Raw genomic sequence first — 144,179 nt, forward strand, 5'->3', positions numbered from 1 at the left:
ACATCATGAGACCAAGACAACACCTAAGAATTGATTAACAGTACCTCGCTATTGCGAGACTTCAAACAGAATGTTCTCAGACAGAATTGGCCACTGAGCTTGATGTTGGAGACATCAAGGAGAGCAATTGTCACCAGACGAGCCTTTGGTGGTAGTGTTACAGTGTGAGCAGGTGTGTCTAGGCAATATAGAACTGCCCTACACTTTGTGAATAGTACAGTGACAAACCTATACTACTTGAATAACATCATTAATCCAATAATTGTGCCTCTGCATGAACAACACAGGCCTAATTTCATCTTCATGGACGACAATGGGCCAGCTCATCGAGGTCACATCATTAGGGAACGGCTGCTGGAGACTGTGGTACCTCAAATGGAGTGGCCTGCACTTTTTCCAGACCTGAATCCCATTGAAAGCCTATGGCAGGGGTGGCCTACCTTACAGACACAAAGAGCCAAAAAAAAAAGGGTATGACTACCAGGAGCCACAAGCTATACATTTACACATGAGTCACTGTATTTTTCGCCCTACAAGATGCACCTAGGTTTTAACAAAGAAAAATAAGTTAAAAAATATATTTTTCATCTGATCTGAGCTCAATATATTTTTCATAAGACCTCATATCAGACTCCTAAATCAGATCCCCAATCCTCATCTGACCGACAATAAGATCCCCAAACCTCATCAGGCCTCCAAATCAGACCCCCAATGCTCGGATCCGACAACACAAATCAGACTCCCAGTGTCAGACCCTCAGTGCTCAGATCTCCCCCCTTCTCAGGTTTGACCCCCCCATGCTCAGACCTGACCAACCCATGTTCAAACAAGCCCCCCATGCTCAGATCTGCCCCCCCATGCTCAGATCTTACCCTCATGCTCAGATCAGACCCCCATTGCCCAGATCAGGCCCCCCCCCCCCCCCATGCTCAGATCAGACCCCCATTGCCCAGATCAGGCCCCCCCCCCCCCCCATGCTCAGATCAGACCCCTATGCTCAGCTCTATCATTTTAAAAAATCTCTTCCCTCTCCTGATCAGGCACTGGGCTCCTTCTCAGGCACCTGCTACTCTGCAGGTCTGACACGCTCTCCACTGTGAAGGTCATAGTGCGTGTCTCCACGTACTACATTCTCACACTGTGTGAATCAGGACGTAGTGGAGAGTGAGCTGGAGCTGCAAAGTAGTAACAGTGCCCGATCAGGAAAAGAGATCTGAGCATAGGGTGGAGAGTGAGCCAGCCTTACTGCTTCCTGGCTCCACAGCTAGAGCCTCACTTGAAGAAGCAAAGAGCCACAGGTTGGCCACCCCTGGCCTATGGGATCAGCAGAGTTCCTGTGTAGAAACTCATAACTCTGTACCCCAGGACCTCAATGACCTGAGGGCCACCCTTCAAGAAAAGTGGGATGCCATGCCTCAGCAGACAATAAGTTGATTTATGAGACGTTGTTGTCAAGCTGTAATTGATGCTCAAGGCCACATGACAAGTTATTGAGACACTGACATTTTTGTGGAGGTATACCCACCACTGTTTTGTTTCAATAAATTGTTTCAGATGAAGAAATCACCATTGCATGCTTCTACTTGAATACCCTACTTTCATTATATCTAATATCACTGTAGTGTGAACTTTAAGTTTTCCATAGATTTCACCCAAAAGCCAAATATACCGTATATTCTGGCGTATAAGACGACTGGGCGTATAAGACGACCCCCAACTTTTCCAGTTGAAATATAGGGTTTGGTATAAGACTACCCCTCCAATAACATTTACTTTGGCATCAAGATCTGCAGGTAATTGTTGTGCAATTTTCGTCTTTTGCCTCAGTACCATACTATGCCTTTCCAAGAATCTAGTACACCAGGATGCAGTGGCCTTAAATCTGTTGCTGTGATCTGGGTTAGATTTGGCCCACTGAAGTGCAAACAAACGTATTTTATTTTGTGTCTCTCCTTAATGCACACTTACCCCTTGGCATACTCTTTAATGCTTTAATTTGCTTTCCAGTCGCAAACCATCTTTTCTGTTACTCCATATTGTCTTGCAGCAGCGCAGTTATTATGTTCCATGGCAAAGTTTACAACTTTAAATTTGAAACTGGCTTCATATTTCTTTCTTCTTGCTGGTAGAGCCATGATGGGGTCTTGACTGTTAGCCATTTGTATACTGTACTGTATGAACTGGTGCTATACTGTATGAACCGATGCAGATACTGGTGCTGTACTGTATGTACAGGTACAGATACTGGTGTTGTACTGTATTCACCACATGTATCTGCTCCCCAGATAGACTCTGTTTTTTCACCACAGATAAGATGCACACCAAACTTCATTAGAGATCTGCCAACATTAGAATTGGCTGAAGTGCAGATGCTCCTGCTCCCCCTCTGCCTTCCCTCAGAATCGCCAATCCAACCCAGTATACAACAACCAGCCAATCACAGCAAGCGATGTACCGGTATTTTCTGTGCACACTGCATACAAAGCCTGCTTGGATTGGGTGGGTCAGCTCTCCCTGCCTGCCCAGCCCTCCCTGTCTTCAAGACGATCTGAGCGGTAGTACGTAATGTGATACTGCTGGCATGAGAAAACCACTGAGAGCAGAAAGAGGGGGCTGCTACAGGAGCGGCTGGCCGGGATGCAGCACACGGTGGCTCAGCTAGAGGGCGCCTGTCCCTGAAGCTGGAGAAGGACAGCTTCTCCAGTCTTGCTAGGAAGTAAGTTTCAGCACGCTGTATACCGGCATATGAGACGACACCCGGCGTATAAGACGACCCCCGACTTTTGAGAAGATTTTCATGTGTTAAAAAGTAGTCTTATACGCAGGAATATACAGTACCTAACTTTTTGTGAGTAGTGTATGTGCAAAACACAAATACCACAAAAATAACACACATATAAGTGAGCCCCAGAGGAAGCTGCAGTAGCCCTTCTCACCGGCCTTTTTCTTTCACTCAGCCCTTGGCGCCTTAGTATTCTTTAGATTATTATTTTGGGTAATTTCCCTTGTTCACACCATATTGGATGTCACATTACTGTAATATACTTTTTGATAACACATTTGTTATTGACTTATATTTTTGTCCTTTAAAGGCTATGGACACCTTTGTGCACTAAAAATCAATAACCCCATATCTTACCGCAATGCAGCACATAATAACATTGCACTTGTTTGTTTACTGCTATCAGCTTTGCTTCACGTGATCTCAGAAATGCTCTTCCATGATTTTCACTCACAGTTTCTCATGTCTCCTCAGCTCTGTGGGCATTCCTATGGATTTCACATGCACCCCCACATTCTGTTACATAGCACAACTCTGCTCCACAGCCCCGCCCCCACATCCTGTTACACAGCACAGCTCTGCTCCATAGCCCCGCCCCCACATCCTGTTACACAGCACAGCTCTGCTCCACAGTTCCGCCCCCACATCCTGTTACACAGCACAACTCTGCTCCACAGCCCTGCCCCCACATCCTGTTACACAGCACAGCTCTGCTCCACAGCCCCGCCCCCACATCCTGTTACACAGCACAGCTCTGCTCCACAGCCCTGCCCCCACATCCTATTACACAGCACAGCTATGCTCCACAGCCCCGCCCCCCACATCCTGTTACACAGCACAGCTCTGCTCCACAGCCCCGCCCCCACATCCTGTTACACAGCATAGCTCTGCTCCACAGCCCCGCCCCCACAGCCCCGCCCCCACATCCTGTTACACAGCATAGCTCTGCTCCACAGCCCCGCCCCCACATCCTGTTACACAGCACAGCTCTGCTCAACAGCCCCGCCCCCACATCCTGTTACACAGCACAGCTCTGCTCCACAGCCCCGCCCCCCACATCCTGTTACACAACACAGCTCTGTTCCAGTCATGCCCCCACATCCTGTTACACAGCACAGCTCTGCTCCACAGCACCGCCCCACATACTGTTACATAGCACAGCACTGCTCCACAGCCCCCCCCCCACCATACTGTTACACAGCACAGCTCTGCTCAACAGCCCTGCCCCCACATCCTATTACACAGCACAGCTCTGCTCCACACCCCCGCCCCCACATCCTGTTACACAACACAGCTCTGTTCCAGTCGTGCCCCCACATCCTGTTACACAGCACAGCTCTGCTCCACAGCACCGCCCCACATACTGTTACACAGCACAGCACTGCTCCACAGCCCCACCCCCACCATACTGTTACACAGCACAGCTCTGCTCCACAGCCCCGCCCCCACATCCTGTTACACAGCATAGCTCTGCTCCACAGCCCGCCCCGCCCCCACATCCTGTTACACAGCACAGCTCTGCTCCACAGCCCCGCCCCCCACATCCTGTTACACAGCACAGCTCTGCTCAACAGCCCTGCCCCCACATCCTATTACACAGCACAGCTCTGCTCCACACCCCCGCCCCCACATCCTGTTACACAACACAGCTCTGTTCCAGTCGTGCCCCCACATCCTGTTACACAGCACAGCTCTGCTCCACAGCACCGCCCCACATACTGTTACACAGCACAGCACTGCTCCACAGCCCCACCCCCACCATACTGTTACACAGCACAGCACTGCTCCACAGCCCCGCCCCCACATCCTGTTACACAGCACAGCTCTGCTCCACAGCCCCGCCCCCACATCCTGTTACACAGCACAGCTCTGCTCCACAGCCCCGCCCCCACATCCTGTTACACACCACAGCTCTGCTCCACAGCCCCGCCCCCACATCCTGTTGTATAGCACAGCTAGCAGCTACTTACATACAGACTGCTTGTATGCTACAGCTTGTATTCAATAAATGTATTTCTTACTTTCCCTTCTGTAGAAAGTCCGTTATTTGTAGACACAATAGATATTTCTGCTGGTAATGTTAGTGCAGCGATCTACAGTCAGAACCATGGCGTTATAAGTCGGATATAGATCTCATTACTGACAGCTCTCACTACCTGCACTCTCTTCTGAATACAGTATTATGTGCAGTCCGCACAGTGAGCGGCCACTTGTCCCACACAGATTAGTACAGTGTGATGAATAAAGTGTTTTTTTCTACTCATTTTTTTTGTAAGAGTGCTGCCATTATTCTTATGTTGTCTTGAATTTTTGCCGGATCCATTGGAATGCACCTCCATATTCATATTTGGCCTGTCATTGTTATATATATATACACATATATATACAGTCCTGATTAAAAGTTTAAGACCACATGAAAAATGTCAAAAAATCATATTTTACATTGTTGGATCTTAACAAGGTTCCAAGTAGAACTTCAACATGCAACAAGAAGAAATGAGAGTGAGACAAAACATTTTTTGACCATTCAATTAATTGAAAATAACGATAACCGTATTTTTCACCCTATAAGATAGGTTTTTGGGGAGGAAAAAAAAATATTTTAACCAAAAGGTGTGGTTTGGTGGGTTTGGAACTAATGGTGGTCTGTGGATGACACTATTACTGGGGATCTGTGAAGGACACTGTTATGGGGGATCTGTGGATGACGGACACTTATGGGGGATCTGTGGATGACGGACACTGTTATGGGGGGATCTGTGGATGACGGAAACTGTTATGGGGGGGGATCTGTGGATGACGGACACATGGGGGATCTGTGGATGACGGACACTGTTATGGGTCTGTGACAGACACTGTTATGGGGGGATCTGTGGATGACGGACACTGTTATGGGGGGATCTGTGGATGACGGACACTGTTATGGGGGATCTGTGGATGACGGACACTGTTATGAGGGGGGGATCTGTGGCTGGCACTGTTACAGGGGGGATCTGTGGGTGGCACTGTTACAGGGGGGATCTGTGGGTGGCACTGTTACAGGGGGGATCTGTGGGTGGCACTGTTACAGGGGGGATCTGTGGGTGGCACTGTTACAGGGGGGATCTGTGGGTGGCACTGTTATATATGTGCCATCCACAGACCCCCCCAGCCCATAACGGTGCCATCCACAGATCCCTCCCCCTCCAGTATACTAATATAAAATGTCTTATTCAATTAATAGTTATTAAACATGCCCCCCAACTCCTAATAGTACCGTACATCCTAACCGCTTTAGTAGAATGCCGGCAGGCAGGGCGGGCGGCGCGTCACTCACTGACGTCACTTGCCTGTACCACCTGCTTCATTCATAAAGTAGGCGGCGCAGGCACGTGACATCAGGGAGTTACGCTGCCGCACGCCTGGCCTGCCTGCCGGCATTCTACTCCTGCAGTATATAAATCTTTTTCTAGAGGTAGTTGTGCGTTGCGTGTGTGTGTGTGTGTGTGTGTGTGTGTGTGTGTGTATATATATATATATATGTACAGCAGGCTGGTTTTCCAGCCTGCATTTGTGGGAGGGGCATAGGGTACTTAACCTTCCCTCGCTGCTCCGTCAGACGCCGGCATCGCGTGGTGCGCATTCTCGTGTTCGGTGACGTCATCCGGGTGCGACTTCCGGTTTCCGGCCTTCCCTGCGCAGACGAGCAGCGGCGGCGTCCTTCATCTCCTCTGGTAAGCTACTTGGGCCCAGTTCCGTACTGCCGCCCGTCGGTACGCCCGGCCGGCCGGCCCCAGTCTCATGACCCCCTCCCCCTCCGTTTCACCTCGCTCACCGGAGGGCCCGCTTCTTCAAACATTTTGTTCCTCATCACTGCGCGGTACACCCATCCTGCAACCCCCTGCTGTTTTTCCGCCCGGCCCCTCCCACGTCCGGCACCCCCGTCAGGCTCGAGTGCGCCATCCTCGGTTCAAATGGCCACCGCAGCCGGGCGTCGGGGGGGGCCGCGGGCAGCAGCGGGGGTTTTGTCGCCGTCCCCGCAGCAGGGCCTGCCCTAGCAACCAGCAGAAACTGGTGTCATGTTGCATTTTCCCATCATGAATTGCTTGTTGCACATGACGCAATCTGACCTGGCGGCAGCATGCTGCGGGAACGCGCACCGGCAACACCAGCTCCTCCTCCTGGCCCGGGGCGGCCTACAGGGGGCGCTGTGCGGTCCAACACGGCACAAGGGACTGTGGAAACAGGCGCCTATTGCTTCCACCCTGCACGTTTTTCAATTTGCACACCTTTGCCAGAAACAACTTCCCTGACGGGCCAGGCAGTCTCCGGCAGGGTCAGTGACCACCGGAGCACGCCATCACTCCTCAGAGGGGCACCCCGGTTTCCGGTGTCGGAGCTGTGGTAGGGGGAGCTTGCCCAGGACGGTCCAGCAGGGCAAGTCAGGCCCCCCTTCCTGGCTCCTGGCACGCTGCACGGCACAGGCGTGTTTTTTTCACCCTCACCAGCCCCCCCCCCCACCCGTCCATTGCTCCTGGCAAAAAAAAAAAAAAAAAAATAAAAAAAAAAAAAAAGTTTTCGTTTTCTGTCACCCTGTTCCGTCAAGGTCCTCTTTACGTCCTGTCACCTGATCCGTTCAGGTTCTCTTCATGTCCTGTCACCTGGTTCGTTCAGGTTCTCTTCATGTCCTGTCACCTGATTCGTTCAGGTTCTCTTCATGTCCTGTCACCTGATTCGTTCAGGTTCTCTTCGTGTCCTGTCACCTGATTCGTTCAGGTTCTCTTCGTGTCCTGTCACCTGATTCGTTCAGGTTCTCTTCGTGTCCCGTCACCTGATTCGTTCAGGTTCTCTTCGTGTCCTGTCACCTGATTCGTTCAGGTTCTCTTCGTGTCCTGTCACCTGATCCGTTCAGGGTCTCTTCGTGTTCTGTCACCTGATCCGGTCGGGTTCTCTTCAGGTCCGGTCACCTGAGCCATTCAGGTTCACCTCGTTGTCCCGCCTCCAGATACGTTCTTGTTCTCTCTCGTGTCCTGTCTCCATGTTTCTCAGGTTCTGTTCGGGTCCTGTCACCTGATACGTTCAGGTTCGTTTCGTGTCCTGTCACCTGATGCGTTCAGGTTCGTTTCGTGTCCTGCCACCTGACACGTTCAGGTTCGTTTCGTGTCCTGCCACCTGACACGTTCAGGTTCGTTTCGTGTCCTGCCACCTGACACGTTCAGGTTCATTTCGTGTCCTGCCACCTGACACGTTCAGGTTCGTTTCATGTCCTGCCGCCTGTCACGTTCAGGTCCGTTCGTGCCTTCTCACCTGACACTTCAGGTTCATTTCATGTCCTGTCACCTTTTTGAGGTTCAGTTTTTCTCGTGTCCTGTCACCTGTTTTTCCAGCTTCCTCTTCATGTTCTGTTACCCTTCATGTCCGGGCGCCCGATACGGTCAGATTTCGTCATGTCCCCTTGCTTGTTAGGCTCAGTTTTGTCTCCTTCACGATCCGCACGGATGTTCAGGGCCGGTCGCCTGACTCTCCCACTGTCACTCAATGTTGTTCAGTCGTCCCGTCAGGTCCTTCACCTGTCCTTGTCCATCCTGGTCAACTCCCTCTCCACTGTCCTGTCACGCTTTTTCGGCTTCAACCTGCCATCACGGTCAGTTCAGGCTCTTCACCTCTCTCACTTGGGTCCCGTTGGCTCTCCGTCGCCGTCATGCGCGGGTCATGTCGCCTCGCTGGCGGCCACCATGGTAAAATTCCACGTTGACACCCAGCCGAGGCCTCGTCACCAGGGGCATCTCGGCTTTCGGTCTCGTTTTTCGGGACCCAGCAACCAGCTCCCGGGATACCCCGGGGTCTCCAGTCCGATTTTTCGGCACAATCCATCACTCTCGTTAACTCCTGGCCTGCTCAGGTTGTCATTTTTCTTCCCTCATGCAGGTCTCGTTCTTCCTGATCATCATCTGCGTAAGTTTCGTTTTCAGAAATGTTGTTCGGCGTACCTCTTCACGCAGGTACCTGTTAAATTCTGCCTCACTTACACGTCCCAGGTTGCGGTTGCGAGGTCTCACCCTCTTCGTGAATTTTCCCGGGCTTTTGATTGCTCCCAGGTCCCCCTTTTTTTCCACCCCAATTCCTCTTGACTCCAGGTAAGAAAAAAAAAAAAATAATAATAATAATTTTCCGTGGGGTTATTTGCATGGGTTTTGTCATTTCAATTGAGATCCTCCCAACAGGGTCCAGCTCTAACGAGGGCCATCCTTCCCGATACCATGTCCCACGTGTCTGACATTGAAGACTCGATGTCTATCCCGGAGTCGGCAATCTCCGAGGCAGCCAGCCGTGCTTCATACAGGCACTGGACCATCCCCAAGTTGATCACCGAACTCAAAAAGAAGGGGATCCGTTACTCCGCATCAGCTCGAAAGGCAGAGCTATACCGCCTGCTCTTTCCTGAAACGCCCAGGGCCCTTGAACCACCCAGAACTTCCGAAGACCTGGTCTCCATGTCGACCATCCAGCTATCATTGACCCAGCTCCACGCAACCATAAACAATCTGGCATCCTCGATTTCGGACATCGACGCACGACTCCAGGTCATCGAGAACAAGGATTCCGCATCTCCTCCCCCGGCGGAGCCCGAAGCCATTCCTTCCACTTCCCGGACCAACCCACCAGGTACAAGTCTTGGCACTCCCGACATCGCCCCTGCTTTCTTTGTACCAGAGAATATCAGGCGGGATATCCTAGCAGGAAAGGACATCAACTTGGCCGCTATCCTGATCTCGACCCACGACACAGTCGAAAATCGGACAATTGCCTCCGGAGACGTATCGGTGGTGCTAAGATCTAAAGACGTCCGACTTAACAGGAAACTCACCATTCCCGAGTTCATGCTGACCTTCAGTCTGTACCGTGACATCGTGTGCTCCGTTCATCCCCATCGCAGGGAAGAATTAGATACCTACCTATACCGGATCACCGAGCTAGGTTACAAGTACGGCGGGTCTGCTTTCTACGAGTATCACCGGTCGTTTTCCGCAAAAGCTGCAGCAGCGTTCCTCCAGTACCAGCATGTCACCAACTGGGCCGTCCTGGATATGGAACTCTTTTGCAGGCATTTTGCCGGCCAGAAAGCCCCGGCTTGTGCCAGCTGCCAGTCTGTCCTCCATGCTTCCGACTGGTGCCCCCACATCTCCAATCCAACTTCTGCCAGACCAACGACCAGCTCCAGTGCGCCAAGGTCCAACCCCCTTACGGACAAACTCGGGCGACCTATCACCTTTTTAGGGAAGAACCAAGTTTGCAACAATTTTAATCTGGGGTTCTGCAGTTATGACAAATGTAAAGCATTACACATCTGCTCTATTTGCTTTAGGGCCCATCCGCAGTCCTCCTGTTCCCAGCGCACGGCCAAGCGCTCATGACTAGGCGGGGTCAACATTGACCTATTACTCTCCCTCCTCCAACGGCACCACGATCCCAGTTTCGTCCTGTTCCTCAAGCAGGGTTTCTCCGAAGGTTTCCACACAGGGTTAGTCACCCTCCCACAGGTCACCCATGAATGCCCCAACCTTCTGTCTTCTCTCACGGACCCCGTGGCAGTGGACGAGTTGTTGGAGGCCGAATTGCAGAAGGGCTTCATGATCGGGCCGTTCGCTCAGTCTCCCTTCCTGGTGTATCGGGTCAGCCCCAAAGGGTCTGGTCACCAAAAAAACCTCAAATAAAAAGAGATTAATATACGACCTGTCTGCTCCTCATGCATCCAGCACCCCCAGCCTAAATTCCCTGGTCCCTTCAGACGAATTTTCAATGCAATACTCCTCCTTGGATGAGGCCATAGAGCTCATCTTACAGGTCGGGGCAGGAGCCTGGTTGTCAAAGGCTGACATTTCTGATGCCTTCAAGCTGCTGCCAATCCTGCCTCACCTGTGGAGGTTCTATGGCATCAAATGGAGGGGTAAGTATTATTTCGCCACCCGCTTGACGTTCGGGTCAAAGAGCAGCCCCTGGCTCTTTGACCAGTTCGCCCAAGCTCTCCACTGGATCCTGGTGAATCACGTCCACTGTCCAAGGGTGATCCATTACTTGGATGATTTCTTGCTCATCGAGCAGGCGGTGCACGCCCCGGACAGGCTGGACAGCCTACTCGATCTGTTCAGCCGCCTGAACGTCCCCGTGGCTTCGGCAAAGGTCGAGGGACCGTCCAGGGTGATCACCTTCCTAGGAATCACCCTGGACACCGTCAAGATGGAGGCCAGCCTTCCCCTGGACAAATTAGTCAGACTCAGGGACTCTGTGGCCAGGCTCGTGGGTACCCGCACGGTGTCAAAATTGGAGCTCCAATCTTTGTTGGGGTCCTTCAATTTTGCCGCCAGGATCATGCCCCAGGGCAGATCCTTCACCTCTGGCCTGCTCAGACTCCTCCCAACAGCCTCGGATCAGCATGCCCTCGTCCACCTCGGACGCGATGCGTTGGCGGACCTGGCCATATGGTCAGTCTTTTTGTCCAGCTGGAATGGCATCTCCCTCTTTGTTCCTCAGTGGAACGATGCCTCCCCCTTGGTGTTTTCTGACGCTGCTGCTTCCCTCGGTTTCGGAGCCATCTGCGGGGACCAATGGTTTGCGGGTCCTTGGCCCACGCAGGTCTCTTCTGACCAGGAGGCTGCCAAGTCCTCCCCCTTACTCGAGGTATACCCCATCGTAGCGGCTGCTCACGTCTGGGGGCAGTCATGGAGGGACAAGCCGGTGTGCTGCATGACAGACAACCAAGCAGTGGTCGACATCCTCGCCAGGGGCAGATCCAGCTCCCCCAAGGTCATGCGTCTAGTTCGCAAGCTCACCTGGCTGTCCTTACAACACAACTTCCGTATCATCTGCAGGCACATCGAAGGCAAGAAAAACACCGCAGCCGATGCCCTGTCCCGCCTAAACTTTAGTTTGTTTTTTCAGATCATGCCGGGAGCACGGAAAGTCGGGATCACCCCCCCGGGGTTCGAAGACTTGATAATGGACTAGATAAGTACGTCTCCGCAGCCCATGGTCTCATCCGCAGGTCACTCTCAGCCAACACTGCCCGGAACTATTTAACGGGGTGGAACACCTTCAGACGGTTCTCACTTCTTCACCCCAGGGGGGACAGGGACAAAGTCTCCTTCGTCCTGGCCTTCCTGGCTTACTGTCACAAGGAGCTACGACTATCCCACAATACCATCAGACTCTACCTGGCAGGGATCCAGCATCACCACATGGTCAGTCACCCCAGTCACTCCTCCTTTTTTTCCTCGCAGGCGGTTAAGGCGGTCCTGAGGGGCATCCAGAAGCTCTCTCCTCCATCCGCTCCCACCAGGCAACCGGTCACAGGGGACATTTTCCAAAAAATTTCGGCCGCCCTAGATGGTAGTCCCTTTGGCCCTTTCAAAAGCCTGGTCCTCAAAGCTGCCCTCTATCTCAGCTTCTACGGGTTCCTCAGGCCTGGGGAGTTCTGCTGCACCTCGGCACGGAACTTAGGGCCAGCAATCGGTCAGCTCCACCGCAGTCTCGACCATTTCATTTTCTTCCTTCCTTCCTCCAAGACCTCCCAAGTCGGTCCGCCAGTGCAGATCGAGTATTTTAATTCATTCAACCCTTGGTGTCCCGTGACCGTTTTCAACCAGCTGCTCTCCGCTCTACGTGACAGAACTCCTGACAGCCCCTTACTGCCTTTTCCCGTGCTCTCACTGACTTCTGCGCAGTTCATCAAACACATCCGCTCCTTAGCCTCGGGGCTAGGTTTTCACGCGGCCTCAATATCCGGGCACTCTTTCCGAATCGGAGCCGCATCCGCTGCTTCCAAACACGGCGTGCCCGCTCACGTCATACGGAAGATGGGACGGTGGCAGTCTTCGTGCTTTTCCCGTTACGTCCCCCATCCACGGGCCGAGATCGCCAGGGCCTTCTCCAGTCTGGTTCTGTAAATTCTCCTCCAATAAACTGCCTAAATTCCTGTTTTGCCCCCTTTTTCTGGCTCACCCGCGTTACATGGCTAAAGGCACACCACTAGCCAAGTTAGGTTCCATCTCCAGTTCTCCACCTTCGGCCAGCGCTCCCCCGGAGCCTTGACCACAAATAAATATATATATATATATATATATATATATATATATACACACACAGTTGATATAAAAAGTCTACACATCCCTGTTAAAATGTCAGGTTTCTGTGCTGTAAAAAAATGAGACAAAGATAAATCATTTCAGAACTTTTTCCACCTTTAATGTGACCTATAAACTGCACAACTCAATTGTAACACAAACTGAAATCTTTTAGGTGGAGGGAAGGAATAAAAACTAAAATAATGTGGTTGCATAAGTGTGCACACCCTCTTATAACTGGGGATGTAGCTGTGTTCAGAATTAAGCAATCACATTCATAATCAATAGGAGTCTGCCTACACCTGTCATCATTTAAAGTGCCTCTAATTAACCCCATATAAATTTCAGCTGCTCTAGTTGGTCTTTCCTGAAAGTTTCTTAGTCGCATCCCACAGCAAAAGCCAAGGTCCACAGAGAGCTTCCAAAGCATCAGAGAGATCTCATTGTTAAAAGGTATTAGTCAGGAGAAAAGAATTTCCAAGGCATTAGATATACCATGGAACACAGTGAAGTCATCAGCAAGTGGAGAAAATATGGCACAACAGTGACATTACCAAGAACTGGACGTCCCTCCAAAATTGATGAAAAGACGAGAAGAAAACTTGTCTGGGAGGCTACCAAGAGGCCTACAGCAACATTAAAGGAGTTGCAGGAATATCTGGCAAGTATTGGCTGCGTGGTACATGTGACAACAATCTCCCGTATTCTTCACATGTCTCGGCTGTGGGGTAGAGTGGCAAGACGAAAACCTTTTCTTACGAAGAAAAACATCCAAGCCAGGCTAAATTTTGCAAAAACACATCTGAAGTCTCCCAAAAGCATGTAGGAAAAGGTGTTATGGTCTGATGAAACCAAGATTGAACTTTTTGGCCATAATTCCAAAAGATATGTTTGGCGCAAAAAAACAACACTGCACATCACCAAAAGAACCCCATGCCCACAGTGAAGCATGGTGGTGGCAGCATCATGCTTTGGGGACGTTTTTCTTCAGCTGGAACTGGGGCCTCAGTTAAGCTAGAGGGAATTATGAACAGTTCCAAATACCAGTCAATATTGGCACAAAACCTTCAGGCTTTTGCTAGAAAGCTGAACATAAAGAGGAACTTCATCTTTCAGCATGACGACGACCCAAAGCATACATCCAAATCAACAAAGGAATGGCTTCACCAGAAGATGATTAAAGTTTTGGAATGGCCCAGCCAGAGCCCAGACCTGAATCCGATTGAAAATCTGTGTGGTGATTCGAAGAGGGCTGTGCACAGGAGATTCCCTCGCAATCTGACCGATTTGGAGTGTTTTTGCAAAGAAGAGTGGGCAAATCTGTGCCATGCTGATAGACTCATACCTAAAAAGAGTGAGTGCTGTAATAAAATCAAAAGGTGCTTCAACAAAGTATTAGTTTAAAGGTGTGCACACTTATGGAACCACATTATTTTATTTTTATATTTTTTCTTCCCTCTACCTAAAAGATTTTCGTTTGCTTTTCAATTGTGTTGTACAGATTAGGGCAATTTCACACCTGCGTTCTTTTCTTCCGGCATAGAGTTCCGTCGTCGGGGCTCTATGCCGGAAGAATCCTGATCAGTTTTATCCTAATGCATTCTGAATGGAGTGAAATCCGTTCAGGATGCATCAGGATGTCTTCAGTTCCGGCAAAAAAACGTTCCGGTCTGGAGAAAATACCGCAGCATGCTGCGCTTTTTGCTCCGGCCAAAAATCCTGAAGACTTGCCGCAAGGCCGGATCCGGAATGAATGCCCATTGAAAGGCATTGATCCGGATCCGGCCTTAAGCTAAACGTCGTTTTGGCGCATTGCCGGATCCGACGTTTAGCTTTTTCTGAATGGTTACCATGGCTGCCGGGACGCTAAAGTCCTGGCAGCCATGGTAAAGTGTAGTGGGGATCCCCCCTACTACTATGGCAACCAGGACTTTAATAGCGTCCTGGGTGCCATAGTAACACTGAACGCATTTTGAAGAAGGATCCGATGTGACCTATAAGGCCTCTTTCACACTTGCGTTTTTCCGGATCCGGTGTGTAATTCCGGCAAGTGGAGTAAATGCCGGATCCGGACAACGCAAGTGTGAAAGAGGCCTTATAGGTCACATTAAAAGGTGGAAAAAGTTCTGAAATGATTTATCTTTGTCTAATTTTTTTACATCACAGAAACCTGACATTTTAACAGGGATGTGTAGATTTTTTTTATCCACTGTGTGTGTGATTATATATACACACACTATATATATATATATATATATATATATATATATATATATACACATACATACATACATATATACACACACACACACACACACACACACACACATGCTTTTTGTGAGGCAAGGTAACCAAAAAATGGCTGTTCTGGCACAGTTTTTTTTCCCGTCTTTTATAATGTTCACCTGACAGCGTAGATCATGTGATATTTCTATAGAGCAGGTTGTTACAGAGCAATACCCAATACTTCTATTTTTTAAAATTTTATTATGGTTTTACACAATAAAAAAAAATTGGGGAAAAAAATCATGTTTTTGTGTCTCCATTTTCTGAAAGCTATATCTTTCTTTATTTTTTGGGCGATTATCTTATGCAGGGTCTCATTTTTTGCAGGATGAGATGACGGTTTGATTGGTACCATTTTGGGGCACATCAATTTTTGATCACTTGGTATTACACTTTTTGTAATGTAAGGTGATCAAAAAAATTGCTTTTTCGCCACATTTTTTTTTTTTTTTACAGCGTTCACCATATGGGTTGGATCAAGAGTGGGTCATTATTGACACGGCAAAACCTAATATGTAAATTTTATTTTACCCAAGAAAAGCATTTCTGAAATCGAAATCATGTTTCTCCATTTTCTGAAAGCTTTTTTTTTTTTTTTTTTTATGGGCGATTGTCTTAGGTAGGGTCTCATTTTTTAGATGACTTTGATTAGTACCATTTTGGGGCACATTACTCTTTTGATCATTTTTTTATAGCAATTTTTGGGAAGTGCAGCGGGCAAAATTGCAATTCCATCATAATTTTGTATTTTTGTATGAGGTTCACCATGCGGTAAAAGTATGTAATCCGTTTATAGATCCAGTGGTTCCCGAAACGGCGATACGAAGCACATGTAGTGTTTTTTATTTCTGAAATTTTTATGTGCGGATATTGGAAGAAGATAGATTTTTATTTAATTTACACTTTTTGACCCATATCCATTTGGTTCTTGAAGATCCAGCGGGTCTGATGCCTCTGCAATACACTGTACAGTGTCATTCACAGTAAGCCTGATCAGGCTTCTGCCTTTAGCAGGGGCCTGATAAGGCTTAGATATACCATGGCAAGCCAGATGCCTGTGAAGGCGTCTGGTTGCCATGGTAATCATTGGGATGGTGCCCCAGCAGCGCAACGGCCCAATGGGGGAGGGAGCTCCCTCCCTCAGTTTACCTTTCAAGCATCATGGCACTGTCACAGCAGAGCAGCGGCCCAATGGTTAGCCCCTCCATACAGTAGTACCGGGTTTGTGACGCTCTGCCATCCTGAACAGGGGGGAGGTGGGCTAATCTTGTGCCACTCTGCTCGGCCATCCTGAGGGGGAGGTCAACATTAACCCTGCAAGCATTGGGCCGCTGCGGTAACTTGCTTGTGCTGGGGGGTTAATGCCACATTAACCATTCAAGCATCAGGCTGCTGCCACAGCAGAGTAGCGGACCGATGGTTAGCCCCTTCCATAGAGCGGTTCCTAAGGACCATGGCATGGAAAGGGTTATGTCTGCAGTTTGAAGCAGAGTGTCAGCTGTAGGTTATAGCTGACACTCAGCACCGCTCTGCCATCCCGGGGGGGGGGGGGGGGGGGGGGGGGAGACCATGCGCGCTCCTGTGCTCTCTTTGTAAATTCACCGAGAGCAGCCTGCTGTACATAGGAAGCACAGCAGGCTGTAGAACCAAAACAAAAACAAAAAAATAGATAAATACAACCAACTGGAGAAATTATTTTCTCCACAAAATAAATTAGTCTAAAGATTATTTTTATTTTTTTTACAAAGGTGTCCATATTCTTTAAGCGCTTTTATTGTATGTTTGCACATTTTTCTCTTCATGCACTTTAAGGACTCTGCACTGCAAATAGAATTTTTCGTTATATGTTATAGGGGAGGGATCAGCAACCTTCAGCACTCCAGCTGCTGTGAATCTACAACTCCCAGCATGCACGCTTACTCGGCTGTAACTCCTATAGAAGTAGAATTCTGGGAGTTGTAATTTCAGAACAGTTGGAACGCGAGAGGTTGCTGATCCCCGTTATAGGGATTTTATTTCATAACCCGATTATGGGTTAGTACTGGTGTGGGGTGTCTATTTCAATTATATCTGGTATCCCTGTATAAATGGTGTACTTTTAAATGTTAACTTTTTGTCTTTTATTAATCCCAACCTTTTTTATTAATTGACTTAATCTTTTAATAGATTTCTGGGAGTGCTTTTTATGATGGTCTTTTTCTAGTATACATTTTCTCTATATTAGGCCTTATGCACACAACCATATTTTGTATCAGTGTCCGATCTGCATTTTTGCAGATTGCATATGGACAGATTTACTTCTATCGTTCTGAAAAGAGTATCCACATCCATATGTCCATTACGCAAATTATAGATGTCCTATTCTTGTCTGTATTGCGTAAAAGAATAGTAATTTCTACAAGGAGTGAAAAAAAATGTGGATTACATGTCTGTATTTTACAGATAACTGCAATACGGACACGTGTGCATGAGACCTTCTAGCAATGACTGCTGGAATGTGATGTGGTGTGATTAATAAAAAGACAGCAGAGTCGCAGTAGTAAAGAAAAATTACCCCTCTTTATTGATGCATTTCAATTGCTAAACATTTTGCTGTATGACGTAGAAAATACATAAAATACAAGCTACTTTGTAAAACCAAAGACAAACATTGAATCCAATGATAAACTAGGTTTTCACAATGGACCCTTCTCCCATATAGTTAGTAATAAATTTTAAATATCAATTTTTTTCTTGTTTTCTTACAACTGATTTTACATAACCCTCAGAACACCGGTAACACAAACAGATCAATAAATTCCAAGGAGCCAAACTTATCACCCCTTGGAAAACTATTTATATAAAAGAAAAGGGGGGGGGGGAGGGAAGCACAATCATAAAATATGAATTGTTAGGTTCCAACACAGCAACTAGCATATCAAACACAAGTCATACAAAAAAAGAAAAAAATACTAGTAAAAGCAACAACACTAACATAAGGGTATAATGTACTGCTACATGTAGTGATCAACATAAAGCTAAAACCGGGGGGCAACAAATATATGGTCATGGTCACACCTAGTAGTGAGTTATGCAAGGGGTATACAATACAACAGAATCTTCACATGAGGATTAAGGAATGTTTTATTTCTTATGTCACTGATTAAATTAAACCCCCCCCATATGATAATTCCAGACACGAGTAATCAATTGTTACTTATTCGGTTTCAGTGGCGGTCTAAGACATTACCAGAGTCAAGACTAAAAATACAATTGCAAATAATAATAATCATAAAAAAAAAAACTTATATAAAAAGGGGGAAGGGGAACATAGGCTTCGTTATAAGATACCTTGATTCTGCAAGACATAAGCAACAAAGACCTGATTTGTTTAGGCTTAGACATAGTAATAGATTTCTGCGATTCTAATGGATGTTGGAAACCTTATATACACACATACGGAATACAAACCGGTTACAAAGAAATGTGTCCAATTCATAGTTAGAGAACAGAACCTATCCTATGGCACTATAAGGTCAATATGGGATTCCAAACAGGGAGATAGAAATATGTACAGCATGATAGCCAAGCTCAGAAAAAAAAAGTCCATTCCACCTTAAATTACTTGGAAGAATCTCACAGAACTCCTGCTGTGTTTCTCCTCTTCCTTACACGTTATCTCTATGTACACATACAGCATGAGCCACCCGCGCTCACATGAATACAACTGTCACGTGGATTGGTAGTAGACAACCTTTTTTGGCAGTGTATTATAAAGTCGCTAAGATTTCGTTACCTTATCCCTGAATTTTAGAGCTGCAGTAAACTGCAGGTGCTGGTAACCTATGGGGCTTGGAGCAAAGAAGCTCCTTAGGGAGAAGATAATCTAGTAGGACGCAAACATCTTGGCCGTTCTTATTGTGCAAAGGGGGCAATGAGTGGTGTAATAGGCAATATCTATGCATGTTGTCTAGAGGCCTGTCTTCCGGGTGTGTGTTTTAACACTTTCAGCAGTAAGCAAACATTTCAAGGTGTTGCCTAGAATCAAGAGGAAAGATTGTATAAAATATAAGATATAAATGCTTATTTGCAGAGGCCAGTAACTGGTTGCAGTGGTCACATGGTAAGTCCTGTAGCACAGTAAATGGTTGGAGTTCTAATAGGCAAGTATTACTTTAGAATAATATTGTATTATGTGTCGCCCATTTTTATCTTGACCCTGGACTACTTATGACCTTATGAAGACAGTGATATTGCACCATGGGGCATCAGCAAGGCCAAGTGACTATAGGACATACTAGGTGGTGCCATAGATAGATAACTAACCTGTGTAAGCAGAGAGGTTGGATTTGCCTAGTGAACCGCTAAAACTATCTGGGGTTTGCATCCACATGCTCTACACAATGACATGAATTTTTATCTTAGTACAGGCCCATCGTACCAGTCAGCACAATACATTTACTAGGCTAAGCTTTCTTTGGTATAACGTCCTATAACTAGCCTGTATATATAGCTTCACAGGGAATTTTACTGATCGACAAGCACAAGGTCTGGTTATAGGGGAAAGTCTAAAATAAACCAGGCAATGTCATTGCACATGTGAGTGAAATGATTCACTATTAAAACCTACATCTACTGAGCGGAGTTGTGAAATGCTTATCTGCCAAACACTTAACAGTTCATGTGCCTGTCGGAGAAGCAACAACTGCTTGACGCAGTTTCCTACTAGAGGGGCAAAAATCAAAAATGGCAGCTCCAGAATATTTACCCAGCACTGCGGTTCCCTAGCCTTACTCGACTCTTGCGTCTAGGTTTAAAGAATTGCTTCTAGTCAAATGGGGCTTGCCAGCCCTATAATAAGGCAAGCATACTGTAAACTAATCACTACGTTGGCGTTTAAGGCACTACATTAAGTGGACATACATGAAACAAGAATTCACCATACATACCTGTGCAAAAAACTCAGATTGACTAATGCACCCACTACTATGTGAGCACATTCCAAACATTTTTAATATATATTTTTTGATATATATATCAGTGCTACAGTGATCATTTCTAACTGTTTCACATACATTCCCACAATTTATTTTGGTTTACAAACAAAAGAATTAGGAGGAAAATAATATATATTATATACATACATTATATAATATATAATTATATATAGAGAGATATATAAAAAGAAGCCCACCCACTACCCACCCCCATCCGCAAAAACTGACAGACACAAAGTACAGATAGATTCAAGTATCATCACTAACAGTTTGGAATACAAAGACACCAAATCGATAACTTCGGCTGCGCTGGCGACTATGGCGCCAGCACTGGAAAAGCTGCGGATTTTCTGCTTCCGTCGAATTACAGAAGATAAGCCTTTTTAAGTTATGCAAAATATGAAAACACCACAAATACAAAACCTCTAAAATAGTCGGAAAACTCTGTAAGAAACTTGGAAATCAAAACTTTTTTGTCTTCCAGCTTTTAAGCGGAAGCCAAAAAAACAAAAACAAAAATTAAAAATAAAACATTTGTATATTTCTGTGCCAAAAAGCATGCTAGAACGAGCAGGAGTGACTACGACGACAGAGGACAGCATGCATGTAGTCTCTTATATCTACTGTATAGCCCATCTGAAATGATGGTTTCCAATCAATTGGACTGCGTGTTACATTCCTAGCACTACATTACTACTATTATAAAATGTATTGTACAATATTGGTGATTGGTGGTCTTCAGATATTAAAACGAGAAGACCATTCATACTCGTGTTATACTGAAGCTTATAGACAGCAGTTGTATCCGGACTCCAAATTTCATCCAACATAAGGGAACCTGATCCATATCCATTGACCTATGGTTCTGTTTAGTCAATAGAAGTCATACCGGTAAGGATACGACCATGCGGGTGCAGTTGCGCTGTGGCCGTACAGGCCGCCGCTGGCTCGTTACACAAATGCAGACTGCAATGTTTAGTCAGTCTGCATTGTTAATGGCCACATGGCACCGGTAGTACTGCACAGCCATCAACAGCTGCGGGCTGTAAAGATGTGTGGTACTCAACCGCACCATGTGGTTGTACCCCAATACAATGCATTGCCCCAGTAATGGAGTTTCTGAAGTAGCATATTAAAAAGTACATGGTATGTATACTTTTGCAATCAGGTTTTATTGCTCCAATGCATCTAAACTAAAGAATTTAACAACTTTTCAAGAAGTTTTTACAATAAACAATATCCTACCAGTTTGTCTACAGCTCCCATGAAGAACTATCTGCCTCAACAGTTACTGACGGAAATCAAACCTTGTGTGGGCTGCTCTTTCAGTCACGTTTACTGCCACTGACCACAGCATTTTGCCAATTCATAGATGGTAAGAAAGGGGGAATAAAAGTGACCCTAAAGTTTAAGAAAACAAAAACAAGCTGCAGATCTGCTAGTTCTCAGGCTTCTCTTCTACCATCCATGGTGGCCTCACAGCTTCTTAAACTATCTGATGCACACTGTAGGTAGCCCAAGACACTTCCTACTTGTCCAGCCCCACTCTTGGATTGGCCAGCAATGTTCATGTGAGCAGTGCCGGCCAATACAAAGAGTCTTAAGCTACCAAACGCACCGTATGCATACGGTAGTCTGAGAAAAGATGCAGCCATCTTGGATGGCAGAAGAAAAGAATAGGAATTGATGGATCTGCAGCAAAAAAAAATGAATGAAAAAGGAGGGCACAAACAATTGTTCTGTTCCTTCCCCTTTTTTCTTGAACCATAAGATCCCTAAGGTGGCCATACACATCAGACTAAGGTCAGCTGCACAGACATTTCTTATATGTATTAGATGTTCATGGGGTGGGAAATAAAAATCAGGACGTTTACTTTCAACATGCCTGATGCTTTCTTCTCAAGGGAGATGTGTCTAGTAATTGGCTTGGGGTCCATTCACGCGTCTCCAAAATGGGTCCGCAATTTTCAATGGGGCCGCAAAAGATACAGACAGCACACAGTGAGCTGTCCGCAACCGCACTTCCGTTCCGCGGCCCAGCAAAAAAAAAAAAATAGAACATGTCCTATTCTTGTCCGCAGCCACGGACAAGAAAAGGCATTTCTATTATAGTGCCGGCCATGTGCGGTCCGCAGAATGCGGAACAGACATGGGCAGTGTCCGTGTTTTGCGGATCTCCAATTTGCGGACATGTGAATGGACCCTAACTCTTCTCCCCACCAAAAATACATGCACACTCAGCCAAACCAAGCATGCGTGCGTTTTGGAAAGTCGGGAGGAATAGCAGTTGGCCAAGTGGGCGTTCCGCCAACAGTTGTAGAATACTGCAGGATCAGACTACACATAGGATCTGTTTGTAGTCTGTAACCATGGAGACACAAAGCCACACAGAAACTGTATACACAAAATTGAGTGACTTTTCATGAAGACTTCTTGCAAAGTTGCCTTAAATGAAAAAATAAAATAAAATAAAATTAGACTGCAAAAGTTTACATATCATCTAGCAATATACAGCTATCCGCTTTCTTTCAACTCCAGTGTAGCGGGAAGATTTTTCTCCACAATTCTTTGAAATGTGCAATACATTTAGAGTGAGCCTCCCTTCACATTTCAACCATGCAATAAGGAGAAGGGTACAATTTCAGGTCCTAATTCAGTGGCTGCTGGCATACACCCCAGCCTATGCAGATGAGGTATTGCACCTATGTAAAACTGGGACACATAGCAGCAAAGTATTCGGTTTGTGGAGCCTGGAAATGTAATGGTCATTTACAGAGAGGGATGCCTGGCGGAGCAGACGTATTGCTGCACTGGTGCCTAGCTTTACTTTAATGAGATTACTATGTGCAGAGAAAAGTCCAATTTAAAATGGTGCTAACCATATATTGTCCAGACGTTCATGCTAGATTCCTTTATACACTACGGAAATAAAAATCAAATGAATAAATCAACTTCCCCGAGAGCCAATAACATATTGCCACGTTGAGTAATACAGCCACGTCACATTAATTTTTTATGAAGACTGAAAAGAAAAAGAAAAAAAAACTAAATAATTGCATAATATGCACCAGTGTCGTATGTATATCCACGAGTCCAAGAAGCAGCTATTACCAGAAAAATACTTTGTGGGAAGCAAAGAAATCAGTTGAAAGCACAGTCTAAAATAATAATTATAATAACGATAAAAAGTTAACATTTCAACCTAATAACTACAGATTGAAAGCGCATAATCAAAAGCATTATGAATACTTCATTTATCACACATAAAATATTAGCTTATATGTAGGCGAAATTAACAAAAGAAATAAAAAAAATAAAAACTTAAGAGCTAAAACATCTCATCTAATCTACTAAAGAATAAAACGCAGCAAACAGTGGATAATGTAATTGCAGTCCACAGCTATCCGTCTTCAGCAGAAGAGAGGCCCGACTCGCTGGCAACGCAGTTTCTATGCTCCGGGACGATGCACGAGAATGCTACAAAACATGTGATCCACAAAACCACAGAATGAATTAACACTGAACAAGCTTAATGTGACTACAACAATGCAGTCGTTAAGGAAGAGAGCCCCTTTTCCTCCAAGCGTGCTTCTAGCAAATCTTGCTGTATAACAGTCAAGTAAAAAAAAAAAAAACTAAAAAAACTAAAATAAAATAAAAGCTTCCAGATTCTGAATTATAGGTAGGAGTACTGGTTCATGTTTGCTGGACTTAAAGGATATCCAGTGTAGAGTGCAGAACCCCTAGAGGCATTGATATATGACTGGGTTGCAAATTGGTGCGGATACTGTGCGGGAGCCACATTGGCAGAGGTCAGCAAGCTAGGTCCCACGCTGACTGGAACCTGATGAACCAGAGTACTGGGATGGGTGGCATATGTCGTGTGCCTTGAGGAGCCCTGAGGGGAAAACAGATGAGCTATTGACGTGGTGGACCCCAGGGATGCAGCAGTGGTGGGAGCGTACGTGTACATATGAGGCTGGCTTGTTAGGTGGCTGGTGGCAGACGCAGCTGCAGCAAGGTGAGGGTGCACAGAAGAGTGCAATGGACTACTGTGCTGGAAAGTGAAGGGTGCCTGAGAAATCGATGGGAGAGGAGCAACATAGGCTTGTTGTCTGCGAGGAGGAGGATTTATACTTCTTTCTTGGGATGCCATGGAAGCTGGCTGCTGGTTCTGAAATATTAAAGCAGAGAAATGAGTTGTCACAGTTTGGATCACCTCCACCCCCTTCTGTGCAGAAGAGATTCCTCTTTTACAAATTAGGCAGGAAGAGAAAAAAGGCCAACATTCAAAGTGTTAACAAGGCAGGTAAAGGTCTACAATTAGTTTCTTTCCTTACAAAGTTTACTGTAGAATTCCTTAAATGCAGCATAAAAACCCTGGGCTGGAGTTTAGTGAACCTCCAAGAAGTCAAAATAAATCTTACTTTATAGGAAAAGGGCAGCATAAACCAGTAACAGAGACCCCAATTAGAATCCTGGATCCCAGGATTGTATTCTTAAAATCCCCATTGACCAGCTCCAGTTTGAGCTAAGTGCTGGCGTCTGCTCAATACAGGGCACAAGCTCTGGAGATCCTTGTGGCCAAGAATAGCCCTTTCTATTGACAGGAGTGAGAAAAGCATAGAGTGCACACGGAAGGTATCTGTACTTTGTGGACCGAAATACGAACACAGCCACGTGCAAGTCTAAGGGAATTTCAGTATAATTAAATCACGTGGCCTAGAGAAACTCGTTATTCGTTAAAGAGCCGCCCAGTTTGCTCCTAAACTCAATGCGAACACACCTACTGTTTAAAACATTGTAAGCTATGAGCTGTGTGTAATGGATGAAGAAAGCAGCTACCTACCTGACTGAGATTGAGGGGCTGTACTCCATTCACCATGCGGTGGGAACGATAGCTTGTTTGGGAGATGCAACTACCAGATGATTGTCCACTAGAAGATGCAGAAGTCTTCAACTTGCCAGAGTTGCCTAGAATACCTGAAAAGAGAACATAATGTCAGACTGAGGGGCACAGTGCAGTGGCGGCAGCATAGATGGTCAGACAAAGTATTATAATAGAGTTGTGAATACACAATATATTATCCATGCATTCCCCAGGGGCATCTTTTCACGTAACACTATGCTGTGTCAATACTCTTATTCTTACTGGAAGTATATGAATGTACTGTCAACAATAAAGGTGCAGCTGGGTGTTAACAGTTGGGGGGTTCCTTTACAGCAGGCATCCTCAAACTGCAGCCCTCCAGCTGTTGTAAAACTACAACTCCCACCATGCCCCGCTGTAGGCTGATACCTGTAGGCTGTTCGGGCATGCTGGGAGTTGTAGTTTTGCAACAGCTTCGGGCATGGTGGGAGTTGTAGTTTTACAACAGCTGGAGGGCTGCAGTTTGAGGAGGCCTGCTTTACAGTCTGACACTATCCAGTCAGTGTTGCCAATGTTAGACTGTGGAGGGACACACCATATCTGCTAACACCCAGATTGCTGGCAATTTATTCATAAACTTCTAGGCTTGCAAAACAGAAGCATAAGAATACATACTGAAGAACTATGAAATGAGAAATGTAGGTAGCTACTACACCGACATGTGGACTAGGAGAGGTCCTCAGGTTCTTGTTTGCAGGAACAAACCAATGCACAGCAAAAACTGTCCATCCACCTAGGAAAGTGCAGAATTCTGGCAGTAAAAGGGTTAAAAGGAGTATATCAGCAAGTTTGACCCCCTTAAACCTTCTGACACAACAACCTATGCAATGGGGAGAGCAATGCGCACACAGCTATGTGCATGAGCAAGAAATTAGAGGTTCAATAGTTCTGGTGCTGGGACCAGTGTCCAGAGGGCAGTGTTCAGGGCTCTCCCCAGTCACTCATCAGATCAGGAGTCAGCTGGAGCAGTCACTTGTTGCTTACATAGCTCAGTCAGCAGATTTGACCACCTCACTACATGAAAGGAATGAAAATGGTAACCCACCTGACAAGTGATTGTCCAGGTTACAATCGTGAGGCTGCATCTTTAACGGGGGAACAATAATGGTACGGGAACTTAAACTCTGTGCATGAGGTCCTCTGCCACCTGGAACTTCGAAAACACTGTGTACTCCATTAAGAGAAGAAAGCTGGTCCGCCAGGTATGGGCTACTGACAGAGGAGTCAGAATCCGGAGAGTCGTTGACTGTTACATAGCTGATCACGTTAGACCGCATCTTCAAACCAGAGCTTAAAAAAAAAAAAAAAAAAAAAATTATCTATACAAACATCAGGTAACTATAAGATATTGTGCATCATAAGGATAGGAGCTAAATGTATAACTGATGGGGATTCGACTGCTGGGACACCGACCACTCATAAAAACTGAGATTCCCAATGGAGCTGTAGTGTGAATATGTGACCACCACTCTATTCACTTCTGTGGGACTGATGAAGATAGGTGACTATTGTACTTAGCAGTCCCACTGAAGTGAATGGAGTGCTGGTCACGCAATCGCACCACCGCTCCATTCATACAAGGGACTTGTTGTCCCCTGTTCTTGTGACAGGTGTGGACCCCCAAGTGATTAGGAGGTAATAGAACCCCTACCAGGCTTACCTTACTGGCTTGTACTTGCTGTCCTCTTCCTCATCGGTATCACTGCGGATGGTAATAACACTCACAGGTGGGCTGGGAGTATCAGGGATTACTATGGGCTGTCGCTGTTCTTGGATTGGGAGAAGATGGTTGTAGGATGTGGAGGCATGGAGAGGGCTACTTCCAACAAGTGAATACACCTGGGATGGGATGATGTCCAACGCAGACAAGGTCCTGTAAAGGATGGACAGTTATCAGATAACACCTCAGTAGCACAGAAAGTGTCCCTAAATCTACCTTCTCAATATAGATGCCGCCATGTACTGTATGTATTAGAGGACAGTTGTAAGTTAGCTTTGTTACTCGAGAGGCACCAGGTCTCATATGGTCCCTCATCTTAGTGAAGTTCTGGTGGTGCCCATTACTTCATGGATTCTAGAGCAAGGATTATCAGACCACATTTCATGATTTCTACGTGAGGAGGCACTAACCGGTCAGTCTGTAGATTTAATTAAAAAAATTGGGCCTGTGAAAAATGAGAACTGGAATTTGAGTAGTTGGTATGACTGACTATTCCACTTCTCCTTCCACCTTTTTGTGACAGGAATGAGGGTGACAGCTGAAGACTTCATTTTCCCTGTTAGGCTTTTTTTTGGTTGTAGTCAGGTGGGATAGTGGAAAACACATTTCTGCCTAAAGACAGGTCTGCATCCCAACGATGGACACACAGATTATGCCACGGCAGAGAATGATCAGTTGTTTTGTCAGAATTGTTCTTTTAAACAGTCTAGAAAACAGCTGTCAGAAATCCACAAGGTAAAAATGAGTTCCCGAATCAGGGGCATCCATATGATTATGGGGCCCAGACAAGCTTGGCCGTTTGGCCGCTCACTACTACTGCAATGAAATGTCATATTCCTGTAGGAAAGCTAAAACTGCACGGAATGGGCAGATACCAGCTAGACCGCACTGATGGTGTAGATTGTAGAAATTGGTAGAATTTTCTGGGGGCATTTTTTGCCTTTTACCATGCTGCTGTTTTTGCCAATAACCTGATGTTTTCTGACCTAGTACATAAAGTATATAAAAAACACAATGACAGCAGGCGTCTAATAAAGCAGCCCTTACTTGGCATTATTCTGTGCTTGCTGCGGCTTGTTTTTCTTTGCCGACATGTTTCCATTTTGCTGCTGTCGAACAACATGAGCAACCCCAACGTTTAGAGGCTGAGCGGCAGCTAAGGTCACGTGGTTGGCAAGTAATGACGGCTGCTGCATCAGGGCGCTATACTGGTTTCCATGGGAATGTGCATTTCTAATATAGGAGAGACAAGCACACTAAGCATATCAACCTCTTTGCTTTCTAATGCATGAGACATTTTAGGATACAAGATATAGGCCGACATCTTGACCTATTCAAAAGGTTGTCCACCTAACCATGGAGGCCTATACACGGCATAGTATGCTTTACTGATACTGACCTACCACATAAGCCTGTTGGATATGGAAGTAAACCTGGACAACTTATAAGGGCTCGGTTTACAAGACAAATGTGATGCACATTCAGAATACGCATCAGGAAGATCTTTCTGCAGACAGCCTGAACATAAAATTCCTGACTGTATAACTGTATGAGGGGAGACTAAAAAGGTAAATAACCACAGGGATGGCCCTCGTCGTTCTTTAAGGCAGTTTGGGGTACTTCTGAAAGTAGGGCCTAGCCGGTAAGCACAAGTTACTTATTGCGACTAGTCTATATATCTGAAAGTGGTAGGTTTTTCATAGCGTAAAACAATGTGTCATAAAATAGGATCATCATAAAATCATCATAACATCCAGAAGGTGGAGGATGTAGATAAAGAAACAATAATGGGAAATGGACCCAGAAATGGGCTCACTTCACCAGGGAGGTGTTTTGTCTTGAGCTTTATCCCACAAAACACCTCCCTGGTGAAGGGAGTCCCTTTCTGGGTCTATTTCGCATTATTGTTTCTTTATATCCTTCAGCTTCTGGATGTTATGATGATCCTATTATTTTATGACACATTGTTTTACACTATGAAAAACATACCACTTGCCGATATATAGACTGGTCAAAATAAGTAACTGGCGCTTACCGGCTAGGCCCTACATCATTTTCATAAGTACCCCAAACTGCCTTAAAGAACGACTAGGACGCCATCCCTGTGGTTATTTACCTTTTTATTCTTCTCCTCTCTCTATGTAACGGTTATCCGTACATATATAACCACCTTTGGCAGCCTTCCCTTATCTCGATCCTTTCTCCTAGTCCGTCCTTTGGCGCCCTGCAGTTATTCCTTGATCCCTCTGGAGTCCCACCCAGGGGTTTCTTTGATTAACACTCTCTTTTTGATTTTTCTCCTTATCCCTGTATAACCGTGTGCCATTTAGTAGCATACATACATCGCCTGCCTACTGTATAGAGAAAAATAAGAAATGTGATCTGCACTGCAATATTTAACATCAAGTAGTCATTGGTTTTGATCTACTATGAAGGCTCAGCAGGCTACAAAAAGCCGTACATGACTAGCAAAGCTTCCCAAACATTGGAAAACATCTAGCGTACTGACCTCATAAGGGCCCAGTCACATGGTCAGGAATAAACGTTCAATCCCGATCATTGCCAGCTTGCATTTACATTAGCGATCTTCACTGTTGAATGGCAATGAACGATCCCAACTATGATTGTTTGCCCCCATACAGTTCCTTTAAGCAAAGGAACTTTATGGCGCATCAAGATGGCTTTTTTGGGCATTATCGATTAGATACCAAACAGGCGTCGGCATTCTGCTCATCAGGCCAGTAATCGGTTCATACAAAAGTTTTTTCCCTCAGTTGTCCTGCTCGTGTGCCCATGTAGACAAGCCCTAACACAATTTTAAATTTGATTTAGAGAGACCGTAAAAAGTCATCAGGAACCTTACCTCCAGTCCGTGAGCTGCTGGTTACTTCCGATGGTTTCAGGGATCACGGTTGTTGGCTGAACAGAATTGTGAAGGGCGACACCGGGAAGTTGCTGCCATGTGGATGGCAGCAAGATTTGCTGTGTCCCACCAGGCCATGCCTGCTGGAAAACACAAAGGGGGGAGAAAAATACTTTTTTTTAGTTCACTTCAAAACGAAACAGGAGACTTTATTGTCTTTAAGACCCAGGATCATCATCTTGCAGAGAAAACGCTGGAGAAGAGTAACCAAGCAAATCTGGGCTGTGCTGCAGAGCAAGGTGTGTGACCAACCCATGTACTATGAAACGCAACACATCTGACACCAAGTAAAACAAAAACCCTTCCTAAGGAACTGGCTGGAAGTATCTGAAAAGCTATAACATTAGCTAGGAGGTGAGGCTGCAAATGAATGAGGCCTTGAACGACATCCAAGCTCTTGGCAAAGGGCGCTCATGCACTACAATAATACTGCCAGAGAAGAAGGCTAACACCTTGCTAATGCAACATGACTGATGACTTGAAGGAGTGCCTGGAAAAACACAACTATTTATGGAGCCCTACAATTATACATTTGGTGTTGCTGTGACCTCGCTGTCAGGGATACAATGCACTACCAAGAAACCAGTCTTCTCATATGACATCACTGCGCCTTCATTTATCTCCGAGACAGACTAAACTAGAGAATACCTCCGTATTAGCACTGGCCACTACATTTCCAGGCTAAATCAATGGTCCCTAACTTAACGTATTTTTGCAAGAGCAGGAGGACATGCTAGAAGTTCTAATTTTGCAAAAATTGCATAATACGTAAAAAAACAAATATATGCACATTAATTATATGCATCATATTTTCTGTAAGGAATACACTTGGCTGCGTTTTAATCCGTGTTGGTAAATGACATGATGAAATTCTGGAGCATTGCTCTCATAACTGTGCCGTTCCTCTGTGATGACTCCTGACAATGAATTAACAACTGGGTGTTAATCACTCCCCTTGTGAAAGGGGTGCATCCCTACAGCTTCTGACTGTTAGCACTGATTTGTCAACACGTATGGGCACACCGCCAACCTGTAACATCCATTTGTCAATTTATTCATTCATTTGGAGCTGGAGTAACTAGTACAACACAAAGTTGATCCAGATAACTAAAACACACCAGGAGAGCCGACAGATGTATATATGCCTCTATAGGGTAAATGATAGGAGTCGTCCTGATGAAGCAATCCTTTTAATCATTGTCAATGTCCACATTGAACACATTAATCTTTAGGTTTACAGCCAGGGAAGGTAATTGGAAGACTAATGAAGATAGGTGGGGAACCAGAAAGCGTCAGCGGGGAGCAGGCGAGTATGGATTTTTCCAGAGCTATTCCAAGCTAGGGAGTAAAACCCAAAAATTGGACAATCCCTTTAAGTGACCAGGGTGATGATCAAAGATTTCTAAGCATAATTATTTTCACGCAGACGAGACCAGCGGTTCTAAAATGACATCTAAAATATTCCATTTTGGTTGGCACAAAACCATGTAGTGCAGCACATCTCACAGAACATGAGCAGGACTCGCAAAGCACTTCTGCAAGTGACATATCCCCAGTCTTACAATGCACCGGTCCTGGCATCATACTTAAAAACACTATAAAATAGAACAAAAAAATTAACTAAAAACCCCAAAAAGGAGAAAATCAAGTTGAATAAAAAAATATGTTAAATCACACCATGCTTCTTTCCAATAAGCCAACACCTGCACAAGACAAAGCGTAAAGTTTAATACAGAGCAAGAACTAACATCCCAGATGTGATGTAGAGATCTGGCGCTCCAAGCGACGAACTGCTTTTGACAAAGGAAGGACAAAATATGCAAAGCTCTGCAATGGAGTAATGCAAACTTAGGCAAAGCGGTAAAAAAAAAAGAAAGGCAACCGAATCCACTGGCAAGCTGGCTGGTAAACTAAAGGTGAGCTACCATTAGATTACTAGAGAGAAAGAAAATCTTTGGCATGAGTAGTGACGAATGTGCGGGGGTTAATTAGCGCAAATGTGGTGCTGGATGTCTAATCTAGCACCCTCTGCAAAGGCAACAATCCTCACGTTTAAAGGGATTTTTCGGGTTCAGGATACAGATTCCCTATCCCCAGCATAAGGTAGCGACCATATCTGAATTTTGGTCCTTAAATCATGGATTCACATAAGGTTACCTTCCATGCGCATTCCACATTTTTCTCATTTCAACAGAAATGCCTATTCTCGTTTGCAAAACGGACCAGAATAGGACATGGTCTACAATATTTTTTTTTTGCATTTTGTTTTTTCTGGATGCCGCATCAGGAACAGTTACACCAGACATATCAGAATTTTGTACAGAAGAAGACGCACACATTCTTCATGTAGTAACAGCCTGATGACAACGTCCTCTCCTTCCATTTTTTTATGAGGGCATAAGAAGAATCTGACTTATGGAATTTAAACACCATGAAGTCTCTTCTATTTTGCCATGAAGTATTAAAGGACGCTATGGATTAGTCAAGCAGCACTTGACCAGGTCCTACTTCATTAAGAAATTCTGACTCAATGTGAGGAATTAGATCCATACTGAATGTCACCAGTAGATACAGTGTGCAGTAATGCCATGTCATCTGCCTCACCTCCGAGGTCAGTTTTGTTGGTGGAGTCATGAAGTGCTCATCCAAAATAATTGCTCTCTCAGAACCTAAGTCTAGCTCACCTTTAAGTTCAAACAAGAATCTGTGGAAAAGCAATATCATTGAGGGTACAGAACAAGCTCTCTCATTGATTGGGTTAATGGCTGCATAAAGTTTTTGGGGTATGTTGGTTAAGGTACTGCTGAAGCCACTGAACTCCAGAGGGTTGAGAAGCCTTCAGTGTTGTAGGAGCCAGCAACACGTGGTTCTTCAAGTCATTCGCAAGGTTAATTTCAAAACAAGCAAGTAAATAAAAAAAAGCAACCAGAATTTCACTTCTGCATGCAAAGAAGCGACTTCCATCAGCGTAGAGGTACGGAGATATCTGCAATACTCTAACATGAGGGACCTGAGCCGGCATCTGCCATTCTGGTTATGCTGAAAGGGCTGGGGGGCCTTAAGAGATGTCTTACAGGTTAACAGGGTTGTTCAGCCACTCTCCCCTGATCGATCCGATATCAGGCATGAAGAGACCCTTCTGCATGCCATGCAGGACAATTGCCAAGGAAACTGCCCCATATGAAGCAAGTATCATGCAAATGTCCTAGTATTTGTTGGGCATCAGATGATTACCTCAGTAACTGTCCTGCTCAGTTTGCAGCGGCGTCTTTTCACGCCCAGTGTCAGATCCATCAGGGCAGAGGGACTGGTTTATCCCTTTACCAACTCTACTCTCCTCAACTCAATTGTGCTTGGATTTTGATAAACCTCTTTAGTCAGAATAACCCATGGCTCCACGTGGTTCACCACCCTAGAAAGTATTATACTGGTCTCATTTCTCATGTGTCCTAAAACTAACCTAGGAATAACATATGGTCACTTGGTGCCTTCACATAAGGGAGAGACCCCTATTTATTGTGCATAGGCAGATAGGGAGAATCCCTCTAGGTGACTAAGGTGTTTTTAAGGGAAGGAAAAGGAAACTGTGCCACCATCTACTATAGCTTTAATTCATTCCAGCCTCAAGGTTCTGCTCCATTCAGACATATGCCTTTATACTTCAGTGACCATACAGCTGGAGTGTACATGGGGTATCAGTGTGGATGTCAGCTCATCAAAATCTTTCTGAACATCAACTACATTTAGAAACCTTCAGACAAAAGGCTTGGTAGTAAGAACGATTAAAAAGGGGAAAAGCTGCTTTGTAGGAAGAAAAACGCAATTTAGCCCCTCATTGGAACTGCTGCTTTAAAGAAAGCCAGGCTGAAACATAAGAGGCAGACAGCACCGTGGCAATCATTTGGAAAAGGAAATAAAACGGGGAAAAAAAATAAAAAAAATGAAGAAGACATTAAGAACGAGCCGCTTGCAAGAACACAGCCACAAGATGGAGCTCATGCTTCCATGCTCTTCGGAAACGGTCTACCAGAAGAGGAAAGGAAAACAGAAATACATATATGAAAAGGAGACTGTTAGTGGACACAATCAAGTGAAACAAAATTACCAGTACAGCAGCGGTCTGTTCTACTAACGCCGGCCGCCCGGCTGCGCAGTTCAGGGTAAAGGGTACCGCATACTGCGGCGTGATGGTTGCTACGTGTGGATGAAGAGTTGTTACCATTAGTGGGGTACAGCTTCCCTGAAACGTAGATTAGGAGGTGAGTGAAACAGTGTACTTACAGCAGGACATAGGCTTTAACAGTACCATGAGAACTGCCATGTGGAATGCTCCGTGTGTGGAAAAGTACGAAACAAGACTAATACACTCCAACCCATGGATCTTCTGCTATGCCTGTCCATGGCAATGTGCTATAATACAGCCCAATGCATACCCAATTGAAAAGGATATATGGGCGTCCCACTGTGGACCAGTCCCATGTCAAAGTACTAGGATACGTTAGTGCTTTATGATCTGTGGGGTCCGGTCTCTGAGGTCCCCACTGATCCTGATAATGAAGGGGGCGAAGCGCTGATTTATGGAAACTGCAGCAATGCTCCGTTCCAGGTCTTGCAGCCTGCGGTAGTGCCCTGCACAGTGGGTGACCGCGGGCACCACTGTGCACATAAACAGCGAAGGATCATGTTTATGGAAGTTAAGTCACCTCTTCGGACATGTCTGTTTTAGTAACTACTTACACCCCCCAAGGAGCATCTATTCCTATGACTATGTTGTGCCGTTCCTTTAATATTCCTGCTAGATTTTAGAAATGAATTACTGGCCGTTTGTAATGAAGGTCCAGATGGGTGTAACACTGGCAGCACATTTATAACTTCTAGCAGGAATAATAAAGGAATGCCATTTCATAGAGTCATAAGAATAGGTGCACCAGAACTGTTATTACAAGAGGGATGCAATTAGTGGCTAAAATGGGCCTGTCCGGAGAGGTTACAGGTCCCTTTAAATTATTATTTTCTTAAGGCAGTTAATTAGGAAGATGTAGAGGGACAAACCTTACTGACATGACTACAGTGTTTAGTAAGTAGTCACCACATTATCAGATTTTCCAAAAACCAATTGAGGTTATTGTTGGTATAAACTAATCACGAAAAGTGAAACCTTATAAAAAGTCCCAATAATAATAATCCTATAAATACAGCTATTGCGTCATGTGAAATATTATTGCACCTGCACACCTCAGAACTGATCCATCACAGTAATAACGGCTGAACACGGTGTAATTAACTCATACATAATCTTCTCAAAATCCTTAAATATCAAAATGATAGAGACATCTAAAACTAAACTAACAGTAATACAATACAAAGCATCTACACAATAGGGCCACACTTCTAGGAAACCAAAAATTTGAGTTCTTAGAGGTTGTCCAGCCCATTTTTTTTTTTTTTTTTTTTTTACCAAAAGCTTAGAGAGAGAGAGTAAATATATTGCCAATCCCCAGCTATTTTCTATGCTACCACTTTCTGGATCCCCCACTGGTCTCCATATATATGCCTGAATGGCCTCTTGAACATGACTATGTATTTTGTGGTCTGGTAACAGCAGATCCAGAAGATACGGATACCATCTGTGCTGCATCCACATTTTTTGAGAACCCAATGCCCTCAATGAGTCTGTGGTTTGCATTTTGTGGCCAAGTATAGGACATGTTCAAACTTTTTGCGGAACATCCATGTGCTTTCAGCATCCATTTGTCCGTTCTGCAAAAAAGAGAAAATATGTCCACCCAAATAAAATAAAAATAAAAACTGACCACATCTGTATTTCTGTATTTCACGGATTTGCGGACTGTAAAATGAACACAGTCATGTGCATGAGGCCTTATGACAAGAAAATGTCACCGCTGGAGTCATTCACTGGCTACGGCTAGGTGATCGCTGCATCCACTAGGGGGCGAGAAAAGCTTGCGTGAAATGGAAATGCTCGTTAGGGTTTAGAGATGGGTGTTTTCTGTAGTCAACATGGCTATCGATGGTCAGTATATGATGAATAGTTTCTTGGTTGTGCAATGATTACATATTCTACTTTGAGATTTGGATCCTGCCAGCATATGATACAGGGACATAATGTGACATTGTTATGGTCTCAATTATTAGCTAGAAAAAGTGTCAACTGCCTTGGGAGGGTTGTGGATTTTTAATACGAAGAGCAGGGATGAGGTTTTGTTACCTTCAATCTTTCTGGGGGTCATCATATTTAATAAAGCTATACAAAAAGAAAAATTAAATTAAGAATCCGATTTAAAAATAAGCAACTAGGTCCTAACCTTCACCAAACTCTTGGTGAATGTTCGTGAAAACTCAAGTGCAAGATGAATGGACGGTCACAAAAGTTCCCTTACTTCACTTGCACAGATACAAGAAAGTCTTCCATTTCTGCATGTGATCCACTAGGGCAGGGATGGCCAACCTGCTGTAAAACTACAATTCCCACCATGCCCTTCTGTAAGCTAATAGCTGTAGACTGCCTGGCATGCTGGGAGTTGTAGTTTTGCAACAGTTGGGGCGCCGCAGGTTGGCCATCCCTGGACTAGGCGAGGGACCACTGGAGGTGCACAATTTGTGTCTGAAGTGGAGAATTAAAAGAGAGGAATTCTTCCACCTTCTGAAATTTCCTATTTGTTCATCAAGACCTAAACACTTCATAAAAGTCTCAAGCTCATAGGCCAATAATTGAGAAACTGGCAAAATATTTTACCATGCAAAATTAATAATGAAAATCTGACTGCTGTACTAGATTATGAATGGGCCTATATGATTTCAGTAAGCCTATACAGTCCCTACGCTCCTTAAAGTCTGACAAAAAAGATGACTGAAAAGCTAACGATTAGGAGCCGCCATCAGATTCAGAAATATCTGATAGAAAAAAGAAATTGTGAAACATGATTTTTTTTTTTTCTGACAAATTGCTGGACACCTCGTTGGATCCTGAAGGCAACGGGATCCATCAAGAACCATTGGAGTCAGTTGTCTGATGGATGCAACACTGCAAATATGAACAGAACCTTATTTCTATATAGTTAATATTTCAGCAAATATCTAAAGTGAACTGAATACATGAATTTATGGTAAGAAGTTCTCAGTGTTGGGTGCTGCAGTGCTGACATTACGTTAGTTCAACACAGACTAAGGGGTGAGAGAAAAGAAAAATACATTCAACGACAAGAGGGTGAGATTTTCAGACCTTCCTGTGCAGAAACACACACACTAATTAATATATATATATATATATATATATATATATATATATATATATATATATATATATATATATATACATACACACACACACACATATACACACACACACATATATACACACACACACAGAGAATGCCACCACAAGGGTATGTATGAAGTAACGACAGCTAGATAAGAGGAGCCTGCCAGGAGGCAAGCTTTGTTAAAGGCCTGAGCACACAAGTGAGGATTAGAACCAACATACCAGACAACTAAGAATGTGGGGCACAAATAAGGGACAGAGTTTTAAAGGTTTTTTTTAGGCTGAAGATATTGATGACCTATCCTCAGGATATCAGACTGGTGGTGGTGGGGTACACCAGCAAGGCCATTACATAGTGGACATAGTCTTCTGCTTCCGGAACCAGCAGCTGCGAAAAACACTTCATGGGTAGGGGTGTTGAATGTCGGGCCACCCACCCATTTGATATTGAGGCTAGATCATCAATATTTCCAGGATGTCAAACCCTTAGGGGTGGGCGATATAGGCGATATGCGATAAAAATTTGTGCCACGATATGGATTTTGTGCATATCGCCGGACCGCGATATGATTGCGCTCTCGGTGTGCACCATGTTTTCCTGAGCCGGCACAGTGGAGAAAGAGGGAGTCCCTCCCGCCCCACTGTGCGCGGCTGCCGCTGACCACCAATGAGAACAGAGTAGGAGGAGGAGGAGGAGGGGGGGAGGGACCGTGGCCACTGCGCCACCAATGACTGTGCCGGCCATATCCCGGCCCCTATGACTGCACGCTGCGATCCAACACAATTAACCCCTCAGTTGAGGGGTTAATCGCGCAGATCACAGCGTCCTGTCAGAGGTCGGGTGCCGGGAATGTTCTTCAGTCTCTGCATTGGTGGCAGTGGGCAGTTCCGATCGGAGTCCCAGCAGTGTAATGCTGGGGCTCCGATCGGTTACCATGGCAGCCAGGAGTCACGCTACTTAAGTCCTGGCTGCCATGGTATGTTAGTGAGCAGCATTATACTCGCGTGTGCAGTGGCCGCTCCTTCTCATAGGTCTGTGCGGTGCATTGCTAATGCTATAAGCATTAGCAATGCGCCGCACAGACAGAAGGAGCAACCGGCGGCCACGGCGCACAAGAGTATAATGCTGCTCACTAACATACCATGGCAGCCAGGACTTCAGCAGTGTTCTGACTGCCAGGTTAATCAATCGGAGCCCCACATTACATTGCTGGTACTCCGATCGGAACTGCCCACTGCCACCAATGATTTGGGGGGGGGGGGGGGAGGCTGGGGGGCACATGAGAGGCTGGCTGCCATGGTCATCTCCCTGCTGTTGTGTGCTCTATTAGGGTGAATATGTCAAGGGTTCTAGCTCTTAAAGAGGCTAATAGTTATTTAAAAAAAGTAAAAAAATAAAAAGTTTAAACCCCCCCCCCCCCCCCAATATATAGAAAACAATATATCGCGATATATATCGCACATGCTTAAAATTATATCTCAATATAGATTTTAGGCCATATCGCCCACCCCTACTTTTAAGCACAAAAATAAGATACTGATGAGATATATAAGCCAAACTCCATCCATGGAAGAACTACTTTAAAATCATAGGAATAAATCTGGCATAGCTGAATTAGGCAGGAGGAAAGGCGGTGTCAGACTGGGCAGTCCGGTAAGGTCACTCAGATTATTAACCCTTTAAACTTGCTCTGAACATCCGGATCAATGGAATGGTTATTTTTTTTTTTTCCCTATAAACAATACTGCAGGTGCAAGCTCAAAAGGGCTTGAGAAAGGCTTCATGTTGGAGCCGAAACGTTGCATCACCTATGGGTCAATAAACCACTATTTTCCACATTATCCTGGAGTGCTGCTCTATTTTTTTCGACTAATATTATATTTATATATATATATATATATATATATATATATACACACACACACACACACACACACACACACACACACATACATACACTCTGGGTATAGTCTTTAAAAAAAAAAAACTAATATTATGATGGACATAGAGGTCCATAACGGGAGGAATACAATGTGGCGTTCTAAGGAATTATAGTGATACAAGTAACAGGAGAAGTGGGATGACAGGTTCTCTTTAAAGGGAGTCTGTCATCAGCATTTTGACTTTACCCTTCCCATAGCTCCCTAGCATGCTTACAGTTAATAAAAACGTTACCTCTGGCATCAATCCTGGACTTATAAAACCATCAAAAGCGATCTTTATAACATATGCAAATGAGGGCTCGCAAGTGCCCAGGGGCAGCGTTACCCTCGGAAGGGGCGGGGGGAAAGCAATGAAAAGGCTGAGCAAGTAGGGCACCTACGAGGGTAACGCCCCCCCTGGGTACTTGAGAGCCCTCATTTGCATATGTTATAAAGATCGCTTTTGATGGTTTTATAAGTCCAGGATTGATGAAAGAGGTAACGTTTTTATTAACTGTAAGCATGCTAGGGAGCTATGGGAAGGGTTAAAAAAGTGAAATGTTGATGACAGACTCCCTTTAAAGCGAACCTGTCACCTGGATTTTGCGTATAGAGCTGAGGACATGGGTTGCTAGATGGCCGCTAGCACATCCGCAATACCCAGTCCCCATAGCTGTGTGCTTTTATTGTGTATAATAAAAAAAAAAAAAAAAAAAAAATCATGATTTTATAGATATGTAAATGAGGCTACTAACATTTCCAGAGGCCAGCACTGCCCCGCATCCTCTGAATCTCCTCCTTGCTCCCCAACGTCACAAAGCTAGAGCGCCGAAATCTCGCGATGAGCTAGCGCATGCGCAGTGTCGGCATGGTGTTCCTTCCCTGTGCATGCACTAGCTCACGCATCGCAAGATTACGGTGCTCTAGCTTTGTGACGTCGGGGAGCAAGGAGGAGATTCGGAGTATGCGGGGCGTGGCTGGGCTCCTTCACAGTGGGCATGGCTGGGCTCAGAGTCAGAGAAAGCTGGACTCCTCTGACAGGACTCATCTAAGGTTCATTTACATATCTATAAAATCGTTTGACATAATAAAAGCACACAGAGCTATGGGGACTGGGTATTGTGGATGTGCTAGCAGCGATCTAGCAGCCCATGTCCTCAGCTCTGTACACAAAATCCAGGTGACAGGTTCCCTTTTAAGATGAAAGATCAATCCATGGGTCACATGTAAGATTTGGGTGGAAGACCTGTGATCTCATTTGGTCAGATGATTGAGACCCCACCTTACTGAGGTTTCTCCTAGCGACCATGGGCCATGCCGGTTCATAGCATTTAAACAGTTAAGAGAAAATGATCATCGAAGAAAAATGAAAGCCTGGTGACCGAGTCATGAGGCTGGAATGAAGGGAAACTATATTAGGAATGCAGCCCCCATCCTCCACCTGCACCATTGCTGTGCCGCTGATTCACAGGCCTCGATTCAGTTTCCAGGAGTCTGTTTTCTGAGGTCATGTTTCCATTAGAAACTCAATGAAACACGGCTTCTTCCAGGTTTTTTTTTTTTCTATTTCCTTCCGAAGCTGCCTGATGTATTTTTAGACAAATGACTTTGTGAGATCAATGGTTGTACGTAAGCCACGATCGGTTTTCACATGGGCACAATTAGCTTGAGGAGAGTGGACGCGGAGCAGAAAAATGGCCCATTTTATGTTTGCTGTAAGGACAGGGCTGGGAACAAAGATAAATGGCTTCTCAAAAATGCATGTCTTTATCTACTAATGGAATGATTTCCTGTGCACTAAATACATCAATGTCACGGTCCTGATGAGAGCTCCCTCAGATATGTCAGCCTGGAAAGCATTCGAAATGGTGTCCGCACCCCCTCTTATAGTGTTACCGTAAGACCGGATACAGGCCGCCATATTAATTATTGTCCGTGTTGGGCCCACACCACATGGACAATTTTTAATATAAACCAGAGTAGTGCATGCCCTGGTAAGTGTGGAGAAATGGAGATGTGAATTGCCCTATTGATTTCTATGGGACCATGCACAGTCCAATATACACACAGATGGAAAATACATGCAGTTGACCTAGGCCTAAAGCTACCTGCACATGGGGGTGAGCTGTCCTGCAGAAAGTCTGCAGATATACACACTTTTTTTATTTTTCACAATCTATGCGGCTGGTCACTTTCTGCACGAAAAAAATAATAAAAAAATACGCTTTGCTGGTACAATATTACTCTGCAGTTTTTCCACATGAAAATCCGCACAGATAGCCTAAGAGATGAACAGGAATGCAGCTTCTCTAAACACAAAAACAACAACAAAAAAGTGCATTTATATACAGTAACTAAAAAAAAAAACAATTTTAATGTGGCTGTACAGCAATATATAGTGACAAGCAAAGGTAATGAAAAGCCGCTAAACTGTGAAGATACCGCGTCAGGTCACATTATGTACCTAGGCACATTTATGGCGAGGTTTTATGATCATGATGACGTCAGCTTATTTCCACAGGACCGTGCCTCTGAGAAACCAGAAATGCTGCCTGTGATGACCTGCGCCAAATCCATCATCTATTACTGAAATCATAGGCAGTGCACACCCAGGTTACATTTCCAATGAGGACATCAGAAAAAGGATGCCAGGAACTTAGGACTTGTGAATCGCACAATAAATGTGCAATTTTTTTTTTTTTTTAAATGGGACTTTGACAACTGAAGAACAAGTGCAAAGCTCTAGGACCCTACACTGATCAGTGATAACTGCAGATTCTTCTGTATAATATTGGTCATTTTTCTGCCAGCAAGAAGCTGGCCTGATCAGATAGCCCTTCAGAAAGGGGCCTAACCTCATTCATATCCGATAGAGGACTGACTCTCTGGGTATCTCCAGAATCAAATGTCTGAAGGTGCCATTGAGCTCAGGCAAGCACTGCGGCCTCTTCATTTTTTGCCATCTAAGCAACTTGTGAGATGAGGAAAGCTACTGGGATGCTATGGAAGGCTCTGAAGATCGACCCAATTCAAGAAAAAATAAATAAAAGTATCTGTATGAACTTGGTGACGGAGAACAACCATTTTTGGAGCACGTCTATTACTTTTTTAGTACCCCACATTAATGGCGCCATGATCAGAACACACTGTAAATATTATCAGGACGATAAGGAAATCTGTCACTATGTTTGGGGCCACTAAACCCCCTCTTCTTGGCTTCATCTGCCCAATACCCATACACCAAAGCTGCCAGACACATATCTCTGGTAATATTTTACATAAAGCAAAATGGCTGCTCGTGACAGGGTGGGGTGACATGCTGGCGGTTTAGAGGACCCAGACAGGTTCCCTTAAGTATCATCAGGGTTCCCCCATTACTGGTAACAAGTACAGGCCTTCACTAACACCCACTAAAAGAATACCTTTTACCCGTACCAGAGTGACGCGAGCTGGTTTCCATCTACTTGCCTTTTTAAATGGGTTGTCTAATGTGAACATTTATAGCGTATCCAAAGAATATGTCATAAATGAGACCTGCACCTATCTCAAAAGACAGCATGGACAGGGGGCCACGCATGCACAGCTCTCTCTATTCAGTCCTATGGGATTTCTGAAAATAATGAGTAAGCGCACTCAAAGTGCTTTAATTCAAGGCTGAAGACCGGGTTGTCCACAGCGTTGAACTAAACGCAGCCCAGGATCTACTCCATGCAAGTCTGTAATCTATTGGTACATCAAGGCTGACCACTGCGCTAAGGAGCTGCCAGAGGTCTACCAGTAGATCTACGGTAAATGTAAGAGGTAATACAGTAATAATAAAGCTGCATATCAAAATAACATGACATGGACAAATGGGGGAGGGTGGAGGTCAGCAGGATGGCTGGTGGTGAACATGGGGTACACATGCAGAGTCAAACAAGAAGTGTGCCAGCAGATCAGAGAATGGGATAACCTTTAATAGCTAAACCATAATTCTTAACCAAGTTCCATTTGACTCTTCACCTCTCTAGACACGAGTCACTCCGTTTACACCACGCCAGTTAATTTGTCCTTAAATATGCTACATTCACATTGCCATTGAATTACCTGTGTGAGGACCCCCGACTGAATCTGAAGAGGCTGGGCAGCAGGAGCTTGGGGCACAATGGGGACAGTACTGTCCATCCGAACAGGAAAACCGGAATGCTTGGCAGTTGCTTGAAGCCCAGCAGCTTGGGAAACAGAAAGCATTTAATGAACAATGAAGAGAGCTCCTCAAGCAAAATAACACTTCACATAATGCTTGTGGAACAGAGTGGTCAACGAAGGGGAAGCAACTATTTCTCCATTTCCCAAGCCCTGGCAGACTACCGAAAGCATGATTCCATTCATGAAAGTGTAATGGTCGCTCCATAAAATAGGTGGGGTCTTGGTGCTGAGAACCTACTGCTCACTGAAACAAAGGGTTCTGGTGCCTTCTGCTGTGACCAGATTTGCCTGCTTCTCCTTAAGTGGTGCGATCGGTGGGGGCCTCAGCACCTGGACCCCAACAATCAAAACTTTTGACATGTTACTACGACATGTAAAAAGTTTTAGAAAACAACAGGTACCCTTTAAGTTGTCCTTCACACATTCATCTCAGTTCCTACTGTAAAATGATCAATGTTTAAAAAAATATAAATAAAATAGTGCAGTTTTTACACTGGCCACTAGACATAAAATATGTTAAAGGGGTATTCCCATCACAGACAATGTCTGATAGGTGCGGGTCCCCACCTCTGGGACCCACGCCTACAAGGAGAATGGAGCGGGGAGAGCTGTGGCTGGAGGACCCCGGATTTCCCTGGGTCCGTCCACCACAAAGTGCTGCTCCCATAGAAGTGAATGGCAGCGCACCACACACTCATTCATTCATTTCTATGGGGCAGATGGAAATAGCCGAGCCAGCGCTCAGCTATTTTGGTGGCCCCATATAAATGAATGGAGGGTGGCTGTGCATGCGCCCTCCATTCATTTCCCCGCTCTGTACCTAGCGATATGCCCCCATTGTCTGTGATCTTTTAAGAGCAGCTACATGAGCCACAGACAATGGACAGGACCCTACTGACTTCTGTGGCAGAGTTTTCTAGGCATGCTCTGTGACCTGTCCAGAGGTCAGGAGGGAGCTGATGAGCTCTGATATCACCTACTGTGAATGGTGGATCCTGTGTTATCTATATAGAGGCGGTACCTGTCATTGTAATTCTATCTGTGATTATAATGAGGTGGCTACTGAAAAGTTACCTGTACAGAACAGAAAGTCTTGATTAGTGTTGGGCAAACTTCTGTTTTCAAGTTCGGCATACAAGTTTCGGGTTCAGGTTATCTAAGAAATCCATTATGGATTCCACTGCAACAGACCATAACTTAGTCTGTGGTAGCGGAATCTATAAGGCTCCTTTCACACGGGCAAGATTTCCGCGCGGGTGCAATGCGTGAGGTGAACGCATTGCACCCGCACTCATTCATTTCTATGGGGCTATGCACATAAGCGGTGATTTTCACACATCGCTTGTGCGTTGCGTGAAAATCGCAGCAAGTTGTATATTCAGCATTTTTCACGCAACGCAGGCCATATAGAAGTGAATGGGGCTGCGTGAAAATCGCAAGCATGCGAAAGCAAGTGCGGACGCGGTGCGTTTTCACGCACGGTTGCTAGGAGACTATCAGGATGGGGACCCGATCATTATTATTCTCCCTTATAACATGGTTATAAAGGGAAAATAATAGCATTCTTAATACAGAACGCAATGGTTATAAGGGAAAATAATAGCATTCTTAATACAGAACGCATAGTACAATAGGGCTGGAGGGGTTAAAAAATAAATAAAAAATAATTTAACTCCCCTTAATCCACTTGATCGCACAGCCCGACTTCTCTTCTGCCTTCATCTGTGAGGAAAAGGACCTGTGGTGACGTCACTGTGCTCATCACATGATCCAGCACCATGGTGATGGATCATGTGATGAGTGTAGTGACGTCACCACGGGTCCTTTTCCTCACAGATGAAGGCAGAAGAGAAGCCGGGCTGCGCGATCAAGTGGATTAAGGTAAGTTAAATTATTATATTTTTTTTTTAACCCCTCCAGCCCTATTTATCTATGCATTCCATATTAAGAATGCTATTATTATTCCTTATAACCATGCTATAAGGGAAAATAATACAATCCACAACACCTAACCCGAACTTCTGTGCAGAAGTTCGGGTACCAAACATGCCGATTTTTCTCATGCGAGTGCAAATCACATTAAAATGTTTTGTACTTGCGCGCAAAAAACGCGCATGTTCCCGCAACTCCCGTGTGAAACCAGCCTAACGGAATTCTTAGATATCCCGAACCTTGTACCCAAACTTGAAAACAGAAGTTTGCTCATCCCTAGTCTTGACATGAAATGTGAAAGTGTAAAAAAAAATCTGGATTATATACATTTCTAAGTACAGAAAGTAACATGGAAAATGTAACAAAAAATTCTGAAAAAAGACATGTTTAACATACAAATGTGATTCAAACAATGGTTCATTTTCTGATGACACAGTCCATTTAATGTGCATAGAATAGGAGCAGACACTAAGCTAAATATAAAAAAACAAGATACCTTGAAAGGCTGGGGGGCAAACGATAAAGGTTTGCTGGAATGGATCTGTTTGGGTGCAGAGCTGGGTGGCTCCAGGCTGAAGAGGAACTCCTTGCTGGGTAACACCAGTCACTGGGGCAGCAGATGGGGGGTAAAGCGCTGACTGATAGTTTAACAATGGCACATCAGCATTAGCCAGGGAAAGAGTCGCTGTAGCAGAAGAGCTTGAAGCCAGCACACTAGCCTGAAAGGGAAAGAAAAGGGTTAAAACATCCGGTAGATTTTCCAAACCAGTCACACGCCTGTAACCATAACAGCTGCTCGAAATGAACAGCTGGAAAGGTCTGCATTTTAGATGCCTGACTCAGTTGAAGGGGTTGGCCATGTCCTAACATTATGGGCACTAGGCTAGGAAACCCATTGCCCCTCACGTCTTACCGGCCACCAAGATTCAGTGTCCCCCACTACTGAAAACCGCCCCATTGCAGTTAAGATGGCGGCAGGCACTTGATTGACCCATGTATGAAAGCATTCAATGCATGTATCTGCGTGTGCACTGGCTGTTTTCAGCGCAAGTACAAAAGAAGCAGCGCCCACTGTAGACCATATCCATGGGCAGTGGGGACACTAAACCGGAGTGCTCAGGTAAGATATCAGGGGGATCGGGGTTTTCTAGGCTAGTGCCCAAAGGTTTAGGATATTAGAGATTTATTTTAGAAAGTGACCAAACTCTTTAAAGGGGATAGAAATCCATGAAATATGAGGGAGTGTCTGGACAATTTTTATTTTATTTTTATAAAAAGACAGCACTCGCCTTCTGAGAATCCCACCATTCCAGCCCCGCAACTACCGTCCCTGCCAGTCGGGAAGTGGTAATATTCTGTATAAGCCGCCATTACCACTACCAGCCAAATCAATGGCACGTGACTACTGAGACAGATTAGCACTCCTCCAGAAGGGAAAGAGCGAGATGCCTGTGACGCAGTTCTTGGATGGTACCAGCTAGTGTAGAGAGCAGTATGGGACACTTTCTCAGTAACGTTGATAAAACTAGAGATATCTGAAGGAAACGCTACCCATGTAATGACCTGCTCCCTCATGTACAAAGGATGGCGACTACAGGGAAGTCCCTGTGTGCAGCTGCCATGGCTGGCCTACATACCTGATTGTGCACAGTGTTCAACTGGTTATTAAAACTCATAGTCAGATTTGTGCTTGTGTTAGGAGCCACGTGAGTGGTGAAAGGACTCTTAATCTGGTTCACTGTGTCATACATATTGTTTCTCCTCTTGCATATCTCCATGTTCTGAAAACATGACTTTACACTGTGGATAACGAGATAGAATAACGTTAATATTGAAAAAAATAAAATAAAATGAGACCAACATTTAGAGAACAATTTGAAAGGTACTGCACCCTGAAGTAAAGGAAGCCCATATAAACAGGTACTATACACCTTAAGGGCGCTTTACACGGGGAGAGAATCCCTAAAATGATCACTAACGAGCGTTCATACAATGCTCGTTAGCGATTATCTGCCAGTGTAAATGTACCGCCGATTACCTGATGAACGAGCGAAACGCTTGCTCATTGGGTAATTCGATTGTTTGTGAGCACACAAAAATTATCGTCTACCAGCAGTAGATTGCGCTGTGTAATCACGATCTACTGCCGGCAAACGAGTCAGTATGGAGACGAGGGATGACATTCCCGATCACATGTACATGCAGCGGTCTCCTCCTCTGACGAGCAAGCGATTGTCGGGAAGAAAAAGCTTCCTTCCCGACAATCCGCTGCTCTGTCGTCCAATGTAAAGGAGTCTTTAGGCCCTGTTCACATCACGATAATGCACACAGGAAAGGCTCCCAAAGGATAACTCCAGCTGACGCCTGTGATGTATCCCACGGTATAGTCAGAGTGGAATAATTTGCCCATAGGTTCCCATTGCAAGAAGAAAAAGGTATACGTTTTTTTCCCTTCCGTATACCGTTTTATAGAACAGCATAGTGTACTACCCTTTTTGTGGTTTACCAGCAAAAGGGAGGCCAAAAGGATACTCTTTTGCCCTGTGTTGGGTTAACAGACATGGACACTGTTCGTGCGTATGCTGGTAACTTTTCTGGCGTCCTTGTGAAGCAGACGCCATTACCTTGATCTGAAGAGGGCCTAACATACAAGGCTTTCCGCTCCTACTGAAAATCTTCTCGCAAATAGATGGATATTTTTTTTGTAGCTGCACAATTAGGTCATCAAAAGCCAAACCACCCACCTAACTTCAGCTTCTATAAAATGCTGTAGTTGTGCTATGTGCACAGTACGTTCAATCATCTTTTTCATTCGCCTAATCAACTTTCAGGAAATAAGGTGCATACAGAATTACCACTGATTTTTATCTACTGTGCGTCTGGCATCGCTGCAGAACTTGAAGGACGAATTAAAAAAAGTTTAAAAATGAAAGCCTTGTGTGTCATCCAGAGAAGCGCTTAGCTGAAATTTTCCTGGAAGTACGCTTGAACAGGATGTTTCTGTGTGCCTGGTAACGTTCCTACTTACTGGTTACTGTGCGGGAAGTCCAGCAGATGATTCATGGTAACAAAAGGGTGATGTAAGGTTTTCATCGGAGTGATCCTCTTATCTGCGTCAATAGTCAACATTTTCTTCAGCAAGTCTATATATTCTCTTCTGTCTGCCTTCTCTGCCAACATATCTGTGCCTTCTAGGTCTGTCGACATGTTCACCTATTAAACGGGGGAGAAATTAACACCATGTAGGAGAGATGGCACCTAGTCCGGACATTTCTGACCTATTCTATGTAACACAGAACAAAAAAAACTATATACAGTATGGTGGACCTTCTTTAAAGGGGTTTTCCAAGACATATACTAATGACATCCTCTGAATAGGTCATCAGTATCTGACCGGTGGAGGGCCTGACATCCGGGACCCCCTCCAACCAGCTGTTTGAGAGGGCACCGATGCTCACAGTAGTGCCAGTGTCTTCACGCAGCTTTCCCTAGGCCATATGATGTCACATTCATCGGTCATATGGCCTAGGCGCAGCTAAGCCCCATTGAAGTGGAGCCGATTGCGATACCAAGCATAGCCTCTGTACAATGTACGGCGCTGTGCTTGGTAGGCTGCGATAAGGCCGCAGCACTCTGAGGGGCGCCGATGCTTTCTCAAAAAGCTGATCAGCCAGAGTCCCAGGTGTCGGACCCCCACCGATCAGATACGGATGACCTATCCAAATGATCCAGAGGATAGGTCATCAGTATATAAAAGTCTCAGAAAACCCTTTTAACAGGGTAGCACCAGAATCATAACTTATCAATTTGTAGGATAATCACAGATGACCGACCACTTAGATTCCCAACTATCATGAGAACAAGAGGGTCCCATGTCCTGTTAAGCACTGCAGCTCAATCGCTATGGGACTGGCAGAAAGCAATGAACTAGTCAGTCCTAAAGAAATTTAATTGGATCCCCTAAAGTGAGGAAAATTGGCTTCTACCTCACAGTTTTTTTTTGCCTTCCTCTGGATCAACTTGCAGGATGACAGGCTGAACTAGATGGAAAAATGTCTTTTTTCGGCCTTATGTTATGTACTATGATCAGCAGTAGTGCGCATCCTCGACCGCTAATCCATGCAAACATGGCACCCACTACTTCTCATGACAAGTAGGGATCTTAGTGGACAGAGCAGAGCTCCCTGTAATCAGACACTTATCCCGTGGATAGATGATAAGTTATAATTGTAGCATAACAGGCAAACCATAAAAATATCTGCGGGCTGGCCTGGTACTGAAATAAATAGGTCAGACACAGACTACAGACAAACATGATACTGCGTCAAGGGAAAAGGAAGACAGCGGCCCCTTCCTATTCACTATTCGCTCTCCGTACAACTAATGCTGCTTATCTGGGGCGTCATTTAGCCCTCATGAACACAGATCCAACACTCACTTGTGCCATGTCATCTAAACAGTTGAAGATGTACTTGCGAGCCTCTTTAGATTTTATTCCAGTTTCCATTTCATGCTCTTCTGGCGTCTGCACAGGAGATAAACAATAAATGGCTGTAAAGGCACACTACCATCAAAAGTGACATTATTACATATTAACCGATGTAATTAATATTTTATGCATTATTTTACACAAAAAAACGGATGGTGTTCTGGATGTAATCTTTTGAAGTCCTTCCATGTCCCTCTACGTCAACCTTTTGTTTGGACTTTTAGCATGGCCATCGTCATGATGGATGCATACAGTTGTATTATTGTAATGGATCCGTTTTTTGCAGATCCATGACGGACCCACCCAAAACGTGAGTGTGAAAGTAGCCTTAGAGCATCACAGATTACGCCAATAAGTGCAACCCTCTTCTGTGGACATCTTTATCTAGGCCTATCTGGAGAACAAGTCATACTGTTATCCTAATTCTATTCAAATAAAGATGTGCTCCAGGACTCCATATAATCTTGTATTTGATTCCGGCTTCTAAAAAAAATAATCTCAAACAAGGGTATAAAACAAAAACAAAAAAAAATTAAAATAAAAAAACACAACAACAATAACAAAAAACAATAACAAAAAACAATAATAATAATTAATAATAAAAAAGACACTTACGCATTTCAAACTACACATAGTAAGTTTTTACTCATAGCCTGATGCCCAATTCTATTCCTACTACTACATAATAACATATCCCCCTTCACAGCAGTAGTAAACTTACATGGGTTACCTATCTCTTCTATAGAAGGTTTATATCGGTGCTGACCACTACCGAAGGACAATATTTTGTATTTCATTTTCAGTGGCATAGTACTGCCGAAATGCAAAAAAATAAAAATAAAATAATATTCTTTAAAAAAAAAAAAAAAGCCTCCATCTTGATTGAAGGTCCTGCGTTTAGTGACCAACTCTCAGATTCTGCAAAGCACATGCAACAGACATACTTCATGAGATGCCAACCTTCAGACATACGCTTTGGATGGCTTCCAAATCTCTACAGCAAACCCACGTGTATTGTAAGAATTAGCGGTCAGTTTCCCTCCCACCCAGACGCATGCAGATGACATGTCAGAATACATTTTAATTTTACCTTTAACCTCCATAATGGGTAGCCCAGATCTGGGTCTCGATTGAAAAATCTGGAAGTCTTTGTTCCAGCACTGAGAAGGTACTCTGCAGGAAGTCCTTGTGTCTGGGAGATGTACCTTATCTGAAACACACAATAATGGCAGCAATTTAACATGCGGCGATGACAGCTTTTCAGACTCGAGGTTTAGTTTGATCATGAAAGAGAGAGACCTTGAAGAAAAAATATTTTTTTTTATAAAGAGAACAGCTGAAAATGAAAAAGCCATTAAGGGGTTTGTACTTTTAAAGATGAAGGGAAGAGGCGCACGTATCTGTCACATCCAGATTATCGGTCAGGCAGACAGGACGTCGGCAGCAGCAGGCTGGCAAATATCCGATTCCACAAAAACAAGCACCTTTCCAATGACGTCAAGCTTTATGGTCATAGAATTTAGATATACAGCTAAACTACCAAAAAGTAGAGCTCCAGCAATACGTCAATGAAAAAAAAAAAACGTCCATTACCCGTGGATTTTAGGCTCTGTACCTGTCTGCTACTTGATTTCTTTAACTTGCCATCCATAACCCGGCTGCGCAGAGAACTGCACCCACATGAATGGGGCTGTGCTGCAATTTCCTGCACGGTGGGCGACTGTACTGTGAAGGTGATGCAGGACTACATGCTCAGGTTCGTGGGGAACCCAGATAATATTTGATGAAAAGTGGATCCAAGTTTGGAGTCTTCCGGTCAAGTCACCTTAAAGGAACGCTAAATCTAGAGGTGAATGCAAATGTAACCTAAAAATATAGTTGTCCCCGCTGTTTGTGGCAGGATTGTGGAGAAAATACTGCAAAATGACAATCGGACTTGTAGAAATCATGGACAGAACATAGAGGATAATCTGCTGCTGAGCTCCTCCATCTTTGGATGATGGATGGCTAAGGGGTGGGGCTTGGCTAATGGGTGGGGCTTACCAAGCTTTTTGTCCTACTGCAGACTTTGTTTTCTCTGTACTTTTGGGCCAGTATACATTAATATACTGTTTTTTTTCCACCTTTTCTGTACCGGAAATTTCAGCAGACTGCTCTTTCTTATACAGTGGGTCTGCCAAAAAAACAACTCTGCAGTACACTTTTTTTAACTAACTGAAGTCAATGAGCCTTCAGTCAAAGATACACACTGGAATAAGTTCCTGACTTCTACCTACGACAGAAGGCTTGAACACAGTCTGAACTGCAGTTAAAGGGGTCTAAGAAAGGGGTCTAAGTCTAAGAAAGCTAGAACCAACCCTTTACCACACATGGAACCAGAGTTCTTCTCATTCATTGGTCTAATTGCTCTGCTAGATTTAATTCAGGCTGGCAGCTCAGGGGGCGTGTCCTTTCTGCTGTACCTCTTTCCCTGCAACTGCCACAGAAGTTATAGTTGGTGACAGTTAAAGATTTAAACTGACCAGCGCGGCCAGCTCAGTGGGGTGGACAAGAACAAACAGCAGGTGGCGCTATACAGAGACATTTTATTGAATAACTTGGTGGCTATACTAAATTTTTAATTACATGCATCTACAAAAATATTCAAATCCAGGTGCTGGTTTGAAAAATGCCAAATATCTTTCATGGCACAACCCCTTTAAACCTGCTTCAATGTACTTCAAGCTTCGGAAAAAGACCGAACGCCATTCACAGTGGTGAGAAACGGGTTATAAAGGTCTGAACATTTCTAAATTAACAGCAGATTACATGTTTAAGTGTAACTAATGTAAGGCCTCATGCACACGACCGTAGCTTTGGTCAACATCTCAGCATTTTTTGAGGATCAGTTGTGGACCCATTCATTTCAATGTGACCACGCCAAAAAAAAAAAAAAAAAGAAAAAAGGTCCTATTCTATTCTAGTCCAGTTTGCAGACAAGAACAGGCATTCAAAACATACTGTGGGACAGGCGGAAGGGCAAACGCGGGCAGCACACGGCTGGAGTCTGTTTTGCGGATCCTCTATTTACAGATCACTAAAACCGATACGGTCTGTGCAGGTGGCCTGGAGGGTTAGGTAAGGGTTAAGTGAAGCTCTCCAGACAAGGCCAGTGGTCCTGCATCTTCAGCAAGCTGGCCTGCCAAGCTATTATAATTAGTAGGGCTCTGTGGGATAGATCATGATGCAGGTCGTCCCATCTTCTCGCCACGTACAGCTGGAGGGGACGTGGAGTGGCGGTAAATCTGTGACTCGTGTGCGACCACAAGCAAGCCGAGAGCAGAGCCAGAAGTGGCTGAAAAGTTGTGCTGAAGTTGGCACTTTACGATTTGTGGCGGTGCACTTATATATGAAGAGTATAAGTACATACAGACCTTTCTAAAGATGAATGCACAAAACAATAAGTGTCTTCACAGGGCGTGCCAGAGACGAAAAGCTGATCATATCGGAAAACAAGCCGTCTTCCCACCCACAGCACAGATAAGATTCTCAGAAGATGGGCTCGCTCCAGGGAAACCACCCGACTGCGGCCATTTATTTTTAACTGCTGAAAGCCAGATTTCCTCTGGAAAGTTACTAAGTGTGTCAAAGGGCTGGTCACTGCGGCTGCACAGGCAATCATTTACAGCTTTGGCAGTTAGGGAGCAGGCGCGCTGACAGGTCATCACGTCCAACACGTCACTAGTTCACTGCCCAAACAAGATGACTAAGTAGCCTACAGCAACCAATCAGATTCCACCTTTAATTTTTCACAGATCCTTTGGGAAATGTAAGGTGGGATCTGATTGGTTGCTAGGGGCAAGTAAGCCAGTTTTCCTACACCCCAGTTTGATAAAAATCACCTCGTACAAGGACAAGACCCCAGGGCTACCTCCATAAAGCGCGATGCAGCTTTATTCCTGGAAACAGCCGGATGATGAACACTGCATAGCGAGGCCTGGAAAATCATTACTCATTCCCCCGTCATATGGTACCTAAGTAGTCCCTGCAGGCACAACCAGGAAGCGCTGCAGGATTTTTCTGGCGATGCCGACTCTCAAAGGACGCACTGGATCCTAGGTGATGTCAAATTATTTACCAGCAGGATTTCTACTGACGAGTATGAGTAGTACTGATGAGCTATCCTCGGGATAGGCCCAAGTATCTGATAGGCGGGGGTCCAATGCCTGGCGCCCCCACCGATCGGCTGTTTGAAGAGGTTGTGGTGGCACTCAACAAAGCTAACCAACCACAGCGCCGTTCACTGTATAGTGGCTGTGCTTGGTATTGCAGCTCAGCCCCATTCACTGTAAGTAGCGTGAGCTGCGCCTAGGCCATGGGACGTCACTGGCCCAAAAGGCCACGGCACTCACAGGAGCGCTGCAGTCTCTTCAAACAGCTGATTAGCGGGAGTCAGACTCTCACTGATCAGATACTGATGACCTATACTGAGGATAGGTCAGCACTTTAAAAATCCATTTAAGCCACACCGCGACACTACAGAGCCATTCTATGTGGTGTGTAAGGCACCATATTACAGAGGAATTCTCCCCTAGAATTTTTTTTCTTTCTGCTGGTTTCTGTACAAAATTGGAAACAGAGGTATGAGCCCATAGGCCTCAGCAATGTGCCACCTTTAATTTATTCTCCCACTTGAAATCAGATAGTGACACATTGTGGGAGATTTATCAAAACTGGTGTAAAGGAAAACTGGCTTAGTTGCCCATAGCAACCAATCAGATTGATCCTTTCATTTTCCAAAGGAACGCTGAAAAATGAAAGGTGGAATCCGATTGGTTGCTCGGGCTAACTAAGCCAGTTTTCCTTTACACCAGTTTTGATGACTCTCCTGTACATTTTTTATTTTATTTTCTGTACAAGATAATGGGTCCATAGACTCGTTCACTGTGATAGGAGAGTTTCCTAGACATGCTCTGTATAGAGGTCACAGTGCGGGGAACGGAGTACATAAGTTTGACCATAACCTTTTGTGAAAGTATAGATAACACACAATCTACCAGAGGTAATATCAGTCACTGTAATCCTGCCTGTAATAAGGAGATGACTGTTGAAAAGCTCTATCTAGAGAACAAGAAATCAACATTATTTAATATCCTCAGATATCTTCAGAACAGCTCATCAGTATCTAATCAATGGGGGTCCGACCCCAGGCAAACAACGGCCTTCATGATGGTTTCCCTAAGCCGTGTGACGTTTCGTTCGTCGGTCACATGGCCTAATTATTAAGCCTGATCACAATGTGCTTGTGTGTGGTGCAGCCTCAGCAAACTACATAATGAAGAGTGATGGGTGAGGCAATTCGCACAGAGGGTGTCATTTTCATGCAAAAAAAAGAAAAAAAAAAAGAAAAAAAAAATATATATATACAAATCTATTTATACTACTTACCTTACGAATATCCCACAAATTCAGTGCACTCGCTCCACCATTCCCCTGTTTTTTGTTTACAAGCCAGAACGTGACGGATGCGGCAGATCAATGGCCTCGGCAGTCAGTTTCTATACTACTGGTACCATAGCTCTGCTCGCTAATGCCAGAAGAGCGGTATGTGATCGCTGATGGCTGTGTGACGTCACGTGCTGGCCAAACAGACTGGGTGAGCACCAGAACATTATTGAATATGGGAGGGGGTTGGAGAGCCAAATAGTACATTTTTATTATTATAACACTTAGGCCCCTTTCACACGGGCGAGTTTTCCGTGCGGGTGCGATCCGTTGAAATCGCAGCATGCTCTATATTGTCCGATTTCGACGTGACGCAGGCCCCATAGAAATGAATGGGGTGTGTGAAAATCGGATGGCATCCGCAAGCAAGTACGGATGCCGTGCGATTTGCACGCACGGTTGCTAGGAGACCCGATCATTATTATTTTCCCTTATAACATGGTTATAAGGGAAAATAATAGCATTCTGAATACAGAATGCATAGTAAACCAGCGCTAGAGGGGTTAAAAAAAAATAAAAAATAATTTAACTCACCTTAGTCCACTTGATCACGAAGCCCGGCATCTCCTTGTGTCTCCTCTGCACTGAGCGGCTGAACAGGACCTTGGGTGAGCTGCTCCATTAAATATCGCTTAAGGACCTTCGATGACGTCACTCCGGTCATCACATGGTCTTTTACCACGGTGAATCACCATGGTAAAAGATCATGTGACGTACCATGTGATTACTGGAGTGATGTCATCGAAGGTCCTTAACCTGTATTTAATGGAGCAGCTCACCCCAGGTCCTGTTCAGCCGCTCAGCGCAGAGGAGACACAAGGAGATGCCGGGCTTCGCGATCAAGTGGACTAAGGTGAGTTAAATTTATTTATTTATTTTTTTAACCCCTCTAGCGCTGGTTTACTATGCATTCTGTATTCAGAATGCTATTATTTTCCCTTATAACCATGTTATAAGGGAAAATAATACAATCTTCAGAACATCAATCCCAAGCCCGAACTTCTATGAAGAAGTTCGGGTTTGGGTACCAAACATGCGCGATTTTTCTCACGCGAGTGCAACGCATGACAATGTTTTGCACTCGCGCGGGAAAATCGTGCATTTTCCCGCAACGCACCCGACTCTTATCCGGCAAAAAGACTGACGCCCGTGTGAAAGAGGCCTTAGGGTCGTTTATATTTTTTTCGGAAGCTGGGTAACCTCTTTAAAGTGGGCATCTGGCAGCCCCCTCCAGTATAAACAATACTTCAGAAGCAAAAGGATTATCTTTTAATATTATACATGTCCACCATCACCTATTTATTTTTTTTTATGAAAAAAAAAAAAAAAACTGTTTTTAGGGGGAATAATATATTCATGACCTATGCTCAGGATAGATCATCAATATCGGACCTGTGGGGTACCCGACTGCCAGCACCCCCGATCATAGGCCACAGTGCTCTGATGAAAACTGCGTCCTCTTCCTTGGCCAGTGATGTCACGTTCATGGGTCACATGCTCTAGGCACAGCCTCTTTAAACAGCAGGCAGTACCAAGTGTCAGACCCCCATGGATCAGATATTGATGACCCACCCAGAGGATAGCACATCAATACTGTACTTCCAAAAATGGGAATGGAGTCCACTGATTGCAGTATTCTTCCTAGTCTCTCGCAGCTAGTGAATGTCACAGTGACTATTATGCAGGAGACCAGAGAAGAGAAGGGCTCCGCATTTGCTTATATGTGCAGGATGTTTGAGGGCAGTGGTTTTACATAAGCAAACAGGATACTCCCATCTAACCTTACCCGCAATGTAGAGATTAGTAAAAACCGTAGATGTCTTATGGTCCAGCTTGTAAAGCTACCAGTATGGATATGCAGAGCACTACATAGGAGGGGCGTCACGCTCCACAAAGCATATGGTCGTTACGTTTCTTATCTTCACCTACTAAAATCTCAGCGGTTGTACCTCAGCACATGAAGCGTGGTGTCAGAAAATGTTGGTAGCATACAGGTGCCACCCAACAGCCAGGTGCTCCCGCTGAGGAACCCTCACTGAAAGAGAAGTGCACCGCCCTGTCGCCTCAAATAGCACAGAAATCACTAGGGTGAAGAGTGAGGTTCCAACACATGGCACAAACTGAGAAATGAAACTGTTTATACACAAATACGAGCCGTGAAATGCTGGAGACCATTCTAGGAGGGTCCTACAGAGCATACAATTCCTGTCTGCAGAGCGGACTTCCCACTAGATAAGTGAAGAAAGCACAGAAGTAATTCATCGCTACTCCTCACAAGACCTCTTCTGGTGACTGACGAAGCAAGCATACCAGCCGGCCTGATATAAAGTGCACAGAGACCAGCAGACGCTAAGAGGGCCAAATCGGGAAAGAAGAATCTGATGGGATGGAATTTTTCTGTTCCCCTCCGAGATAAGCGGCTCCAGTGGCGTCTGCTCGGTTTGAAAAATACTCATGTCCTCTTGAGCTGAAGGTTTCATAAAAATCAAGCCCGATTGTTGGCCAAAGCAAAGATATTTTTTTTTACGCTATCCTTTAATGCTCATGTTCTCAGCACAAAACATACAGGTCCTCAAACAAACTCAACCATAAAGCTTTATTCACACAGGGCAGATCTGTTACAGACCCAGGATCAGGTCCATCTGAATGGGTTGTTTTGACAGCAAGCTCCTTGCTCACCCTCAAGGCCCATTTACACACAGCAATTTTTAAAACCACAGACGACCTATGGTTTGGAAAAGTCATGGCATTTATCTGATGGGCATTTCCATCGGTACATACAGCGCCACTTTTCAATGAGAGTTCAAGCGTAGCTGAATATGGTTTATAAATTGATGCAAATGTATGAAGGGATCCCAGGACGGATGAGAAAGGAAACAATCCTTAAAAGGGGTTTCCAAGATTTTAATACTGATGACCTGTCTTGGACGTCAGTATCTGATTGGTGGGGGTTTGACACACAGAACCCCCGCCGATCAGCTGTTTGAGAAGGTATCAGCGCTCCTGTGAGAGCCATGGCCTTCTGGCAGTTTACCAAGCACAGCGCCAAACGTTTTTATAGCAGCTATGCATGGTATTGGAGCTCAGCCCCATTCACTCCTATGGGGCTGAGCTGCCCTAGGCCACTTGACTGATGAACGTGTCGCCACTTGCCTAGGAAAAGCTGAGAGAAGACCACGGCACTTACAGTAGCGAATAGCTGTTCGGCAGGGGCAGACCCTACCGATCAGATACTGATAACCTATCCAGAGGTCATCAAAATCTCAGAAAATCTCTTTAAAAAGGAAAACATTGGGAATTTCTCCCACATGCTGTGAATATCAAAAGGGGGTTTCCCCAGAGTTTACTATTGATGACTGATCATTTGGATAGGTCATGCGTATCTGATCGGTGGGGGCCGACACCTCCACCGATCAGGTGTTTGAGAAGGCACCAGCGCTCACAGAAGCACCGCCGCAGTCTATCAGCTCCCCAAGCACAGCGCCGTATATTGTATAATGGCTGCACTTTGTATCCCAGTTCAGTCTCATTGACTTCAATGGGGTTGCGCAATGAACGTGCCGTCATATGGTCTAGGCTAAGCTGTAGTGCTACTGCGAGCGGTGGTGACTTCTCAAAAAGCTGATCAGCAGGGGTGCCGGGTGTCAGACCCCCCACCGATTAGAAACTGATGACCTATCCAGAGGTCTCGTAGAACCCCTTTAAGGGGAAATTTATTTCACATATGCACCCTTTCCATGCATTGGGGGTCATTCACACAGTGGTTTTCATGCATGTATTTCTGCACTGAACACTGCACAGAATCCACCTCCCACTGTTGTAAATGAGTCTGCGTTGCCAATCTTGCGGCTGCAGATTATTCCAGTACAGATTTCTAGATATTTTTTCCTGAAATGGTTTTCACGTAGCAATCACAGTTAGGCCTCTTGCACACGAACGTTGTGTGCCCGTGGCCGTATTGCTGCCCGTATATGGCAGGTCCACAATCACGGATGCGGAGCCATTCACTTGAATCGGTCTGCAATCACGGAGATGAGGAACGGAAGCCCGTATCGGAAACCCGCAGAGGCACTAAGGAATTCTTCCATGGTGTTTCTGTCTGTGCCTCTGCACCATAATTTTTTTTATAATAATAGAACTTGTCTCGATCCGTCCCGGCCACCGCATGGACGTTGCCCGTGCATTTGGGACCACAAATTACGGTCCCCAATGCACGGAACGGATGCACAACGGCCGTGTGCAAGAGGCCTTAACTCTAGCATGTGTTCCTGCAGGGATTAGACCACTGAATGGAGCTAAAGAAATAGGCAGATCCGTGGCATACAAAATGCTGATTCACAGGGTCGGCCTCAGATAGCTTCCGCGGTTTCCGCAGCAGATTTTTCTGATGTGTGAAGCCAGCCAAGATGCTCCAAATTTATTACGTTGCATGCCTCTTTTCTGTTCTCCAGCACACTTCATTATAAAACATATAATCTTTACTGGAACAAATAAATAAAAATCTGCGAGACTATTCAGTCTCCCCCAGGAGAGCGGCTACTTTCAGAAAGCTTCTCATACAGGCTGCTGGCACCTGTTAGGAATGACGTATTCCCAGACAACCCCTTTAAGGAGCTGTTTCACCACGGCTGCAATGACTGGCATCGTGTTTTAGGATTATCCGTAAGGCCTGAACACCTGGACGGAAAGTTCCAGCTCCAGCAAACATACTGGTGGTGATCTCATCCAAGAAGAGCATGATGTAAGAGCGCTGGCAGTACACCAGCTACCCTGTCCCAGGGACACCTACACATGGCTCACTCTCATCAACACATGGGGGGGTGACTTACTACCCGGCAATCATTACATAGCTAGGAGTCTACCTCCGACCATCTGGACCACAAGCAGTAAGCTATTACATGTCGGTAGACTACCGAGACATACAGACTGAAGAGATTCATTTGCTTTTACCCAAACTGCATTTACTAAAACCAGGGATGTCCAACCTGCTGCCCTCCAGCTGTTGCAAAACTACAACTCAAATCATGCCCTGATAGCTGTAGGCCAGGCATGCTCAACTGGCGTCCCTCCAGGTGTTGAAAAACTACAACTCCCACAATGCCCTGCTGTAAGCCGATAGCTGTAGACTGTTTGGGCATGCTGGGAGTTGTAGTTTTGCAACAGCTGGAGGTCGCAGGTTGGACATCCCTGACAAACTATAAAAGGGAGTGCTCCCAGCAGCGAACATCAAATCCCCCTTAATCCACCTCCAGGGATGGAAGAAGCGGATGTGAAGCATGCATCAAGGTGCAGCCCCCCCACTTCAGATGATCTGGCCGTAGTACACCCCTCTTCCCAGCTGACCTGACATGGCTGCTTTGTCATCTGATTAAAAGGGTTATCCAGCGACAAAAATATTCAGCATTGATTTTTTTTTACATAAAATACAGCATTTAAAGAGGTTTTCCGAGATTTCGACATTGATGCTAGGTAATCGATATCAGATTCATGGGGGGTCCAACGCCCAGGAGCCCAGCGCTGTACGTTGTATGACAGCTGTGCTTGGTATTGCAGCTCAGTCCCATTCACTTGAACGGGACTGAGCTTCATGTGACATCACGTGGCCTAGGAAAAAGCAGCAACACTTAGCAGAGCATGCAGATTCTTCAAACGGCTGATCGGCAGAGGTTCTGGGTGCAGGACTCCTGCTAATCTGATACTGAGAACCAATCCAGAACATAGGTCATCAATATGAAAATCTCTGAAAAGCCATGTGGATCGGCCGTCCCATTGCTCAGCTATGTGGTTTCTGTGTATGTTGTGAAGTATTGACACAGTGCTACGCGACTGACGTCCGCACAAGGGCCTGGAACAGAGTAAAACTGCCTGCCCCATGCAATCAAATTATTACGGACGTGCTAATATGATGATGTGCAGAGTGGAAGACAGAGGATACCTGGGTATGTACGGGTCTACAGTTAAATTGGGGGTTCGAGAGCATCACAAAAAGTTGTTTCCACTATAAATAGCTAGTACGCATGTAGGAAAGCGTAGAAAAAGTAATTTGGTTACTTTTATATGTTTTAGGGCCTACTGACGTGTAACACTTCCATTCGACATTGAGAAATCATTTTTTAAACGTTTCTTTACATAAAGAGGAATAATTCATTTGAGCACGAGGTTCAAAAGTTACCTGATCATACTCTGAAGCACCTGGATAGAGAGGCCACCCGAGGAACAGCTCCGCTATCACACAACCTAGAGACCACATGTCTATTGCTTCACAAAACGGTAGCCCAAGGATGATCTCAGGAGCTCTGTGCGATGGAAGGAGAAAAAAGTACAGAAAATTATGAAAAGAGCTTAATGACTCATCGTAAAATACAATTGTGTAATCCAAGTCATAAAATTTATTTTTTTATCTACACCACTAGTTGTCACACTTCTGGCCAGTAATGCAAGGAGGTCTCGCTTTTCAGCCTGCTGTGCCATTTCGTCTTTGCTAGATTGTCTTGAGGAGAAGTCCTTGGGGGTAGTGGATTGCCACCAAACTAGTCCTACAAGTACCCCAATGTACTGTCCACTTGCTCCAGTGAAAATACAGTAAACACAAGAACAGCTATACATTAGTAAGACAGTTATCTTTCTAAACCAGACACGCCGGGAGCCATGATAAGCGCTCTTCTCTATTGTGTGCGCTCAATAAAGAGGCCTACAAAGAAGAAAGTGACGTTCCCTACAGTAACATCTAGAGCAAGTATTAAACCTAAAGGTGGTCATAGGGGGGGGGGGGTCGTCACGGCTATTCCGCTTGACGACCCCCCCCCCGTACACATGCACGAGTTCTCAATAGGGTGAGGGTGGCAAGACACTGCTAGAGACTTGTGATGGCAACTTATCTCTCTTGAGAATAAAGGATCAGGCGTGTAGAAATCCAACTGACGTAGGACACGACCATAGACATTAGTCAACCTGTCCTGCCAAAATGGAAGGCAACACAAGTTAGCTTTTGTAATATGCTTTTATTTTCTGATTAAAGATTTTTATTTTTATTTTCAGTACACATTTATGGGGGCAGCCATCTTGCCTGAACTGTTAACAGTATTTAGGGATATGCTTTACAGCAACAACATGGGCACAAGGGACTGAAAAGAACTCAATGAATTCTATGGAAGAGTATTCTAGCCATGTTATGTGATATGTGCAGAGGTCGTTGTGCAGGGAGGGCGAGTAGATAAGCTGTGACCATCACCTTTTGTGAATGGTGAAATGCTACCCGTGTTCTTTCATTGTAATCCTGCATGTGATAATGAGATGACTACTGAAAAGTAACCTCTACAGATGAACAGTCCTGCTGAAAAGAGTGGGGGCCAGAGCATCAACTAAAGGATTTTTTTTTTCTTCTTAATATAATGACATGAAATAAAAAATAATAAAAAGCCCCTTCTATTAGAAAGCTTTGAAGCATGCAATTCAACATATCCCTTCTAAGGACTCTGCCCAAGCTGGGAAAGGCAGCAGATGACTGTTCATTAACCCCGATCCCACATCATCTCAATGCCATGATTTTTAGAAGGCTGTTTTCATAAACTAAAGAGCAGAAACAGAGATTTCTGGGCATAAAAACCATGTACATTTACTGTCATTTCATCTGACTCAAAGCAACTGCTTCATAACAAATCTGTGGCCTAGGTCAAATCTTTCCTACTTCACTAAGTTAGGAGAAGTAGTCCAGAATTCCAGGGGGAGATGGATCTACAGCATACGATTTCCTCACCAAGAACTGCACAGGGCAATAATTCAACCAGGTCTTTACACATCCTACGCAAAGAGAACAGTAAATATATGTATTTTACAAATACATCTAAATCCATCTCCCCCGGAAACGTACTAATCTCTAAATGGAGTGCATGCATTATGGGGCACATTTACTAAGACTGGCGTTTTAGACGCCGGTCCTAATAATCCCTATACTGGGCGGTGGATCCCCTGGAGTTATGAAGAGGCACCGGCCTCTCCATAACTTCGGCACATCCAGTGCCAGTCCTAAATGTAAGACGGCTTCATAGCCGTCTTACATTTAGACCTTTTTTTACGCCTACAGCAGGCGAAGAAAATAGTAAATGAGAAGGGCGTGCCGCCGCGTCCCCTTCCTTACCCACAGTTTTAGACCTGGTGTGGCGGCATCTGCTCCTGAATCATGCCTAATATAGGCATATTTCAGTATAGTAAATGACCCCCTAGGAGTTCCAAAGTATCTTCCTGTGCATGACCTTTTATGAATCCTTGGATTAACATGAGCAAAATGTATCACAGTGGCCGATGCTGGATGATAAATCTGGTGCACCTTTAGATTGTCTCATCTTAAACTCCAAAATGTGATACTTTAGCGATAAATGAACACATATGCTTATAAAAGAAATAAATTTATATACACACACACAAAGTTAAGAAAGGAACCCAAGAACAGCCCCCCCTTCAACCCCAGCTCCAGCACCTTGCCTCGAATCTGAAAGACGCTGCTAAACGAGCCTGCCCCGAAACCAGAATCTACGTTGTCTACATGAAGTCAGACATGCTCCGATACAGGTCACTGGGACATGCATTCATTGCTTCTACCACCAGCCCTTCAGGTTATGACGTTGGCAGGCTTCACATATCTATGAAAAACGCTGCATGACATCTTCAGAAGTGGTTTGCCAGATGTAGAAACAAGGTTCCATCTCAAAAGCTTTACTTAGCTGGGTCCTCGCAGAATCTAAGATCCATGTGGGCTCTTAGTCATGCAGCTTGCTATTGTGATGCAAAAAGACCCCCATACATCCCCAAGTTCAAATCAAGTCTTAATGAAACCGGCAAGTTCATCTGACTTCAGTCTAATGGGTTTGATGGGTTTGGCCTTCAGGTACGACACCAAGTGGCATTACTACCATTGTAAATGCAACATTGGGCTTGATAAAGACCTGAGGGTTGAAACGTCACTATGTATGCTGCCTAACTACTAAATAAAACATCAGATTTTAGGTGCCACAAAAAAATAAAATAAAATCAGGTCAGCTGACAAATGAGGACTTTGGCCGCACGTGTGAGGGCTTGTTTCCTTTAAAGGGGTTTTTAGAGAGTTTAATAATGATGGCCTACTCTCAGGATAGGTCTTCAATCTGATTGTTGGGGGTCTGACTCCTGGCACCCCTGTTGATCAGCAGGTTGAAGGGGCTGAAGTGGTCTGGTGAGCTCTGTGACCTCTGTGACCTCTTACTAGGCCAGTGACGTAAAGTTCATCGGTCACTTGGCCTACGTGCAACCCAGGCCATTAACATGAAGGGGCCTGGGGTGCAATACCAAGCACAGCCACAATATAATGTACAGTGCTATAAGGTAAGCAACGATCAGGTATTGATAACCTAACCTGAGGATAAGGCCATCAACATTAAACTATCGGGAACACCTCTTTAACCAGCCCAATCCTCCCTCCTACATGAAAGGAACTTTAGACTTCTTTCGTTATTTCAGAACTTTCTAAAAATATATATATAGTTTTTTTTGCCACATGACCCTTTTAAGAGGTTTATGTTTCTAGATGCAAAACCACTTCTATATAGTGGGAAAGGATGAAAACATGGATCGTCTGTAAGTGGAGAACAGATCTGTACTGATTGCATGTCAAACTCAAGTGAAACCAGAAGAGACATTACAAATGACATATGTTCAAACCAAAAGAACAATAATTACACAAACCAAAAGGCTAAAAGGAAATGTAATTAGCAAAGAATGTAGAGGCTGAGCGTGGAAGAAGCCTATAGTGAAGGCCATTTCCCCATTCAGGATGACAATGCCCCCGAGACATGTCCATTTACCATTTGGCACCTGCACAGAACAAGAGGTACCCAAAAGCAGCTGTCGTCTTGGAAAGTGACAGGTAAGGCTACTTTCACACTAGCGTTCGATCGGATCCGTTCTGAACGGATCCGATCATATTAATGCAGACGGAGGCTCCGTTCAGAACGGATCCGTCTGCATTAAATTGGCAAAAAAAAGCTAAGTGTGAAATTAGCCTGAGCGGATCCGTCCAGACTTTTACATTGAAAGTCAATGGGGGACGGATCCGCTTGAAGATTGAGCCATATTGTGGCATCTTCAAACGGATCCGTCCCCATTGACTTACATTGTAAGTTGGAACGGATCCGCACGCCTCCGCACGGCCAGGCGGACACCCGAACGTTCAGGTGTCCGCCTGCTGAGCGGAGGCTGAACGCCGCTAGACTGATGCAGTCTGAGCGGATCCGCATCCATTCAGACTGCATCAGGGCTGGACGGAAGCGTTCGGGTCCGCTCGTGAGCCCCTTCAAACAGAGCTCACGAACGGACAGCCGAACGCTAGTGTGAAAGTAGCCCAAGTATATTTACTTCACCGACACCGGGGCAGATGATTTGCCTGTACAAGCATACAGGGCTGCATATGGCATTTTGACAAATTACATTAGAAACTGGCAAAACCCTTTTGAGCCCTGGCCTTACAATAGCAGGCCTGCCAATGTAACTTAACGGCTCCCATGGGCTCATTGGGTGGGTAGGGGCGTCCTGTCAGAGGGCCTCTAAGGTGCCCAGTTTGCAATCATCCTCGGCATCTGAAACATTGTGGTTGGAGTTGTCTTGTATCATTGACACTGCCGGTAGAAGAGCCAGACAACCTCCATACACATGTCAGTCAGGGGCTAAAGAGTACCCGTCACCACAAAATGTAATGCAATCTGAAGGCGCAATGCTATAGACTAAAGCAAGAGAAGCTGAGCAGAGAAGTATATATTTTTAGGAGAAAAAGCTCAGTAAAATGTGTCATTTTTACTTTTTTGTTCACAGGAGGTGGAAAAAGCAGGAGGAGGGTATTATCAGTGATTGATGGCAGTGTGTGTGTGTAAGTGTGTATACAGAGATAGCCGTCAGTCACTGATATCTGTACATGGGGAGGTGTTATCAGTGACTGATGGCATTGTGTGTGTAATCGTGTATACAGAGACAGCCGTCAGTCACAGATATATGTACATGGGGAGGTGTTATCAGTGACTGATGGCAGTGTGTGTGTGTGTGTGTGTGTGTGTGTGTGTGTGTGTGTGTGTGTGTGTGTGTGTGTGTGTCATTTTTACTTTTTTGTCTCAGCTGTTCACAGGAGGTGGAAAAAGCAGGAGGAGGGTATTATCAGTGATTGATGGCAGTGTGTGTGTAAGTGTGTATACAGAGATAGCCGTCAGTCACAGATATATGTACATGGGGAGGTGTTATCAGTGACTGATGGCTGTGTGTGTGTGTGTGTGTGTCATTTTTACTTTTTTGTCTCAGCTGTTCACAGGAGGTGGAAAAAGCAGGAGGAGGGTATTATCAGTGATTGATGGCAGTGTGTGTGTAAGTGTGTATACAGAGATAGCCGTCAGTCACTGATATCTGTACATGGGGAGGTGTTATCAGTGATTGATGGTATTGTGTGTGTAATCGTGTATACAGAGACAGCCGTCAGTCACTGATATCTGTACATGGGGAGGTGTTATCAGTGATTGATGGTATTGTGTGTGTAATCGTGTATACAGAGACAGCCGTCAGTCACTGATATCTGTACATGGGGAGGTGTTATTAGTGACTGATGGCATTGTGTGTGTGTGTGTGTCATTTTTACTTTTTTGTCTCAGCTGTTCACAGGAGGTGGAAAAAGCAGGAGGAGGGTATTATCAGTGATCGATGGCATTGTGTATGTGTAAGTGTGTATACAGAGATAGCTGTCAGTCACTGATAGTTGTAAAGGAGAGAGGTGTTATCAGTGATTGATGGTATTGTGTGTGTAAGTGTGTATACAGAGACAGTCGTCAATCACTAATATCTGTACAGGAGAGAGGTGTTATCAGTGATTGATGGTATCGTGTGTGTAAGTGTGTATACAGAGATAGCCGTCACTGGTAACACCTCCCTCCTGTACCCATAGCTGTTAGAAAAAGCAAAGATAGAAAATTTTAAAATTACAGATTTTACTGAATCTTCTCCCATAAAGCTATATATCAATCTGCTCAGCTCCTCCTGCTCTATAACCTGCTGCTTTCAGATAGCACTGGATTTTGTGGTGACAGACCCTTAATGGACTCTATCTTGCACGTACACTCACACGACCCTATGTATTTTGCAGTCCACAAAATATGGAAGACCATTTTGCATCCATTTATGTGGACCCACTGACTTCACTGGGTCAGTGAATCACATTTTTTCAATCCTCTGCGGAAGGGACATATGGATGCAGAAAGAACACGGATGATCAGTATGTCCTTTCCACAAAGCGCTCACAAGACCATGGTGCAGCTGACCTGACAGATCCCGCTTCCCTGTACATACCATGGCACAATATACACTACACAGTCTGACATGCTATAACCTTTAGAACAGAATCGCTTTAGAGTCCCACTCACACGACTGTTGGGCCACCGGGTCAGTGTTGCGGACTGCAAACAGCTGGTCCGCAAAACACGGGTAACGGCTGAGTGCACCCTGCACCCATTGACTTCAAATGGATCACGATCTGCAAGATGCTGCCGAAGATAAGACATGCTCCATCTTTGGCAATGCAGAGGCACGGACCTGGAAGCCTACAGAAGGGCTTCCGTGTTTTTCCATGGGCTTCTAGGTCCTTGCTTCCACTCTGCAAAAGATAGGACAAGTCTATTATGAAGAACTTATGAAGGCTGCCCAGCCACAGGGCATTATCCAGACTGTGATGGCTAACCTCTGGCACTCCAGCTGTGGTCAGACAACGACTCCCAAGATGCCCCCTTGCTTGGCTGTTCTCAGAACTCTATAGAAATGAATGGAGAATGCTGGGAGTCATAGTCTCACAACAGCTGGAGTGCCGGAGGTTAGCCATCACTGCCATAGGACGTCTTCTGTTATACAAGTGAACAAAAGGCTAAGTGACTTACATAACCCGCTTCGCGTTTACTGGAATAGGTGTGGCGAGAAAGTTTACACAAAAGAGAAAAAAAAAAAATAGGTCATACCGTGAACGCTGTCACTTTCTGGGTTGGAGAAACCTGTAAATCTATCAAACTGACAGAGGCACTATGATATTCAGTTACAGATGAAAGAGGACCCGTCACCTCTACAGTCTCGTCTATTTGTGTAAATGCTTGTTTTCCACACAACTTTTGAGCATCTTTTGTTAGGGTTGTGTTGTGCCGGGCCTGTTATTCCTTCTAGAAATTCATGGGTGTGCCCCTACACCTTCTGCCTGTATCTAATCAGTACTGACAGACTGTGCAGGGACACACGGCATGGACAAGGGGAACGTACTGTCCGGTTCTCATTTTATTCATACATTTCTAGGAGGGAAACAGCACAACAAAGTCCTAAGAAAAGATAATCCAGAAATTGATGGGCTGGTAGATACTAAAAATAGTGAGGAGTGGCGACAGGTCCTCCTTACTAGGGATCGACCGTTTATCGGATTTACCGATATTATCGGCCGATATTCAGGATTTTGAACACTATCGGTATCGGCATTTATTTTGCCGATATTCCGATAGCGTATGGGGAACACAGATCGCGCTGCTGTCAGCGCTCTCCGTGTTCCCCTTAGCAGCACAGGGGAGAAGGAGCAGTGTCTCCTCCCCCTCTGTGCTGCTGCTGCTGCCACCAATGAGAGGAGGGAGGACAAGAGGAGGGGAGGAGCTATGGCCACTGCGCCACCAATGAAGCTTAATCTCTCATTTATTCATATACAGGAGGCGGGAGCTGGCTGCAGGATCACATTGCCGGCTCCCGACCTCTATGAGCGGTAGCTGCGATCTGTGGTAGTTAACCCCTCAGGTGCCGCGGATCGCAGCTACTGCTCATAGAGGTCGGGAGCCGGCTATGTGATTCTGCAGCCAGCTCCCACCTCCTGTATATGAATAAATGAGAGATTAAAGGGGTTGTCCAAGTTATATTTATTGATGACCTATCCCCAGGATAGGTCATCAATATCAGATCGGCCGGGGTCCGACACCCGGCACCCCCTCCGATCAGCTGTTTGAAGAGGAGACTCGCATGGTGTCAGCCTGCCTCCTCTTCACTGTTTACCTTCTAGCCGTTGCATCTGCAGTGGTGAGCAGGTGTAATTACACCCAAGCCTTCCTATTGAAATGAATGGGGCGGCTTGGGTGTAATTACACCTGCTCACCACTGCAGATGCAACGGCTAGAAGGTAAACAGTGAAAAGGAGGCAGCGCTGACACCGCGCGAGTCTCCTCTTCAAACAGCTGATCGGAGGGGGTGCCGGGTGTCGGACCCATTGGTGGCGCAGTGCGCCCCTCCACAGGTTCCCCTCTCCCCTCCTCCTCCGATCGGAGCCCCAGCAGTGTAATGCTGGGGCTCCGATCGGTTACCATGGCAGCCAGGACGCTATTGAAGCCCTGGCTGCCATAGTAAGCTCCATGCTGCTGTGTGCACAAAGCACAGAGCAGCAGGGACAGTGAGCTCCTATTCACCCTGATAGATCTCTATCAGGGTGAATAGGACAAGGGTTCTAGTCCCTAAAGGGGCTAAAAGTTAGTAAAAAAAAAAAAAAAAAACACTAAAAAAAAAAGTTACAAAAATAAAACCCCTAAATATTAAGTATAAAAGAAATATTTACAAAAAAAACTACACATTAACAATAAACATTAATTTTCAGCAGATTTGTGGGAATTTTTTTTTTTTTTCAAAAATAAAAATTCCCAGAATATCGGTATAAATTATCGGCTATCGGCCTGAAAGTTCACAAATTATCGGTATCGGCCCTAAAAAATCTATATCGGTCGATCCCTACTCCTTACACACCAACAAAAAAAAACAACTATGCTCAGACATTTAGGGAATATTCACATGCGGCAGAAAAGGGAGATGGGGGATGCTACAAGTTCAAGCGTGAGTTAAAAACATAAAAAGTAGCTCATAAATCTGTACCTGTAGTACCGAGACTGCAAGTAGGTGGAGCACACGGCCTTGGAAACATGGCTGGCGGAGCCGAAGTCGATCACCTTCACTCTGTACGGCTGACGCGCTGGATCCACCAGCATGATGTTCTCTGGTTTCAGGTCAGCATGAATCAGCCCCAAGCTCTTCAGCTTCATCAGGGCAGTGGCAACCTGCTGTAATATGGGTCGAATGTACTTCAGCGGAAGAGGGCTGAACTTATTCTGCTTCAGAAAGTCATATAAGTTCTGTTCCAACATTTCAAAAACAAGGCAAGTGTGATTCTTGTGCTGGAAGCACTCGTACGAACGTACAAAGTTGTACTCGTCCGCATTCTCGTTGCTCAGGCGCGAGAGGATGCTTACTTCTATCTGGCCTTGCCTGGCATAGGAAGGATGGTTCTTTAGGATCTTAATGGCCACAATTTCCTTGGTGCTTCGCTTCCAGCATTTCGCCACTTGGCCAAAAGTCCCTCGGCCCAAAAACTCCAGGACTTCATAGCTGTTGGTCATGGAACACAGAATCTCATGCTGAACGAGCTGGTAATCCCCCTCGCCACTGGAACTGCTGCTTTTAGTGGTTACAGTGGTGGTCGTGGCAGCAGCACCCACCGCGGTTCTGTTTTGCAGCATTAGAGGTGGCCGTTCATCAATAATCTGCACGCTACCGTTGCTGTCCACCTCTTCACTTTTTCTTTTCAGTCCACATTTTTGGTACGGTTCCAGTAAAGAAACGTTGCTTCTGTGGTTGAGGATTTGGCTGCTCTGGAAGGAGGAGGTGGTGGGCCCGCTGCCGGTACTGTCGGCGGCCGTTACCACTATATGCTCTGCTGCAGAGGCTGGAATGAGGAGACTGGGCTGGTAGGCAGGTAGACTGAAGTTGGCTACCGGGTGAGATGAACTTGCGTGCCCTTGAGCGACTGAGAGGTTCTTGCCGTGTGCGTAATACTTGTTGCTATTACCCTGTCCCGTAACATCCCAGCCAGAAGGCTCAACTTTAAGTTTCTTTGCACTACAGAAGGCACTGGACGATACCGAAGGAGGGGAGAACACCTGCAGCTGTGATGCCATACCTGGAAGATAGAAGAGACATGTGTTATCTTATTGTATGCAATTTACGTGCCCAAGACACACACAATCTTGAAGTAGCGACTGAAACGCAACCTCTGGCGGTGGCTCATTGGACATGTTGAAATACAATGGTCCAATCCTCCTTTCATTTCAGGACACCCCCTCATACACATTAGGGCTCATGTACACGGCCAGATGCAGACCCATTCATTTCAACACACACCGTGTGCTGTCCACATCCACACGACCGTTCTGCGGCCCTGCAAAAAAGATAGAACATATCCTACTCTTGTCCGTTTCTACAGAAGATAAATGAATGGTGGCATTCAGTCGGCCAGGATCCGTGTGATGCGGATTAGCAGATCCGCAAAACACTTACAGCTGTGTGCATGAGGCTTTAGATGGTCAGCCGGACCTGGCGACACTGATAAAACGTGTATGCAAATGAAATGAACTCCCCCGCTTTCATAGCCACTATGGTTGGAAAAACACATACGTCCATCAAGTTCAACCAAGAGATAGGTGGGTACGCAAATCCCAGAAGGAAGTGAGACTCCGATTTCTACATGTTTTCATAAGCATTAATGTTTTTTACTTTTAAGAATTTGTCTAAGCCCTTTTTAAAAACTGTCCACGGTTCCTGCTGTGACCACGTCCTGAGGAAGTCTATTCCACAGATTCACAGTTCTTACAGTAAAGAAGCTTTGACGCTTCTGGAGACTGAACTTTTTCTTCTCCAGTCAGAGGCAGTGCCCCCTTGTCTTTTGAGGGCATTTTACATGGAACAGTTTTTGACTATTTTTTGTATGGCCCATTTATATATTTGTATAGGTTAATCATGTCCCCCCCTTAGACGTCTCTTCTCAAGACTAAATAAATTAAATTCTTTTAATCTTTCTTCATAACTAAGACCCTCCAAGCCCCTTATAAGTTTAGTCGCTCTCCTCTGTACTTTTTCCAGCTGCAGAGCGTCCTTTCTATGGACTGGTGTCCAGAACTGAAGTGCATATTCCAGATGAGGCCACACAAGCGCTTTGTAAAGTGGTAATATTACATCCCTGCCCCACGAGTCCATGCCTCGTTTAATGCATGACAATATCCTGGTGGCCTTAGAAGCAGCTGATTGACATTGTATGCTGTAATTTAATCCACCATCCACAAGGACACCCAAATCCTTCTCTATAAGTGACTCTCCCAGTGCTACATCACCTAGGACATATGAAGCACAGAGATTATTACTACCAAGATGCATAACTTTACATTTGTCCACATTGAACCTCATTTGCCAAGTTGTTGCCCAATCTCTCAGAGTGTTCATGTCAGCTTGTAGTTTGTGGACATCTTCCATAGACCGTACAGTTCTACACAGCTTAGTGTCATCTGCAAAAATAGATATGGTGCAATTAATCCCCTCCTCAATATCATTAATAAATAAATTAAATAAAGGGCCCAGCCCTGAACCTTGGGGTACACCACTTATAACCTGGGAGCATTCTGAATAGGAATCATTGACCACAACTCTCTGGACACGGTCCTTCAGCCAGTTTTCAATCCAATTACAAACTATACTTTCCAAGCCAATAGACCTTACTTTACCCATTAAGCGTCTATGAGGGACAGCATCAAAAGCCTTTGCAAAATCCAGAAACACTACATCCACAGCCGCCCCTCTGTCCAGGCTACTACTCACCTCCTCATAAAAACAAATCAGGTTAGTCTGACAACTTCTGTCCTTGGTAAACCTATGCTGGTTATCGCTTATAATGTTATTTATAGTGACATACTCCTGTATACAGTCCCTTAAGAGTCCTTCAAACATTTTCCCCACAACAGAAGTTAAACTAACTGGTCTATAATTACCTGTGGAGGACCTTGATCCTTTTTTGAATATGGGCACCCCGTTTGCCTTGCGCCAATCACTTGGCACAGTCAAATCAATGTTTTAATTGACGAGATCTAGCCTTCTGCCTTCTCTAAAAATAAGAAGGCAGCGGTCGAAGCGGTCTGCGGATTCCAGAAAACAATTTCTCAGCATGGAAGGCCTGATGTTTATTTTTTCCAATTGGAAGCTCTCTAGGGGCGCGAAAGAAGAATTTATACTGCTCTGACCTCCTGGGGCATGACATTTTGCTGTGGCCTGAAATGTATAGCACTAGCTCCAACGTGCAGCTTTTTCCATGAGACCTCTCAAAAACAATTCACGGCAAGGGCTCCATGGCGTACAATTTATAATGATGCATTTACATTTCTCTCAAATCCACAGGTCCAATTAGAAAATTATTAGCTGTCATACCAATCATGTGAAAAAAAAAAAAAAAAAGTGGCAGCAATCTACAGAAATAAAAGAGCAACTAGTCACAGTGAAAAACCTCCAGATGGTGAAGCAATGTAGTATGTGCTGGTATAGTAACCATATTCATCCGGCAGACAATCAGGAGACCATCCTTCCATCATGAATGTTTGATTGAATGGGAATGAGATGCAATACCAGCCAAGGCCCATGGGGGGGGGGGGGGGGCTGCTTACGGAAGAAGTAGCCACATTTTCTAACCTCATACAGGGCTCCAGATGGTGACCAAAATGGTCGCCAATGCAACTTAGAATTTACAAATGGCGACAAGACTTTTTAGTCTTGTCGCCATTTGCGACTAGACCCGCCGCCGCAGCTCTGAATACAGCGACGGGCACAGGAGCTGATAGTTCTCTGCCCTGCCGCCGATGTTCTTCTCAGCAGTGCAGTGGAGAAAGGAATCTCTCCCTCCCCCCTGTGCTGCTGCCGCCACCAATAAGAAGAGAGACAGGAGGAGGAGGAGGGGCTGTGGCCACTGCGCCACCAATGAAGATAACTGACCTGTTAATAAAAATACAGGAGGCGGGTGCTGGATCCGGGTGCGGTATCTGAGGGGTTAACTGCAGCAGATCGCAGCTCCTTGTCATAGAGGTCGGGTGCAGGCTATTTGATTCCGGCACCCGCCTCCTGTATTTGTATTAACAGGTCAGTTATCTTCATTGGTGGCGCAGTGCGCCCCCCCCAACACCACAGTATAATCAACATTGGTGGCGCAGTGCCAATGAGGGTTTAAAAAAATAAAAAAATAAAAATTAACTCACCTCCTGCAATTGATCGCGCAGCTGCAGGTCTCCTGTTCTTTCTTCGGGACCTGTGGCGATGTCACTGAGCTCATCACATGGTCCATTACCATGGTGATGGATCATGTGATGTACCCTGTGATGAACACAGTGATGTCACCACAGGTCCCTTTGACAGGTCCTGAAGAAAGAACAGGAGACCGGCAGCTACGCAATCAATTGGAGGAGGAGAGTTAATATATTTTTTTTTATTATTTAACCCTCAATTGACCTACTAAGCATTCTGTATTAAAGAATGCTATTATTTTCCCTTATAACCATGTTATAAGGGAAAATAATACAGTGAATAGACTGTCATCATAGCAACCATGCGTGAAAATCGCACTGCATCCTCGCTTGCGGATTCTTGCGATTTTCACGCAGCCCCATTAACTTCTATGAGGCCTTGATTAACACACAACATAGAGCATGCTGCGATTTTCACGCAACGCACAAGTGATGCGTGAAAAATCACTGCTCATGTGCACAACCCCATAGAAGTGAATGGATCCGGATTCAGTGCGGGTACAATGCGTTCACCTCACGCATTGCACCGTGGCAGTAATCTCGCCCATGTGAAAGGGGCCTAAGGGTGAATAGGACAAGGGTTCCAACCCCTAAGTGGGCTAATAGTAAGTATATAAAAAAAATAAAAAATAAAAAAATATATAAACACACTAAGGCTACTTTCACACTTGAGGCAGTGTGATCCGGCAAGCAGTTCCGTCGGCGGAACTGCCTGCCGAATCCGCCGATCTGGATGTGACTGAAAGAATTTGTGAGACGCATCCGGATGCGGATCCATCTCACAAATGCATTGCAAGGGCGGATCCGTCTCTCCGCTTGTCATGCGGACAGACGGATCCGTCTTGTATCTTTTTACGCATGCGCATGCCGGAAGGACGGATCCAACATTCCGGTATTTTGAATACCAGATCTGGCACTAATACATTCCTATCGGGGAAAAATGCCTTCGGCATTCAAGCAAGTCTTCAGTTTTTTTCGCTGGAGATAAAACCGTAGCATGCTGCGATTTTATCTTTTGCCTGATCAGTCAAAATGACTGAACTGAAGACATCCTGATGCATCCTGAACGGATTACTCTCCATTCAGAATGCATGGGGATATGACGGATCAGTTCTTTTCCGGTATAGAGCCCCTGTGACGGAACTCTATGCTGGAAATGAAAAATGCTAGTGTGAAAGTACCCTAAAATATTAAGTTTGAACCCCTCTTTCCCAAATTTACATATAAAATATATAAACAATAAATAAACATATTACTTAGCGCTGCGTCCGAAAAGTCCAAACTATTCAATTATTAAAAAATATCTCCTATGCGATGAGCACCGTGACAGACAAATAAATAAAAACCATGCGATTTGCCATTTTATAGTCATCTTGTCACCCCCCAAAAATAGGATAGGACTGTTCTATTATGGGCCAAAAAAAAATGCACGTGACTTTTTTTGCGTTGTATTGAGTATCGCAATTTTTTTTTTATGGTGACGAAAGCGAATCAAAATTTTGGTATTGAAACAACCCTACCCCGATCTGATCGGCGAAGCGTTGTCACGATACCAAAATTTTGATTCGGTTTCGATTTGGCTCCTAAATTTTTCAGTTCAGGAGCCATTGGATACTAGGTATTTTTTTTTTGTCTGGAGCACTGTCATACAATCCCTTTAGACAGACGAGCGAGTTCAATAAGAGAAACTCGCAGCGTGTCAGTGTGATTTGCCATTCTGACCTCTGCTCATCTGACAGGGTCGAACAGCATTATGATGAGTTAGGCCTCATGCACACAGCCGTGTTCCACGGCCGAGAGCGGTCCATGGTAACATGGCCTGGATTCCTGTTGAGAGCAGGAGCGCACGGCGTCATTGGTTGCTATGACGCTTTAAAGGGGTTGTCCGGGTTCAGAGCTGAACCCGGACATACCCTTATTTTCACCTAGGCAGCCCCCCTGAGCCTAGCATCGGAGCATCTCATGCTCCGATGCGCTCCAGTGCCCTGCGCTAGATCGCGCAGGGCACAGGCTCTTTTGTTTTTAATAACACACTGCCGGGCGGTAACTTCCGCCCAGCAGTGTGTTCGGTGACGTCACCGGCTCTGAGGGGCGGGCTTTAGCTCTGCCCTAGCCGTTTTACTGGCTAGGGCAGAGCCAAATCCCGCCCATCAGTGCCGGTGACGTCACCGGGGTTCCTGTCAGCCCCATGGAGAGCCTGGTACGTCACCGGAACTCTGAAAAATGCCTTTGCCCTGCGCGATTTAGCGCAGGGCAAAGGAGAGCATCGGAGCATGAACTGCTCCGATGCTCATGTCAGGGGGGCTGCCGGGGTGAAAATGGAGGGCTGTCCAGGTTCAGCTCTGAACCTGGTCAACCCCTTTAAAGCTTCATGCCACCGCTGCACTACAGTAATACACTCGTATAGTGTATGATAAAAGGCATCCAGGGTCCAAGATTAGATGCCGTCTTCCTTCCAATGTTTTTAAGAAAGCGGCCATCGTTTTCTAATTATGGATAGATCCTTTAAGCCAGTCACACACAAGCTAACGTTCAGCGAAAAGCCTGTTCTACAGTTTACCACAAGCAGCCATTTAGGGCTGGGAGGAGCTCAATGTTCTTCTAGCCATCACAGACAGAGGTCCCCATATGACCAGACCCACTAGGAACATGTACATCCATATTCATGGAGGACACTTTATATAGAGGACTTGTATTATAGGTTCACTTCATAGATGGTGGAGGACTGAGGCTCCTTGGCATCTGATAATTGTGGTGTCCACAGCTTTCTAAAGTCAGGAAAGCAAACCTGTAATTCCGCTCAGCATAATGACATGGCTGCCTCTGAACAGCGACGGGGATTAGCTATTAAAATGGGACTCTAGCCTGGAGGTCAGAGGGCAAACCAGGAAAGAGAAAAAACGCCAGCAGTCAACTGGTGCTGAGCAGAACAAGGCGACCGCTTATGGCGATTAACGTGACCCTTGGAAATTAGTCACCAATGTCCTGTGCGGGTTATTTCATTATCACGAGATGAATGCAGAAAGCGCAGCTGTGGCGACATTCAAAAGAACCGGTGTTGTTTTTCCTATCACACGCCGCCCCCCCCTATTCGGATTCACACAAGTGAAGGCCACAATTCACAGCATAACAAAGACAAGTTTTCAGAGGCAAATAAGAAACTACTTCTAGTTTCCATAAAGAATTCAATGCAAAACGCCCAGCTTGTAACTCATTCTGCGCTGAAATGACATGTCCGACACGGCCAACCAGAGCAGAATGCTAAGAGGTCTACTGTGGAGCACTTTATTAGCTGCCGAATGGGGGTTGCCACAACTTACCCCAAACCTGCCATTCCCAACCTCACTACTGTAGGGGAACCTACTCCTATGCAAATGAAGCTTGGCATAGGGGGTAAGGCATTCTATCATTCGAGTCCAGGGCGAGAACTTGGCTGACATTCGATGACTGTTCTCCAAAGCATCTTGGTATAAAAGTGACAGCTGGGGAGCCCCTGGGCTGGGGCCAGGGAGCCCATCCTTTCCCAGGAACCCCCCCTGGCTGGAGAACACTGTGCTAAATGATACAATCCCTTCCTGTCCTGCAGCACAAGGGTGACCAGTCCCTGCCTATAGAGGGCAGTGGGTGCTGCATGCAACTATGAGGCCAGAAAGACTACGAACCACAGGGCCCCACAGAAAAACCTGCAATGGGACCACCTTTAACAGCAGGAACATGTAAACCTTTGATTTTTTTGGGAGCGTCTCTGGGGTGGCGCCCAGACAGTGACGTCACCATACAGGGGGTTGGAGCCCAGACAGTGACGTCACCATACAGGGGGTTGGAGCCCAGACAGTGACGTCACCATACAGGGGGTTGGAGCCCAGACAGTGACGTCACCATACAGGGGGTTGGAGCCCAGACAGTGACGTCACCATACAGGGGGTTGGAGCCCAGACAGTGACGTCACCATACAGGGGGTTGGAGCCCAGACAGTGACGTCACCACACAGGGGGTTGGAGCCCAGACAGTGACGTCACCACACAGGGGGTTGGAGCCCAGACAGTGACGTCACCACACAGGGGGTTGAAGCCCAGACAGTGACGTCACCACACAGGGGGTTGGAGCCCAGACAGTGACGTCACCACACAGGGGGTTGGAGCCCAGACAGTGACGTCACCAAATGGAAAACGACTGCCAATTGCCCAGCTGGGGGAGCTTTCCTTCTCAAAGTGCATAAGCCCATCGGCCTTCCACGTCTGCTCCTCCCCTAACTTCCCAGGGCTTCTTGCCCTCTCCCCTGACTTCTCGGTGATAGGAGGATAGGGGAGGAGCAGACAACGAGGAAAGGAGGCAGACAAGGGCACTTTGAAAAGGAAAGCCCGCCCAGCTGGGCACATGGGAGCTGCTTTTCCTGGACATGGAATAAACACCCAGATGACAGAAATGATATGGCTATAAGGCTTTTACCACGTTCTGATGACCACTGCTGGTAATTATATTAGTGACATTTACGTGACAGACTCCCTTTAAAGTAATCATCTTTAAATGAAAAGCCTAAACTGCTTCTCACAGCGATGACGCACGTCTGGAGCCAGAAGCACATACAGCAAATTCATGTGGTTATATCACACAACCGCTAGAAGTGTCAGATCTGATACGCACTTTGCGCTGACAATTTGATAATAGTTTCATTATACTCTCAGAAAAGTTACCGTCTAAGAGCTAAGGCCAGTTTCACCCGAGCAACACTCTGTGTGATGGCTGCATCTCCCAGACTGTGCTCCGAACACACAGCATCCTAATGATGCCGGATTGCAGGTCTACTGTACGCCAATAATGCCGCAAATACATTATAGCAGATGCGCAGTCAGGCGGGAACTCACGGCATCAGAAATTATTATGAAGCAGAGAGTTCGGCACAGAGGAGCAGTGTTCAGTCCGGGAAAGGTGGAATGTTTTCTGGACCCAAAACGCTATAACATTAGTCAAAGGCCTAATGATGATTTTTGAACATTTTGGATAATGCTGGCCATGTAGGATATTTTTGTTTAGGTGTATGGTGTTCAGCATGGAAGCAGACCGTCTACCATAAGAGAGTCAACCCCTATTAGAAAGCTGGAGGCAGGTAAAGCCAACAGAGCGTGCCCACAACACACTTCTACGATGGTAGTTCTGGTCTAGAAGTGGTGAGGTAAGCTGTTCAGATATTAAAGTAGAACTCCAGTAACCTGCTCCACTGGGATCTCCGGGGTCGCTCATTACTAAGCCCCCCACAGATGTACACGCAGAAAGACTTCTGATGTAGCAGTAAATTATTGAACCACTTACGTAATCTGGCCCTGCTCTATTTTTACTCCAGGATAATCCCTTCCTGTCACAGAAGGGCTCTGGTTTTTCAATCTGTATTTCCATAAAACACTCTAAGCCTCGTCTGTACCGACAACGGGCCTCTTACCGGCAATGCACCAACGGCCCCGTCTGTCTCCGCCGGCTCATCTGCAATCAACAGACTCTAAAAATAGGGATAATTACAACTTCTTAGACGCGGGCAGTCATTACTGATGGACAGGGCACGCAGACACCAATCACCGTAGGGGCCCTTTCCGTCCACCTAAAACTCATCTGCGTGCCGGTCAAAAAACAGCACAAACTATTTTTAACCCCTTCCTGACTCCATTCACATAGCTTGCTTTTTTTCTGTGCTCTCTAAAGGCACCATTTCATTTTCCGCACAATGCATCGCAAAGTTGGAAACCAAACAGTAATAAAATTCTTTGCATCGCCGCATACTGACAGATGTAACTTTTCCACATTTCCATCTGGGGAACTGTGCAAGGGCTCTTTTTTTTGGCGTGGTGATCTGTAGTTTTTATGCATACTATTTTGGGGTATGCATGACTTCTGGATTACTTTAATGCAATTTTCTGCTGAAGGCGAAGTGGGCAAACAAAAAAAAAATATAAAAAAATAAACGATTCCCCACCCCCCTTAGTGTTCACCACCTGGGATACATAGTCTTATATTTTAATAGGTCTGGCATTTTCAGATGCCGCAATATCAGTTATTTTTTTTTTTTCTTAATAATTTCAATTTGTAAAATGGGTTTAATTATTTCTTTTATTTAATTACTATTTTGTCGTCAGCCCAGAAAAAGCCCTTTAAGGGCTCATACACACGAACATGTGCGGTGCGCAATGTAGGGGCACTGGCCGTGTGCCTGCCGGTTGTGGATGAGCCCTTAAATTAGTCCACAATTCACAAGATTGAGTCTGCATCGCAAAAAAATAGAACAGTCTATTTCTTTGAGGAAGCACAGGCCGAAGTGCTCTGTAGTGCTTCCGCTCCGCATCTTGTGCACTCATTCCAGTGAACAGATCTGTGATACGGAGCGCACACGGCTGGTGCCCATATACTGCGGACTGCTATTTGCGGGTTCGTGTGCATGAGTCCTAACTCAGAATTCCATAATAAGGTATATGAAAATGGGGTTTGAACCCCTTTAAACGAGATAAAACCTAAAAAGGCCTCTTATTTTTTCAGAAACAGCGCCACTCTTGTCCACAGGCTGAGTCTGGGACTGCAGAAAATAAGATTATGGGACAAAGCAGGATTAACGGACAGTCCACGACAAGGCTGGCACTACGTCCAGTTTTAACCTATTAGAAGCTGTGACTGCAGAAAATGTTGGCCAGATCATCAAGTATTCTCAGGAATAAGCTCAATGTGATCTCCTTGAGAAAAGCAGGAGAAACAGTAGGTCGCACACTATGTAGTGACCTTTAGGATTTGGATTTGCAGGGTGAATGGTGAATGCACAAGCACGAAGAAAAATACACATGCGGCCGAGCGAGCCGCACCTAGGCTCAGCATTCATTTCCCTTCCTGGCGGTAGTAAAAACAGCTGGTATCAACTTCAAAAGACCAAGACTGTGCCAGGAGCTTTAATGTCACGTTAGGACAAGGGTTACATGACAAGCAGAGAAAATAAAAGCGGAGTGCTCCGGCTTCACCAACCGCTCTCCCGTTCCAAGGAAAACAAAAAGGATTTTACATGGGAAAGCACATTTTCCAGGAGTACATGTAAAAGAATTGTTATATCACCACAGAATAGAGTCTCGCCCACTAACTGGGTGAAGGATCGTCTTCCTCCAATCTAGAGCGATCCAATAACGGAGCCGGGGCACTCTCTAGTGTACCAGAGGCAGGTATAAGTCTTCAAGGCACACTCCATATTGGTGCTAACCATCTGTAAAGAAAAAAAAAGTGGCACAAAACGTAACAAAAATGTACAACGGCTCATAGCCGGCAGAGATTTCACCTCCTGTCTGCACACAGCAGTAGCCATTTTTGCGTTCCGCAAATAATCAGCCGTGTGCATCCCGCATTTTCCCTTCCGCAGGTACCGCACTATGTTAAAAATGTCTATGCATGTCTGCAAAACGGACAAGAATGGAACTTTATATCATTTTTTATACTATACAGGGCTGCGAAATTGAAGTACACGATGTGCAGTCTGCATCTTTTGCGGCTTTGAAATTAACGGTCCGCATTCGTTCTGCAAAAAACACGGATTCGATGTGGACCAAAACTACGGTTGCGTGCATGAGGCCCAAGAAATTCCAAATGAAGAGACGCCTTTTAATAAGTTTTACTCGTTTGCTCCAATGCACTTCTAAATGATACGCAACATCTCCTGACACGTCTGTAGTAACAATCCTGGAGCATCTATTCCTATGACTCTAGGACACGCTGTTCCTTTATTATTCCTGCTAGAAGTTATGAATGAATTGCCAGGAGTCTGCAATGAAGGTCCAGATGAGTGTCATCAGTTATCGTCTCTGCACGGTCTGACACTGGGAGCACTGACTGGATAGTGTGACAAACCCCCAACTGGTAATAGCCACCTGGACCTTCTAGAAGGAATAATAAGTGAATGGCACACAGTCAGGCCTCTTTCACACGACCGTTTGGCTTTTTCAGTGTTTTGCAGTCAGTTTTTCACTGATCCGTTGTACCGTTTTTTGTTTCTGTTCCGTTTTTCCGTATGGCATATACAGTAATTACATAGAAAAAAAATAATTGGGTTGGGCATAAAATTTTCAATAGATGGTTCCTCAAAAAAGGAACGGATACGGAAGACATACGGATGCATTTCCGTATGTGTTCCCGTTTTTTTTATTTTTTTTGCTGACCCATTGACTCGAATGGAGCCACGGAACGCGATTTGTGGGCAATAATAGGACATGTTTTATCTTTCAACGGAACGGAAAAACAGAATGCATACGGAGTACATTCCATTTAGTTTTTTTGCAGAACCATTGAAATGAATGGTTCCGTATACGGAACACAAAAAACGGCCCGTAAACGGGGGAAAAAAAATAAAAATACGGTCGTGTGAAAGAGGCCTTATAAGAATAGATGCTCCAGAATTGTTAGGACATGGCGGACGTAAGTAGATGTTAAAACAGACACTACGGCCCCCTTTATCTACAGCAAATCTATATACTGTATTCTACCGAGGACTCAGGCAGCTCTTGCACCTAACGTTCAGCCTCCGCTCCCTCGCCTCCGCACGGACAGGCGGACAGCTGAACGCTGCTTGCAGCGTTCGGGTGTCCGCCTGGCCGTGCGGATCCGTCCAGACTTACAATGTAAGTCAATGGGGACGGATCCGTTTGAAGATGCCACAATATGGCTCAATCTTCAAGCGGATCCGTCCCCCATTGACTTTACATTGAAAGTCTGGACGGATCCGTCCGAGGCTATTTTCACACTTAGCTTTTTTTTAGCTAATATAATGCAGACGGATCCGTACTGAACGGAGCCTCCGTCTGCATTATTACGATCGGATCCGTTCAGAACGGATCCGATCGAACGCTAGTGTGAAAGTAGCCTAACCGGTGGTGGTCTAGCTCTGTGCACCCCAGCCAATCAACTATTTGAAAAGGCGCTGCGGCCTCTTCCTTGGCCATGTGATGACCTCACTTAAATATCTGGAAAACATCTTTAACATTTTGAAGGATTTCATCTAGGTTTGGTAACAGAAGCCCACTACGACAGCTCCTTACTGGCGCCCATGTTCATGATCGCTCATTCAGGGGGTTTCTTGAGAAGAAACTCGACAAAAGTTAAAAAGTGCAAACCTAAATAATCAAAAAGGATGTGAAAAATGACAGATGCTGGATCACATGAGGACAGAAGACTGCTGTAGTCATTTCCCAGGCCACAGCTCAACTATTTGGATAGCAAATGAATGTACAGATAGATAAATAACTGACATCCTGAGCAAACAACACTCATCAGTTTTCAGAAGATCTGTGCTCGCTCAGTCACGCACAACAGAGCTGCCGACAGCTCAGCCAGGATCCTGAAGCGCTAGCCTGCCTTCTGGTGTCCATACAAACACAACATGGAACAACATGGAGAAAGCATTAACAGGGTTTTCAGGGGTAGAACATTGACGTATCCTTATAGGTCCTCAACATCTAATCGGTGAGGGGTGTGACTACACCGATCAGATGTTTGAAGAGGCCACAGCGCTCTATAGAGCAGTGACGCAATGTTCAACAGACACATGGTCTATGTACAGCCCAGTTCCATTCAAGCAAATGGGCCTGGGCTGCAATACCGTGCACAACCACTATACACCGAAGGGCACTGTGCTGTGAGGAGACCACAGCTCATCAGCGGTAGTGCCGAGAGCTGGACCCCCACCAATCAGATATTGATGACCCAGCCTGGGGATAGCTCATGGATATTCTACTCCTGGAAAAGCCAGATTTGAAAATTAGAGGCACAATGTGGGGCACCAATGACAGACAGCCATGGAGATGTTCACATCGGTGGTCAAACAGAGCACCTAGTAAGGCACAAGGGCCCGAACACATCAGATAAACGCTAGGAAACCTTGCTAAGAATTTATTGGAATGGTGACCTCCCAAAAGCATATCTTGGGGGAGGTTTTTTTTTTTTTTTTTTTTTACCAGGAGACCTGCCATTAATATAATTGTCAGAAAACCCCTTTGATCATTTTTTTTTTTTTTTTTTTTTTTTTTAGATTTTAGGCTTGCAAAAAAAAAAAAAAAAGCCATGAAATTCCTTGATGGCTTTTTGTCCATGCATTTTTTTCTGCTTCTTTTTTTTTTATAGTAAAAAAAAAAAAGGCCACAAAAAATGGACCATTTGCAGTACTTCTCCGAAGTCCTTACGAAGTTACAGCAAACATCTGGCAGCTGAGTATTTCTGAGCTTATCTTGATGGGGCGGGAGGGGGCCAAAATGCTGGGTCATGATCTTGCTTGGTCAACACTGCAGACAAATTGGGAGGTCTAAGTTGTAACAATATGCCGCCCAACCTCACCACTTATACCAAACCCGTTCTCATGGCTGTGCAAGGGCGAGTGGCGGAAAATGCCTTAAAGGGAACCTGTCACCGGGATTTTGTGTATAGAGCTGAGGACATGGGTTGCTAGATGGCCGCTAGCACATCCGCAATACCCAGTCCCCATAGCTCTGTGTGCTTTTATTGTGTAAAAAAAACCGATTTGATACATATGCAAATTAACCTGAGATGAGTCACGTACAGGACTCATCTCAGGTTAATTTGCATATGTATCAAATCGTTTTTTATACACAATAAAAGCACACCGAGCTATGGGGACTGGATATTGCGGATGTGCTAGCGGCCATCTAGCAACCCATGTCCTCAGCTCTATACACAAAATCCAGGTGACAGGTTCCCTTTAAGCAAGTAAAGTTTGTTTGATTAGTTTTTTGTTTTGTGATGCAAAATATAATAGAATGTCAAGCTGTTTTTGTTTTTTTGGATAATGTGACATTTTAAGTCAGGGTAGTCAATCGATACTGAAAGCTTAAGAAAATACAGCAGGTTAAAGCTCTCGGGGCTGCCCCCTCCTCTGTACTTGGTCATTTGCTGGCTCTAGGATTACACAACATGAGTGCTGGGTAGTAACCCGAGAAGAGAGCGCAGGGCTTACAGCGAAGGGGGCTACTGATCAAAGCTGAAAAAAGTCATTTTAACAGATATCTGCTCCCGCCTGGACATTGTCTCCATACAAGATGAATGGTTCCAGGAAAGAGCCAGGAGAGGAGCACAGGGTGTGGACACTGGAGGAACAGTTCTCTACCCTTAAGTGCCACCTTATCTTTTACTACACACATGGATGAGATGGAAAGGGCGGCCTGCAGTAAAGCTGCCTGGGCTTGATATCTGCTTATAACAAACAAGTGCTTATACGATGGCTCACATCCCCCAGATTAAGCCAAAAATACACGAGTAATGTGATCGGCCTTAGATTGCATTCTGCTATTTTCAGTCCGGTAGGAAGCAAGGGGGGGAGGTTTCTGACAAACAAAAAGGACCAGTGTATGGAAATGAAAGATTGTATATTTAATAATAGATTAGTCCAGATGGACCTCCCCCACCCAGATTCCTGAGAAACTCCAAACTAGAAAATACTTGTGCTTCTTCCAAAGCTTGTACAACGCTGTGGACTCTGCCTTATGCAATACCAGGACACGTCGTTCTGTTACATGTTGTGCCCACCACAACTGGCAGGAGTTACCTTCTGTGTTAAAAAGCCAGAGGGCACTAGGAGAACGTAACCGCGAGACTTTGCTCAATGGTCAAACATGCAATAAGAGACACCAAAAAATAATTAGCAAGGAGCAGCAAAATTTGCTTCCATTGGAATCATTTTTCGAGTAGGGTTTCAACCAAAACATGGTCTCTCCAAACCCCAAATCTTACTATCCGTGTAGTAAAGCCAAGAATTACCAAAAGGGCCAGAAAGGAAAATCGGAGTACTGGTCAAAAGAAACTAACCAGATTGCTGTTTTTAGTTTAATTTTCTACTCCAACTTTCTCTTGTACAACTACTGGACAGATCTTACTTAGATGGTTCTCCATCAGAGATCTCAACAATTATAGGATAATTTAACCAAATTATGACCTCTGAAAATCAGGATACACGGTAAGCAGTCCACTAGACATTGAAAGGAGTGTGCAATGCCCCTCTGAGGCTTTTCCATGAATATCATATCCAAGGAAATATTTGAAGAAACACTCCCAAATGTAAGGGGTGAAGTCAAGGTGCCAGATTTTTAAGGCTTTAGCATGCATTGTCCTTACAACAAACAGTATGCTAACAGTAGTCCTAAACCTGTGAGCCAAGAGCTCACCCAGTAGGGACATTAAGTGGGCACACTAGCTCATTAATGACAAAAACTCAACTGCATTTTAACAAATAAAACCATCTAAAGCAAAAAGAATAACCCTCCTAAAAGATGAAAACAAAGGGATTAAGACTGAGCATAAAAGGAAGGCCAAAAGCCCTCACTCTGCACAAATCCAATCATGGAAATGTCGCCTCCAAATATGTGCATATCAAATGGTTTTACAACAGCCAATTTACACCTTCAATGCCCAAACAATGAACAAAGATGAATGTATATACAATTTCTAAGGAAAGAGGCCGCCCCTCTAAGGCAGAGAAAACCCATCCACTGCAGGATTAATACATGATACTTCTTGCAGCAGAGTATCTACAAAGGAGCAACTAACTGGGCATGTTGATCCCACAGAATTCAGCTGGTTCGGCCTAGTTTGACCTGCTTAAGTTTTTTTTTTCCAGGATCCTCATACTAATGATTAATATCCAATTGCTCATAGTCCCCCACCACGCACGCCCACTGATCAGCTGCTCCCTGCATCCTCCGATCCTGGAACTAGCAGTGTGAATGGAGCAGGAAGAACAGCCCTGTTCCAAGTCTAGAGGCCATGCTGGGTTACTGCAGGTTCTGCAAACAGATAAAGCATATGTCTCATCATAGACAATAGGGGCATATCCCTAGGATATGCCCCCATTGTCTTATAGGTGAGGGTCCCACCGCAGGGACCTGCACCTATATAGAGAACGGAGGCCCGCAAGTGGTGGCTGGAGCACTCCGGTCCGGCCACCACCAAGCGGGCTCCACATAGAAGCGAATGGGAGCGTACCGCGCATGTGCGACCCCCCGCTCCCATTAATTTTTATGGGGCCCAACGGAAATAGCCAAGCCAGCACTCGGCTATTTTCGCCAGCCCCATAGAAAATGAATGGAGGGAGGCTGCACATGCGCAGTGCACCCTCCTTCACTTGCAGGGCTTCGTTCTTGACATAGGTGCGGGTCCCAGCTGTGGGACCCGCAGCTATAAGACAAGCGATGTGCCCCCATTGTCCATGATGAGACAACCCCTTTAAGCTGGAATAAGACACCGATTACAGTGCCCCTCAAAAACAACTAAATTGTGTATGAAGTTTGGGAGTTATCAGTGGAGAGAAGGTGTCATTATGAGGCAGAAGACATGTCAGTCCCCTGATCACCTACAAAATTATGTATGTAATCATTATCACAAGATACTCTTGGTGAAGACACACAGTCAGCAACATGACTGTCCTGCCTTTTAAAGCTCAGACACTGGAAGATGTAGGGGGAATTCAAACCACATTACAATTATGTACTCCAAAACACTGAATAACTAGAGAAAACTATAAGATATCATCCATAGACCCATAAAGTACCAGACCTGATAACTGGCCAACAGAAAAGTTCGGCCCAATGTAGATGTTGGGGGTCATCAAAGCCATGCTCGAGGCAGCTATTAAGAACCCAACTCAAAACATTTGGCAATCAACACAGAAATCCAGAATGGCTGCAGTCGGGCAAACAAAAGGGCTCACTAAAACAATTGCAAGGCGGTGGGGGTTTAGAGCTCCTGGGAGTTGGATGTTCTCAAAGCCACTTAAATACAACAGCCAAGAATGTCCTGAGATGATGAAAAGTCAGCTTCCTAGAAGCAACTGCATTCCTAAACGCCACCCTTTTATACAAGAAGTGACCTGACCCATAGACTCCATGACTAATCTGCATTTTAATCTTTTGTAGAGACTATTTAAATCCACAGTACATTTCACTGGCAGAAGATTGAGCGTCAGTCTGCCTCTCCTAGGTAGACACAGCTAGAAGAACAAACAAGCCCACTCCCAAAACCAGAATGCTTCTCTCAAACGCCTAGATGTTGGCCTAATCGGGAAGCCATCTGATGTGTATGGGGCCTCTTAACTAGTGTACATGGAGATACGGATCAAGCAGTTGGAATTCATCTGCCCGATCCTTTTGTTCTCTGGGAGATAAGCCGCAGACTGAGGTGTCTGGCAGCAGCTTCTTCACCTCTTCCTAATGAATAATGTCTGACCGGTATGTATATGAGGGGATCGGGAGTGATTCAGTCAAATGCTATGTTATTATGTGAATGGCCAGGCGAAAAACCTTCAAAATGTCAACAACTGGCTTTCCAAATTAGAGAAAACCAAACCCTGACCAGTCAAGGAGGCAGTCCTATCAGTGACTGATAGCTCTCGCTGTATTCAGTCATAGAGGGAAGGCTGTCAATCACTGATAGGACCGCCTCCTTGACTTCAAAGCTCAGAATGAACACAGATATAAATGTATAAAATACAAGTTTTACTGTATCCCATATATCATTTCTGCTCAGCTCCTCCTGCTCTATAGCACATCTGCTTCAGCTCAGGCAACATGTTCAATGTGACAGGTTCCCTTAAAGACACTCTTCAAATATATGAACTGCCTGAACTGAATTCACATAGCTTACACATGAGGGATGCCCAGGCATGGAGAAGCTGTCCATGTACACTACTAGACCACAAGTGGTGCATTTCAGGTCACACCCCTAGAATCCACACACAATACCAGGTACAGCGCTAAGGGAAACTTTCTTCATTAAAAGAGGTTTGGAGGCACCAACTGAGAGTTTCAGAATTGTTCTTTTAAAAGGGTTTTCCAGTACTTTCATACTGATGACGTATGCTCCAGATAGGCCAGGCCATCAATATCTGATCGGCAGGACTCCAGCAGTGCTAGGACTACACAGGTCCATTGTGTAGTGGATGGAGCTGGTTACTGGAGCAGATCTCCTATTAAACTGAATGGGAGCGGCACTGCGGAAACCAGACATGGACCTGTGTAGTTCCAGCACTGGAGCAACAGCAGAACAGCTGATCACTGCAGGCTGTTGATGGCCTATCCGGAAGCATACGTCATCACTATTAAAATACTGGAAAACTCCTTTAAACTGAAATAACCTGTCTGCATACAAACAAAGAAATCTAAGATCATGGCTCACCATAAACATATTGCTAATAGTCTCCAAAAGAGCAAATAAACATTAGTCTAAAGTTAAACAAAATGGAGGACCTCAACCAAAACAATGGTTTCTTGGTGAAATTTAACAAGGGATCATTTCAGCCGAATGATGACAGTATCTGTCCGGAAAAAAGAGGGACATGTTTAAAAACGTTCATGTGACAGTCACCAGTCCACACTTTTGAACAAGAGTCCTCCTTACAGCTTCCTGCAGTCTTGGGTTTCTGGCCTGCATCTTCCAGACACATTCCAGGAAAAATGATATGTCCCCCCCTCCCCTATCCTCCAACGAAAGGCTCTCCTAGGGAGTTGTTCTCCTGCTTTTATGCACAACAGCCATGTTTATCTTCACTTACTGGTCTAATTGGCCACCATCCCCCACCAGGACGTGGTCTTGCAGCCCAACATAAATATCAACGGATCACACTTCCAGGATCTAACCTAAACATTTATTGACTTGTGCATCACATCTTACAACCATCAGTGATCAATAAATTCCTTTAACTACCCATGAGCAGCAACGCACATACGGGATGATAAATGTATGACCTATAGTGTCAGCATGCTGATGGCTTCCAGAACCAATCTTGTCCAAAGCTCTGTTTACTCCAAGGAGCAGAGCTGTAATACCAGAGACAACCTATGGGCAGGGGCGGCACTTTTTCTGAAGCTATAGTTAGAGCTTAGGTTGCCAAGGAAATGCAGGTTCTCGGCACAGGCCTTCAAGTGCTGACATGAAGAAGGAAAAAAAGAAATACGGTAACATTTTTGGGAATCCAATCCTGCAGATAAAATGTTATTCACCCCGTCCTGCTGTCAATCATTCCTGCAGAAGACTGATAACGCAGCATTTACAGCTAGGTTACAACCTCCTTCAGAAAACAAGCCCTGTTATTGCCCAGCATGGAGGAGAAGCCGTGACCTGTGGCCGCACAGGATTCTCAAACTACAGGAGAACTTCAACAATGAGACAAAAGAGGTTCCTGTGGATGGATGACGTGGTGTCTACATTCCCACCTGCGAGGAGAAGGGTCGGTCACCATGAGAAATCTGCCTACAGCCGCCATGTCAGGGGAGGCGGAGAAAGGGTCAGATTCCAAGGACTCAATCAGCACTTATTAATGGAGGCAACTTTTCTGTGCAGGAAAACCAGCAGCATTTTACAGTAGTAGCAAAGTGGACGCGCCGCCAAAAACGTGCTACTTTCACATTTGCGTTTTGGCATTCTGGAAGTGGATCTCAAAACCGGGCCAAAGCGTTTCTGTTTTGTCTCAATGCATTCTGAATGGAAAGGGATCCGTTCAGGACGTCCTCCGTTCCATCAGCACTCCATTTTGTGATGAGACGCAAAACCGCTGCAAGCTGTACTTGTGTCCGGTCATCAAAACGGAACAAACCGGATCAGTCACTAAAAATAATGTAAGTCAACGGTGACAAACCAGGTTTTTTAGGATCCGAAAAAAATGGATCCTTCACCCATTGATTTTCAATGTATTCAGCGATGGATCCGGTTTGTTCCGTTTCGATTTTACACAACCGCATCCTAACGGAACGGATGCATCCTGATGTGTAATCGAAACTGATCCATTTTGGTCAGATCTCAAAACCTGAAACCAAAACGCACATGTGAAAGTAGCTTTTACCTTGACACACTTGCTATGCGGATTTTAAAGGGGGTTTCCGGGAATTAAACAGTGATGACCTAACCTCAGGATAGGTCACTGATATCAAGTCGGCGAGGGTCCGACTACCAGCACGCCCACCAATCAGCTGTGTCCACTGGTCACATTGCCCTCTGCAGCTCAGTTCTATTGAAGAACAGCCACCATATGCTGCTGGGCATACTATGATGAGGCCAGGAATAGGACCCCCACCGCACTGAGGACCTATCATGAGGATAGGTCAGCCATATTTATCCCCTTTAAATCCCCAGCATGTCAAGTTATCCTGCAGATTTTACAGTCAGTGTTTCATCCATAACATACGTGTGTCTGTTCTATGTCCTTTGTGTATCGTCAGCATTTTATGAGCACGGCTGGGCTGAAAAAGGGATTTCCAGTCACCCCTACCAACGGTCAGTGACCACCACTGAGAGAACATGGAAGCCACCCGTGTCCTGCCAGTGGTTTTCATGGGCCCACAGACTTCAATAGGCGGGTTCGGTCATTGACCAAAGAAGTGCCTGTCTCCGTTGCTTTTCCACTGACCAACGTGGAGTTACTGCTGCGCAACTAGGCACTTGACCACCGCAAAACCGCACGGCATTCATGCAGATTTGGGATTCACAGTGGATATTTCTGTGGCCGTACCCTTCGTTTGAAGGCCAGATGGAGAGGTAGCCACACATGGCTGCTATGTTACCGAGCTGCACATCTTTGGCTATGCTAGTGCAGATTTACCTGTACAATTGTACATGCGGACGTGGTTCTCGGCCACGTGCAGCACCGGCTCGTATTGTCCTTCCCCTTCTACACAGGATTAGACAATCGCATGGAGCAGAATGTGATCCAAGATCGTCAGCCATTCCTATAAACAACTGCAAGATTTAGGGTTTGGCTGCACTGCAATTTCGGGTGTGACAAGTGTCGCGCACCCAAGTATCAAAGGGCAGCCATAGGAATGAATTGGGTTGCAACACGGCACACAAAAAAATCCGGCACTGCTATGGCTGCCCTGCTACACGGCGAAACTTGGGCGCGAACATCAGAAGACAAAAATGTTGTCTAGAAATGACCTGCCTCTGCATACGTCCTTGCTTTAGGCTTCATGCACACAGCAGTGTCCAGATTCCAGTCTGCAAACTATGGATAGCTTCCGAGGGCAGTCAGTATTTCTCACTCATCAATAAAAGAGGACTGTCCACGATATGGACCAGAACAGGACGTGTCCTATAATTTAGGATCTGCAAAAAATAAAAATAAGTTCTGTGCACAAGGCCTTAGACCAACCTGCGGCCCTCCAGCTGTTGCAAAACTACAACTCCCAACATGCCCTGATGGCTGTAGGCAGTCTGGGCATGCTGGGAGTTGTAGTTTTGCATCAGCTGGAGGGCCACAGGTTGGGCATCCTTGCTTTAGACCAGGCATGCTCAACCTGTGGCCCTCCAGCTGTTGCAAAACTACAACTCCCATCATTCCCCGGCAGCCTACAACTATCATCCTACAGAAGGGCATTGTGGGAGTTGTTTTCCCATCAGCTGGTTGAGGATCCCTGCCTTAGACTATAGAAACTCTTAAGAGGCACAGGTCGCAGAACATCTGGTTCTTACAGAATATATTACCATGAGTTACACACCCTGATCTTCTTACACCCCGGAGGGGGGGGGGCTGTAACACAAGACCCCTGAGTAATGGGCAGATAGGCCCAGGAGCTGCAGGCTGTATAAACAAGCATATAAAGAGCTACAAGTAAGAGAAGAAACACAGGAAGCCTCTATCTATGCAATCACCTCGGACAGAATGTGAGAAACACCACACAGGAGACCAGTTATGTAATGCCAGCGCTTGCTGCACCCCTCGCTGCCTGGCACCAGAGCAGCTCAGCACAAATGATCTAAGGAAGGAATAAAAAAACAGACACCGATAAGAAGTTTCCATAAACTGGAACCATCCAGCGCACAGCGAGTAATTTCACTTGGCACGGCTCGCTCCTGACGCTGGTAGCACATACCTGCCAACTGGCAATGAACCCTCCTAGAATACCATTTCTTAAAGGGGAAATGCAGACAAACTGTTTATGCTGTGGAAACCCTGCAGGAATATCCCAAACCACAACTCCTCTGGTCCTGGTGGAAAACATCCATTTCTACCAGTCAGGAACTCCACGAATCTTAGAGAGGTCGATAAGGGCGTCAAAGTCCTTACCAAACCTCAAGCTGAAGCTTTAGAGAACGCTTTCTTGTATACCCTCATCGGGAACCAGCGCCCAAAATGACCAACGTTACAGCCCCCACTAAGGATGCCACCCACCCAGCTTTCCTAGACTCCAGACCAACAAACCCACTTAGTGATGGAGGAATGTAAAATGCCAGGGTCCAAACACTGCCCAGCTTGGCAGATCTGCCATCCTCGGGCAAGCTGAGTGACCCCACCATCAGCCATATTGGAGGCACCCAGTTTGCCCAGAATTCTCAACCACACACATACCAAGCAGCCATCTTTATTGCACACGCCAAGCCGTAATCCCACAAATCACAGAGTCAACAATCCTACATGTCGCTGGCATTAACGGAACCCTGAGCGTTCTCCTGAGAACATGTGGCATCATCTGGGATGTGCCCAGATCGCTGCTCCTATTCTCACCATCACAGGTGATGCCATCTGCTGCCCAGGCAGCCCGCCAGGCTCCAACAGGGAGGCAGCAGTTCATTCTTCGGGGCACAAGATCACCTCAAAGGAACGTAAGTCAGATGAAGCAGCAGGGGGGGTAAAGTGGGGCACAAGATTTATAGGGTACTGTGCCAGGTTCCTGCGGAAAAAAACAAAAATCATACCTATGGGTCTCATCAAACTGTCACATGCAATCAACTAGATTAATGCTATTAAATAACGCAATGGTGGCAGACGATCGTTGGTGTAAGGAAGAGGCGATCGTTATCGGCCTGGAAAGCAGTTGTACTCACCGCCGGTGTGATGTAGGCTCAGCCGCTGGTGAGAGGAGCTGCCGGGGAAGAGCCGGACCCCCGCCGCCGGATCATCATCAAGGCCAGAGCAGGGGCCTTGTGTGTAGCCGCCCGGGCTCACTCCCAGATCAGGCCAGATAACAATGAGACTGAGCCGCGGGCCTGCGCTCCTCCCGTCCCCGGCTCTTCTGCTGCGCTCCTTCCCTATCACCTCCCCTCTCCCCCGGTCTCCGTTACCGGGCCCAGGAAAGCTGCCGGACTCTCACACGATACTGTACAGTCAGTGTGCTGGCCCCGAGTGACGGTTCCCGGGGGATGAGGGTCGGTTGTGGAAGACTAGAAAGAACCGAGACCCCGGGAAGCTTCCACGGCCAGCAACACAGCCAGACCTGACAAATGGAAGCTGGAGACAGCACAGCGCAGGCGTTACCAATCGATGGAGAGGAGGCAGTTCCCTTTGCTAATGGAACTTTCCCGCTGACGTCACGGACTAGCAGGCTCGGGTCGTGTGGAGAAGCGCAGCGTGCAGGGAGGCTACGCATGCGCACTGCCTCTGCCAACTTTGTGGAGATCTCGTTCTTTGTGAAGCTGTTGGGCCGTCATTTACTGTTGTAGTCCCCATGGAAGAAGCTAGTACTGCAAATGTGGCTGGGGCTGTTAAAGGGGAGGGCCAAGTTACCTAAAAGGGGCCCTGGCACTAAATGCTGTACAAGTCCTATACTCACCTGTGTCCATGTACAAACCAAACTTTTTCTCACTCCCGTTACTATAAATTACCGCTCTCCTTAGCAATACGGGCAAGAACATCAATAACGGACCACAGATGCAGATTGCAGACGTCCGTTTTTGGCAGATCCATAGAAATAAATGAGCCTGTGTGCAATACGCAAAAATAAGGATTGAACTTGTGCATGAAGCCTTTAGGGTCCGCAAAATGGGTCCAGCATATGTCGGTACCTGACAGATCACATTGTCTATAATGGGATCCGTTGGCATTCACTCCATGCAGATGTGAACGCAGCCTAAATACCGTATTAGACCTAGTGATTTTCTGGGTAATTATCGGGATCAATCATTTATACTAACAGTCGATAATTAAACCATATCATTTTGCCGCTGATCGGATGATGAATGAGCAAATGCTTGTGTGTCTGCTGATTTGCATCTTCCATCAAAACGACGGATGCAAGTTAATTACGCAGCATATATCCCTGTGCGATCAATGGGTCCGCAAAAAACACGGACAGCACACAGTGTGCTGTCCGCATCAGTATGTCCGTTCCGTTGCCCCGCCCAAAAAATTGTGCACGTCCTATTTTTTTCTCGTTTGCGAACAAGGATAGGCATTATTACAATGGATCCGCAAAAAAAAGAGAACGTCATCAGTTTTTTTTGCGGGACCGCAAAACACATACGGTCGTGTGCATGTAGCCTAACAGGCCAGTGCAAACGAGTGCCGATCAACATATTTGTCATCGATCGGCGCTTGTCCTGCCAAAACTTTGGGCAGTCTAATAGGGCCCTTAGGGTCCATTCACACGTCCATAACATGTTTTGCGGATCCGGCAATGTGCATTTTGCGGACCGCACATCGCCGGCACTAATAGAATATGCCTATTCTTGTCCGCAATTGCGGACAAGAATAGGACATGTTCTATTTTTTTCAGGAACGGAAATGCGGACCCGGAAGGGCGGGTCTGCATTTCCGGAGCCGGGCCGCACAATAGAAATGAATAGGTCCGCAATTCCGTTCCGCAAAATACAGAACAAAAATGCGGACGTGTGAATGGGGTCTAAGTGTTGCCGATGACAGGCAGCAGAACATTCTCACGTGTGCTATACTAAGAAGCCGTACAGACTGCGCGTCCTGAACGCTGCTGCGTGCATGTTGCAGATTCCACATCCAAAATGGGCCCCAGTGTATAATGCAGCTATATGCAGATTTACCAAAGGGTGTGGAGGATGTAAATCCAGACTAGGCCTCCTGCACACAACCGCATTTATTTTGTAGTCCTTAAAGGGGTTTTCTCATCTCAGACAATGGGGGCATATCGCTAGGATATGCCCCCATTGTCTTATAGGTGCGGGTCCCACCATTGGACCCGCACCTATATCGAGAACGGAGTCCCGAAAGTGAAGGAGAGCGCATTGCGCAGCCGCCCTCCATTCATTTCTATGGGGCCGCTGAAAATAGCCGAACGCTGGCTCAGCTATTGTCGTCTGCCCCATAGAAATTAATGGGAGCATGGGCCGCACATTCACTTCTATGGGAGAGGTGGGGATCAGCGCTTGGTGGTGGACGGACCCCGGGAAATCTGGGGTCCTCCAGCCACAGCGCTCCCCGCTCCGTTCTCAATATAGATGCGGGTCCCAGGGACCTGCACCTATCAGACAATATGCCCCCCATTGTCTAAGATGGGAATACCCCTTTAAATCGCCGATATGCAAAATATGAATGCGGGGTCATGTGCATCCTGCAGTTTTCACGAGCCCCGTTGTAGAAATGCTTATTCCTATCCACAAAATAGACAAGAATAAGGCCTCTTTCACACAAGCGTGATGGATTAGGTCCGTATACGTTCAGGGTGCGTTCAGTGAAATTCGCACCATTTTGCAAGCAAGTTCAGTCAGTTTTGTCTGCGATTGCGTTCAGTTGTTCAGTTTTTTCCGTGCGGGTGCAATGCGTTTTGATGCATTTTTCACACACGTGATAAAAAACGAAAGGTTTACAAACAACCTCTCCTGCAACCATCAGTGAAAAACGCATCGCACCCGCACTTGCTTCCGGATGCAATGCGTTTTTCACTGAAGCCCCATTCACTTCTATACAACATGGTGCATTTTTGACGCAATGCAGAACTGATGCGTGAAAAAAAAAATGCTTATGTACACAGACCCATTGAAATGAATGGGTCAGGATTCAGTGCAGGTGCTATGCGTCACGCATTGCACCCGCGCAGAAAATTCGCTCGTGTGAAAGGGGCCTAAGACATGTTCTATAATTTGGTGATGCAAATTCGGTCCGCAAAAAAATGTGGACCAAAAAACGGTCATGTGCTTGAGACCTTAGGCCCTTGAATCACAGATGTTTGATGTCCATGTTCTCCATTGACAACACACGGATCCATTAATTTGCTTAGGCCTCATGCACACAACTGTTTTTCAAGTCCGCATCTGAGCCGCAGTTTTTGCGGCTCGGGTGTGGACCCATTCACTTCAATGGGGCTGCAAAAGATGCAGACAGCACTCCGTGTGCTGTCTGCATCCGTTGCTCCGTTCCGAGGCCCCGCAAAAAAAAAAAAAAGCATGTCCTATTCTTGTCCGTTTTGCGGAGAAGAATAGGCATGTCTACATTGGGCCGCCCGTTCCGTTCCGCAAATTGCGGAAGGTATACGGGCGGCTTCCGTTTTTTTTGCGGATCCGCGGTTTGCGGTCCGCAAAAAACAGCACAGTCTTGTGCATGAGGCCTTAGTCACACATCAGTGATTTTACACTGACCATTGGTCAGTGGAAGAGCAACGGTGGCATGCACTACTTTGGTCTGTGATGTGGACCAAACATGGTCATTTTCTATGGGTGCAGGAAAGCCACTGACAGAACGTGGACGTCATTAGTGATGTCTCCGGGTTTTTTCACAGACCATTGATAGGAGGTCCTCTGAATATTCTTTTTTCAGCAGTGCACATGGAATATGGCTGACACACAGAGGGTAAAAGACATGGACCAAACACAGATCCTTCACAGACATCTTCCCGGATGAAACACTGGCCATCTTGTCATGGACTGACCCTAGGACATTTTCACACAGTCAGTGTTTGGTCAGTATTTTTCATCAGTGTTTTGCCTCATGCACACGACCGTTGTGTGTTTTGCGGTCCGCAAATTGCGGATCCGCAAAATACGGATGGCGTCCGTGTGCATTCCGCAATTTGCGGAACGGCACGGACAGCCATTGACAGGACAAGAATAGGACAGGTTATATTTTTTTTGCGGACTACGGAACGGAGCAACGGATGCGGAGAGCACACGGAGTGCTGTCCGCATCTTTTGCGGCCCCATTGAAGTTAATGGGTCCGCATCCAAGCTGCAAAAACTGCGGCTGGGACGCGGACCAAAACAACGGTCGTGTGCGTGAGGCTTTTGTAACCCAAAACCAGGATCGGGTCCATTACAAAGAAAAGGCGCACATTTTTATTTTATACTTTATCTCTGTAGCTTCCAGTCCTGGCTTTGACTTGTAAGTACTGATGACAAATACTGACCATGTGAAAACGGCCTCATGGTTAGGGCTCATGCCCACGAACGTAAGGGCAAATTGCGGTCAGCAATGCACGGGCACCAGCCGTGGGGCATTCGCAGCGGATCTCAGACCCATTCACTTTAATGGGGTCAGCGATCCACATCCGAGGGTCCACATCGCAAAAAAGTAGTGCATGCACTACTTTTTTGCGGTGTGGACGAGGCGCGGCCAGAAAGATCACGGAAGCACACCGTAGTGCTTCCATGGGCTTCCGATCCGTGATTCCGCACCGCATCTCCCGGATTGCGGACGCATTGAAGTGATGCGGCTGCACGCGGCCGGTGCCCAGTGTATTGCGGGCTGCAATACGGCCACGGGCAGCGCACGGTGCATGAGCCCATAGTGTCATAGAAATGAATGAACACAATTTCCATCTTCTACGTCCATCTCCTTCAGATGAAAGAGTAAGTTATATATTATACCGTGTCACAGACCCTCGCATGTTGGCTGAGCTCGGTAACGGTATGCTATTTCAATGGATATTAGCATCTCTCATAATTACAAACCTCAAGTATAATTACTAACAATTTCGTACATTGTAGAAATGGGAAACACAGCTGATGCTCCGCTTTCAGTTTGCCTGTGGCAAGATAACGACATTACACAGATCATTTCTACTCCAACCCCCATCCACATTTTACACAGATCTTTCTACTCCAACCCCCATCCACATTTACACAGATCTTTCTACTCAAACCCCCATCCACATTTTACACAGATCTTTCTACTCCAACCCCCATCCACATTTACACAGATCTTTCTACTCAAACCCCCATCCACATTTTACACGGATCTTTTATACTCCAACCCCCATCCACATTTTACACAGATCTTTCTACTCCAACCCCATCCACATTTTACACAGATCTTTCTACTCCAACCCCCATCCACATTTTACACAGATCTTTCTACTCCAACCCCATCCACATTTTACACAGATCTTTCTACTCAAACCCCCATCCACATTTTACACGGATCTTTTATACTCCAACCCCCATCCACATTTTACACAGATCTTTCTACTCCAACCCCCATCCACATTTTACACAGATCTTTCTACTCCAACCCCCATCCACATTTTACACAGATCTTTCTACTCCAACCCCCATCCACATTTTACACAGATCTTTCTACTCCAACCCCCATCCACATTTTACACAGATCTTTCTGCTCCAACCCCCATCCACATTTTACACAGATCTTTCTACTCCAACCCCCATCCACATTTTACACAGATCTTTCTGCTCCAACCCCCACCCACATTTTACACAGATCTTTCTACTCCAACCCCCATCCACATTTTACACAGATCTTTCTACTCCAACCCCCATCGACATTTTACACAGATCTTTCTACTCCAACCCCCATCGACATTTTACACAGATCTTTCTACTCAAACCCCCATCCACATTTTACACAGATCTTTCTGCTCCAACCCCATCCACATTTTACACAGATCTTTCTACTCCAACCCCCATCCACATTTTACACAGATCTTTCTGCTCAAACCCCCATCCACATTTTACACAGATCTTTCTACTCCAACCCCCATCCACATTTTACACAGATCTTTCTACTCCAACCCCCATCCACATTTTACACAGATCATTTCTACTCCAACCCCCATCCACATTTTACACAGATCTTTCTACTCCAACCCCCATCCACATTTTACACAGATCTTTCTACTCCAACCCCCATCCACATTTTACACAGATCTTTCTACTCCAACCCCCATCCACATTTTACACAGATATTTCTACTCCAACCCCCATCCACATTTTACACAGATCTTTCTACTCCAACCCCCATCCACATTTTACACAGATCTTTCTACTCCAACCCCCATCCACATTTTACACAGATATTTCTACTCCAACCCCCATCCACATTTTACACAGATCTTTCTACTCCAACCCCCATCCACATTTTACACAGATCTTTCTACTCCAACCCCATCCACATTTTACACAGATCTTTCTACTCCAACCCCCATCCACATTTTACACAGATCTTTCTACTCCAACCCCATCCACATTTTACACAGATCTTTCTACTCCAACCCCCATCCACATTTTACACAGATCTTTCTACTCCAACCCCCATCCACATTTTACACAGATCTTTCTACTCCAACCCCCATCTACATTTTACACAGATCTTTCTACTCCAACCCCCATCCACATTTTACACAGATCTTTCTACTCCAACCCCCATCCACATTTTACACAGATCTTTCTACTCCAACCCCCATCCACATTTTACACAGATCTTTCTACTCCAACCCCATCCACATTTTACACAGATCTTTCTACTCCAACCCCCATCCACATTTTACACAGATCTTTCTACTCCAACCCCATCCACATTTTACACAGATCTTTCTACTCCAACCCCCATCCACATTTTACACAGATCTTTCTACTCCAACCCCCATCCACATTTTACACAGATCTTTCTACTCCAACCCCCATCCACATTTTACACAGATCTTCTCTACTCCAACCCCCATCCACATTTTAGCACACTATTCACATTCAAGTTACCTGTGACCTGCACACAATGGAAGCAGCCACTCCAGGCACAATGCCAGGTTGTATACTGGTTTAGGAGCACAAGGAGAAGACACATTTGGGAACCAAAGCTCCTAATAACGCTAGATACTCAAAACACAACTAGATCCATGAGCTGGCATCATCAACTTCTCCTGCCTGAGGTGTCCTCTTTGAAGAATCCTGGAGAACCCCTTTAAAGGGGATTTACCCTTTTAGTATTTTTCTTGGATGTCATTGTGAAATGTGAGAAGTTTGTAGAACAAACAATCCTCCATCCTCTGTAATGTGCTCAAACCCATCAGCATGAGGAAGGTTGAAACTTTGATTGAAGGAAATGATAAGACGGGATGTTGTGATCCATTAACAATACACATCCCAGGCATGGGAATGGAGATTTACCACTGTAGAAATAAGTGGCAGATCACTAGGGGCGGACTGCGAACTTAAAGTGCCCCTGGAAAAAACTTAAAGGGTTTCTGTCATGAGAAATAACGTTATGTAGCTGACTGACATTAGCGATGTGCTAATGTCAGCAGTACATAACAGTATGTTTGCTAAGTGCCTGCCTGCCGCCGTTCTCTTAAAAGAAAGACTTTTAAAATATGCTAATGAGCCTCTAGGTGCTATTAGGGCGTTGCTTCAGCACCTAAAGCAGGGATGGCCAACCTGAGGCTCTACACTACAACTCCCAGCATGCCCAGACTGCCTACAACTATCAGCCTACAGCAGGGCATGGTGGGAGTTGTAGTTTTACAACAGCTGGAGAGCCTCAGGTTGGCCATGCCTGACCTAGAGGCTCGGTCTACGCACCCTTTGGCACGCCCAAGTCCAGTAGATTGACTTTCGAGTTCTCCTCATCGTCCTGTAAGGCCCCTTGCTGTAGGCGGGTCTAAATTGACAGAAGGTGGGGCATCTCAAGTAGACCAGCAATACCATAGTGCAGTGAAAAATACCACCCCAGCAGAACCAAATACCACAGTGCAGCACAAAATACTGCCACCGCCACTGTAGTCCAGAGGGCAGCGATACAGATGAATTCAGGAGAGCACATGTTGCTCCGGCCAATCGCATGAGTACCTCATGCTCCTAGCATTAATTACTACTTAGGCCTCTTTCACATGGGCGTCGCGTGTGAGGGCCGGATAGGATGCTGGTGCATCGCGGGAAAATGCGTGATTTTTCCACGCGAGTGCAAAGTGTTTTAATGCGTTTTGTACGCGCGTGAGAAAAATCGTCATGTTTTGTACCCAGACCCGAACCCAGACTTCTTCACAGAAGTTCGGGTTTGGGTTAGGTGTTATGTAAATGTTATTATTTTCCCTTATAACATGGTTATAAGGGAAAATAATAGCATTCTTAATATAGAATGCTAAGTAAATTAGGGATGGAGGGGCTAAATTTTTTTTTAAATTAAACTCACCTCATCCACTTGTTCTCGCTGCCCGGCTTCTCTTCTTTCTTCTTCTTTGAGGATCTGGGAGAAAAGGACCTTTGGTGACGTCACTGCACTCATTGCATGATCCATCACCATGGTGATGGACCATGTGACGGACCATGTGATGAGCGCAGTGACGTCACCAAAGGTCCTTTTCTCTCAGGTCCTTAAAGAAGAAGAAAGAAGAGAAGCCGGGCGGCGAGAACAAGTGGATGAGGTGAGTTTAATTTTATTTATTTTTTTAACCTCTCCATCCCTAATAACCATGTTATAAGGGAAAATAATAAAGATTGGGTCCCCATCCCGATCATCTCCTAGCAACCATGCGTGAAAATCGAACCACATTTGCACTTGCTTGCGGATGTTTGTGATTTTCACGCAGCCCCATTCACTGCTATGGGCCCTGCGTTGCTTGAAAAACGCACAATATAGAGCTTGCTGCAATTTTCACGGAACGCACAAGTGATGCGTGAAAATCACCGCTCATGTGCACAGCCCCATATAAATGAATGGGTCCGGATTCAGTGCGGGTGCAATGCGTTCACGTCACGCATTGCACCAGGCGCAGAAAACTCGCCCGTGTGAAAAGGGCTTAAGAGAATGAGATCATTATGTATCCAAATGGAGGCCATGGGGAGGGCTCGGGTGGCCCACTGGGCATCGACCCGTTGGCATATGACTTAATTCAGGTGGAAATGCTGAGGAAAACACTTGGGTAAACCCTTATTGCAAATCTGCTGTGCATCACTTCTACCGCAAATCTGCATCATGAAGGCTCATTCAGACGACCGCATGAATGGGTCCGCATCCTTTCCGTAATTTTGCGGAACAGGTGCACACCCATTCTTTTCAATGGGGCAGCAAAAGATGCAGACAGCACACCGTGTGCTGTCCACATCTGCAGTTCTGTTCCGCAGCCCTGCAAGAAAGATAGAGCATGTCCTATTCTTGCCCGCAATTGCATTTCTATCATGGTGCCGGACATGTGCAGTCCACAAATTGCGGAAAGAACTGCAAAACACTATGGTCGTCTGAATGAGCCCCAAATCCGAGGGTACAGTATTGGATTTCTTTTGAAGATATACATGTCAGGTTTTAATTCAATGTGTGAAATTAAGTATATATGTCAGCATAAACCACCCATATGTCGCGTGACAGCAAGTGGGAGACAAATCACGTGACACAAAAATACGTGCGACTTGTCTGCAGCATGCTGTTGTGCACATATTTTAGAGCTAGAATTTTTACAGTCGTGTCACAGGTAAGGCTACTTTCACACCAGCGTTTTTGCTGGATCCATCATGGATCAGCAAAAAAGCTTCCGTTCTGATAATACAACCGCATGCATCCGTTATTAACGTATCCGGTTGTATTATCTTTAAAATAGCCATGACGGATCCGTCATGAACACCATTGAAATTCAATAGGGGATAGATCAGTTTGTCCAAGAAAATGGATTCGTCCCCATTGACTTACATTGTGTGTCAGGACGGATCCGTCTTGCTCTGCACCACATCGCGGACAGAAAAACTCTGCTTGCAGCATTATTCTGTCCGCGATGGGGACGCAACCAAATGGAACAGAATGCATTCTGTTGCTCTCCGGTCCCTTCAGTTCAGTTGTGGCCCTATTGACAATGAATGGGGACAAAACTGAAGCGTCTTCCTCTGCTATTGAGCTCCTATGACGTTGCTGTTACACCTAGAGGCTCCGCTCTTTCTGCAGGGTCAGGCCTCTTTCACACTACAGTATGTCCATTTCAGTGTTTTGCGGTCCGTTTTTCACGGATCCGTTGTTCCGTTTTTTTGCTTCCATTGTGGTTCCGTTTCCGTTCCGTTGTTCCGTTCCGTTTTTCCGTATGGCATATACAGTAATTACATTGAAAAAATTGGGCTGGGCATAACATTTTCAATAGATGGTTCCGCAAAAAACAGAACGGATACGGAAGACATACGGATGCATTTCCGTATGTGTTCCGTTTTTTTTGCGGACCCATTTACTTGAATGGAGCCACGGACCGTGATTTGCAGCCAAATATAGGACATGTTCTATCTTTCAACGGAACGGAAAAACGGAAATACGGAAACGGAATGCATACAGAACACATTCCGTTTTTTTTGCGGAACCATTGAAATGAATGGTTCCGTATACGGAACGCAAAAAACGGACCGCAAAACGAAAAAAAAAACGGTAGTGTGAAAGAGGCCTCAAGCAGTGAAAACATCATTTGTAACAAGTGGCAATTAAAAAGTTGCAAATGTAAGGTTTGTGACCTTTTTACGCCACAAAATAAGCGCAGTTAGATGATAAATCTCACCCTATGAGTCTGTGAAAACCACTGACAAAACATGGATGATAGGAGAGATTATTTCCAGCCTAGCACTGCATGTGTAAGGGCTCGTTCACACAAACGTTTTTTGCATTCCATATAGGGTCCATTTTTTGAGTTCCGTATATGGTCCGTATACGGAACCATTCATTTCAATGGTTCCGCAAAAAAAAACAGAATGTACTCCGTATGCATTCTGTTTCCGTATTTCTGTTTTTCCGTTCCGTTCAAAGATAGAAGATGTCCTATTATTGCCTGCAAATCACTTTCCGTGGCTCCATTCAAGTCAATGGGTCCGCAAAAAAATGGAACACATACGGAATGTACTCCATATGTCTTCTGTATCCGTCCCGGAATGGAACTGGAAACACTAATGAAAAAACAGAAAACAGGATACGTTAAAAACGGCCCGCAAAAAAAACGAAAAAGCCATACGGTGGTACATGTACAAGAGGCTTTATACATTCTTTTCCCTGCATGGAGGTTGGATTTCTGTACTTCTACGAAAAGCATTGTAGGGGTCATTTATCAAACTGGTGTAAAGTAGAAGTAGCTTAGGTGCCCATAGCAACCAATCAGATTCCACCTTTCATTTTCCAAAGCAGCTTTGAAAAATGAAAGGTGGAATCTGATTGGTTGCTATGGGCAGCTAAGCCAGTTCTACTTTACACCAGTTTGATAAATCTCCCCGTGTATTTTAAACTTTTGGGACCAAAATAATGTTTTTACAAATAGACTGTCTACCCCCCTCCCCCCCTTGCCTTCCCCAAAAAAGACTGTCATTCACAGTAAAACTAAGCACCACACAGTGAAGGAAAGAAAACACTGCCTTTGTGCTGCAGAAATGAATAAACGGGGCGCGGTATGGTGTCATACCATCAAATGGAGAGCGGTGACCTCCCTGATCTCTCTTCTCAGTCCTCCTAGCATGTTTGTAGAGACCACCCATTGTCTTCACCTCATGGCGTCCTCTCCAGACAGGAGGGTTTTATTTTCTCCCTGGATGCTTCTCTGCTAACTTTCCTAAAAGAAGAATGTGGTAAATTTATCACATGCCTCCATCATAGAAAAGCAATGGTGTAGTGACCTGAGCTGGCCTGATATGAGACAAAAGAGACATTAGGAAATAGGTCCCTTGGGGGCTATATAACAGGACACACATCACAGAACTATTGTCAGAAGGTCGTTTGGTCAGTAATTACAAAAACAGGCTTCTTCAGGGACAAATGTTCTAACCAGCGAAATTCCGGTTATGAAATTCATTTGCGATTCGTTTACTGGTAAAAGGTGAATTGTGTTATGGATTCTGTTACCACGGACTGTAACGCAATTCTATAACGGAATGCCTTTAGAGACATTCCGTTATTCATTCCATCATAATAGAAGTCTATGGACTGCATAACGGATCTATCCTGTTTCCGTTATGCAGTAGAGGACTCCCCTGCATAACAGAAATGGGACGGATCCGTTTTGCAGCCCATAGACTTCTATTATGACGGAATGAACAACGGAATGTCTCTAAAGGCATTCCTTTATGCATTCCGTCATAGAATTGCGTTATGGTCAGTGGTAACGGAATCCATAACACAATTCAGCTTTTACCAGTAAACGAAGTGTGAACGAATTTCAAAATATTAAATCTGCTCATCTCTAGTTCTAACCCTTGTGATAATGGACAAATGGCAACCATGAAAAAGTCTAATTAACTGAACCACAGAAATATCAAAATGTAATTTATACATCACTTTTCTGTAGATAACGCCACCATGGCCAGACCCACAATGGGAATCATACTTACCCGATCCTCGCCATTGCGCTCCGGTTCCATTGCTCCTCCCTCCGCAGGTCTCAGGTAAGTATGATTCCCACCACAGGTTTGGACATGCTGGGAGGTCTGCTGAAGAGGTCCCCAGAACTGAAACACCCTTAATGGAGGCTCTATAAAAAGAAGCTGAGGTCTCAGCTGATCATTGTATGTCTGGTATTTCTAAACCCTGTAAATCAGCAGTTATCGCCAGGTAGCCACATTAACCCACTCAGTGCTGCATTACATGGCAGCCATTGAAATGAATAGCGATCCATGTAATGCACTGACGGGCCAGGTTCACCAAAATGGAAGCTGCACTTACCAAGTCTAATAGGACTTATGGACACCGTATTATAGCTCCATAGATCTTGGAGGTCTATTGAACAGTAGCACAAGTTGTGTACATGAGCCCTAAGGGAAGGTGTCATCACCTATTGTTTAAATAAATTTTTAATGTTAAACATATCTTTTTTAGAATTTTGGGTGATTTTTATATATTAAAAAAAAATCCTAAAATTGTGTAGTTTTCATACTGGCCACTAGACCTAATAATGTGTCAAGATTTCCTGGTTAGGTATGTGCTTTGCAGCAGCCATATGGGTCATAGACACAACAGCTGATGTCATTGCCGTCAAATGTTCTCGAACTGCGTGTTCATGGCGGGCCCCATTCACTTTAATGGCAGGCAGGTCATATTTGCAGCCAGCAAACGCTTACTAGAAGTACACAAATAGCCCCACAACATGGACAGTGATATACCAGAGGGGATCATTGGCAAAAATTCCCACTGAAAAATATGTATTTTAATCCAGGGCCATTTTATGCATCTTAAAGGGAAACTCTCAAAAATATGCCCTGCTGGAGCCTAGAAAAGTGTTATTTCCTATTGGTTTGATGTATACAAATGTGCAGCACTCCACGTTTTTGTATCCTGCAGAGTTAACGTAATTTTTTTTCCTACCATGGAACTGTATGGTGAACGGATGCCACTGTACGGCATCAGTCTGAGGCATCTGGTAACGCATACATTTTTGGTATGAATTAAATGGATGGCAAAAATAGGATGTGAACCCAGCCATAGTGTCAGAATAAGCACCAGCACACAGCGGAGCAGTGTGGTGGAGAGGGGAGGCCGCCATGTACTGACAGAGCGCTACCTGGTCCTGGTGGTCAGGGGTGAGGACTGTGCTTCCCAAGGATCATTTTCTACTGGGAAATACAGGGCACAGTATAATACACTAGAATCTATATACTATAAAGTTTAACTTTATAGTATATAGATTCCGGTAAGTTTAACATCTGTTGTGGGTAAACTGTTTGAAGGTTTTCTGAGAGATGCTATATTAGAGCATCTCAACAGAAATAAGCAAATAACGCCATATCAGCATGGCTTCGTGAGGGATCGGTCATGTCAGACTAATTTAATCAGTTTCTATGAGGAGGTAAGTTCTAGACTTGACAGCGGCGAATCAATGGATGTCGTATATCTGGACTTCTCCAAAGCATTTGACACTGTACCACATAAAAGGTTAGTATATAAAATGAGAATGCTCAGACTGGGAGAAAACGTCTGTATGTGGGTAAATAACTGGCTCAGTGATAGAAAACAGAGGGTGGTTATTAACGGTACACACTCAGATTGGGTCACTGTCACTAGTGGGGTACCTCAGGGGTCAGTATTGGGCCCTATTTTTGGTGCATAAAAATTATATCTTTATTATTTCTATTTAAAAGTTGAACTCTAAATGTGATTAAAAGTCCTCAGAATGAGCGGTGAGACTATTGTATATGTTTATATACCCCTCTTGGTATATGTCACTGGATGGGATAGCTCCTGATACAGTTCTCAGGGCTTGCCCAAATCCCTATCTCTTTATAGCAACTTTATATTTAGTTGCACTATGTCTCTGCTATGAGGGCTCACTCCGCTCAGTCTGATTCTAAAATGTGTGCGCCCGCTTCCCTACATGTTTCGCCGAGCCTTCGGCGTCCTCAGGGGATATGAAAACCTGCATATCCCCTGAGGACGCCGAAGGCTCGGCGAAACATGTAGGGAAGCGGGCGCACACATTTTAGAATCAGACTGAGCGGAGTGAGCCCTCATAGCAGAGACATAGTGCAACTAAATATAAAGTTGCTATAAAGAGATAGGGATTTGGGCAAGCCCTGAGAACTGTATCAGGAGCTATCCCATCCAGTGACATATACCAAGAGGGGTATATAAACATATACAATAGTCTCACCGCTCATTCTGAGGACTTTTAATCACATTTAGAGTTAAACTTTTAAATAGAAATGATAAAGATATAATTTTTATGCACCTAAAATAAAAAATTAGTCAGTGGGTGGTTCAAGCCACGCTTAGGTCGCACGACCCTTGAAAAATTTGGTTATATATTGTAATAGCGTGGCCACCCCCTGTAGGACCTATCAGTCTGTTGCACATAGTATTGGGCCCTATTCTCTTCAATATATGTATTAATGATCTTGTAGAAGGCTTGCATAGTAAAGTATCAATTTTCGCAGATGACACTAAACTGTGTAAAGTAATTTACACTGATGAGGACAGTATACTACTACAGAGGGATCTGGATAGACTGGAGGCTTGGGCAGATAAGTGGCAGATGGGGTTTAACACTGATAAATGTAAAGTTATGCACATGGGAAGGAAAAATGCAAGTCAACCGTACATACTAAATGGTAAAACACTCGGTAACACTGACATGGAAAAGGATCTAGGAATTTTAATAAACAGCAAACTAAGCTGCAAAAACCAGTGTCAGGCAGCTGCTGCCAAGGCCAACAAGATAATGGGTTGCATCAGAAGGGGCATAGATTCCCGTGATAAGAACATAGTCCTACCACTTTACAAATCGCTAGTCAGACCACACATGGAGTACTGTGTACAGTTCTGGGCTCCTGTAAACAAGGCAGACATAGCAGAGCTGGAGAGGGTCCAGAGGAGGGCAACTAAAGTAATAACTGGAATGGGGCAACTACAGTACCCTGAAAGATTATCAAAATTAGAGTTATTCACTTTAGAAAAAAGACGACTGAGGGGAGATCTAATTAATATGTATAAATATATCAAGGGTCAGTACAGAGATCTATCCCATCAGCTATTTATCCCCAGGACTGTGACTGTGACGAGGGGACATCCTCTGCACCTGGAGGAAAGAAGGTTTGTACACAAACATAGAAAAGGATTCTTTACGGTAAGAGCAGTGAGAATATGGAACTCTCTGCCTGAGGAGGTGGTGATGGTGAGTACAATAAAGGAATTCAAGAGGGGCCTGGATGTATTTCTGGAGCTTAATAATATTACAGGCTATAGCTACTAGAGAGGGGTCTTCCTCTGGATCAACTTGCGGGATAACAGGCCGAACTGGATGGACAAATGTCTTTTTTCGGCCTTATGTACTATGTATGTTACTATGTATAAACATATTAGCCCTACCCCCGAATAATAATACAATTAGGTGGTCATTTATTATAAAGAAATATATCTATGTTAGGCGTATTTCTTACAAAGATTGTGGCGCAAAGGTCCTTAGCACCGCAATCTGCATATTTTTCCTGCTCATGCCTGGTCTAAAAAAGGATGGCGTGGGCAGGGAAAGGGATACAGTTATGGCCATGCATTGACCGGATAACACCTCTGTACAGTGACTGGATAGCACCGCCATACAGTGACCAGATAAAAGGGTATAAGAGGGCACAGTACAGGGAATGACTAGAGGCACTGCACAGAGTGTGGTAAGAGGGCACAATGCAGGGTATAAGGGGGCACAGTACAGGGTGAGGGGCACAGTACGGGGTGGGAGGCACAGTCACATGACCCTGTGACATTAGAAGGTCCTTATGGTGAATGCGGTTCATACGCCACCATAATCAGAGGCAGAGGAGTGAAACGTGTGATGATATGGCTAGAGATAAAAAAAATGTAACTGTCTGCCAGTACAGGCCCCAAAAAATTTGCCAATAGGCGTTCACCTGACAGCAAAGAACTTTGGATTCTGTGGCTAGAGGTACATTAGGCGGTCACAGGATAAATATGTACCTGTTGGCCAGTAAAGGCCCCAAAAATTAGGCATTCACCTGACATAAAAGGCCTTTTATGCCGCTATATATACATAAGGCATTAAATAAGTTTTTCAGATACAGCACACCAATGTAGCTTTATATTCAACCTTTATTTACCAGTGGTATATTCTCAATATGGAAGCACGCAGACCGGCCATCCAGCTTGACAAAGGGCACCGAATGGGCCCGAAACGTTGCACATAGCAATAAATGTCATAAGAATATATTGAGAATATACCACTGGTAAATAAAGGTTGAATATAAAGCTACATTGGTGTGCTGCCTCTGAAAAACTTATTTAAAGCTACTATTTCACTCCGCGGGTGGAAGGAGGCTATCAGGAGACGAGCACCCACAAAAGCCATTCAATTAGACGTGTGCTGAGGTCTCACTACGGTTAAGAATATATACATAAGGCAAAAAACATTCTTTGTTCTGGGTGGTGGCGGATATGTGTGGGCTGGCATGAGGAAATTCAATTAAACGTGCAGTGTCCCAGGGGGTCAGTAGTGTATGCTGGGCTTTGTAGTGCAGATTAACCCACTAACCTGGGATCCACTGTCGTCTTCAATCGGGGCAAATACTGGAACAGGCAGGTATTTAATGTTCGTGACGCCAGTGTCAATTAAACGGTGACACGCCGTGTATAGTAATGTAGAAGAATGAAGCAACCACGGGTTAGCCAACCAAAACGGGAACTTTTTACTGAACGTCAGTGAGAATCATACATGGACGCAGTTGGAAGCGCAGTTCCAAGGAAGACAGTTGGTTTCTATTTGAATACAGCTGGTTCTTAGAAGTACAGAATGGCCGGTTTTAGCAATGTTCTTTACAGAGTGTTAATTACAGGAGATGCAGTACAGGCGGCTTGCACACTATTCCTGACTGGTCCTGAAACATGTGACTTATCCTCCAAGGTCCAATGCCCTATAGCTGGCGTACCCTTGAAGCTGTCTTTATCTAGTACCTCCTCTGTTATCTTGAGTACCTCTTGCTTTAGCAGATTGGCCTCTGTGGTATTCTGTGTCTTCAGGCTGTTTAGCTATACCCTTCTGACTTCTATGCATACGGACTCAGGAGGGGAACCCTCTCTGCACTGAGTCTGGAAACTTCTCTCCTCCTGAGCTAGGCCCTAGCCTATTTATACTGAACTGGGGGCTCCCTCTGCTGGCTGTGATAAGGATTGCCGGTAACCGGCCTGACTGGCTTAAAGGGAACTACACATTCAAATCTAGCAGTGTCGGGTAGCCTACCCGTATGCTGCACGTGGTCATCACAGGTGTTGAATTCTTCTGAGATCCATGCCTCATTCATTTTAAAAAATGTGAGGTAGGCGAATGTGCTTATCGGTCACGATCCCCCCTGCTGTGCTAAACATCCTTTCGGAAAGGACACTCGACGAGGGGCAATCCAAGAGTTCCATGGCAAATTGTGCCAGCTCTGGCCACAGGTCAAGCCTGCACACCCAGTAGTCAAGGGGTTCCTCGCTTCTCAGAGCGTCCACATCGGCCATTGGCTGCAAGAATGATCTCCTATCCAAAGTGACCAACACATCTTCAAACCGCCCTCTTCTTGCAGGCGTGGTAGGATTGGTACCCGCACCTGTTTCGCTGTGGGTGGAAATTCCTCTGCCACCGCCCGCAACAGCAGAATGCAGCATCTCTCACAGCAAGGCCTGGAAATGCTGAATTCTGACAGCCTTTTGTGATGTTGGTAACATGTCTGCCATTTTGTGTTTGTACTGGGGGTCTAAGTCCGTTGCCACCCAGTACTGGTCCTTGCCCTTTATGCTTTTTATATGTGGGTCCCTGTTCAAACACTGGAGCATGAAGGCCCCATTTGCACTAAATTGAAAGTGGTGGAGCGCCCTGGCTCCTGTTCATCGCCCAGGAGAATTTCGTCCTCGGTCTCCACCCCACAGCCACGGACAACACCAGGGATCCCCGAAAAGTTTAAAGTCCCCCTCAAAGCCTGCTCTTCTTGCTCCTCCTCCTCTGACTCCTCTTCAGACTCCTGCTGACTTGTCTCAGATGGAGTAGCCCCCTGTGGGAATTCATCCAGCATTGCGACTTCCTCATCTTCCAGCTCCTGCTCCTCGACGGCTAGATCAATGACACAACGCCATGCACACTCCAGAAAGAAGGCATAAGGTAGGATGTCACTGATGGCGCCTTGGCTGCGACTGACCAGTTTGGTGATCTCATCAAATAGCCGCAGAAGTCTGCATGCGTCTCGCATGAGCAGCCACTGTCACTGTGGAAAAAAACTAAGCTCCCAGAACCTGTCCTGCTGCAGAATTCGTACAGGTAGTCGTTAATGGCACGATCCTGCTGGAGCAGCCTATCAAGCATATACAAGGTGGAGTTCCAGGGCATCGGGCAGTCACAAATATGATGTCTGGCTGGCAAGTGGTGTCGCTACTGAACGTCAGCAAGGCAAACCATGGTCGTGTAAGATCTTCTAAAATGGCCAGAGATTTTCCTGGCCTGCTGCAAGACATCCTGGACCCCGGGGTATTTGGCAACAAATCGCTGCACCACTAAGTTCAGGACATGTGCCATGCACGGCACGTGTGTCATTTTGACCTGTTTCAGAGCGCTCAGCAGATTGGCACCGTTGTCGCACACCACTTTACTAACTGTCATATTGAGCAGTTAGCCACTGATCGGCCTGTGACCGCAGAGCTGAAAGCAGTGCAGGACCGGTGTGGCTCTTGGCTTTCAGGCACAACATCCGCAGCACAGCATGGCAACGTCTCACCTGGCACGTCGAATAGGTTCTGGGGAGCTGGGGGGGTGCAGCAGAAGAGGCCGTAGCAGTGGAAAAGGAGGAGTCAGCCGAGGAGGAGACAGAGGATGGAGGAGGAGGAGAAGAAGAGGCAGGCCTGCATGCAATCCGTGGTGGTAACACCAAATCCACACGGGTGCCACGGGTTACATGCTTGGCGGCCCTCAGAAGGTTCACCCAGTGGGCAGTAAAAGTTATGTACCTTCCCTGCCCGTGGTTGCTAGACCTAGTGTCTGTGGTCAGATGTATCTTGGCACCTAGACTGTGTGCCAGAGATATATTAACTTGCTGCTGAACGTGGTCATATAGTTCAGGGATGCCCTTCTGGAGAAATATTTCCTTCCGGGGACCTTCCATTGCGGTGTGCCACTGGCCAAAAAATTTCTAAAGGCCTCCGAGTCCACCAATTTATATGGCAGTAGTTGGTGGGCTAGCAGTTCAGGCAAGTCAGCCATTGGGCAAGAGGATTATACGGCATTATCATTTTTTTATGCTTGAACATTTGGGCCATTGAAGCCTGCCTTGTGTCAGATGAACGCGACAACGGCACAGTGGAAGGTGGAGGACAAATGGGAAGAAAAGGAACAGAGGCAGGACATGGAGCGCCGGGAGTGTGGCTTTGTGTGTTCTGACGCTGTTGCTCCCACTGGGCTTGGTGATGGGAGGCCAGGTGCCTTCTTAAAGCGGTTGTCCCTAGGTGAGTGTTGGGCTTACCGCAACTTATGCTTTGACACCACAGGCTGCAGATGGCAACACTATTATCAGCAGCTGACACTTTTAAAAAAGCCCACACTGTGGAGCCATGTGCCGGTGTCCTGGGAGGGTAAGATGTGACTGTGCATGGTGGATGGCTCGCTCCAGATACATTTGCAGTCTGCTTTTTGCCTCCTGTGCACTGCGAGTTCTGCCTGCTTCTCCTCCTTCTCTTTACTATCTGCTGCTCCATCTGTCCCTCTCAACTCCCCTCCTCTTCCTCTCTTGTGTGCACCCATGTGACGTCCATCGACACGTCATCATCATCACCTTCACCACCACTGACATTAGAGATCTCGCAATAGGCAACAACAGCGGGGACCACCCTCTTTGGGCTGATTTGGGTACTGTCTTCAGACCGCTGGGTGGCAGCCGTTGCTACCTCCTCTTCCTCATCCCATGCCAAGAATGGCTGCGCATCGGTATGGTCTGGGAATGGATGGGAAAATAATTCCTCTAACTCGAGTGGAAGGGCTATGGTTGTGGTGGTGTCTTTGGGGGTGCACACAGCAGAGAGTGAGGAGGGTGCTGATACAGAGGATGAGAAGGGTGCAGAAGCAGAAGGCTGAGTGAGCCACTCAACCAACTCTGGTGCGCCCTTTGAAGTTATCGCATGCGCCTTCCCCAACTTCCCACTTAGGCTCCGGCCTGGTGCACCTGCCCGACCCCTACCATTCCTGCGGAAAGGTTTGCCTCTTCCCCTGCCTGTCATTTTCTAAATGACCCTCTGCCTAAGTCTGTAGAGAAAAGCAGTATTTGTGGAAGAAGGTATATCGCAGACCTCAGTATTTGGTGGAAAAAAGTATATAGCTATAGCACCCCTCAATCAGTATTTTGTGGAAGAAGGTATATGGCACTCCTCAATCAGTATTTTGTGGAAGCAGGTGTATCGCAACCCTCAATCAGTATTTTGTGGAAGAAGGTATAGCACCCCATAATCATAATTTGGCAGAAACTAGTATATAGCAATTCTTTACTGGTGCCTCTAACAGTCCCCGGATCAGTCCTTCATTGTAATGCTTGCAGGCATGATTGCGTGGCAGCCGGGCAGACTTTATTTCTGCAGACAACTTTGACAGAGGGCGGTATGCTCCATAGTGGGCCACGCTATGGTGGGTACATTCTCAGAGTGACCGGACCTTTCGGTTAATTTAAGAGACTGGGGTCGCGGCGTTGTGGATGCATTCTGACCTGCACTGTCTTTTGCAGACTCAGGGCCGCGGTCTCCACTACGCTCCCTCCAGTGACGGTCCCAGAACTCCTGCACGCGAGCCTGTCACTCCGGAGTAATTTCTGTGGGGGTCCAAGTCAGAGCGGGGGCCCGGTTTCCATCCGGAATCATTTTCAGCTATAGAGCGCTCTTGTTTCTGAGCCATGCTGCACCGGCACTTTACTTCTCTCTCTCTCTCTCTGCAGCAATTGGTGCTTCTGCTTCTTACGTGCGCACACACGTCACGCTCTTCCAAAGTTCCAGGCCCGCCTCCCAGGTCTGTTTGAATGACAGGAGCGGCGCAACCATTATCCACCACACGGGAGGTGGTCTCAGCAAGTCAGATCTTCGGCACAGTATCGGTCAGTACCCCTATCGGGTTTGGTTGTTTAGTAACACACAATGCTGGGGAAGTCTTTTGTGCATAGAGAGGTTCATAGGGGACTGTATCTATGTCTGTGCTTTTGTCCCAACTGTTAATAGGTAGGCACATGGTTAGGCCACACATAGTTCCACCCATCTCGGTGCGATGGTAGGGCTCTTCCTAGGGCAAAGAGGGCGGTGCTGTGTTGCATACAGGGTCAGCCTCTCTGAACCCATACAGTAGAGGTAGGATGGGCTTTAACCGGTCAATTTTGCATAAAGGGGCGGCACACTGGTTTCCCGCTCTGCAGGGGGTGTTGCCAACTTGCACACAGTGATGGCGCAGTATTATTTTTCAAATCGGAGCTCCGGCGGCCATATTAATTGCACAGTGACAGTCTATTCACTGACAGCAAGCAGTTATAGTGACACACAAATGTTGAATTTTCTCACTTTTGACACTGCGATTTTGATGCTGGGGACTAGTATAGGACCTCCATATACATTGCAATCAGTTTAAGCAGTTCTGGACTCCAAAACTCCGCACAATAAGCAAAAGTCTCTCAAGCAAATAAAAGGGGCTTATTCACATGCGACAGTCTCTCAAATATGGTGCAAGGGTTAATATCCTGTTCGTGACGCCAATAAAAAGTTATGCAGCCAGCCAGTCGCAGGGGCAACACGTGAGGTGCACGGTGGATCGATGAGGGGCTAAATAATATAACACACAGTTCATTCGTTTACTCACGGTTAGCAGATAGCCTCCCTGGGCTGGCAGCACAGTGTTGAGGTGGAGAGCACGAAATCCTCCGGGGCATGCTCTGTGGTGGGAAGCATCAGCCAAGATGGTGGTTGAGGTGCCCTTGATGTTAAGGGTGCTTAGGGTGCTTGTTGCGGCTGAGTCCCTTGATGGTTTTTGTCATGACACCAGTACCGTTAATGGTGGTACAACCATAGGTAGTAATAATGAGGTAGATAGTGGTAAGATGCAACTCACAACTTTTACTTTAGAGGTCTTTCAGTTGCAGTAGTACAATTATGCAGTCTCTAGATGGTACAGAGATAATTCTGCAAATCCACTGTTTTAGGCTGTTTAGGTTTTGTGGTTTTGGAGCAGTGGGTTACTTCAATGTCAGTGGAACTTTTGGTGAGGTTGCCGGAGGCTAGGGTATCCTTCACCTGAATATCACAAAGGTCCTTTATGCTTGGTTTACGGCTTTTATCCTTTGGATGAATTTGAATTTGTCCTTTTCTGTTGTCCCTTTCTCTTTAGAGCTGAAGTGCTGGATCTGCACCTTTTCACTCTCTCAGTGTCAATATACTCACTGATCTTCACACTGACCTCTGGTCTCAACCGAACTCCACTCTTAATCTGCCTAATCTGTCTCACTAGGCCGGACCTGGGTATATATAGGAGCTGAACTTTATCCCCATCTAGTGGTGGGATGTATAAATTGCACCTTGTAACGGCACCGTTTCAGCAGACAAGGGGTTAAAATCCGTTTAGGCGATATGCCCCTTTACGAGAGACAGGCACAGCTACTGCAGAACACCAACCTCCCGAACTGGATACAAAATAGCACTCCAAACTGGAACCTCGCAAATAGCTGTCAGCAGACGAACAGGAAAAGCGTATCAGTCAGCTTACACTCCTGGCAATCAGTCTCTAACAGCATACATGGCATACAATCCCCCCAATAACGAGACAAGGCTCCGTCTTGAGGGTCAGCAGTGATCTGACTGTACTTCAAGTACAGCCTCTTTTATTGATAAAAACCAAACATAGTACTGCCCACAGGGTTTTGAAATCCAACCAATCAGTAATTCACAACACACACAATGTAAATATAGCAACCAATCGTTCCCGCCCCCTAGAGGACCAGAAGGGAGACTGCGACACAGAACAGATACAACATATCCCCACAATGCATCATGGTTTCCTCCTCTCTGCCTGGGAGACGACCGAAGACAATCCAATTATCTCTCAGGACAAAGGGCAGATCACCAATACACATGTGGAGACAACAGGACAGACATCACCATTTAAACACACAATGGGACAATAGAACCACACCCAGCATATTCCTCCCAAGCTGACAAGTTACACTTATTATAAGTTGTTATAACTTTGTGAGGTTACATTGTCCATACATATAACTTACATCAATTCAAACAGTATAACTTGGGGGACAAACCTATCCAAAATTCCCTGGAATAGGTTCAGGGGTTTAAAAGTTACTATGGGCCATAATCCTGAGGCAAGAGGCTTTTAAACAGCCCCCTCCAAAACCCAGTGGCGAGGTTGGTTTCGCCACACACCTAATAGGCCTGTTAACAGGGATTTTGCAGATAAATCAATGCAAAGTTATACCATACTGTACAATGCAGTTGATAGGATCAAAAAGTACTTTTAAGCAGTGCCCACACACGTAGTGGGACGCTGCAATAGCACCCCTCAATCAGTATTTGGTGGAAACTGGTATATAGCACCCTTCAATCAGGATTTTGTGGAAGAAGGTATATAGCACCCCTCAATCAGTATTTGGCGGAAACAGGTATATGGCACCCCTCAATCAGTATTTTGTGGAAGCAGGTGTTTCGCAGCCCTCAATCAGTATTTGTTATAAGGAATGTATATAGCACCCCTCAATCAGTATTTGGCGGAAACAGGTATATAGCACCCCTCAATCAGTATTTGGCGGAAACAGGTATATGACACCCCTTAATCAGTATTTTGTGGAAGCAGGTGTATCGCAGCCCTCAATCAGTATTTGGCGGAAACTGGTATATAGCATCCCACAATCACTTTTTGGCGGAAACAGGTGTATAGCACCCCTCAATCAGGATTTTGTGGAAGAAGGTATATCGCAGCCCTCAAGCAGTTTTTTTTTGGTGGGGGGGGGCAACAGGTATATCACACCCGTTGCAATTAGTTACTCCAATAGCGTTTGCTATCTAGCTGCGTTATTGCAGCAGAACCGCACACAACTGCTGCACAATACAAATACACTATAATATAATTTCTATGTTAGAAAGTATATTATAAGTATATCACACCCCTTAGTATGTCACACCTATCGATAGCACACCTATACGAGTGCTTAAAAGGACTTTTGTGGCCCTATTAGCTAGTGTTTCGTGTCCCTAACTGTCCCTGCTCCAAAATGCAACCTCTCCCTACACTGCCAAAACACATAATGTAAAATGGCTGCCAGATCGGGTTCTATTATAGGGTTGGGGGTGTGTCCATGTGCTGAAACGTCTCAATTGGCTGACCTGTCCCACCTGATGGATGTGTCATGGGTCAAAGTTCGGCGCTATGCAAAAAAATATGGCACGTGCGAATATAGCCAAATTTCACATGGCAAATCACGAACGAGCAAAGTTTGCTCCGAAACCACCGCCGGGCGAACCGCAATGCCATCTCTAGTTGTAAACATAAAAATGAGCACTGTTCAAAGAAAGATTGGTCATGGGTGATAAATCTTTCTTTGAAAGTATGTTCCCAGAAAGGTCTTTCATCCATCGCCTGGTTTCACTGAATATGTATGAGTAGTTTGAGCAACTGTAACGGCCAATATGGACTAAGATGTCTATGGTCTTGTCTGCAAAATTAATGTTCGCCAAATGATTGTTTGTGCAACTGCTGTTCAACCATCAACCAACTTCTGTCTAATGTGTATGGCCACCTGAAGCCACTTCTGTCTTGTCTTGGCTGTGTTCTTAAAGTCATTGGGGAAGATTTATCAAAACTGGTGAAATTGCAACCAATCAGATCGATCATTTCATTTTCCAAAGAAGCTTTGAATTGGTTGCTATGGGTTGCTATATCTACATGTGTGACATTATAGACTCTAATCAAAACTGGTGAAATTGCAACCAATCAGATCGATCATTTCATTTTCCAAAGAAGCTTTGAATTGGTTGCTATGGGTTGCTATATCTACATGTGTGACATTATAGACTCTAGTGTATAACATACTGGAGTCTAATATTGATTATTTATGAGCTATTAATAGATAGGGTGAAGATCAGGATTTTGCAGCCTATTTAGCTGCACAGTCCAGAATCCAATCCATACTTTATCTCAAACCCGAAAGGGTATTTAAATCCATGACTAGTAGGTTCACATTCAGCATTCCACATTCAACTACTGAGGAAGGAACAACGTTCCGAAACGCGTCTAGTGTGTATTAGACCAAGGCTACTGGTGCAGTTTTTATCCTGCAAAAAAAGGACTTTTTCAGCTATTGAAAGAAACCCTATGCTATCATCTATCTGTCCGTTTGTGTATCAACGCTGCAGAACAAAAGCAAACGAAGCACAAAGTAAACTCTGCTATACCAAGTTCCGGTAACCTGACGGGCTCAAGCAAGTAACATCTCAGCTGCACCAGCTTCCGCCAACCCTACGGTTCCAAGCACCTACGTCATCAACCAGCGACTTGCCATCCAGCTGGTCACGTGGGACGCTGTGAGAACGGGTCGGAAGCCCGCTCCCAAAGTAGAGAGAGAGAAAGCGAACGCTATAATTTGAAAAGCAGAATAATCACCACCGTCAAAAGGTACCCAAGTACAGAGTTTACTGCTACAAGGACAATCTTTGAACCTGTCCGGTTCCAACAAACTGGTAAATTGGTATATAAGTCCGTGGACATTTCTAGTGGTTTCTACCTAAATTTTTGCAGGCCCAGTATAGCCATAAGGTTCTATTTATTTGTTAGGAGTACTCCAGTCTGTATAGGTTAGTGCGTGAGCTCCGCACTGTTTATATCTATACAATATACACATATATGTATCTATGCTGATATGTTGATATCTAAGTAGTTGTATTTTATATTGTTAAAAGTAATAAATATTTTATTCGATGCAGCAATACTGTGAGCCAGCCTATATTATTATTTGATTTATATGTTTGTGTTAAGCTCTGGAGCTCACTGAACAGATAAGAAGGAATAGATCACACTTACGGGCACACAGCACACTTTGATTGACAGGGCCAGGTAGTGGAAACGTCTACACTGCCTGGCCCTGTCAATTATCATCCTTTTTCTCAGCAATGCGGGCACATACAGACATGGGACCAACACAGATGCCTTCAGCTGCCAAGCGCGCATGTAACAGGTCAGCCAGTTTCATAGGTACAAATCTGCTGACAGAGGCCCTTTAAATGAGGCGATTTAGAAATTTGCTAGTTACATAATTTACAATTAAACGAATGAAATTGTGGAAACTACAGTGACTCTTTAAGCTTTCCCTCAACCCTGTCCAGTCTTCTTGCCCCAGCTGCTGAAGAACATCCCCACAAGGATATTATTGGGCATTTCCTGGTTTCCTCCAGACATGATGCTTATAATTGAGGCCAAAAAGTTCAATCTTGGTTTTCATCAGACCAAAGAATTTTATCTAAACATCTTGGAGAAATAACCACAGATCTTACATGGATGTAGGCTTGCTCAATTACTTCTGTCTTTTCATGTAATCCCAGAGTGACTTGATGATCAGTGCTCTGTGGGGACCATACTATCACTTCTTCCTTGTTCTTCTTTACACTAAAGCTAGTTCTTAATGACATTGGCTGTATGTTGGGGGAATGTTGGAGCCAATCAGACGCCTCGCTAATGGTATTGTATGTTGGATAAGTATCTGCCTCAGCACTTAGCCTACATCCACAGAAGATCTGTGGTTAGTCCCTGCCGAGTACCTTAAAAAAATGTGTGCAAGTGTATCTAGAAGATTTGATGGCCAAGGGTGGTCACACCAAATATTGATTTGATTTACATTTCTCTTCTTCATTCAACTTCATTTTGTTAAATGATAAAAATAAGCTAATAACAGCTATTTTCAAAGCATTACCTTGCAGTATTTTCCATACCAGCCTACAGCCTTTGCACAGTACTGTAGCTATGTATAAATTATTTTCTGCAAACACCCAAAGTTAGTTAATCAATTTATGATAAACTAGACCTTTACGTAATACAATATTGACCACAGGCAGTTTTACTGACAAATTAGGATAGACATTACATGACAAATGTTTCCATCATTATGGAGTGGGTCATGCTAATATGATGTTACAGCAGGGATATTTATCATATAGTCAGACAAGCCGTTCTTATAATTTGGCATGTACTATATATATATATATATATATATATATATAGTACATGCCAAATTATGAGAACGGCTTCGCTGCTGAGGTGGGACGCAGTAAGACAGTCATTTGGAATTTCTTAAATGATCCTGAGGGTTATGGAACAAAAAAGTCAAGTGGAAGACCCCCAAAAATTTCATCAGCACTGAGCCAGAGGATCCAATTGGCTGTCCGTCAAGACACTGGACGATCCTCGACCCAAATTAAGGCCCTTACTGGTGCTGACTGCAGCCCAATAACCATCAGACGGCATCTGAGACTGAGGGGCTTCAAAAACAAAAAACGTCTTCAAAGACCTCGTCTCCTTGAACGCCACAGAACTGCTCGTTTGGACTTTGCAAGAGAGCACCAAACATGGGACATTCAAAGGTGGAAGAAAGTTTTATTCTCTGATGAGATTTTTTTTTACCTTGATGTTCCTAATGGTTTCCAACGTTACTGGCATAACAAGCAGATCCCACCTGAGATGTTTTCTACGCGCCACAGTGGAGGGGGTGCCATAATGGTCTGGGGTGCTTTTTCCTTCAGTGGAACAATGGATCTTCAGGAAGTGCAGGGGCGTCAAACGGCCGCTGGCTATGTCCAGATGTTGCAGAGAGCATTCCTCATGACTGAGGGCCCTCGTCTGTGTGGTAATGACTGGGTTTTTCAACAGGACAACGCTACAGTACACAATGCCCGCAGGACAAGGAGTTCTTCCAGGAGAATAACATCACTCTTTTGGCCCATCCTGTGTGTTCCCCTGATCTAAATCCAATTGAAAACCTTTGGGGATGGATGGCAAGGGAAGTTTACAAAAATGGACAACATTTCCAGACAGTAGATGGCCTTCGTGCGGCCGTCTTCACCACTTGGAGAAATGTTCCCACTCACCTCATGTAAACACTTGCATCAAGCATGCCGAAACAAATTTTTGAAGTGATAAACAATAACGGCGGAGCTACTCATTACTGAGTTCATGTTTGGAAGTTGGATTTCTGTTTTGGGGGGTTTAGTTTTTCTTTTGGAGGTGTGGTCCTAAACTTTTGATCAGCTGAAAAACAGCCTGTTTCAGTTTATTCGTTGTTTTCATTAAATTGAATGCTCAAGAAATGTTTTGTCTCACTACCATTTCTTCTTGTTGCATGTTGAAGCTCTACTTGGAACCTTAGCCATGCTAAATATGATTTTTTTTGCCATTTTTCAAGTGGTCTTAAACTTTTGATCAGGACTGTATCTATCGGTGCTATCTATCTATGCAATCTATCTATCTATCTATCTATCTATATCCATTTTCTATATACAGTTGCAAGATAAATCGATAGAATAGAGGATGAATGGATAGATTAGATGATGATACAAACAGTTGCAAGAAAAAGTATGTGAACCCTTTGAAATTATATGGATTTCTGCACAAATTGGTCATAAAATGTGATCTGATCTTCATCTAAGTCACAACAATAGACAATCACAGTCTGCTTAAACTAATAACACACAAAGAATTAAATGTTACCATGTTTTTATTGAACACACCATGTAAACATTCACAGTGCAGGTGGAAAAAGTATGGGAGCCCCTAGACTAATGACATCTCCAAGAGCTAATTGGAGTGAGGTGTCAGCCAACTGGAGTCCTATCAATGAGATGAGATTGGAGGTGTTGGTTACAGCTGCCCTGCCCTATAAAAAACACACAACAGTTCTGGGATTGCTTTTCACAAGAAGCATTGCCTGATGTGAATGATGCCTCGCACAAAAGAGCTCTCAGAAGATCTACGATTAAGAATTTTGACTTTCATAAATCTGGAAAGGGTTATAAAAGTATCTTCTCTTTCGGTGACGTCATCGGCGCAGGCGCACTGAAGGAGTGCTGAGGAGGCGAGCCTCCTTCTCTCAGAGCGCCTGCGCCGAATCAAGACAGGCGCGCGATTTTTGAAATGCAGACAGGGCCAGCCGGGAGGAGGAGATCGCGGCTGGCCCTGTCAATCAACAGGAGGAGGGGGCGGTTTTTTGCGGCTGCTACCAGCAAGTAGACGCCCTACTTGCTGGTAGACAAGTAATTAGCATATTATAAAAGTACGTTTTTTGCCTTATCTACAGAACGAAAATGATTAATAACATAATGTATAGATATATCGCAGGAAAGGGATTATAAGTACCCAAAAAAATAATAAAGAGTTTAGTGGGGTGACAGAAGCCCTTTAAGCAGACTGTGATTGTCTATTGTTGTGACTTAGATCAGGATCAGATCACATTTTATGACCAATTTGTGCAGAAATCCATATCATTCCAAAGGGTTCACATACTTTTTCTTGCAACTGTATGTATCATCATCTAATCTATCCATCCATCCTCTATTCTATCGATTTATCTATCTATCCATCTGTCTTCTTTCTTTCTTTTTAAATATTATCTTGCATTTTATCATCTAATGACAGACAAGCCTAGACTTGAACCGAATCCAATTCACTGATGTGGAAAAGGGAATGCTTCTAGTGGTTTGACAGGTACAGTGCTTGGCAATTATGACGGGTTTTATTGTGGATAAGTAGTTTATAATTTAAGCTTTTCTTTTGTACAGTTCGCAAATAGGAAAACCAAACATCTTCACAAACCGTGTACAACAGCACCAAAAAGGAATTTCAAAGAATGGAGCTTGCTGTGCGTCAAGCCTGTGCTCCTGGAAACAAGCAAGTAGCACAATGCTTAGAAAGTAATGCTGCTGAGAAATGTTATCCGGGAGATGCTCAGCTTCACAGGAATTCACCTCTTCAGTGCAAGTTCCAGCAAGTCAGTCTCATTTGTGCAAATATTAACAGCTAGGCCATTGTCTACTGCTCGTGAAGAAAGCGCTGAGACACTACAGATGTAGCACTCTTTAACCTGTAGCACTCTTTAACCTGACATATATAACACGTGAAAGGGTTATCCCTTGACTAATGCAAAAAAAATGAAAATCAGACATCATATAGTACATGACGACTAGGGATGAGCGAACTCGAACTGTATAGTTCGGGTTCGTACCGAATTTTGGGGTGTCCGTGACACGGACCCGAACCCGGACATTTTCGTAAAAGTCCGGGTTCGGGTTCGGTGTTCGTCGCTTTCTTGACGCTTTTGTGACGCTTTCTTGGCGCTTTTTGAAAGGCTGCAAAGCAGCCAATCAACAAGCGTCATACTACTTGCCCCAAGAGGCCATCACAGCCATGCCTACTATTGGCATGGCTGTGATTGGCCAGAGCACCATGTGACCCAGCCTCTATTTAAGCTGGAGTCACATAGCGCCGCCCGTCACTCTGCTCTGATTAGCGTAGGGAGAGGTTGCGGCTGCGACAGTAGGGCGAGATTAGGCAGATTAACTCCTCCAAAGGACTTGATTATTGATCGATCTGCAGCTGTGGGTCATTGAGCTGCTGATACTCAATTGCTCACTGTTTTTAGGCTGCCCAGACCGTTTGTCAGTCACATTTTTCTGGGGTGATCGGCGGCCATTTTGTGTCTTGTGGTGCGCCAGCACAAGCTGCGACCAAGTGCATTTAACCCTTAATGGTGTGGTTGTTTTTTGGCTAAAGCCTACATCAGGGTGAAGCTGTCACACCAAGTGCATTTAACCAGCAATAGTCTGTTTATTTTTTGGCCATATACTACATCAGGGGCAAGCTGCGCCCGTCACCAAGTGCATTTAACCCTCAATGGTGTGGTTGTTTTTTGGCTAAAGCCTACATCAGAATGAAGCTGTCACACCAAGTGCATTTAACCAGCAATAGTCTGTTTATTTTTTGGCCATATACTACATCAGGGGCAAGCTGCGCCTGTCACCAAGTGCATTTAACCCTCAATGGTGTGGTTGTTTTTTGGCTAAAGCCTACATCAGAGTGAAGCTGTCACACCAAGTGCATTTAACCAGCAATAGTCTGTTTATTTTTTGGCCATATACTACATCAGGGGCAAGCTGCGCCCGTCACCAAGTGCATTTAACCCTCAGTAGTGTGGTTGGTCAAGCTATCACACCAAGTGCATTTAACCAGCAATAGTCTGTTCATTTTTTGGCCATATACTAAATCAGGGGCAAGCTGCGCCCGTCACCAAGTGCATTTAACCAGCAATAGTCTGTTCATTTTTTGGCCATATACTACATCAGGGGCAAGCTGCGCCCGTCACCAAGTGCATTTAACCCTCAGTAGTGTGGTTGGTCAAGCTGTGACACCAAGTGCATTTAACCAGCAATAGTCTGTTCATTTTATGGCTATATACTACATCAGGGGCAAGCTGCGCCCGTCACCAAGTGCATTTAACCCTCAGTAGTGTGGTTGGTCAAGCTGTCACACCAAGTGCATTTAACCAGCAATAGTCTGTTCATATTTTGGCCATATACTAAATCAGGGGCAAGCTGCGCCCGTCACCAAGTGCATTTAACCAGCAATAGTCTGTTCATTTTTTGGCCATATACTACATCAGGGGAAAGCTGCACCCGTCACCAAGTGCATTTAACCCTCAGTAATGTGGTTGGTCAAGCTATCACACCAAGTGCATTTAACCAGCAATAGTCTGTTCATTTTTTGGCCATATACTAAATCAGGGGCAAGCTGCGCCCGTCACCAAGTGCATTTACCAGCAATAGTCTGTTCATTTTTTGGCCATATACTACATCAGGGGCAAGCTGCGCCCGTCACCAAGTGCATTTAACCCTCAGTAGTGTGGTTCGTCAAGCTGTGACACCAAGTGCATTTAACCAGCAATAGTCTGTTCATTTTTTGGCCATATACTACATCAGGGGCAAGCTGCGCCCGTCACCAAGTGCATTTAACCAGCAATAGTGTGGTTATTTTTTGGCCATATCCCAGTCTAATTCTGTCACTAAATCCATACCGGTCACCCAGCGCCTAAATACTAGGCCTCAAATTTATATCCCGCTAAATCTGTCGTTACCGCTGTCCTGTTGTGGCTGGGCAAGTTATTTAGTGTCTGTCAAAGCACATTTTTTGTTCTGGGTTGAAATACAATTCCCAATTTAGCAATTTCATAATTTAGTGGTTTCTGCTATATCAGAGCTATTTGAAATCTATCCCTAAAAGGGTATATAATATTCAAGGTGCACATAGGGTCATTCAGAATAACTTCACACACACACGCTACTGTGCATTTCCAAGTCTAATTCTGTTAGTAAATCCATACCGGTCACCCAGCGCCTAAATACTAGGCCTCAAATTTATATCCCGCTAAATCTCTCGTTACCGCTGTCCTGTTGTGGCTGGAAAAGTTATTTAGTGTCCGTCAAAGCACATTTTTTGTTCTGGGTTGAAATACAATTCCCAATTTAGCAATTTTATAATTTAGTGGTTCCTGCTATATCAGAGCTATTTGAAATCTATCCCTAAAAGGGTATATAATATTCAAGGTGCACATAGGGTCATTCAGAATAACTTCACACACACGCTACTGTGCATTTCCAAGCCTAATTCTGTCACTTAACCCATACCTGTCACCCAGCGCCTAAATACTAGGCCTCAAATTTATATCCCGCTAAATCTGTCGTTACCGCTGTACTGTTGTGGCTGGGAAAGTTATTTAGTGTCCGTCAAAGCACATTTTTTGTTCTCGGTTGAAATACAATTCCCAATTTAGCAATTTCATAATTTAGTGGTTTCTGCTATATCAGAGCTATTTGAAATCTATCCCTAAAAGGGTATATAATATTCAAGGTGCACATAGGGTCATTCAGAATAACTTCACACACACGCTACTGTGCATTTCCAAGTCTAATTCTGTTAGTAAATCCATACCGGTCACCCAGCGCCTAAATACTAGGCCTCAAATTTATATCCCGCTAAATCTCTCATTACCGCTGTCCTGTTGTGGCTGGGAAAGTTATTTAGTGTCAGTCAAAGCACATTTTTTGTTCTGGGTTGAAATACAATTCCCAATTTAGCAATTTCATAATTTAGTGGTTCCTGCTATATCAGAGCTATTTGAAATCTATCCCTAAAAGGGTATATAATATTCAAGGTGCACATAGGGTCATTCAGAATAACTTCACACACACGCTACTGTGCATTTCCAAGTCTAATTCTGTCACTAAATCCATACCGATCACCCAGCGCCTAAATACTAGGCCTCAAATTTATATCCCGCTAAATCTCTCGTTACCGCTGTCCTGTTGTGGCTGGGAAAGTTATTTAGTGTCCGTCAAAGCACATTTTTTGTTCTGGGTTGAAATACAATTCCCAATTTAGCAATTTCATAATTTAGTGGTTTCTGCTATATCAGAGCTATTTGAAATCTATCCCTAAAAGGGTATATAATATTCCAGGTGCACATAGGGTCATTCAGAATAACTTCACACACACGCTACTGTGCATTTCCAAGTCCAATTCTGTTAGTAAATCCATACCGGTCACCCAGCGCCTAAATACTAGGCCTCAAATTTATATCCCGCTGAATTTGAATACAATACATTGGGCCAAATAATATTTTTGTTGTTGTGGTGAACCATAACAATGAGGAAAACATCTAGTAAGGGACGCGGACGTGGACATGGTCGTGGTGGTGTTAGTGGACCCTCTGGTGCTGGGAGAGGACGTGGCCGTTCTGCCACATCCACACGTCCTAGTGTACCAACTACCTCAGGTCCCAGTAGCCGCCAGAATTTACAGCGATATATGGTGGGCCCAATGCCGTTCTAAGGATGGTAAGGCCTGAGCAGGTACAGGCATTAGTCAATTGGGTGGCCGACAGTGGATCCAGCACGTTCACATTATCTCCCACCCAGTCTTCTGCAGAAAGCGCACAGATGGCGCCTGAAAACCAACCCCATCAGTCTGTCACATCACCCCCATGCATACCAGGGAAACTGTCTCAGCCTCAAGTTATGCAGCAGTCTCTTATGCTGTTTGAAGACTCCGCTGGCAGGGTTTCCCAAGGGCATCCACCTAGCCCTTCCCCAGCGGTGAAAGACATAGAATGCACTGACGCACAACCACTTATGTTTCCTGATGATGAGGACATGGGAATACCACCTCAGCATGTCTCTGATGATGACGAAACACAGGTGCCAACTGCTGCGTCTTTCTGCAGTGTGCAGACTGAACAGGAGGTCAGGGATCAAGACTGGGTGGAAGACGATGCAGGGGACGATGAGGTCCTAGACCCCACATGGAATGAAGGTCGTGCCACTGACTTTCACAGTTCGGAGGAAGAGGCAGTGGTGAGACCGAGCCAACAGCGTAGCAAAAGAGGGAGTAGTGGGCAAAAGCAGAACACCCGCCGCCAAGAGACTCCGCCTGCTACTGACCGCCGCAATCTGGGACCGAGCACCCCAAAGGCAGCTTCAAGGAGTTCCCTGGCATGGCACTTCTTCAAACAATGTGCTGACGACAAGACCCGAGTGGTTTGCACGCTGTGCCATCAGAGCCTGAAGCGAGGCATTAACGTTCTGAACCTGAGCACAACCTGCATGACCAGGCACCTGCATGCAAAGCATGAACTGCAGTGGAGTAAACACCTTAAAACCAAGGAAGTCACTCAGGCTCCCCCTGCTACCTCTTCTGCTGCTGCCGCCTCGGCCTCTTCTGCTGCTGCCACCTCGGCCTCTTCCTCTGCCTCTGGAGGAACGTTGGCACCTGCCGCCCAGCAAACAGGGGATGTACCACCAACACCACCACCACCACCTCCGTCACCAAGCGTCTCAACCATGTCACACGGCAGCGTTCAGCTCTCCATCTCACAAACATTTGAGAGAAAGCGTAAATTCCCACCTAGCCACCCTCGATCCCTGGCCCTGAATGCCAGCATTTCTAAACTACTGGCCTATGAAATGCTGTCATTTAGGCTGGTGGACACAGACAGCTTCAAACAGCTCATGTCGCTTGCTGTCCTACAGTATGTTGTTCCCAGCCGCCACTACTTCTCCAAGAGAGCCGTGCCTTCCCTGCACAACCAAGTATCTGATAAAATCAAGTGTGCACTGCGCAACGCCATCTGTAGCAAGGTCCACCTAACCACAGATACGTGGACTAGTAAGCACGGCCAGGGACGCTATATCTCCCTAACTGCACACTGGGTAAATGTAGTGGCAGCTGGGCCCCAGGCGGAGAGCTGTTTGGCGCACGTCCTTCCGCCGCCAAGGATCGCAGGGCAACATTCTTTGCCTCCTGTTGCCACCTCCTCCTTCTCGGCTTCCTCCTCCTCTTCTTCCACCTGCTCATCCAGTCAGCCACACACCTTCACCACCAACTTCAGCACAGCCCGGGGTAAACGTCAGCAGGCCATTCTGAAACTCATATGTTTGGGGGACAGGCCCCACACCGCACAGGAGTTGTGGCGGGGTATAGAACAACAGACCGACGAGTGGTTGCTGCCGGTGAGCCTCAAGCCCGGCCTGGTGGTGTGTGATAATGGGCGAAATCTCGTTGCAGCTCTGGGACTAGCCAATTTGACGCACATCCCTTACTTGGCGCATGTGCTGAAATTGGTGGTGCAGAAGTTCATACACAACTACCCCGACATGTCAGAGCTGCTGCATAAAGTGCGGGCCGTCTGTTCGCGCTTCCGGCGTTCACATCCTGCTGCTGCTCGCCTGTCTGCGCTACAGCGTAACTTCGGCCTTCCCGCTCACCGCCTCATATGCGACGTGCCCACCAGGTGGAACTCCACCTTGCACATGCTGGACAGACTGTGCGAGCAGCAGCAGGCCATAGTGGAGTTTCAGCTGCAGCACGCACGGGTCAGTCGCACTACAGAACAGCACCACTTCACCACCAATGACTGGGCCTCCATGCGAGACCTGTGTGCCCTGTTGCGCTGTTTCGAGTACTCCACCAACATGGCCAGTGGCGATGACGCCGTTATCAGCGTTACAATACCACTTCTATGTCTCCTTGAGAAAACACTTAGGGCGATGATGGAAGAGGAGGTGTCCCAGGAGGAGGAGGGGGAGGAGGAGGAGGAGGAAGAGGGGTCATTTTTAGCACTTTCAGGCCAGTCTCTTCGAAGTGACTCAGAGGGAGGTTTTTGGCAACAGCAGAGGCCAGGTACAAATGTGGCCAGCCAGGGCCCACTACTGGAGGACGAGGAGGACGAGGATGAGGAGGAGGTGGAGGAGGATGAGGATGAAGCATGGTCACAGCGGGGTGGCACCCAACGCAGCTCGGGTCCATCACTGGTGCGTGGCTGGGGGGAAAGGCAGGACGATGACGATACGCCTCCCACAGAGGACAGCTTGTCCTTACCCCTGGGCAGCCTGGCACACATGAGCGACTACATGCTGCAGTGCCTGCGCAACGACAGCAGAGTTGCCCACATTTTAACCTGTGCGGACTACTGGGTTGCCACCCTGCTGGATCCACGCTACAAAGACAATGTGCCCACCTTACTTCCTGCACTGGAGCGTGATAGGAAGATGCGCGAGTACAAGCGCACGTTGGTAGACGCGCTACTGAGAGCATTCCCAAATGTCACAGGGGAACAAGTGGAAGCCCAAGGCCAAGGCAGAGGAGGAGCAAGAGGTCGCCAAGGCAGCTGTGTCAATGCCAGCTCCTCTGAGGGCAGGGTTAGCATGGCAGAGATGTGGAAAACTTTTGTCAACACGCCACAGCTAACTGCACCACCACCTGATACGCAACGTGTTAGCAGGAGGCAACATTTCACTAACATGGTGGAACAGTACATGTGCACACCCCTCCACGTACTGACTGATGGTTCGGCCCCATTCAACTTCTGGGTCTCTAAATTGTCCACGTGGCCAGAGCTAGCCTTTTATGCCTTGGAGGTGCTGGCCTGCCCGGCGGCCAGCGTTTTGTCTGAACGTGTATTCAGCACGGCAGGGGGCGTCATTACAGACAAACGCAGCCGCCTGTCTACAGCCAATGTGGACAAGCTGACGTTCATAAAAATGAACCAGGCATGGATCCCACAGGATCTGTCCGTCCCTTGTCCAGATTAGACATTAACTACCTCCCCTTAACCATATATTATTGGACTCCAGGGCACTTCCTCATTCAATCCTATTTTTATTTTCATTTTACCATTATATTGCGAGGCTACCCAAAGTTGAATGAACCTCTCCTCTGTCTGGGTGCCGGGGCCTAAATATATGCCAATGGACTGTTCCAATGTTGGGTGACGTGAAGCCTGATTCTCTGCTATGACATGCAGACTGATTCTCTGCTGACATGAAGCCAGATCCTCTGTTACGGGACCTCTCTCCTCTGCCTGGGTGCTGGGCCTAAATTTATGAAAATGGACTCTTACAGTGGTGGGTGACGTGAAGCCTGATTCTCTGCTATGATATGAAGACTGATTCTCTGCTAACATGAAGCCAGATTGTCTGTTACGGGACCTCTCTCCTCTGCCTGGGTGCTGGGCCTAAATATATGCCAATGGACTGTTGCAGTGGTGGCTGACGTGAAGCCTCATTCTCTGCTATGACATGCAGACTAATTCTCTGCTGACATGAAGCCAGATTGTCTGTTACGGGACCTCTCTTCTCTGCCTGTGTGCTGGGCCTAAATATATGCCAATGGACTGTTGCAGTGGTGGCTGACGTGAAGCCTCATTCTCTGCTATGACATGCAGACTGATTCTCTGCTGACATGAAGCCAGATTGTCTGTTACGGGACCTCTCTCCTCTGCCTGGGTGCTGGGCCTAAATATATGCCAATGGACTGTTGCAGTGGTGGCTGACGTGAAGCCTCATTCTCTGCTATGACATGCAGACTAATTCTCTGCTGACATGAAGCCAGATTGTCTGTTACGGGACCTCTCTCCTCTGCCTGGGTGCTGGGCCTAAACTTATGAAAATGGACTCTTACAGTGGTGGGTGACGTGAAGCCTGATTCTCTGCTATGACATGAAGACTGATTCTCTGCTGACATGAAGCCAGATTGTCTGTTACGGGACCTCTCTCCTCTGCCTGGGTGCTGGGCCTAAATATATGCCAATGGACTATTGCAGTGGTGGCTGACGTGAAGCCTGATTCTCTGCTATGACATGAAGACTGATTCTCTGCTGACATGAAGCCAGATCCTCTGTTACGGGACCTCTCTCCTCTGCCTGGGTGCTGGGCCTAAATATATGCCAATGGACTGTTGCAGTGGTGGCTGACGTGAAGCCTCATTCTCTGCTATGACATGCAGACTAATTCTCTGCTGACATGAAGCCAGATTGTCTTTTACGGGACCTCTCTCCTCTGCCTGGGTGCTGGGCCTAAATATATGCCAATGGACTGTTGCAGTGGTGGCTGACGTGAAGCCTCATTCTCTGCTATGACATGAAGACTGATTCTCTGCTGACATGAAGCCAGATTGTCTGTTACGGGACCTCTCTCCTCTGCCTGGGTGCTGGGCCTAAATATATGCCAATGGACTGTTGCAGTGGTGGCTGACGTGAAGCCTCATTCTCTGCTATGACATGCAGACTAATTCTCTGCTGACATGAAGCCAGATTTTCTGTTACGGGACCTCTCTCCTCTGCCTGGGTGCTGGGCCTAAATATATGCCAATGGACTGTTGCAGTGGTGGCTGACGTGAAGCCTCATTCTCTGCTATGACATGCAGACTGATTCTCTGCTGACATGAAGCCAGATTGTCTGTTACGGGACCTCTCTCCTCTGCCTGGGTGCTGGGCCTAAATATATGCCAATGGACTGTTGCAGTGGTGGCTGACGTGAAGCCTCATTCTCTGCTATGACATGCAGACTAATTCTCTGCTGACATGAAGCCAGATTTTCTGTTACGGGACCTCTCTCCTCTGCCTGGGTGCTGGGCCTAAATATATGCCAATGGACTGTTGCAGTGGTGGCTGACGTGAAGCCTGATTCTCTGCTATGACATGAAGACTGATTTTCTGCTGACATGAAGCCAGATTGTCTGTTACGGGACCTCTCTCCTCTGCCTGGGTGCTGGGCCTAAACTTATGAAAATGGACTCTTACAGTGGTGGGTGACGTGAAGCCTCATTCTCTGCTATGACATGCAGACTAATTCTCTGCTGACATGAAGCCAGATTGTCTGTTACGGGACCTCTCTCCTCTGCCTGGGTGCTGGGCCTAAATTTATGACAATGGACTGTTGCAGTGGTGGGTGACGTGAAGCCTGATTCTCTGCCATGACATGCAGACTGATTCTCTGCTGACATGAAGCCAGATTGTCTGTTACGGGACCTCTCTCCTCTGCCTGGGTGCTGGGCCTAAATATATGCCAATGGACTGTTGCAGTGGTGGCTGACGTGAAGCCTCATTCTCTGCTATGACATGCAGACTAATTCTCTGCTGACATGAAGCCAGATTCTCTGTTACGGGACCTCTCTCCTCTGCCTGGGTTCCGGGGCCTAAATATCTGAGAATGGACTGTTCCAGTGGTGGGTGACGGGAAGCCAGATTCTCTGCTATGGGACCTCTCTCCAATTGATTTTGGTTAATTTTTATTTATTTAATTTTTATTTTAATTCATTTCCCTATCCACATTTGTTTGCAGGGGATTTACCTACATGTTGCTGCCTTTTGCAGCCCTCTAGCCCTTTCCTGGGCTGTTTTACAGCCTTTTTAGTGCCGAAAAGTTCGGGTCCCCATTGACTTCAATGGGGTTTCGGGTTCGGGACGAAGTTCGGATCGGGTTCGGATCCCGAACCCGAACATTTTCGGGAAGTTCGGCCGAACTTCTCGAACCCGAACATCCAGGTGTTCGCTCAACTCTAATGACGACCTATTTCTAGCTAGAACCAGCCTTGTACCTCACATGGATCCAGAGATCTCCCCATTCATTGCTCCAATTGCCCTGCTAGATTTATATCTAGCTGGCAGCTTAATGGACGTGTCCTTTCTGGTGCAGCTCAGGGGGCATCCTGCTGGAGCTCTCTCCCTTTTACAGCTCAGGGGGCATGTTCATCCTGCTGCAGCTCTCTCCCTATTACAGCTCAGGGGGCATGTTCATCCTGCTGGAGCTCTCTCCCTTTTACAGCTCAGGGGGCATGTTCATCCTGCTGGAGCTCTCTCCCTATTACAGCTCAGGGGGCATCGTGCTGGAGCTCTCTCCCTATTACAGCTCAGGGGGCATGTTCATCCTGCTGGAGCTCTCTCCCTATTACAGCTCAGGGGGCATGTTCATCCCGCTGGAGCTCTCTCCCTATTTCAGCTCAGGGGGCATGTTCATCCTACTGGAGCTCTCTTCCTTTTACAGCTCAGGGGGCGTGTTCATCCTGCTGGAGCTCTCTCCCTATTACAGCTCAGGAGGCATGTTCATCCTGCTGGAGCTCTCTCCCTATTACAGCTCAGGGGGCATGTTCATTCTGCTGGAGCTCTCTCCCTATTACAGCTCCGGGGGCATGTTCATCCTGCTGGAGCTCTCTCCCTATTACAGCTCAGGGGGCATGTTCATCCTCTGGAGCTCTCTCCCTATTACAGCTCAGGGGGCATGTTCATCCCGCTGGAGCTCTCTCCCTATTTCAGCTCAGGGGGCATGTTCATCCTACTGGAGCTCTCTTCCTTTTACAGCTCAGGGGGCATGTTCATCCTGCTGGAGCTCTCTCCCTATTACAGCTCAGGGGGCATGTTCATCCTGCTGGAGCTCTCTCCCTATTACAGCTCAGGAGGCATGTTCATCCTGCTGGAGCTCTCTCCCTATTACAGCTCAGGGGGCATGTTCATTCTGCTGGAGCTCTCTCCCTATTACAGCTCCGGGGGCATGTTCATCCTGCTGGAGCTCTCTCCCTATTACAGCTCAGGGGGCATCCTGCTGGAGCTCTCTCCCTATTACAGCTCAGGGGGCATCCTGCTGGAACTCTCTCCCTATTACCGCTCAGGGGGTATCCTGCTGGAACTCTCTCCCTATTACAGCTCAGGGGGCATCCTGCTGGAACTCTCTCCCTATTACAGCTCAGGGGGCATCTTCATCCTGCTGAAGCTCTCTCCCTATTACAGCTCAGAGGGCATGTTCATCCTGCTGGAGCTCTCTCCCTATTACAGCTCAGGGGGCATGTTCATCCTGCTGGAACTCTCTCCCTATTACAGCTAAGGAGTCATGTTCATCCTGCTGGAACTCTCTCCCTATTACAGCTAAGGAGTCATGTTCATCCTGCTGGAGCTCTCTCCCTATTACAGCTCAGGGGGCATGTTCATCCTGCTGGAGCTCTCTCCCTATTACAGCTCAGGGGGCATCCTGCTGGAGCTCTCTCCCTATTACAGCTCAGGGGGCATGTTCATCCTGCTGGAGCTCTCTCCCTATTACAGCTCAGGGGGCATGTTCATCCTGCTGGAGCTCTCTCCCTATTACAGCTCAGGAGGCATGTTCATTCTGCTGGAGCTCTCTCCCTATTACAGCTCAGGGGGCATGTTCATCCTGCTGGAGCTCTCTCCCTATTACAGCTCAGGGGGCATCCTGCTGGAGCTCTCTCCCTATTACAGCTCAGGGGGCATCCTGCTGGAGCTCTCTCCCTATTACAGCTCAGGGGGCATGTTCATCCTGCTGGAGCTCTCTCCCTATTACAGCTCAGGAGGCATGTTCATTCTGCTGGAGCTCTCTCCCTATTACAGCTCAGGGGGCATGTTCATCCTGCTCGAGCTCTCTCCCTATTACAGCTCAGGGGGCATCGTGCTGGAGCTCACTCCCTATTACAGCTCAGGGGGCAGTTGAAGAATGAAACTGAGCATGTGCGGCCTTCTCAGTGAGCAGGACAAAGAAATAAGAAAACAAATCAGTAGGTGGCGCTATACAGATACATTGTATTAAATAACTCAGTGACTATGCAAAAATTTTAATTACATGCAATTACAAAAGTATTCTACTTTTATTACACAAGCCATTAGATGGTATCCGCAAGCCAGTCCACTAATCTAATGCAATGACTTCTTTAAAAAGACCTGTTAGCTCCGCTGACATGTCTGTTATAATAAATACTTGTATTCCCTATAAAATAGCAATACTGGAGCAGCTTTTCTATTGGCTATTCTTCTGTTCTGTTATTCCTCTTGGAAATGAACACAGGAATAAATTGACAGCTGGGTGTTACCATTCCCCTTGTCAATATGAGGTGTCTCTATGCAGCCTGGCGCTGTGAGTACTGATTGGCTACCGGATTAAGTATAACATGGGCCTTGCTGAGGTTCCTCATGCTCTTCCCAAAAAGTTTAAAGCATACAATTCTTTAAAATGCCATTCAATTCTGTAACATTATGCCTTTCCTTCGTTGGAATTAAAGGGTTTGTCTGGGCTACAGATATTGATGACCTATCCCCAGAATAGGTAATCACTATTAAATTGGTGAGGGTACGACAACCAGCAACCCCAAAAATCAATTATCCTTCTGCTTCCACTGCGTACACTGGATATTTTCTGGTGCCGCGGCTATTCAAAGCAGCTGTTTGGTAGGGAGCCGGATGTTGGACCTCCACAGATCTGATACTGATGACTTATCCTGAAGCTAGGTCATCAATATCTGTAGCTCGGACAACCCCTTTAAGAGACAAGCCATAACAAATACCAGCTCTAGAGCTTACCCCTGTGCTACTTGGCATGTATTTGAGTACAAAGAGGTTTTAAAGGGGTATTCCCATCTCAGACAACGGGGGCACATCGCTACCTTGTAAGTCCCGGAGGGTGCACCGCGGTGTGCTCCCATTCACTTCTATGGGGGGAGCGCTTTGTGGTGGCCGGACCCAGGGAAACCCAGGATCCTCCAGCCACCACTTTTCCCGCTCCATTGTGGCTATAAGTGCGGGTTCCAGCGATGGGATCCGCACCTATCAGGCAATGGGGACATATCCTAGCGATATGACCCCATTGTCTCACATAGGTATACCCCTTTAAAGCATCTTCCAAATCCAAATTTGTCCAGCAGACTGACAGATAAAGCAAGATTCATTACTCAGGACATGTCTCCTCTAATCAAGAGTCCAAAGGAAGTTGGCACAGCTAATGGTTGACTTGGGATTTAGCGCCACTGCTCAGCCATAGAAACCCTAAGGGCTCTTTCACACGAGCGGATGACGTGCGGGTAATCTGCTGCGTTAGAGAGAGCCAAGCCCCGTTCTGGACAGAAAAGACACGGATCATTAACATGATTGATAATGCTCCGTGCCTTTCTGTGATCTTTTTACTACAAAATCACAGTGAGATAAAGTTGTCACCATGATTTTGTAGTAAAAAGGTCAGAGAGAGGCAAAGAGCATTATCAGTCATGTTACTGCTCCGTGTCTCTGCTGTCCGGAACACGGCTTGGCACTCTTTCACGCAGTGGATTCCACGCACGGGATCCGCTCGTGTGAAAGAGCCCTAAGCATGAAGCTCGTGGCCTGTACTGATATAGCTTTGAGGGGAAGCTCATATCCTGGTAATTGGATGCAAATGAAAGGAATCAGTTTGCAGGTGCTACTTTATCCCATTTGCACTACTTCCTCCTCCTTCTCCTCCCCCCATTTATAATCCGAGAGGAATCCCTGTCTGTTTAGCTGTTGTTGGAACACACCCTTCATCAATGTGTTTTATCATGTCTCTATGCCATGTTCTAATCAGCCATAATCTGCACATTAGAGCAACTTTCATTTATTTTTATTTTTTTCATAGTTAATGTAGCTTATGAGGCTTTGTTTTTGCACTTTCTTTAGGCGATGTTACATATTCTTTATAAAGCACTAACATATTCCGCAGAGATTGTCATCACTCCCCTGTCCCCATGGGGGGCTTACAATCTAAACTTCAAATCAATCTATCAGTACATCTATAGAGTGTGGGAGGAAACTGGAGCTCCCGGAAGAAACCCATACAAACACGGGGAGAATATAAACTCAAGCAGATGTTGTTCTTGCTCAGATTTGAAACCGGGACCCCAAAGCTGCAAGGCATCAATGCTCACCGCTTAATTTATATATTTTTTTATTTATGGAAAAAAAAGCAATGAAACCATACAATTATGACAATGTTTGTGGCAAAAAAAGAAATCTGAGGATTTTTTTCATTTTTAGTTATAACACGCAGTCTCCGTGCCCTCACAATCACTGTGATGAGAACGATTGCCATTCAACAGATCATAGGACGATAAGTCATGGGATAAGCCATCTAAAAAATTATGAATATATAGGGGGTCATTTATCAAGACCAGCGTTTTAGATGCCCACTTTTTTAGACCTGGCGTGAGCGGGGAAAAGTTGCAGATTGAGGCAAAAATAACCTTTGTGCTGCGATCCGCTCCACAAAGATGCCTAATATAGGTGAATTTCTGAGAGTAAATGACCCCCATAGTTCTATGGAAGATGGAGTGCTATAAATCAATCACCTGGCTAGACCCGCCATCATTCCTGCATACATAGAAATATCTGGGGGGCATCATTCATCAGATGTCTCTGCTTCTTATCAGTGACACTAATTTCACACAGGAGGTATTTCCGTTTCTGTCTAAATGTCCCTTTATAGAGGTAACACATTGTTCATTCACAATAACTGCCTTCTCATCAGAGGCGGTGAGAGCAGCATTTATATGCAGCAATCATCTTCGCTGTATATGGAAAAGCAATCATTAGAGTGATCACTTGTGCCCATACACATTCATTGTTTCTGGGCAGCAGATTACTGTTCACACAGCACAATCTGCTGCCCAGAAATAAGGATTTTGCATTTGTTCTTTCATCAGCTGATCGGCGGCATCATTACACTGGGCAGTTATCGGGAATGAGCATTTCTAGGAACACTTTTTCCCAATAATTGCCCTGATCATTAAAGGGCATTTGTCAGCAGATTTGGAACTATGAAACTGGCTGACCTGTTGCATGTGCGCTTGGCGGCTAAAGGCATCTGTGTTGGTCCCACAAATTTTGTTATAATACATGCAAATCAGCCTGTAGGAGCAGCGGTGGTGTTGCCATTACACCTAGAGGCTCAGCTCTCTCTGCAACTGCCACACCCTCTCCATTTTGATTGACAGGGCCAGGGGTGATGCCATTTTCACTGCCTGGTCCTGTCAATCAAAGTACAGAGGGCGTCAGTTGCAGAGAAATCAGAGCCTCTAAGTGTAACAACAAAGCCCCCGTTGCTCCTAGAGGCTCATTTGCCTATATGAAAACCTTGTTTTTCTCAGCAACGCGGGCACATATGAACATGGAACCAACACAGATGCCTTCAGCGGCCAAGTGCACATGTAACAGGTCAGCCAGTTTCATAGCTACAAATCTGCTGACTGATGCCCTTTAAGTTTACAGCGGACAACAACCCGACTGACAATTGGACTGATTCATTTAAATGATGATTTTCTAGCATGAACCATTGATCAATGTCGAGAAGATCGCAACGGTTTTTCGTGCAAGACTCATTCATTTAAATGAATGGGTCTGCAGGAAAAATAGACCACACAAGGACCCCACCAATGTGCAGTCTGTTTTAAAGCTCCTCACTCCAGAACACAGATGAGTTTGCTATCAGCTATCTAAAAGAGACCTTAAGGGCCTACTATACTGCCTGATTTGGGGCCAGTTATCGAGAATAAGATTTCATATGAACTGTTGTTTCTGATATGATAATTGGCCATGTAATTGTGCTGCAGATCAGATGACAAAAGAGTAACTCCTAGTTTGTCAGCTGATTGCATGTAACAATTGTTCCTTTTCCGTATACTCTCCATTGGCCAATCTAATAGGCTGACGAGCGCCGATCAACAAGTTTATTGTCAATTGTTCTGCCCAAACATCAGGCGTATATAGAAGCTTTAGTCCATCTGTATTACCAGTGATCTCTATGACCACCTGCTCTTAAAGAGTTTCATCGGACAGAAGACCTTGCTTTCTTAACCCCCATATCTAGGTTCCTCAAATCTTTCCTGACCATTGCACACCGCTGTTTCTTCTGCAGGGAAGAAATATGACAAACTGAAAAGGTGACTTCCCAAGATGGACTACTAAAATGGATGGTTGTTTCAAAAAGGGGGAGTATACATAAGGATATATGGGAAATAAAGGGAATAGTAATTCAGTTATAGAAAAGTCTAGTCTCAATCAGGGGTGGTCTTCTCAAAGAATCTACTTGGATCATTGACATTTTCCAGTTATAAATATTTTTGTCATATTCGAAACCATTAAGATGGTTGCAGGCCAGGGTCTGAATGTCACATTAATGGATGCTTTGGCCATTGTTCGGTGGCTTTGTACTCCTTCTCTAGGGACATGCAGCTTGAGATAGAGAAATGATAATTAATGTCAAATGGCATCATCAGCAAGAAGACATCAAAATGCTTATTAATCTCCTCTCTGGAAGGGCTTTTGTTCTGAGTCCCAAACCTATTCATCTCTTCCCTCTCTCAAGGAAAAAGGAATTACAATAGCAAAAAGCTGGCAGAATGTATTTAATGTAGAGCAGGGTTTGATGAAAGACACTCGGCAGCCCACGCTGTTTTGTACCGAGCAAGGAGACAGGTCAAGATGATGATGCTCGGCTATATGCATCTGCTGCTTTGATTTCACAGCCCACTCTTCATTGTGCATCATTTAGATGGCTTCCAGACAGCTGCTGCAGAAAGAAGCAAATATATTAATATATATTTTGTGAATATCACTGACAACAGAAGCCTAAGAATATGCGACTCGGAGCTCCAGCCATTGGGATCCACGGCAGAAGAATGACTGCTGATGTGTCTTCTAGACATCTTGCATAAATAGCTTATGCAGACTCTGCTGGAGTTTTCTTTGTTTCCTTGTGGGCACTAATTACATGAATGTACAGCGACTTATTCCAGAGGAGAGTAAATATCAGGGCTTCATGAGGCCAGGATGTGCTCAACGGGGTGTTTCTTTTCAGGGACTACATAAATTAACAGAGAAAATAAAGTATGCATATTTTAATAATCAGTTGATAATTGGTGGGACAATACTAAGCTCAGATTTTAGGGGAGAAAGATCTGAGCTCAGTTATGTCTTGAGATCAGAACTTGCCTCCCAAGTGTCCCTCTTTTGGAGAGAAGTCCCTCTTTTTGACCTAAGTCCATCTGCCCCTCTTCACATTTTAAAGTGTCACTGAACCTTTATAATAGCAACATATGAAAGGTTTTGAATGATGGGGGTCTAAATGCTGAGCCCCCACCTGTCGCTAGGATGAGGAGAGGGAGGCGCTCATATAGCGCGCTATGTGAGTGCTTCTCTCTCCTCATTCTAATGATCTGTCTCAGCACTCAGACCCCCGCCCCCCCCCCCCCCCCGATCAAAAGCTTTGAAATATCCCTTTGACATATCAAGGTTTTGACACTTTAAGGCTACTTTCACACTTGCGTTCGGGGCTCCGTTTGTGAGTTCCGTTTGAAGGCTCTCACAAGCGTCCCCGAACTGATCCGTCCAGCCCTAATGCATTCTGAGTGGATACGGATCCGCTCAGAATGCATCAGTCTGGCACCGTTTGTCCTCCGCTCCGCTCAGCAGGCGGACACCTGAACGCTGCTTGCAACGTTCGGGTGTCCGCCTGGCCGTGCGGAGGCAAACGGATCCGTCCAGACTTACAATGTAAGGCTACTTTCACACTAGCGTTCGATCGGATCCGTTCTGAACGGATCCGATCATATTAATGCAGACGGAGGCTCCGTTCAGTACGGATCCGTCTGCATTAATAACTTAGAAAAAATTCTAAGTGTGAAAGTAGCCTGAGCGGATCTGTTCAGACTTTCAATGTAAGATTGAGCCATATGGTGACATCTTCAAGCGGATCCATTCCCATTGACTTACATTGTAAGTCTGAACGGATCCGCTCGCCTCCGCACGGCCAGGCGGACACCCGAACGCTGCAAGCAGCGTTCAGCTGTCCGCCTGTCCGTGCGGAGGCGAGCGGAGCGGAGGCTGAACGCCGCCAGACTGATGCAGTCTGAGCGGATCCGCTCCATTCAGACTGCATCAGGGCTGGACAGAGGCGTTCGGGTCCGCTCGTGAGCTCCTTCAAACGGAGCTCACGAACGGACCTATGAACGCTAGTGTGAAAGTAGCCTAAGTCAATGGGGACGGATCCGTTTGAAGTTGACACAGTATGGCTCATTTTTACAAACGGATCCGTCCCCCATTGACTTTCAATGTAAAGTCAAAACGGATCCGTTTGCACTATCATGAAAAAAAAAAAAAAAAAACAATTTTTTTTTTTTTTTTTTTTTTGTTCATGGTAATGCAAACGGATCTGTTCTGAACGGAGCCACCGTCTGCATTAATATGAGCGGATCCGTTCAGAACGGATCCGATCGAACGCTAGTGTGAAAGTAGCCTAAGGCTACTTTCACACTAGCGTTCGATCGGATCCGTTCTGAACGGATCCGATCATAATAATGCAGACGGAGGCTCCGTTCAGAACGGATCCGTCTGCATTATTTTAGCATATAACAGCTAAGTGTGAAAATAGCCTCGTACGGATCCGTCCAGACTTTCAATGTAAAGTCAATGGGGGACGGATCCGCCTGAAGATTGAGCCATATTGTGGCATCTTCAAACGGATCCGTCCCCATTGACTTACATTGTAAGTCTGGACGGATCCGCACGCCTCCGCACGGCCAGGCGGACACCCGAACGCTGCAAGCAGCGTTCAGCTGTCCGCCTGTCCGTGCGGAGGCGAGCGGAGCGGAGGCTGAACGCCGCCAGACTGATGCAGTCTGAGCGGATCCGCTCCATTCAGACTGCATCAGGGCTGGACGGCTGCGTTCGGGTCCGCTCGTGAGCTCCTTCAAACGGAGCTCACGAGCGGACCGACGAACGCTAGTGTGAAAGTAGCCTAAATCCCCCTCTTTTTGACCTGGTAAATAAATGTGCATTAATAAACCTACTAAACTGCTCCAGAAACGTTCTACTTCCTACCTGTATATTAGGCCTCACCTCTTATCGTTTTTCATTATTTGGTGCAATGTCTATAATCAGATTTTTTTTAGCTAATATTTAAAGGGGTATTCCAGCACAAGAAAAAAGCTGTCCCAGGGGGTGCACATATTGTAAAAAAGCAGCAGAACTTATACTCACCTTACTGATCCCCCGACACTGGAGTTCTGATGGTTCCAGGTCTCCGCTGCTACCCACTTCCTGCTACAGTCTCAACACAACAGGAAATGGCTGTGAAGGCTTCTCAGCCAATCGATGGCTGCAGCCATGACCCGCCTCAGCCAGTGATTGGATCTTTCACAAAAAAAAACATGTGTCCCTCTTGGACCGTCCAAAAAGTTGAGTGGTATGGATCTAATGCCTCATGCACATGGCACAGAGTGCCATATGACTCCATACTACGCCATTTGAAACTCTGTGTGGTACTCCATCAGGTACTGTATATGTGGAGCTAGTAATGCTTCTAAGGCTATGTTCACTTCTCCAGCACACACTTCGGTAATCTGTTCCAGCAGAGCAACAGACTACCAGAGTTTACCATATCTGGCATAACCGCATACCACCGGGCACCACCATAGTGGTGAATGTTCACAGCGTCCTGGCTATTA

The 144,179-nt window shown here is 45.6% G+C and overlaps 1 protein-coding gene across 6 annotated transcripts; it reads right to left on the bottom strand.

Moving 5' to 3' along the window:
• Window positions 1-23,102: 23,102 nt before the first annotated feature.
• Window positions 23,103-94,468, bottom strand: HIPK1 (homeodomain interacting protein kinase 1). Of its 6 annotated transcripts, none has more exons than XM_044283465.1 (18): window positions 94,012-94,468; window positions 93,692-93,857; window positions 72,289-72,408; window positions 69,950-71,030; window positions 61,188-61,311; window positions 50,622-50,741; window positions 49,481-49,567; window positions 48,071-48,255; window positions 46,680-46,842; window positions 45,539-45,761; window positions 43,009-43,133; window positions 33,823-33,957; window positions 29,658-29,797; window positions 27,842-28,027; window positions 26,735-26,947; window positions 26,120-26,364; window positions 24,994-25,127; window positions 23,103-24,318 (listed from the first exon to the last, which is right to left on the bottom strand). In XM_044283465.1, the coding sequence occupies exons 2-18, from the start codon at window positions 93,756-93,758 to the stop codon at window positions 23,821-23,823; spliced, it is 3,846 nt and encodes a 1,281-aa protein (XP_044139400.1). In that variant the 5' UTR covers window positions 93,759-93,857; window positions 94,012-94,468; the 3' UTR covers window positions 23,103-23,820. The 6 variants fall into 6 exon arrangements, with proteins under 6 accessions (XP_044139400.1, XP_044139399.1, XP_044139401.1 ...); XM_044283464.1 differs by having other exon boundaries at window positions 29,658-29,800; window positions 94,012-94,467; XM_044283466.1 differs by lacking the exon at window positions 72,289-72,408 and having other exon boundaries at window positions 29,658-29,800; window positions 94,012-94,467.
• Between the last annotated feature and the right edge of the window lie 49,711 nt (window positions 94,469-144,179).

The sequence above is a fragment of the Bufo gargarizans genome, chromosome 3 (genome assembly GCF_014858855.1).
Source record: "Bufo gargarizans isolate SCDJY-AF-19 chromosome 3, ASM1485885v1, whole genome shotgun sequence".
Lineage (NCBI taxonomy): Eukaryota > Metazoa > Chordata > Amphibia > Anura > Bufonidae > Bufo > Bufo gargarizans.

What these genes read in the sequence shown, in the direction of transcription:
- HIPK1 (XM_044283464.1), bottom strand. Translation starts at nt 93,758, where the DNA reads ATGAACTGCTGCCTCCCTGTTGGAGCCTGGCGGGCTGCCTGGGCAGCA. An exon ending in GTTTAGATGACATGGCACAA is followed by an intron (nt 48,256 to 49,480) that starts GTGAGTGTTGGA and finishes CCCGTTTAATAG; the next exon opens with GTGAACATGTCGACAGACCT. An exon ending in AGCCCCTCAATCTCAGTCAG is followed by an intron (nt 24,319 to 24,993) that starts GTAGGTAGCTGC and finishes TTAATATTTCAG; the next exon opens with AACCAGCAGCCAGCTTCCAT.